We start from the raw sequence: 107,180 nt of genomic DNA on the forward strand, positions 1-107,180 counted from the left end.
ACAGAACAAAAAAGACTTCAACGACAAACACACATACACAGATATAAAATATATACATATATATGTATATATATATATATATAAACATATATATATATGTATATATATATAAATATATACAGATATAAAATGACCACAGTGATGTAAAATAACTACATAGAATGCAACACTGCTACAGTGATGCAATCATCTGCAAAAATAGTAAGTAAAATCAGTACTAAGACATGCAAAGCTGCCACTTACAGTAGCTGCAAAGACACCAAAAGAAAGGAAAGAGGAGCAAAAGAACACCAAGTGCTGTCCAACAACGTGAAAGAAGCCCAAATCACAAATGTGAAACTACAAAATTTTGATGCTGAACAACTTAACATGATCCACAAAGTGACAGGAAAAATGTGGAAAATTGAGACAAAGGCTTAGGAAGCAATATTAAAGAATTTAGCTGATAACAGCTTACATACTCTAAATACAGTCATGACTGAATTTGAATTGGCACTTTGGTTATACTGGCTGGGAAAGTTTGCTTACTATTATTCACCTACCTACTTGATTTCCACCTGATGTCCGCACAGACTCGTGGGATGGTTAATGTTTAACATGAATCCTGAATTTATTAGTGTTTGCATCATTAATTCAGTTACGTCATACGTTGATTCTTGTAAATGTGTAATGGATTTCCAGTGTGCGTGTGGGCAGGAACAGGGTAAAGGTCTGGCTTTTAATAGACCATGAGTGAGACTATTGTATTGTTAAATGAGCCGTGTAGTGCAAAGCTTCAGGGGTGTTAATTAAATCTTATTGAATGGATAACATACACTTTTTCATTCACCGTGTGTTTATACACCACTCTACATTTAATGATTTGTTATTACCATGATGAGCCTGGTTCTGGCTGAGGTTTCCTCATTTTAAAAGGGAGTTTTTCTTTCCCGCTGTCACCATAGCTCTTGCTCACAGGGGGTCCTCTTGTTGTTGCGGTATCTCTGTATTGTTGGAAGGTCTTTACCTTACAATATTAAGCACCTTGAAATGAATTTTGTCATGATTTGGCAGAATATACATAAAAGTGAATTGAATATCTGCCTCTTAACAGATTAAGCTAATAACAAGTACTCTGAACTCTCTACAACTTTCTGCTGATTTTTTTTTACTCACAAGACTCCAGTTACCTTTACTTCATATTTGTGAGGTATTGAGCTTGCAACATGTTTGTTAATTCAGGCAACTTAAAACAAATTTACAGTTCTGTGGGATTGTAATTGCACAAAACCCCAGGTATCAGCATGTGGCTGTTTTCTTGTCCCTTCTACTTCAAAGTGCTTATGATGAAGTGACATTAAATAACCTTGAAGTTAGTTTTGTTACACACACACAAAGCGATATATTGTATGCTTGATTCATCAAGAATTTGCAGCTCTCTGAGAGTTTCTACCAGTGAATGACCACATTTGTCCTCTGGAAGAATGCGGTCATTTGTATGCAGGTATACAAGTGACATACATAAATATACAGCATGCAGGCCGGCTTTAGAATAAAATATGTAAATGAGCACTACAGAAAGTTCTTCTTACTGTAAGTGCCTGTGTGCGCTGAGCTTTGCTCAAAACAGAATCTTCTTTCTGCACGGTAAATGTGAAGTGAAGTAAACTGAAACTTGGCACCACGCAGCTAAAAAACTCTCACATGACTAACACAGTGGAGAGATCAGGAGCCTGAGTCAGAATAACACAGGTGAACACACAGGAAGTATGTAATCAGATATTAACAGTGTCTAGAATAGCAGTGAAGCTAATGTGTTCTCTTTTGTGCTTTGGAGTTGAGGGATTTTCAGATATCTTTTCTATTTTCAGCTCCATTGATCTGGTGACTGCCTTTATTTTAATGAGGCAGATTTTCAAAGATGACAATTTAAATCATCACAATGATGATTCTGTAGCAATTACACAGTGCAACACTTGAGCAAGTTACTTTATTAAAATGCTGATCATTATTAAGAATAATACACAGTCAGTCCATAATTAATCAAGTGCAGTTCCAATGGTTTGCCACAAGAGGGCACTGCTGATAAATGTAGAGGAATGGTTAACCAAGAACACACTGGTGTCCAAACTTTGGGATAAAAACTTAAGTATTAAAATTTTTGCACGGCTTTACCAAAGTTGAAGCTTAAAGAAAAAAAAAAAATCAGCGGAGAAACAACAAAAACACACAATCTATAAACATCAAGTTCTTCTACAGAAAAACGTGATGTTTTTACAAAGTAAAACCTACATAAAGAAAAAAAAATGCAAACATGCAACAAGTATAGGTTGATTTAGTCCTCCATTATCCTGTCGCTCTGTCAAGAAAGATCACACTTTAAGAGACTGAAAAAAAGAAAATTAATAAATAAATAATTATATTCCTTTTATGGTGTCAAATAACTTTTGAGGTGTTAATGGCATCATGGTTACTACATTCATTCATTAAGCTTTCTGACTTAATAAACTTTTTACCGTCTTATTTATTTATTTTAAATGAGGCCACTGCAAAGTAGCTGATGTGGAGGAGGTTGGTAGGCTGGTTTGGATCCAGATGACCTGTGTGTGCATTGATTTAACAGCTCAGATTAACAATTTCCTGCTGTCCTCAAACACTCAGTGTTAAACTGTTGTTGCATGCTGATTAACAAAGCTTGATTAAAGGAATCACATGGGTGAGACGGGAATACACTGTGTGTGTTTGTGTGAGTGTGTGTCGTTGAACATTTTGTGTTCACATTATTTCCATTTGAGGAAAAAAGCAGGTGGACTATTTTGACTTTATTTAATACTTTCAGTATTAAATTGGAATATTTATAATTCCACTTTAACAATTTAACAAGAAGACATCCCAGCTTATATAAATATCTGTCTCGAACAGTGTTTCCCAACCACTGTGCCGCGGCACATAGGTGTGCTGTGAGAAATGACCAGAGTGCCGTGGAAGATTATCTTGTTCCACCTGATTGGTACACTAAGTGACCGGCGTGAGTAACAGGCAGAACAATTACATTCTCTTCCACTAGAGGGCGGTACAATTACCTGCTCTAATTAAATTGAATTGGTTGCCAACTGCCAGTAAAACAGAGGAAGACGGAAAAGAAATTACACAATAGACATACTGTGTGTGAGATAGCAGCTTGTAATAGCAATAGATAAACATTTGAGGTGAAAAAGTAATCTGTCTGACCTGGGACCTGGAAAAATTCCAACCTAGATGAAGGCCCTAGCATGCTGAGTGGTCAGAAAAAAGCAAAAAAGCTATACTGGGGATAAACTGAGCCAATTCCACACTGCCTGGTGCAGGGAACAACTATCAATATGTATTTTGTGACATTTTTGTTTGGTGATGTGCTGTGGCTCCAAATGGTTGGGAAAAACGTATTTAGAACATTAATTATTTGTTTTATCGAAAGAGTACAAATTAAATACAGATAAAGTTAGTGTCAAGATTTTAGCGATTTGCATCAACTCATTGAACTTTTCTACTTTGCTATGAATATATCAAAGGTGTAAAAATTAACATTTAATATAAAATTCTAAAGCTCGTATACAAAATGATGAATCCATTTGTCACTCACCCAAGATCCAGATTAATACAAGCAAACAAACAAGAGCACAAGACTACTTTTAATAATAATTATGAATCAATCACTGAAATAATTATTTTAATAACAATTTATTTATCAATTGATTTAGACTTTCACATATTGAGCTCCTTTAATTTATTTCACATTTTCTTTTTTCTAATTTCCTCACCTTATTTAACTATTTAATTTTTGTAATATTTAATCTGTGTTATTTTATTGAACTATTTTGTTTTATTTAAGTTGTTTTGTTATTGTTTGTTTTTAATTATTTAGCTAATGGCCACTTTCTTAATAATTAGATAAACTGAAGCCTTTCAGGGTTGTTAACACTTGCTTACTTTATTCTTTATGTATTATTCATGTCATTTAGCATTTTAGGTTGTTGTAGCAGACACCCTGTGAACCCATCACTGTGTAATACATTTCTAATGTTTTTTGTTTTTTTTGCCTCTAAATAGTAAGTTCTGCATTTTTACGAAGAAGAAAATGACCTGATTAATCAGGATTTCTTAAAGAAATAACAGTGAAAATGGTGATTAATGTCATATATTAAATAACCTTAAAGTAATTGCCTTGTAGTTCACAGAATGATAAACAGAAAGAGAAAAGCTGCACAGACACACATGTATGAAAATAACCCTTCAAACATGTTATATGTACTGTATAAAACCGTCTCTCTCGCGCTCTGGTTCTCTGCCGGGGGCGTGGTCTTACAACGTTTATGGGCGTGGTTAAGTGCTACCTAGCGCCCAGCAGCTAAGTGATTGACAGCTGAGCCGCTTAAAGCCTCAGAAACTCAGCAGCGCTCAGAAGCGGCACAGCCGGGCCGCTTTAAAACTGCAAACCTAAGGATTTACACACGTTTCTGGACAGTTAAACGCGTTTTAACCGCTTTTCTTCTCACTTTGGGAATAACAAGCAACAGTTAGAGAGGCAGCCGAGGTAAGAAACGCCTGGTTCAGGTTAACCGACGAAAAGTGCAGAAAATGTTGGGATTCTCAGTGTTTTCATGCTGCAGTGTAATGTAAACCAAGAGGAGGGTTTACTGTTACAAGACTCTGGATAGACAAAATATAATAGTTAAAGGAGCGCAAAGTTGGTCAAACCTGGCTTAATAAAACTTAATAAACCTGCATTCATAGAATGGATTTTTGCTTAAAAACTATTTTAATGAATTTAAAGAATTTAAAAAATGATTTTATTTTAAGGAAACAAGCATTTATTGGGAAGGAAATCGTCTCTTAAATATAAAATGCATTTTTAATGCTCTGTGTGCCCTGGATGTATTTATTTATTTTTATTTTTAACTGTTTTTTTATGTCTAAGTAAGAACTGGTGTAGAAAACACTGATATCCAGGAGCTGTGGCCTCATACAGAAGGATGAAATGAGTCCTGACACTGAAAGACAGCCTGAAACCATTTTTATTGAATAACTGTTAGCACTAAAGATTCTTAAACTATCAAAAGTAAATGCAGTTATTAAGCAGAATCATACATGTGCTATTTGTATAATAATTATATATTTAATTATTGATTTATTAATTGGTGTTTAACGTTAATGTTGCTGCTGGGGGTGATTTTACTAACTTATATACATGCTGCACAGTTTTGTTTGCAACAACAGAGCAGAATATATAAATAGATTTATAAATGATTGATTTCTAGTATTGTGTGAAGAAACCAGAGGCAGAGTAGCATCAAAAACTCAAAAAGGAAGCTAATTTATCAACACCCAACTAATGGATTCTGTTATTAGGTTTCATCTTAACAGGGACAATGCAAGAGAAACATCTGAGTCATGGCATCTGTGGTCTTCCTGGCAGTTTTAAAATGTTCCATGTCTAAGGGGAGGAAGGAAAGGCCACTAGCCTCCTTTGACGTCACTTTGATCTGTAGTTTCAGTTTATATGGGTGTATGTTTATACATGTATTATATTTTTAATCTGCAAAACAATAAGTAAGCAAAGCTTTAAAATAAATGGTGTGGACTACACAGTAAAACATTTCGTGTCAAAGATGTAGTAGAGTAGAAATAGAAACAGAAGTAAAGCTGTGATTGCTACTGAAGGGAAAAATATCCACTTGTGTTGCAGAAGGTATCCTGAGTTCTGAAGCTCTAATCTCACACATAATTTCATATATCTGGTCTTGCATCTACCCTCCAGATAAGAAGAAGGTGTACTTTATTGGTCCCCGTGGGGAAAATCCCTCTCTGCATTTAACCCATTCACTCAGTGAGGCAGTGGGCAGCCACTGGGCGCCCGGGGAGCAGTGTGTAGGGACGGTACCTTGCTCAGGGGTACCTCAGGGTAGCTGTTCAGGGGAATCGAACCCCCGACCTTCCGATCATGGGGCCACCACTCTACCTACTGAGCTATCCCTGCCCCCACAGGGATAGCTAGGATAGGAGGCACACAGTGTGTTCCTGCACTGTGAAAAAGCAGCCAGGGTATCCTTGAAGCTCGTTGTAAATCCTAAACAAACAGAGGACAGCTCATTGTGCTCCAAAAGGCTCCCCATCCTGTGACTTCTCTCAGGCCTACTTTAAATAATGTAACCTCACCAAACACACGTGAGGCCCCGCTCCTTTACAATGCAGGTAAACAGGTGTGTCTGCAGTGCTCACAACTGCTGGTCAGTGATCCTTGCTGAGTTTGAGTGATTAACTAGCTTTTAGCTAGAGGCCAACCTGGCCATGGAATATGAACATTCACTCCTATAACAGCAGATAAGAAATAAGGCATGGCATAAGAGCCCACCTTCTAATGAAGTTTGGCAATTGCAAGCTTTATAAATAAAACATGAATTCATTGGAAATACAGAAGAAAAAACTTGTCATTTACACTATGTAGAGAAAAATACTGGACCTTTACACCTACAGCTGCTCAGCTATGAAGCTCCTAACATGCGGTTTTTGTTTGTTTTGATGTTGATGCCAGAGGTTTGGAGATCTGCAGTTACTGAGTCAGCAGAGCTTTGACAACTTTTATATACTCTGTGAATCCGGTCTGTAACTTTGCATGGTCTGCCACTTTATGAGTATGTTGCTTTGATTTCTGAATGCTTCCACTTTGCAGTAATGTCACTTACAGCTGATTGTGGGCTATCTAAGAAGGAAGCAGCTTCACAAACTGTTGTGAAATTTCACAGACTTTTCTAACAGTGGGCTCCTGTCACAGCACCACACTTGAATTCAGTGAGCTCTTCAAAATGACTCAGTCTTTTACCTGTTTGTAAGAGGACTGCAAACACCTCAATGCAACAACTGAACTCAGCCCGTTAAACAACACAGCGAGGTGTGTTATTTGCACGATTAAATTAAATCTCAATCAGCTAAATGCCTGAAATGATTTTAAAAACCAGGTCAGAAAAGACTTCAGGTCAGTCTGCTTGTGCGTGTGTTTAATCCCTGGTTTGTGTGATGGCATGTGACCGTCTGACACACACAGAAAGAGCCGGGCTGGGATTAAACAGCGCCGTCTCATCTGAGATTACCTCTTTTTTTCTGTCGTGCTCTCAGTCACACACACACACATTTGTTCTTCCGTCTTTGTGAGGACAGATGATGAAGCCATGCACTCGGCCTTGCATACCCCAAACTAAACCTGACTCATAAAATTGGGTCTGAAAGCAAGCTGGAAACTCCAGGGCTTAAAAATTAAGTATCAAAAACTGCATTTCTTCTAATGACCACTCAAAGCTCCAAATGTGAGCAAATCCCAGAGACTCCCACGATAAAACGCTCAAATTTATAGCTTCAAGCTAATTTACCCCTTCATATTCACTCTGGCTGTTTTTCTTTCTCCATTTATCTCATCCATCTGGATACTGTTAAAGTTAGGGGTGTGGCTGCTTTGATTGACAGGTGACTGAATAGAAGTTAGCTGTCATAGGTCAGTACCTCCATCTATCTACTCTAATTCAACTCAGTGAACTGGACCTTTGTGCACTTTACTCTTGATTTATGCCCCCTCATTGAACTTATCTAGTGATGGTTTGCTTATTACACATTATGGAGCCAACTGGAGCATTTTATTGTAATTATGTTAAAAATTATCCGTGTACAGCTTGCTTGGTTTAGCTGGTAACTTAGCAACACACATTTCTTGACATATGGACTCTTCTGGCTCGACAACAGCAACGTGGGAGAGACCGAAGTCCTTTAAAATGTGAAGTCCAAAACCAGTGGGTACAGCCATCATTTCTATACAGTCTACAGGTTTTATGAATACAGAATGCAGAAACGTATAAATATGACCATTTGAGCAGCTGGTAGCTGGCATTTTTGCATAAAATATTCTAAGTAAAATAAATTGATATAGTTTTATTGATTTAATTTTAGCTCTGGAGAAATTACTGAAACAAGCAGTGGAAGAAAATGGGCTCCTTCTGCTATTGATTGTTTTTACCTTCTGCTATTGATGGAGCAATGTAGGTTTTTATAGGCAGGCTCAAACTAAGACTATAACTTATGTTAGGGTGGCACAAAAACAATGATTATTTCAGTGTCACACATTGAAGGCACAAAGAAAAAAATAATGTGTCACAAAATGCTTATTAAATGCATCAATGTCTCCACAAAAAGAAAAATGTTGATACTCCAAAGGCACAAAAGACTTAAAGTGGTACACAAAAATTAAGAAACGCACACACACACACACACACACACACACACACACACACACACACACACACACACACACACACACACACACAGATTAGAGTCCCAGATGGTTAGGGATATAAACTGTGTGTGTTTACTTGTTTTCCTCATGTTGTCAGGACATAAATCAGGCCCTGATAGTGTAAAGAGTTACATTTAGTGCTGCTCTGTGTCACTGTGTGTGTTTCTTTCTCTCTCCATTAGGAGTGCAGACAGCAGGCTCGCTCATCCATGGCATCACAGCAGCAGCAGCAGTGCAAAGGTAGGAATACTGCCGGGTGATTTCCTCGAGACCTCCATGGGAATTCACGGAATGTCCCGGAACGCCCAGGGTGGGCCTCGTTGTCATTTTTCCTGTTTGCTTGTTTCCACTGAAGAGCCTTACTTCCTGCTGTTGCTGCTAGTTTACACACACACGCACACACACACACACACACACACACACACGCACACACAAACACTGACACAGAGTAAGGAAATAGCTCTGTGATTGTGAAAGTCAGATATATACACAATTAAAATAAGAGGATTTCCTCATGAAAAATAAAATCCTCTCTGCTCAGCGACCTCTTGTTGGAGAGAATCAGTGCTTTACATAAGACATGAAGACTTAGACAATAAAGAATCACAAAGCACACGAGTGGATGTTAAACAAATGGTATTAGATCATCAGTCAGATGGGTAAAAGGTTGAAAATAGGTTTCTAGCAGTGCTGTTTCTGTGTTAACTTCAAAGTTTGACATCACAATTTTCTGTTACATTAACAGAAATGGCTTTACTTGAGCTATGCAGCCAGCACAGCTAAAAATAAACGTGGATTACCTTCCTGCAGCCTCAAATCTCTGGGAGTTGATTGTCATAATGTAGAGAAATGAACAGAATTCGGCAGCTGCCTGGAGGGAAGAAAACTAAGCTAAAAATATTTGTATTCTTTGGACAATAGGTCACTGTATTTGTTTATTCCAGCACCCTGCACATGTACAGCCTGTGTGTTTAAAAAAACATATAGAGAAATCCACACTTTATACAGCTACATGTGCACATGCCGGGAATGCAGGAATCACAATTCCAGCAACAGTTAGAGTGGAAACCTGCAACTCCTTCCAGTGCAGCTGCTGTTCTTACATTGCAGTCCTTTTATGACTGCTTGCACTGGAGCTTCTACTGTGTCATCACAGACAAATCACAATTTCGTCACAAATTTGCTGCGCCTCAGGGCCCAAACAGGAGCCTTTAGTCAGTCTGCAGTGTCCAAGCCCTGTGACGGAGCATCACGCTGCCAATGCCGTCTTCTAGTTTAGCATCCTGAGGCATCTGAACATTATGGAGGAACATTCAGTGATGTTTGAGGATCATCACACATGTGAGCTGGTTCTCTAGCCAGAACTTGGAGAACCAAACAGAAACCTTGTTAAAGAAGCTGCATAGTCCAATCCTGAAGCTGGTGTATCAGCTCAGGAGCTTGATCCTAAAGTGGGTGTGCACCTTAACACTGGAATTCCCAGCTTCTACCGTTCTACCTTTAAAAGCCGGAGAGCAGTCAAGTCAAGAAGGCTTCTACCTGATGCTTCTGCATTTTCTTTCCTTGGAGAGGAGGTCCGTACACCACAGGATTCTTCAGGGCAATGAAGGGTTAGGCTAAGTGCAGTGAGATTGTATCATATATATACCCTTGATCACAATTGATCAGTGGGGTCAGGTCACACTGATCAGCGGGGTCACACCCCCGTCGTTCAGTGGTCGTTGATCAGTGGTGCCACAATGGACCACAGAACGACGGGGTGACGGGTTTCCTGCAGTATATTGCAAGTAAACCTGACAAGTTTGGGATCAAGTTTTGGGTGGCTTGCAACCTAAAATCCAAGTACATTTGCAATGTCTTCCCATATCTTGCTGGTACTATTGTACCAGTGCTCTGAATGGTGCCACAATGGACCACTGATCAACGACGGGGGTGTGACCACATAACAATGCAACCCGTCACCCCGTCGTTCAGTGGTCGTTGATCAGTGGTGCCACAATGGACCACAGAACGACGGGGTGACGGGTTTCCTGCAGTATATTGCAAGTAAACCTGACAAGTTTGGGATCAAGTTTTGGGTGGCTTGCAACCTAAAATCCAAGTACATTTGCAATGTCTTCCCATATCTTGCTGGTACTATTGTACCAGTGCTCTGAATGGTGCCACAATGGACCACTGATCAACGACGGGGGTGTGACCACATAACAATGCAACCCGTCACCCCGTCGTTCAGTGGTCGTTGATCAGTGGTGCCACAATGGACCACAGAACGACGGGGTGACGGGTTTCCTGCAGTATATTGCAAGTAAACCTGACAAGTTTGGGATCAAGTTTTGGGTGGCTTGCAACCTAAAATCCAAGTACATTTGCAATGTCTTCCCATATCTTGCTGGTACTATTGTACCAGTGCTCTGAATGGTGCCACAATGGACCACTGATCAACGACGGGGGTGTGACCACATAACAATGCAACCCGTCACCCCGTCGTTCAGTGGTCGTTGATCAGTGGTGCCACAATGGACCACAGAACGACGGGGTGACGGGTTTCCTGCAGTATATTGCAAGTAAACCTGACAAGTTTGGGATCAAGTTTTGGGTGGCTTGCAACCTAAAATCCAAGTACATTTGCAATGTCTTCCCATATCTTGCTGGTACTATTGTACCAGTGCTCTGAATGGTGCCACAATGGACCACTGATCAACGACCACTGAACGACGGGGTGATGGGTTGCAGTGTTGCACTCACTTTTTATTATTATTAGTACATATGTGTACAAATGGTTGGTTTTTTGTACTGTAAGCAATGGGAAGGTCAAACAAAATCACAAATGCATGCATAGATACTAATTATAATTCCAGTATCTCCTCCTCTGTGTCAGAATAATGTCTGAAATATCTTACTTACTAACTACATCCACTTCCTTGCTTGAAATGAAAAAGGAAATAACATGAAATGAAACTACTGTTTTTATCAATAAATGTCAGCAACAAAGGACCTAGACTCATGTGTGTTGATTTCTCCACACTCACTGCGGATGAGGAGACTGCTTCTCCACCGAAAAAGAGAGCTTGTTTGGGGACTGAGACACTCATCTGCAGTGTGAACAAATTCAAATTGTGAGCAATGGGAAGGTCAAACAAAATCACAAATGCATGCATAGATACTAATTATAATTCCAGTATCTCCTCCTCTGTGTCAGAATAATGTCTGAAATATCTTACTTACTAACTACATCCACTTCCTTGCTTGAAATGAAAAAGGAAATAACATGAAATGAAACTACTGTTTTTATCAATAAATGTCAGCAACAAAGGACCTAGACTCATGTGTGTTGATTTCTCCCCCAATCCCCTCCCTCCAGAATTCCTAGGTAACGACCCAATATACATATGAATGACTAGCCAATTTAGCTTCCACTTCCAGCATTTGACTGCTCTCCGGCTTTTAAAGGTAGAAACGCAAAATGATGACTCCGCGGGGGTCTAAGGTACTACCCCGAAATGACTGCTCTCCGGGGGTGTAAGTGTTAAACGTGTCCCTCATAGTCACACTGTCAAAGTAGAGTTTCACTATAAATACATGACATGGAAACAGTTTTGGCTCTTCAGATGTAAGATTTTTTAAGACCGATACTGGTACCAATATTTGGTGATTTTAAAAAATCTGATATACCGACAGATTTTTTTTTCTTTCAGACACATGAAGAATAAACAGTACACATAATTATTTATAAGTAATTACTAAGATGATACGAGAGTGCAGTTTAAAATGATCTTGTTTTACTGGCACAACAAATCGTGGATTACTCGACTCTTCTAGCATCAGCTGGCTATTGTGTTTGTGGAGTTCAAAACACGTGTTACCTATGGGGAGGTTGCATAGTGCCCTCTGGTGGACAAACTATGCAATTGTTCAACTCACAACATAGTTGAAGGGTGTTTCTCCCATCTTCTCTACTTATTTATTTAGATCTATCCACCATTAAAAATGATATCAGCAGGTAGATAATATTGATTCCACTGACATGTTGGTCAGGCTTGGTACAACAACCCAAACTTGGTATCTGGCTAACAGTAACTGCACTGTTCTCCAAAGAGAATATTCATGGTAAATACATACTGTGTGTAAACACTGATGGAGAGCCAGCAAACGCATAGGCGCAAGTGGTCAAGATGGGACTCCCAAAGTAATCTGAAAAGAGCAGCCACACTAGGAATTGTATATGTCATTAGGAGGGCTAACAACACCAGCAACAACTGTAATATAAAGACAAATTTTTATCATGAGACGAAAGACGAAATTAACAAACTTTCCACTCTGTCCTTCTCCATATTCTGCAGGCTAGCGGCTAGCTGCCCACCAAGCCCGGTGCCAGAGACTGATTCTGGGCAGAGGGAGCCAGGTAATGACCCTCAGTCCTTCCATCAGACAGCCTCCACGCATTGAGCCGGATCATGCTTTAGCTCCCTGACAGTCAGTCAAAATGATGGCCTCGGTGGTAATCGGGGGACATCGGAAGAAGTCCCTCACTTTGAGAGGTGTGGACCCAGAGACCTGCATGATCGTGTTTAAGAACCACTGGGCACAGGTGATCTTTTTATTTACTCCTGCATCATCTTCATCTTCACTGGTTAATCAGTGCTTTGCTTCACAGATAAAGTCACTACTGACATGTTTTTTTAGCTGCTCTTTGTCTCTTCTGTCTGGCCTGGCCTAGTTTCACTTACAATGACTGTGTGACTGTCTGCGTGTGTCTATGAATGTGTGTCAGCATTACTGGCCAGACTCTGGCCCTTAAACACAGGATCCATTTAGTACAAATCACTCTCCACAGCTGCCAAGAAAACCCCCACACACTCTGCATCGTCTGTGTGTGTACAAGTATTTTGTGTGTGTTTGCAAGTGTGTGCATGCGGTCCTTGTCTGAAGCAGCCAATGTCAAAGGTTAACACAAGTCCAGAGAGTGAATTGCGTTCTTGTTTCATTCATCTCTTTTTCATCCCTCCCACGGCTATCTCTCTGTTGTGGCATCTTAAATGTTTTACAGCAATAAAATTATTTTCTTTATTAGACAAATTAAAAAAAAAAGTTTAGTCCATTTTATGTGAGCTCCAGTTAATTTTCCTCCTTGGCGCGTTTCATATGTGGACATTTCAACACAGTCATCGCACTTGGGTGAGGACAGATGATCACACTCACATCCGTTGGCGGAGGTTGTCTCGGTCTGTCTCCAAACAAACTCCCAAGCGGTTTATTTATGATGACAATGTGATCCCACCTCAGTCTGCACATCGTACTCAGCAGATTTCAGCTGAGTTTCAGTTTCAGAAATTACGAAGAAATTAAATACGATGATTTTGGGAGTAACTTATCCATGTTATCCATTAGTCTGCAATGCAGCACCCTCTGCCTGTATTTCTTTTCTTTGCTCCCAGCACAGACACATTCTGCCAATATATGGACTGAACGGTCTTGTGTGGTTTGTAGCAACACATTTTGGTTTGCTTGGAATTTCTCTGTGTTACAAAAAGCAAAAGTACAGGAAATAAACTCATTAACTGATTCAGACTAGAGTAAATAAACAAAACACCCTTTTTCCAAAGGCTGATCGAGGTAAGCTCAAATTTGTCCACGAACTCTAGGGAAATCAAACAAATATACACAGGTCAAAATTGCTCAGAATTACAAAATTACTCCTCAAATAGAACATTGACATTGCCACTCCATAAGTTTTTGTGGTGCCTAGTGGTCATTAGAGGAATTACAACTGTAGTCCTTTAACGTTCAGCTGAGAAGGGTCCAAGACAGCTGCATATAAATATTATTTCTAATGCATTGAGGTAAAGAGGTGATGGCAGTAATGATCCAGTTTGGTACCATTAGAAACTAAAGGAAGCCAAAATAAAAACATGATATAAATAATGCGTTTCTGTTTTCTTCATGCATTAATTTAAACAGCATTTTGCCCCAGTGACGTTTCTAACCTGGATGCTTGAGAGATTATTAAGTGACATCATTTATGCCATATTTCATTTAATAAATCTGTCTCCAGCTGTTATGTTTGTGTTTGTACCAGGATAAAGCTTTGGTTTAGTTAGTTTAGTTTTTAACTTTTCCATGCAGAGTTTTAAATACATTCTTTAAAAATGTACTTTAAAAAAATCTGAATACGCTTTGATAAAACAGGTGTGAGTATCTACTGAGTAATTTCCTCTAATCACTCTCATTTCAGGTGTTTGTTTTGCTTGTCGTATAAAGATGGCTGTAAACGCATTGTCTTTTACATCCTTGTGTTTCTGTTGTTTTTCAGGTGGTGAAGATCCTGGAGAAACACGAGCCGAGTCGCAGCGGCACCAACGCGCTGAGTTTCCTCACAGGCTATGGTAGCAGCGGCGGCAGCAGCAGCTCCGGAGCGCTACGTCTAGGCCCCATCCCAGCCGACGAGGCCAGCGCCGTCCAGAACTACGTGGAGCACATGCTCTTTCTACTGATGGAGGAAGAGGCGGGCCAAGGTAGGATTAAAGAAATCATCCCTCACTGTGCAACAAATGCAGTAGTATACTGGGACTCAGGAGTGTTTGTGCACCGGTACCAGGGGGAGCGATGGGTCCGATCCTGGAGTTTGTGGTCCTTGAGGGTGTGATGGAGAGGCTGTTTCTGTGGAGTCTGAGGAGGCAGTTCACTGAGGACATGAAGCTAGAGCAACTCAGGATGTACCAGATGCTTTTGTCTCAGGCCAAACAGCCTCTGCTTCACCATAAACCGGTTCTGCGGCCGCTAATGATGCTGCTCGCCTCCTGCGCCGGAGCTGCATCTGGTGAGTTGGAGGTGAAAGTGTTGAAATGTTTAAGATTTGACTTCCCAGGCCAAATGAAGGTTTTGCTGATTACTACACCATCTAGTGGTACAATGTGGTATTACATTACAGTGCAGCCAAGCCCAAGTTCAAGTTCAGCTGTTATCTCTTCCATACAATACAATATATATATATATATATATATATATATATATATATATATATATATACACAGCACCCATGCTATCTTGCATAGATGGAGCGCTTTAGGTTGAAGTTGTAAAATGTTCCTTTTTTTATATATATATATATATATATATATATATATATATATATATATATATATATATATATATATATATATATAAAAAAAACACCCAGCACGCCCCTGCGGGCGGTTTATCCTTCAAGCTCGGGTCCTCTACCAGAGGCCTGGGAGCTTGAGGGTCCTGCGCAGTATCTTAGCTGTTCCCAGGACTGCGCTCTTCTGGACAGAGATTTCCGATGTTGTTCCCGGGATCTGCTGGAGCCACTCGCCTAGCTTGGGAGTCACCGCACCTAGTGCTCCGATTACCACGGGGACCACCGTTACCTTCACCCTCCACATCCTCTCGAGCTCTTCTCTGAGCCCTTGGTATTTCTCCAGCTTCTCGTGTTCCTTCTTCCTGATATTGCTGTCATTCGGAACCGCTACATCGATCACTACGGCCGCCTTCTTCTGTTTGTCTACCACCACTATGTCCGGTTGGTTAGCCACCACCATTTTGTCCGTCTGTATCTGGAAGTCCCACAGGATCTTAGCTCGGTCATTCTCCACCACCCTTGGGGGCATCTCCCATTTTGACAGGTTATACTCGGCACAGATGTTCCTGTACACTATGCCGGCCACTTGGTTATGGCGTTCCATGTATGCCTTGCCTGCTAGCATCTTGCACCCTGCTGTTATGTGCTGGATTGTCTCTGGGGCATCTTTACACAGCCTGCACCTGGGGTCTTGCCTGGTGTGATAGACCCCAGCCTCTATGGATCTTGTGCTCAGAGCTTGTTCTTGTGCTGCCATGATTAGTGCCTCTGTGCTGTCTTTCAGTCCAGCTTTGTCCAGCCACTGGTAGGATTTCTGGATATCAGCCACCTCCTCTATCTGCCGGTGGTACATACCGTGCAGGGGCCTGTCCTTCCATGATGGTTCCTCGTCTCCCTCCTCTTTCTTGGGTTTCTGCTGCCTGAGGTATTCACTGAGCACTCGGTCAGTTGGGGCCATCTTCCCAATGTATTCTTGGATGTTCCTTGTCTCATCTTGGACTGTGGTGCTGACACTCACCAGTCCCCGGCCCCCTTCCTTCCGCTTAGCGTACAGCCTCAGGGTGCTGGACTTGGGGTGAAACCCTCCATGCATGGTAAGGAGCTTTCTTGTCTTGATGTCAGTGGCTTCTATCTCCTCCTTTGGCCAGCCTATTACCCCAGCAGGGTACCTGATCACGGGCAGGGCGTACGTGTTGATGGCTTGGATCTTGTTCTTACCATTCAGCTGACTCCTCGGGACTTGCCTGACCCTCTGCAGGTACTTGGTGGTTGCAGCTTTTCTAGCGGCCTCTTCATGGTTCCCATTCGCCTGCGGGATCCCCAGGTACTTGTAACTGTCCTCTATGTCTGCAATGTTGCCTTCTGGTAGTTCAATCCCCTCAGTTCTGACTACCTTCCCTCTCTTTGATACCATCCGACTACACTTCTCCAGTCCGAACGACATTCCAATGTCATTGCTGTATAGCCTGGTAGTGTGGATCAGTGAATCGATGTCTCGTTCACTCTTGGCATACAGCTTGATGTCATCCATGTACAGGAGGTGGCTGACAACTGCTCCGTTCCGTAGTCGGTATCCGTAGCCAGTCTTGTTAATGATCTCACTGAGGGGATTCAGGCCTATGCAGAACAGCAGTGGGGACAGAGCATCTCCTTGGTAGATCCCGCACTTGATGGTAACTTGTGCTATGGGCTTGGAGTTGGCCTCTAGTGTTGTACGCCACATCCCCATTGAGTTCCTGATGAAGGCTCTTAGGGTCCCATTGATCTTGTACAATTCTAGGCATTCCATTATCCAGCTGTGGGGCATTGAGTCATAGGCCTTCTTGTAATCAATCCAGGCAGTGCACAGGTTGGTCAGTCTGGTCTTGCAGTCTCGGCTGATTGTTCTGTCTACCAGTAGCTGGTGTTTTGCGCCTCTGGTAGTCTTGCCAATTCCTTTCTGTGTCCCGCTCATGTATTGACCCATGTGCCTGTTCATCTTAGCCGATATGATGCCTGACAGGAGCTTCCATGTAGTACTGAGGCAGGTTATTGGTCGGTAGTTGGAGGGGACCGGTCCCTTCTTGGGGTCCTTGGGGATCAGGACCGTCCGGCCTTCAGTTAGCCATTCCGGGTGTCTCTCGTTAACTAGCAGCTGGTTCATTTGTGCTGCCAGACGCTCGTGGAGTGCAGTCAGCTTCTTCAGCCAGTAGGCGTGAACCATGTCGGGCCCTGGTGCTGTCCAACTCTTCATACTGGAGACCCTTTCTTGGATATCTGCCACTGTGATGGTTACTGGACCCTGTTCAGGGAGGTCGCTGTGGTCTGCCCTCAGATCCTCTAGCCACTGAGCATTGCCGTTATGGGTTGCATCCTTCTCCCATATGCTCTTCCAGTATTGCTCGGTCTCCAGCCTTGGTGGTGCTGTTCTCTTATTGTTCCCTTGCCACTGAGAGTACACCTTTGCTGGTTCTGTGGAGAACAGCTGGTTTATTCTCCTGCCTTCTATCTCTCTGGTGTACCTCCTCAAGCGGCTGGCCAAGGCTGTGAGTCTTTGCTTGGCAGTTTCCAAGGCCTCAGGTATGGACAGCTTGCTGTATTTCTTAGGCACCTTATTTGTCGCACCTTTCTGCAACTCCGTTAGTTGGCTAACCTCCCTCCGTGCTACTTTGATCTTGCCCTCTAGCCTCCTTCTCCATGGAGGGTACTGCCCCTTGTCACTGTTCAACTTGTAGCCAAGCATCTCACTGATCACTGCTGCCGTATTGTAGATCAGCTTGTTAGTGTCGGTAATCGTGGTTGTAGGTATTGCCCGTAGTGCTGCATTAACATCATCTAGCAGACCTTCTGAGGGTACTTCACGTAATCATCCTATTCATGTAGCCCCTTCCGCCAGCGTTACTTGCGTAGTAGCATTCCAACAACGCCCTATATATATATATATATATATATATATATATATATATATATAACGGATGTTTCTGACAGAAAGTAGGGGCAATTGTTTAAGTGATAGCTTCATTTATTAAGGGATGTTTTTAGGTTTAGATTTTTACATTAAGTACCTGAAGTGTCACTTGAAGCCTTTTGCAGACACTGTGAAAAAGCATCAGTACACACAGTGTAACCACAGCAAACAAAGAATGGTATTTCAAATAAGGTGATTATTTCCCCCTCATCTTTACATCAAAATGGATTTAAGTGGTTAATTATGAGGTCATTTCTCAAGCTGGAGGTGTAACCACTAACCAGTAAGACGTTTAATTGGTTACCTGACCCTTTAATCACCTGCGGCCCCCTGCAGACACCGGCGGCGTGGTGGAGGCAGAGCTAGTTCTCCTGCTGAACCAGCTCTGCGTGGCTCTGGTCAAGGATCCCTCAGTGCTCGAACTGTTCTTCCACACCAGCGAGGACCAGGGAGCTGCCAACTTCCTTCTCTTCTCCCTGCTCATCCCGTATACACACAGGTAGGTACACACACACAGGTGCATACACTCTGCTGGATAAAAAAGGGTAACACAAATGTACACAGGTAACACACAGGTAATGTATGTACTTCAGAACTGCACAAAACTCATAGCCTGTGTTATCTCTGTCTCTCAGGCAGGGATTGGTAGGTCAACAGGCCCGAGATGCTCTGCTGCTCATCATGTCTCTGTCTGCCTCTGAGCCTCGAGTCGCTCAGCACATTGCAGAGAACACATACTTCTGTCCTGTAAGTAAATGCACAACATAAAAAGATAACTGTTTAAGAATTACAGACCATTTTTTCATACACAGTCCAACATTTTCAGAGGCTTGTTTTTTATACTTGGATGATTCCCTGCCTCAAAATGCTCTGCTCAGTCTTTACTGCTGCCACCTTCAGCTGCTGCTTGTTTGTGGGTCAGTTCTGTGTTTAATAAGTTGACTTGAGATGATCTGAATTACTTGGCCAACGAAGATTATTCCATGTCTTTTCCTTGAATTACTATTGGGTTGCTTTGGGTCATCATCATTTGCACTGTGAAGCTTCATCTGTGCAGTTTTGCAGCGTGTGTCTGATTCTGGACACTTTACACTTCATCCAGCTGCTTTGATCAGCAGTCACATAATCAATAAGCATTAGTGCCACTGGCAACATGCATGCCATCACATTACCTTCCATATATCTTACACACTGTGTAAGATACAGTGAGATGTAGGGACGGTGAAAATGTAGGGGACAGGAGTAAGATACTTACTACTATGTGTGTGCGTGTGTGTGCGTGTGTGTGCGTGTGTGTGAGTGTGTGTGTGCGTGTGTATGTGTGTGTGTGTGTGAGTGTGTGTGAGTGTGCGTGTGTGTGTGTGTGTGAGTGTGTGTGTGTGTGAGTGTGCGTGTGTGTGTGTGTGTGAGTGTGTGTGTGTGTGAGTGTGCGTGAGTGTGTGTGTGTGTGTGTGTGCGTGTGTGTGTGAGTGTGCGTGTGTGTGTGTGTGAGTGTGCGTGTGTGTGTGTGAGTGTGTGTGTGTGTGTGTGTGTGTGTGTGTGTGTGTGTGCGTTTGTGTGTGTGTGTGCATGTGTGCGTGTGTGTGTGTGAGTGTGAGTGTGTGTGTGTGTGTGGACATACCTCCTGTTCTTGAGTGGAACCGGTTATTTGCACATTGTTGTGAACCTTCTGTGGTTGTACTTGTGAAGGCGTTTCCTGACTGTAAACCATAATGACGACACACCTACCTGTGTTCTTGACTCGGCTCGATGTTGTGATGGGTTCACAGTTTTCTTTTGGTGTTTCAGCCAAACGATGACCTCATTCACTTAGATTGACACCTGACTGACAGTCAAATGGAGAATTCCAGTAAAAAGCTAGCACATACAAGTTCAACTCTCTATTTTTTAAATCTGTTTTAAACAAAGGACCAGACCTCACCTGGCCATAAAACTGCTTGTCAGTCAACTATTGAGTTATTTCTGGGCCTTTGAAAATGAGAGACAGCGAAAAATATCTCTGACTTTTGTTAAATCCCTTGAATGAAATCCCTGCACTTTGATCACATGTTGATTTTTTGCTTTGATCTTTGGTGGTGCTAGGAGGCCAAACTACATAAATTGTGTCATTGTCAAAAAACTTATGAACTTAACTGGATGTGTACAAGTCTCAAAAATGTAAATGACGATTGAATGTGCGTAAAGTTTAGAAAGAAAGCACTTAAGTCTAGAAAAAGGTGCTTGTGTGAGTGAGGCATAAAAAGCTCTAATAGAGCTCAAAACTGCGATATAAGAACCACATCATTTAACACTTGAAGAGACGACCAATCAGGGTGAAGGATACTGCTGATTAACGAATCACAGTGTAGTTAATATATTACAGGGGTACCCAGGTAACCTGTTTTCTCAGTTTTCTCAAAGACATTGTGCAACATTATGAATATGGTGAGAACAAAGTGGTGTTAGATTAAGACTTCTGTGTTTGCATTATGCTGTGAAACTTTAAATACGTGAGATTTATGTCACATCTGTAAAGTGTTTAAAGCTATTCTTCACAAGCTGAGCCACCAGTTTATCTCACATAGACCCCCATTAGCCCAGCTAAACTGGGTTAATCTCCACATGCCTTCCAGCCTGCAGAGAAAAAGGGCGTTTATTCCTCTGCTGAAGTGAAGCAACTGACTGTTTTCTGTTTCTCTGTTTGTCAGCAAGATTATACACACACTTCATAAAACTTACTTGAGAGGATTGAGCACAAACTAAGAAAGAAAGAATCAAATACATGTTTCTCACAGATCTGGATAACTTTTATTAAAAGTGCAAACTGCACGGATAAGAAGGGAAATGAGAGGAATTAGGAGAATAAAAAGGCCCTTTAACAGCCCGACCCTTGATCATTTAACAGATTTTTTATGAACCAGATGGTTGTTTAATGAATACAATCAGTAGTTTTTGAGCCAGTGTATGAGCTCCCCCCCATTCATCTCCCCTCTGTATTGTAATCTCATTAGCGCAAGTTATGCAATAAACTAATGAGCTCATACTGCTTCCTCTGGGACTGTGTGTGATGGATACAGAGAGAGAGGAGAAGCAGATAACTGAGGGAAAACTACTGTGGAAAGTGATGAAGGGGGCTTAAGAGGGAAACCCAAAGAAACAGCAAAGAGAAATAAGAGAAAACGGGAACATTTGAAGAAAAATCGTGTTTCTACAAAATTGAATGAACCTTACTATTAGTAATTGATTAATTAAGCAGTCAGTTACTTGAAAAAACAATTAAAGTAATTAAAGAAAATATAAAAACATATGTATATGTGATAAAATGTCATAACAATAAAAAAGGACCCTTAAATGTTACAGTAATGTAAGTACATGTTTGTGTGTTTCAGTGTTTATCACTGCGTCAGCCATGTTGGCTCCAACCCTCCCAGTTCCTGACTGTGTGTGAGAGAGAGACCCACGGTGGGGGTTTCATATGTGAAAGGGCGAGCAAAGACATCTGAGCACGTGCCACCTGTGTGTGCTTGTGTTTGTCCATGTGTCAGATTTAAGCTCATGTGACCACTAGCTGACCTCAATCTTTATGCAGAGAGCAGCTTAGTAAATCAGCGTGAGATTGGCCCCAACACAAAGAGGGATTAGCAAGTCTGCACATGATTGGACGCCTGCCCGATTGCTAACGAGACCCGAGACGGCAGCTGTTGACGACCAGCGCCGCCACCACTGCTGCTGTTTATACTGATGTTGATCACCAGCTCTCCTCCTCTCTTCTTCCTTTTTCCTGATATCTCATCCCTGTTTCTTTTGTCTCAAATGAAACAATGTCTTTCTTTTCTTTTTAGAAACAACTTCTCGCTCCGCAGGCTACTTCTTTGCTCACCTCTGTGTTTAAAGGACCAGTTTGTGAAATGCCATTTTTAGTGTGAGCCATTTACCATTTAGCTTAGCTTAGCATAAAGACCTGAAACACAAGGAAAGGCCTCTCGTGGTTTTGTCTAAAGGCTGCAGCTCTTGGACTCACAGCTATATCCATTTTCTTAATGTATGATTAATCAAAAAAGAAAAAAAATACGTCCCACTGAAATATTTAGACAAGCCATTACCAAAGTAAAGAGCGCTGTGGCCCATTTAGAAACCAGAAACTCTGAAATCTTCTCTTTAATCATTATATAGGACAGTGGTGGTGTATTTCCTTGAAATTTTTATTGAAAAAAAAAACCCAAAAAACACAAGTAACACAGAGCTATAAATTGCTAATGCTTACCAGTTACATGCTAGGGTGACCAACCGTCCTCTTTTCCCCGGACATGTCCACTTTTCACGTTCTGTCCGAGGCGTCCGGGGGGACTTTTGAGATGGATGAAAATGTCCGGGTTTTCCTATAGGCCTACAGAGGACCCATATCTGCAACGTCATCCCCGAACTGCTGTGCTGTAGGTGGTAGTTCAAGTCACTCTTGAAGCTCTTAATGAAATCCAGTACTGTGGCATTTCTCAGACTTAAGTAACCATGGAACAGAGAAAATATTCCCAATCATACTTTGACTGGGAGAATGGTGGCGTGCAGACAAAATTAATTGAGGTTAGAAACGCCAAATGAGACAGCAGAAACCACTGCACAATACCTCACTGGTACTTCACTGGTAAGCTTTCTTATACAGATGAGGCATTATTTCTGTAACATTATTTAATTCCACAGGTTTTTAAGTTATTTTTTTGCACTTGTTGACTTGTAAAAGCCTATATGACATTTTTTATTTCACCATTCATTAACCGCACAGAGAAGGCATCTTTTAAATATGTAAAAATTTTATTTAAACAAACAGTATTATTAAAAATTTTAATGACTGGGCCAAGTGTCCTCTTTTTTGGAAATCAAAATATGGTCGCCTTACATATGCAAAGTGTCATGTCATGTGTGACCAAAACTCAACCTGCAACAGAAGAGCAGCAAATTTCAGTCAGAGTAATGAGTACTATCACAAACTAACCACCTCCTATTTACAGTTTTAATACACATGTTGTATAAATACATATTATTATATAGATATGCAACTGTACATAGTTTCTATGAGTAATTTTCAAACTGACCTTCTGTTGTTGCTGCAGTCCACCAGGGGGCCCCGGTCCCTGATTTACAGAAAGAAGGGAAGCAGAGAAGGCAGGAGGAAATGAACAATCTAGAAATACAAAGAATCATGAGAAAAACAACAAATATAACACGGACCACGACAGTATTTGCCACAAGTCACTTCCACCTTTAGTCAAAAGCATCCAGAAACACCAAAATCAGCAAGTTGTAAAATAAAATTTCAGCAGGAGTTGTGGCTCCAAAGTCAGCATGGATTTTTGGGATTAGGGAACTAATGTTTTCAGGGACACAATAGTAGTGTTTAATAGTAAATAAAAATATGGTAAAGAAATCTATAATGTCAGTGAACTTATCATTTAAGATTGATGAACCCTTATATACCCCCACAGGCATCATCAGGGCTGATGCCCGTGCAGCGACCCTTTGGAAAACCTGAAAACTATTCTAATTTAAACCATGCCTGTTGATTTACACTGAGGTGTTAAAATTGGTCGTTACGGGTATGGCGAAAGTCTTCAAATGTTGTCTCTCTTTTTGTTTCTTTTTGACCAACTCTTCTTCAGAATGTAAATTTTGAACACCTGTATGTGTGTGTTTGCTGCAGGTGCTGGCCACGGGTCTGTCCGGTCTGTACTCGTCTCTTCCGGCTCGGCTGCAGGTTTACAGCGAGGACTGGCACTCTCTGGACCAGGCGGACTGGCAGCAGGTAACAACCACAGTGCTGGGGTGACAGGATGAAATCATGAATGAGTGAAACTGTGAGAGAAACCAAAAGTAGTGTCTGGACTTGTACCTTCGTGTGTGGGGGGTGTATTTCTGTTGGTGCCTGGGAGGTTTCAGTTTTAAGCCACTTAAGCAAAGTTTGTGGTTTTCCTCATTACTTCAGAGGACTGAAGATGAAGAGCTTCCACTTTAAGTACACTTAATCTGTACTATGCTCAAGCATGAATGCCTTCCTTCCTGACTTGGCCAGACAACTAATTTTCCAGTATATCAATGCAACACTTGTGTAACAGCTATGCAATGGTAATTAAATCTAAAAAGTGATATGTGCAGTATAATATGCACAAGTATGCGTTAGATAAATGTATGAAAAATAAAACTATGTTAATTAATTATACAAGTTAGTAACAGAATTAATGAGAATAAATGAATCAACACTTTGTGTTTGGGTCAACAGGTTCCTGCTCTGGTCCACTTTTTGCACTCTCTGGACTTTTGTAGTGCTGTTACCAAGGTAACACACACACACGCGCACACACACACGCACACACACTTTATTTTTACTCTGTAAGTGTACATCTTTGTTTCCCTCAGGTGGCTCATCCGTCCATCCGCTCCCAGCTGCTTGGTTACATCTACAATGGCTTCCTTGTGCCTGTACTTGCTCCGGCTCTGCACAAGGTATCACATTTCATCACGACACTGTAAAGAAAGTGCCTGATAAAGTGCCGTGCAGGTACAGGCAGCAAACCTGAAATCTACAACAGGAATAGTTGCCTGTTATATAACACAGAGTTTTAAAGGATGATACTGTCAGAGGTTTTGGTTACCAAACACAGTTATGTTGGTCTTCCTGCTGTAATAACCATAAATACTTTATTTATTCATGCAAAAACATTACACTTATACACTTATACTCTATGTCCTGCCAACAAGTTTTTTCAAAAAGGTCTCAAAGACTTTAGAGTCAGACCTGTTACAGATCGTCAACTTTTCTTTATTATCAGGTGTGTTTCCAGAATCACTAAAAACTGCTGTAATCAAACCTATACTGAAAAAGGACAATCTTGACAAGACACAAATGAACAACTACAGGCCGATCTCAAATCTCCCGTTTTTAAGTAAGATCATTGAAAAAGCAATTTCTCAACAGCTCAGTTACTTCTTAAAACAGAATAATTGCTACGATGCCTTCCAGTCAGGTTTTAGACAGAACCACAGCACTGAAACCGCTCTGACCAAAGTGTTTAATGACATATGTCTGAATACAGACAGTGGAAAAATGTCAGTCTTAGTTTTACTGGATCTCAGTGCAGCATTTGATACAGTTGACCACAACATATTACTCAAACGACTGGAGAACTGGACAGGTCTTTCAGGAACTGTACTAAACTGGTTCAAAACATACGTAGAAAACAGGAAATACTTTGTATCAATAGGTAACTTCACATCTGAGCAGACAAGTATCACATGTGGAGTTCCCCAAGGTTCCATCTTGGGACCCCTTCTGTTTAACATCTACATGCTCCCACTGGCACAGATTATAAACAACAACAAAATAAACTACCACAGCTATGCAGATGACACACAAATATATATCACAATGTCACCAGGAGACCGAGGCCCTGTACAGGCTCTTGGTAAATGCATTGAGGAAATCAATGACTGGTTGTGCCACAATTTTCTCCAGCTAAACAAAAACAAAACTGAGGTAATAGCCTTTGGCGCCAAAGAAAAACGATTACAGGTCACCAGAGAACTTCAATCTATACATCTAAAAACCACAAACCAGGCGAGAAATTTGGGTGTAGTGATGGATGCAGACCTAAACTTAGAAAAACACATTAAGACAATAACAAAGTCAGCTTACTATCACCTCAAGAATATATCAAGGATAAAAGATCTGATGTCTCAACAGGACCTGGAAAAACTAGTCCATGCATTCATCTTTAGTAGGCTTGATTACTGTAACAGCATCTTTACAGGTCTACCTAAAAAATCAGTCAGACAACTACAGCTCATTCAGAACTCTGCTGCTCGAGTCCTCACTAAGACCAAAAAAGTGGACCACATCAGTCCAGCTCTGAGGTCCTTACACTGGCTGCCTGTCCGTCAGAGGATAGACTTTAAAGTTCTGATGCTGGCCTATAAAGCTCTGAATGGTTTAGGACCAAAATACATCAATGACCTCCTGACCCAGTATGAACCATCCAGATCCCTCAGGTCATCTGGATCCGGTCTTTTATCAGTTCCCAGAGTCAGAACCAGACACGGAGAAGCTGCATTCAGCTTTTATGCTCCTTATATCTGGAACAAACTCCCAGAAAGCCTCAGATCAGCTGAAACACTCAGTTTATTTAAATCCAGGTTGAAGACTCACCTGTTCTCAGCTGCATTTGAATAAAGCACCAAATCCACACTTTAAGCTTAAATTTCAAAACTTACATTTAACTACTGATTTTATCTACTGTTCTGATTTTATCTGTTTTGATTTTATATACTGTTGTTTGTTTGTTTGTTTGTTTGTTTGTTTGTTTGTTAATTAGTTAGTTAGTTTATTTGCTTGTTTTAATCAATTTTAAATCATGCTTTTTATTTGTTCTTGTTTCTAATGTCTCTGTAAAGCACTTTGAATCACCTTGTTGTTGAATTGTGCTATACAAATAAACTTGCCTTGCCTTGCCTTGCCTATAGAGTGTAAGTTTGACCATACAGTAATTTCAGCTGTTTTTGTAGCCACTAAAGTTTTTAAAGTGACCAGACAGGACATTTATTTCCTCATCTTTTACATTTAGTCACCAGTAAACATCTCACAGGAAAGCTATTAATACAGTATTTTACTGTGATTCCAGCAGGATAAAAACACCTGCATGAAATACCTATTACTTAATCACATCCTAGTGAATGTGATCATTTGTCTGTCTGTGAGTAGCTGACGGTGGAGGAAGTGATGACTACCACAGCATACTTGGACCTGTTCCTGCGCTCCATCTCTGAGCCCGCCCTCCTCCAGACCTTCCTCTCCTTCATCCTGCTGCACACACATGACAACGTTCACATCCTGGACACACTGGTCAGCAGGGTCAACACACCTTTCCAGGTATCCACACAGTCATCTAATACAGCTGCTTCATGCTCTGTCATGCAGTAAATGACCTTTGACCTTTTGCATGTCCTTCAGTTGGGCACGGTGTCGCTGGCTCTGTTCAGGACTCTGATTGGGCTCTTCTGTGAAGATGTCATGCTGCAGCTGGTCTTCAGGTCAGTCTAACAGCAACTCACAGACACACATCTTTTAATTAGTGCTAATAAAATATTACAGTTTCACTAAAACTGGAACTTCACTGCAGAAAATGTATTATTTAGACGATCCATTTAACACCAGCAGCACAAACACTCTATCTATGATGGTAAGACCTCACTGATCACTGTCAGCTACAGCTTCCTTTATTGACTTACTATAAAGCATTTTAACATGGGGAAACTGCACCTGGATGCCAGTTGTGTATAACATGCTTGGACTGAGTGTAACTGCTCTGTGTCTCCTCAGGTATCTGATTCCCTGCAGCCACCTGAGCAGGAAGCAGCGCTGCTTCTTGAAGCAGAGGGACTGTTACTCCTCCAGTGCTGCCTCCTTCCTACTGCTGATGCCCTCCTGGTTCCCTTTGCAGCTCCAAAACTCACTCACACACTCAGAGCACATCCACTGGCCCAAAGCAACCGGTCAGTATGTTAGCGGGTAACGGCTTATTTATACATTAGCTTTGGCTGTACTGACCTGTTCCTCCTGAACCGTCTGTCAGATCTGTCAGTGTCAGACAGCGTTGGTTACTGTCGTGGTTCAGACTTCCTGATGGATGTAAACTACCTCCATTACCTCTGGGATGCCTGTCAGGCTATCTCCACTGCCCGCAGGTTAGTGTGCCTTTCTTCTTCTTCTACAAAAAGACTATGGTTCAGCCTGGGTCTGATTACTAAAATTAAATGTGATTTGGGTTGTTTCTCATAACTGGTGTACATGGTGCATTGCACCACTTACTGGGAAACATGCAGCAAACCAGAGTGTGAAACAGTGAAAGTGGTTCATAGTGTTATAGTGACATCTGCTGGTCAACATATGCTATTACATTTGTACTAAAAACCTTGATTGTTGTTATTGGTTTTAAATGGTAAATGGCCTGTATTTATATAGCGCTTTACATATCCAGTCATCCACCCATTCACACACACATTCACACACTGGTGATGGCAAGCTACATTGTAGCCACAGCCACCCTGGGGCGCACTGACAGAGGCGAGTTAAAGTTCATAGTTTTGCTTTTCAAACTACAATTAGATAAGCGCGAACTGAAAACCAGCAAGGCACATCTAAGGTAGGAGAACTGAGACATTTGTGGTAATAGATAAATGTTGCCACAATAATGAGTTTGGTCTTTTATCTGACAGTGAAACCAAAATCAAACAAAAAAATGCACTCCTTATCGTTGTAATCTTAGGTGCAGGAAACAGACTAATAAAAGAAACGAGAACAACAGCTTACAGCCACGCTAAGACTGAGCAACACTTTAAGTTACATGCTAATGCTTACTTGTTTATACTCTTTGTTTTGTGGGTTGGCATGCAAATATCTGATAATGGTTGGCTAATGGGAATGCCATTACTGTTTCAGATCTGAAAGTCTTAGTGTAAAAGTTTGCATAAATACATACTTTTAAGCCTCTGCGGGGGCAGACCGTGTGTGGGTGTGTGAGGACCCAGGAGCAGACTCAGGTGAGGAGACCAAAACTAACTTGAACAAAAAGTGAGCCTTTTATTACGGCTGATAATCAGGGCAACAAAACAAGGCAGGAAGCACAGAGGCAAAACTAAACTGGAACCTAAACTGGGGAAAACTGAAAACTAAGAAAACTGAGACTTCACTATAAAAACTAGGAAGACAATGACAAGGTCACTGTGATGACTATGAACAGGACGTCGTGCAGGAACATGAAGGAACTATAAACTTATAGCACAGACTCCTGAAACCTGACATGACATGAAGGGTGACACACAGACGACACGACGCTGAACACAGGAAGACAGAGGACTTAAATGCACACATGAGGTGATCAGGGGATGTGGAGACACACGAGGACACAGCTGTGACACTACTGACTTTTAAACTACCATCCTAATGTTGTTTAGGCCCAACTCGTGCCACGCTCGGGACACGCTTGTGTCCCTACCTCTACCAATCAGAATATGGGCTCAAGGTCATGGACTGCCTTGCACTGGGTTTCATCACTTTGGGCCTCCATCCATGATCAATCCAGTGAATGGATTTGACTGGGATCTTAGTATTTATAATGTTAATTTAGAGCATTGCTGTGACAGAGCCCTGTGGTTATGATTTGGGAATTTTTCGAATTTAACTAAAAGTTATACACTGAGTAATTTCAGAGAAGTTTATTGAATCTATATTTTTTTCTTTGTTGGCAGGTCTTGCCGTTTATGGTCGGCTTCTTATGATGGCATCAATCCTCCACTTCAAGAGTATCGATCTGATACACCTGGTAACAACATGGAAGATGAGGAAGAGTTCATGCAGCGAGTCAAGAGCGACTCCATCTGCTCACTGGTTATCAGTCCTCTGCCCTCTGCCCTCTCCCCTACACCATCCTCTTTAGATAACAGCCAAGCGGGCAGAGCCAGCTCCGCCCTTGAACTGGAGTGGGATGACATTTTTGCAGATGACAATCCCTTGGTTTCAGCTGTGGTAAACGTGGTGCTGGCGAATGGGGATGTATCATTGGAGGCAGACACATGCACATTTCCGCCAGCACCTCCCCCACTGCCTCCTCGACACATCCAGGAAATGCGGCGCAATGCAACCAAGCTGGTGCGCGGCTCTTATGTTGAAGAATCCGAGTTTCAGGATGACGTTCTTGTCTATGATCTCATTGCTAAAAAGGATGCAAAGGCAGCCATTTTGGATCGGATCATGCTGGCAAATCGCCAATCCCGTGGGAGCATCTCGAAAGGACAGCGAGTTTCAGCAACAGCGACAACATTAACAACGATGTTAACAACAACAGGAAGGACGGTTCTGGAAACTGTAAACAGCATTATGTCGGCGAGGAGGAGGAGCGAGGATGCAGGAAAAGAGGAAAGAAGAAGGAGTGAGGACTGTGAAAAGGAGATAGGGAGAACAAAGGAAGGAGAAGAAGAAGAAACCAAAAGGATATTTGGACACAGAGGGTCACTGGGAGATCAGCTCTTTACCAATGGCTTTAATGTAAACAATGACATCATCGACGAATGTGATGATGCAGATGATGATATATACATTACAGCTCGTGTCAGCCATACACCTGGAGCACATCAGCAACATGTACATGAAAGCATGCAGTCACCCTCAACATGTTTAGTAAGAAACACTTTAACCAATGGCCATCATGGATCTGAATCATTTGAACGTCCCATATCTCCAAGCCTGCCTGACGACAACACAAACAACAATGACTTCCTGTCCCAATACTGTGAGCTCATGCTGTCATTAGGGGTAGAACCAGACTATGAGGACATCACAGAGGATATTGACACATTCAGGAAGCGTGTCCAAGTGCTAAGGCAAAGACTTGAAGAGGAGGAGGAAGAGCTTTGCACTGACTTTGGTTTTAGCTCCTTTGGGGATGACGTTGGGGTAGAAGAAGAGGAAGAGGTGATGCGAGAGGAAGAAGAAGCGGAGAAGATCAGGAGCGACACAAAGAAAGGCGGCAGGAGACATCAAATTCCATTTACAGGTCTGTGCTGGTGTAACATTTAAAGCAGCTTCACTGATTTATTAACCTCAGTCACTATACACATTTTTACAAGACAGAATGAGAAAGTTTCTTTTGTGTCAAATATTCAGAATTTTTTCCAATTAACGTTTAACGTAATGTAGATTTGCAACATGGTAACGTGGTCAAAAATAAATGTAGCCACTGAAAATACAAAAAAGCTGTTGGTTGGATGTCAGTTGTAAGACTAAAAGACACCCCCCCCCCCCCCCCCCCATTATTTTACACCTGATACAATGCATTTTCTCTTGACGTACACTAACCAGGTCCATTCATCAGTGTGCTCTTGTCTCGGCTGGAGAACCTTCTCGAAAACTCTATTGCTGTAAACCTGCTTGTGACAGGCATCCTGGCCCAGTTGGCATCGTACCCACAACCTCTCCTGAGATCCTTCCTGCTCAGCACAGACACACAAAACCAGCCTAACGTTCGCACACTTTACCAGGTAGGAGTCATACATCTGACACGACTCATGCAGGTCAGATTGGATTTTGTTAATAAAAATGTTATGTTCACTTTCATTCTGTAGGTGCTGGTGTCGCTGCATGCTCAGATAGAGCGCTATGTGATGGCCAGACCAGACTATCCTGCTCTAGTCACTCAGGCCTGGAGGTTCTTGTTGGCAAAAGACCAAGATGGCAAATTCAGAGGTTAATAAGTACACATATAAACAGGATACAAAACAACATATGTTAAAGTTAAAGAAACAAGTTAGATAGTCTGCTTTAAATGGACAGTGTGATGGACAAGAGCAGGCAAGAGTCTCTGTCAGCTATGCTGTTTGCAGATGACATAGAATTGAATTGAATTGTATGGAGGACAGTGGAATATTGTAGATGAGTTTAAATAGTTATAGTCAACCACTCCAAGCAACAGTGGTTGTGGAAAAGAGCTGAAGAAGCTCAGATTGGGCAGAATGGGTTTTTTTTGGCAGAAAGGTAGCAGGAGGAATAGAAATGAAAGATTCAGGGCAGACAGATTCAGGAGTGAGGATATGGAGAAACAGCTCAGGTTGGACAAAGTAAGAATGACTGAATGTCTTTAAGCGGCTGAGGAGCTGTGATGGCATGACAGAGGATAAAAAAGACAAAGAGATGATCCACTGTGAAAAGTTGTGCTTAAAAAGACGTAAAAGAGTTGTTAAGTCGACAGCTCTTAATTTCACCAACTTATTCTGGCCATGCCAGCAAACATCCTAATGTTTCGGCCTTGTGGCCTTCATCAGAGAAGCTCTGGACTAGAATACATTTGTGAAACTGAGAATTGTTCATTTATTACTCTTGGGCAGTCAACACTGGAGCCACAGATGAGTACATCTGCTTTTCTTAGCACTGATAGCGCTGGGCAAGCCTCTGACTAAGCTTGAAATACATAATTTGTAGATGTTGTCAGGCCACCTCCGAAAGTGTGAACACAGTCATTTTTGGAAAGTTACAAATAAAACGTTTTTCAGACATCAGTTTATGATACTTGTGTGTGTCCCGCAGAGTGCCTCCAGTCTCAGGGCGGTGACATCATCCTGGATCCATCGCTTCCCAATGGCTCTGTGAAGAACGCTCTGCCTTTGCCTCCTTTCAGTGTCTTGCCCCCCTGTCCTACTATTTCCCCTCAAGCCAAGAGCCGAGTCTTCGCCATTATCCTGTACGCCGAGTTCCTGAAGGAGTTGGCTGCCTTGGCCCAGGAGCACAGCATTGCCTTGGACTGTTATTCTGAGGAGTAACGAATGCAAACCCCTGTAAAAAATCTGCCTCCCAGATTGCTGCTGATAAGATCAAGGATATGTGTTGTGACCACCAGCAAAAGACTGAGCTCAAGGAGAAAACATGTAGCATGAACTACTTTCCTCATTGAGGATTAATATAAGCGAATAATTTAAGTAGTATAAATATTCAGATGTTGTGTATGTTCCTGGCAGCACTTGAAAATGTTGATGCTTTCCCCATGTGAATATGACTGATATTTATAAAATGATTTTGAAGGAGATGATTTTGAAGAATCAGTACTGAGTTTTATATATTTGTGGGATGCGTGAAAATAGTTTTCTACCATATTTTCTTAAATCTTTGCATGGTTTTGTTGAGATGGAAAAAGTTAGACATGTGGTTCAAAATGCAGAGGACCTTTTTATTCCTCCTCCTCAGGAAGGACAAAGTGCTGCAGAAGCTGGTTGACAATAACTCTTACCTTACATGCACTGAAGTGACTTTGCATCAAATAGATCTAAACTTTCATTTATTTTATTGTGTTTTCATATCCAGTAAACAATTCACTAATATTCAAAATGATTCATTAAAACTGTTAATGCGAGACAATTCTTTCTTACTTTTAACACCAGCAATTTTTTTCTCTTATAAAAGGAGGCAGTAAAATTTAACCTTGCTTATATTCCCAACATTTTCTTCGTTTTTTTTTTACGTGTATGGTAGTTCAAAGGCATTTCTAAACCTCAAATATCCATCCAACATCTGACATAGCAGCTATGAAAAAACAGAATAAAAAATGGACAGAGCTTCAGAGTCTGAAGTTAAAGCAGACCTGTCTTAAATCAGCTCTTCGCCCCTTATTTCACTAAACACTTCCTAATGAATTTATAAGCTCATTCACTAATTTGTTGTGATAACGAGTAAAGCAGTAAGTTCCTTTTGCAAATGATTATTATTATGCTCAGAAAAGATGATTATGGATGTTAGTTTGCTTATTTACTAATGACTAGTCATTATTTAAAGAGTATGTGATGTTCCTTGGTTTTATAGTCATAGTCACATCCACACCTTTGGTTCCTGTGATTAATTATAAAACCCTGAAACATTGACTTTGAGGCTTCGCAAACTGATGGGCAAAGTCACAGTGCCTACATTTATCTTTTATACCATCTGTGGTTTGTCAGGGACAAACCCTCATCTTGAATCAGAGACACAGATGTCATAAAAGACGAGTGCAGACAATGTGGTCTGTAAAGTCCCAGCCTTGACCTGACTGTATGTACTGTCATCATCTGGGTGTTTTTCAAACTGTATGTGATAAACGAGGGGTGGATCTGACTGAGAAAGAGTCAACCTGTCAACAGGTCAATCATAAAATGCACTTCATCTTCCATTCAGTATGACCTGATGACCAGCGATTGTGACAAAGTCATCAGGGAAGTGTTCCCAAGGTTACAGAGCAAGGAAGCCTTTCCCATAGATGTATATGCAACCAGTTGCCTGAAGGAACTGCCTAGTGTGTCACCACAACAAGAAAAATGGAAGAGAAGGTTAAAGGATGGTAGAAGTTTTACTTGTTTTTTTTAGTGTGGTTTTGCTAAACCTGATCATGAGTAAAAATGAAAGTTATTTCAACTACTGTATGTCAAGATTAAAGGCCTCACACAGGATGGAAATCCCAGGCAGGAAAGTGTAGCTCGTGAGAGAGATTATATCAGATTTTTTACTTCCTGATGACACTTCTCTATAGCACGATCAGTTGCACTTCATAGCATAGCGGAAAATAAAGCTGTAGTGTTAAAATGAATAGATGTTTCATCAGTACTGTCTTTATTATTCTCATTAGGGTCCTAAATATCAGTACTAATATACAAGGCACTGAGTGTTGTGAGATTAAGCACCTTATTTGTCCTTACTGTTGTTTTATTGCTGTTTGTATTTACCAGACTGGCTCATGTGCCTGACAAAGCCATTCTAAGTGTACAGTAGTTCATTTTTTGCTTATGTGTATTTTTTGAACATTTTGAACCAGATGGAGGAAATTTTAATGCTGAAATTCAAACAAAGTGAGTGACAATCCTTGAAACAGTATCTAAAGTGTCAGGTTGCTCTGATCAGTTGTGTCTTCCTGTTTATGTGTTTTTGCTGCTGTCTTCATATGCAAACGAACACACAGGTAAAGTATCAAAAGCCTTACTTCAGCTGACTAAAATATTAGTGCAATATATAATGATGCAAAGTCAGTGGATTTTGATTTCCCATGCAGATATCAGATGTTATTTTTTTCTTTTAAACCTCTGTGAATATGATTTGTTGTTGTTAATATAACATTTTAAACTTCATGTTTGTCTTTAAGGTGAAATTTTTCCACGTTGTGATGCTCCTGTGCTTTTGTCTTTGCTGTGTTGTTTGTTGGAAGAAAAAGAGATTTGGTTTCCTGCTTACATAGTTTTCAGGTGGCAAACATAATCACCGATCTGACTTCAAACACCAAGAAACCATGTTTCTCTCTATTTCTAAGCAGTAATAGATGAGGTCTGTATGTAGAAAGCACAGTTTCACCCATGTGCACACTGCCTGTGAATGCATCTATCAGATTCTCCTCCAACTGAGAACTGTTATTCAAAACCTATACTAATAAGTATATTGACAAAAGAATTCCCTCATCCATCCAAATCATTGAATTCAGATCTTTCAGTTGCTTCATGGGCACAGTTGTATAGAATCAAACACCTAGGCATGCAGACCACCTCTACAAACACTTGAGAAAGAATGGGTTGCTCTCAGGAGCTCAGTGAACTTCAGTGTAGTAGTGTGATGGGATGCCATCTGTGCAACAAGACCAATTTCCTTGCTACTGAATATTCCACAGTCAACTGGAAGTTATTGGGAATGTCAGAAACACAGTCACAAAGTGCTAGGCCACATAAAGTCAGTGGGGTCAGGAGATGCTGAGGCACATAAAGCGAGCCCAGGTCTCCAACCTTCTGCAGAGTCAATTGCTGCAGAGTCCAAACGTCATGTGGTCTTCAGATTAGAATGGGTTTCTATGGACGAGCAGCTGCATCCAAGCCTTACACCTGACAACCTGATTGACCTGCACAGAGTCCTGACCTCAACACAAAAGAACAGCTGTGGGATGAATTGGAGTTGAGACTGTGAGCCAGGCCTTTATCAGTGTCTGACCTAACAAATGTGCTTCTGTAAGAATTGTGAAAAATTCCCATAAACAGAATCCTAAACGTGGGGGAAAACATTCCCAGAAGAGTTGAAGCTGTTTTCGTTGCAAAGGGTGGGCCAACATCATATTAAACCCTTTCGGATTAAGAATGAGATGTTAGTCATATGCCTGTGAAGGCACATAAGATAATACTTTTGGCAATATAGTGCACCTGACTGAAGTCTGACTCTGATTTGCATTACTGCTGGCACAATCTGGTGAACGTTTGCTCAGATCTTATTCTTCTTGTCACCAGTGTCCATCATCTGCTTTGAAATAAATTATTACCAAGATGATACAACTTGACACAGAAAAGATTTTTGTTTTACGTCTTGGTCATTTCTTCTTGTGGCATAGATAATGTTTGCATTTTAGCTTTTGCAATCAGTGATAAAGTCTGGTGCCTAACCCAAAGGAGAGATTTTGCACTTACAGCAAGTTTTTGCTGTATTATCACATTATCAGGTCCTGCACATTTATAATCTGGTAACACTTAAGTCGTGTACATATAGGCATGTATATATTTAAACTAATTAGTCAACATGTAGCAGTGTTAAAAGGTGAGACCAATCAGGGAATCGGAGGAAGACAGACACAGGAAGTTAAACATTACACATGAGAAAAGCTAACCTTCAAAGTAAGATCTGTTGAAAATAAGTCATGGAAAAGTCAGAGAACCACTAGAGTAAAAAGCATCCTCTGGATAAACATTTCAAATCTGTACAAAAGACCTGTAACAAAAGCTGCAATTATCGACCTCATGGTGGCCCTGATGTCAAAGTCAAAGCTTTACGTAAGTCTGCAAGCAATAACAAGTCAGCTGATGTAGTTCACTGTGGTTTAGCTAGTTCCTGTTTTTGTATATACAAGACTTACTGAATGAAGAGTTCAAGCAGACATCAAGGTGACAGCTGTCAGTCACGAGGAGAAGATTGGTTTGAAATTTTCACATCAAATTTGTCAGAGAAGAACAACAAAGCATTAACGGATGATGCCAACGATGACACTTTGCCTGCTGTTGTGGGTTCTTGGTGAGTGAGTTAAAACTGTGCGTGTGGTTTATTGTTTTGCTTTTAAATGGCATCATGGTAGGGTGTGTCTCAGTCATGATTTGTATTGATGGGGTTTCAAAGGCAGGATCTGGGGAGATGTTGATCGTTGAAAGTACCTTTGACCGTCGGGAACATGTAGGTTATATTTAATCTTTGCGACTTCTAAAGTTCAACATTTGAGCGTGAGCAGATCTTTTTTTGTGTATTAGTGTGTAGTTTCAGATCTGCACAAGTTCTATCTCGGTTTACCTGAAAGAACCACCTTAAAATGCTTTAAAAAGTGTTCTTTTTGGCTCATTTGCCAATACTTTTCAAACAGCTCAGACAAAAGAAACACTTATAATAACTGTTGTTAATTATTGGTGAATTAACATTTATTTAACCTTTCATGTGGTTTACTAGTAAGAAAAACTACAATTCTAACTATTAATGCTTAATTAATATATGATAGGTTATATGTGCTATCAAAAATAATTATATGCAGTATTTTAGACATATTGTAGCTGTAAAGAGACCATTTCAAATAAGGTACATGTTTTATACGCATAAAAAAGAAAGTAAAGGCTCTTTCTCGAGATTTTACATATCAGGGCATAATAAAAATCACGTGGTCCTCGGCAAGTCATAACATTTTTGAGACACATCCTCAAATGAACAGTACGTGACATTACACTATGTCACTATTTATACAACAAAACCTAAACCAAAATACAGAGTGTGAGAAACAAGCTCACTGAAAGCTAGGAGCTGTATATAGGCGATAAATAAAAACTGAAAGTAATCATTTGTTATTCTCATAAACATTTTTATTCACAACAGAACATAGAAAATAGATCAAATATTTAAACTAAGAAAATGTAGCATCTTAGGAAAATATACTGGCTTATTTAGAATTTGATGGCAGCAACAAGTCTCAAAAAAGTTGCAAAAACATGCAACAAACTAATAGAAAAGTAAGTGTTACTGGTCAATGAACTGGTTCTTATACAGTGCTTTCCTACTCTATCCCAATGGTAGTCATCCTAGTCATCCTAGAACACTAGCTCCGAGGCGAGACCGCGAGAGAAACATACAAGAGACATTTCTCAGACTCTATAGGCCACTGCACACTATTGGTGGAGTAATGATTTGGTCTCATTTCACAGCCAAAGATAAAGTTTAGCTGAAACTGGGTCATGCAGGAGGAATCTGGTCCCAATCAGATCAGCAAATCTGCAACATGATGGCTGAAAAAGAAAAGACTCAAGTTCATTTAACACAATTTAAATGCTCTGGAGGGATCTAAACAGAGTCGTGCAGAATTGAATACCCACAAACCTCAATGAACTAAAACAACATGAGTGTTTTAGTTCGTGAGCCAAACATCCTCAACAGCAATGTGAGAGACTAATAAAGTTACACCGAAAATAAGTACTTCAAGTTATGGCTGTTAAATGTGTCTCTACAAGCTAATGAACTGTGAATATTTGTTTTTCACTGCTTCTTCATTTCGTTTAGCGTTTGTTGCTGTAAATGATGAATTTTCTTTCAGCAAAACTAAATGAAGTTTTCATTAATGACCTGTGATCCTTTCCTTAGCGCCAGACTGTCAGACACCGGTGTTTAATGAAACACAAAGCACCCTGTACCACCAGCCCTGGGAGATGGGACGTATTTTAACCCAACCTGCAATATTTTCAAAACCTGAATCAAGTAAATGAGAAGGAAATAAATAGTAACTGGAACTTTAGAGTTCACCCCTTCATGCTACCCAGACAGGGGGAGTTTCTGCTGACTTTCATAAAAGGTTGACATGAAGATAGAAAACACTGATATGCAGCCCTGTGACCTCATACAGATGCATTACTATTATGTAGTATCATGTATATGTTATTGGGTCATTATCATTGATTCATTCATTTGTCTATCGCTTTATTGTTTCGGCTGGATGTTATTTTAAATACGTTATAATGTGTGCTAGCTTTATATCTTTAGCATACACTGTAATATATCAGCACATGCCCAGGAGACACGGTCAGTTGGCTGTACCAACTCCTGTGGCTCCTTTCAGTGTGGAGGAGTAGAAGCTTTACTCTGCGCCCCTTTCAAATGACCAAGATCTTCTCTCTGTTGTTGTGCTGAGCCCAGGATTCATCAGAGGAAACTTGTATCCATGATGTCATTTCAGTCATAACCTACAGCTTTGATCCTAAGTAAGGAAAGGAATGTAGAATGACCTGAAAATCATCAACCTCAGTTTTCACACATAGCTCTCTCTTCACCGCAGCAAACTGGTATAGAGTTGCACTGGTCCACCAGTCAGTTTTCTGTTCCACTCTGTGGTCATTCATGAACAAGACTCTGAAATACTTAAACTCCTCGGCTTGGGGCAGCAGCTATTTTTTTTTTAAATGTTCATTCAATTGTTTAAATGCTATATATATTTGGGGCTACAACTTTACTTGATCTGCTATTTTTGTTTGTCTATCCCTGAAGGTACTGGAGTTATTTTATCAGAGGGAGATGATCCACCTTTTGATGATGAAGATTATTTTTTTACTTCTGGCGAAATAAATTCAACCTTAATAATAAATGACACTGAACTGCTGCCCTCTCTACTGTCAGGTAATATCTGTCTCCTCTGCTCTATGTCTGTAGTTCTAATTTGTAAATATCTTTACAGGATGCTGACTCCAAACATACTGTACTTCTGACATAGTGAAATAGACTGCTTAACAAATTTATTAGACCATAAGTTTATGAACAGTATTTGTAATTACCAAAATAGTTGTATCTGTTTCTGCAGTGGTTAATCCATCACTTTGTGGATGCTCTTTAATCAAAATGATATTTTGATGGCAAAATCAAATCAGGTCCATAAATATTTGAACAGAGACAACTGTTTTTGTAATTCTGGTTCTGTACATTACCACACTAAATTTTAATGAAACAGCTCAGCTATAAATATAAATATCCATCCATCCATGCTTATCCTTGTCATGGTCTCGGGGGGCTGGAGTCTATTATTACTATTTTTATTGAATGTTTAATGAGTAAATGTAACAGCTTAACCTTAGTTGTTATTTCATTTTCAGATTTTGGCAGTGGTGAAATTCCAGAAAAAGACACGACAGGCTCCTCAGGTAATGTTAGCCTGCTCTGGCCTGTGTTAACAATTCTTGGTTGTTTAAGTCAGAAGTGGATGTTTTGAATGGGATTGGGGTTCAGTTTGAAGGCTAACTAACCATGGTGTACTTATTAATTATAAGTAAGGGGTGGGATGTAGATTGCCCTGGAAATGATCAAGTTCACTTTCCATGCTTATTTCTCTCTTCACCGTGACAAACTGGCAAAGTGTTGCACCAGTCTGTCAGTCAATCTCTGGCTCCACTTTCTGGTCATTCAGGAACAAGACTCCAAAATTCTTCAACTCTCCCCCTTGGAGAACCAACTAATTTTTAACCTAGAGTGAGCACTTGACCCTTTTCTGAGAAGCATGCACTCAGACTTGGAGACTCCTATCTGGATATTGATTTATATTTGTGTTAGACACCAAAGACCTGGTTCCCCAAGTGCATCTACTGATTTTTGAGTGTCGCAGGACACAAGGGTGAACTAAAAGAGGCAACTTTAGTGCGCTGTAGTAAAACATACTAGAAACAAAAAGTAGAAAACTAGAAACTAACAGCGAGGAACTAAGACACTGCGAAACTAAACCGGGAAGCTAGAAAACATAACTGTGAACAGAGGACTATAACGTTACCAGAAACATAGAAGAAAAACACATCACAGTGAGGACACACCACAACACAGAGCACGGCAAACACAGGCCTTAAATACTCACTGGAGTAATCAGGGAATGGGAGACAGGAGAAAAACACAGCTGGGAGAAATTATGCCTAACGAGACAAGGGAAGCAAAAATAGAAACACTGACATGAGAAACGGACTTTCAAAGTAAAACAGGAAACACGACAAGCACAGAGTGAAACTGAACAACGTAAACACGGAACACAGAGACAGGAGTGACAACAGACATGACCGGGGAACGAGATAAATTATAATAATACATAATCAGGGAATATAACTTAAACAGATACAAAACACTGGGTCACTGACGTCCATCTTCAAGGAAACGAAGTCCAGACACTTTTCTTTCCAAGCTCCTTAGACTACGATGACCTGAATGATTGAGAACATTCACAGACAATAGGCACTAAACTACTCTTCTACCAGCCTGCATGGTTTTAACCTGGAATTGTCCATAGACATTCTTGTCATGGATCATGCCAAATTTGTGCTTTTCACCTCAGTTTTAAAAATTTGGGGGAAATCAGGAGTTGTGAGATAACTAGGAAGGACTCACCTTGTAACCTTCCTAGAAAGGTGATGATATCTGATGCACTTAAAAGCAAATTTCTATCACAGGCACATAAGGTTCTCACGTACCTACGTACCTAAGGTAGAATTGCACTTCCAATTTTCCTTAATTTCCAGTGTCAACGAAAGCTGCTTCACAAATTTTGGCTTACTGTCAGCTATTAGGTGATTCTCTGGTCTTTTGCATAACCTCTGAGTTTCTTCCCCCTTCTGAAAGCTTCGAGCTAGCTCAGAATTAGGCTGTTTTTTCTGCTAATGAGGAAATGTTGTTTTGCATGATTGCTTTCTATCTCTCTTCGCAGCTCCCAGAAACCATGGACTGAAAACAACTGGTGCTGAAAATGCTGACCTCTGTTCCCTTGGCCTGAGCTATGTTCTTTTAGCTTTGTGTATGCTAGTATAAAAAAAGTTTGTTTGTTTTTTCTTTTGAAAAGTGTGAGCTGCTTGTAAATACACAGGAAACCTGTTCACCCCCCACCCGCAAGTTTTATCATCCTGCTCTTACTGAGTAGATTAGTGGTTTGATTGTTAAAGTGATTACTTCTGTGTTTCTCGGCAATGAGCTTCTGGTATTCAACATCTGCAACCACAAATCCACTAAGAGCGAGGTGTTCTATTTTTTTTTTCAGATGAATAAGCCATTAGAAATAAAACAATCTTTATTTTTCACCAATTCTAACCAAGAAAACTTCAAATTAGCACATAAGCTGCAAACACCTGACATATACACCATGAAAACTGTGCCTTCTTTATTGGTGCAGTCACCTTTTCCAGGTATGCAAATTTCAGGGTTGAATCCCCCAGTTGCCATGATTGTAATTACTCATGCATGCATGTGGTATATTTTAAATAACTCACTGACATTTGCGTGTGTGCAATCATCTTGTACTGGCAAGGGTTTGAAACTCAAGTTAGTTTCAAAGTGCAGGTGAGCTGCTGTAGAAGCAACAACATTTACCCGTTGTTAGGTGTACATGAAAACAAATGAGAGAAGAAGATGTGTGACTTGTAAAGCCCTTTTAAACTTGTAGTAAGTAGTAAGTCTAGATTTAAATACATACAGGGTTTAAAATGACTTTAAAGTTCAAATGTCCTCAAGACTGCCCTGCACAGAGTCCTGACCTCAACCCAACACCTCTGGGATGAACTGAAGCGGAGACTGTGAGCCAAGTCTTCATATCCAACATCAGTGTCTGACCTCACAGACGCACTTCTGGAAGAATGGTGAAAAATTCTCATAAACTAAGTTGAAAATGTTTGGGCCAACATCATATGAAACCCTGTCACTCCAGTTCACATGCATGTGATGGCAGAGAAGTAAATACTTTTGGTTATATAGTGTATGTAGATCTGACCACTGTGCTGTTAATACTCATGGGAAATAAAGGAACAGCTCAAAGAACAAACAGTATAAATTCACTTTGTTCACTTTGTGTCAGGGCTGGCTCTGGCCCAGCGCTTTCAGTTGGTTTTGATCTCTTGTTATATTTTGAAGATAATGTGGAGTTTGTGATTATTAATTGGCCGTGAATTTTAGTTTAGTCTGTTTCACCCAGGCCTTCTGTGCTATTTGTTATGTATTTCTTGTTTGCGTGTTTCATGTTGTCAAGCCTGTGTCGTCATATCTACGTCGCTCCATGTTTCCTGTTTTATTTTGAAAGTCTTGTGTTTCTTTCTTTAATGTGTTTAGTTTTACTCTTCTCCTGTGATGTTGTTATGTTCATTTGAGTCAGCTGTTTCCCCGTGTGTTTCCACTTCCCCTGTGTGTATTTAAGTCCTCCTTCTTCCTTTGTTCTGTGTCAGGTCGTCTGCCCTCCGTGTCACTTCAGGTTTCCAAGATTTTCATGATTTTGTTCAGGGCATGTTCATGTGTCTAGTTCATGTTTGTATTTCACAGTTTCTTTCATGCCTACACAAAATCATGTTCATAGTCGTCATAGTCATTTCTAGTGTTTCCAGTTTAGGTTTTAGTTTAGCCTTGCCACTGTTCATGTTGTTTTGTTTTGCACTCTTGTCATCAGCCCTATTAAAGTCTCGCTTTTTGTTTAAAGTTCTGTACCGTCTCCTCCCGTCTTCTGCGTTTGGGTCCACTATTCTGCTCACAACACACAGTCAGCTCCCGCTGGCCGTGACACTTTGTCCTACTTCACTTATTCAACAGAAGAAAAATTCAACATAGTAAATGTTTTATACACAATTTTTCATCACAAAACAGTTATATGTCTCATACTGTATTTTATTTATAAAGAAGGAAAGCTTCATATGTATTGCTGTTGTTATTTACGATGTCACTGCTTTCCATCATCCTCACTGCTGATTTTTCTGAATAAATATACATGAAAATTGGAATTATGTACAGTGTTGGGAAGGTTACTTTTAAAATGTATTCCACTACAGATTACAGAATACATGCCCCAAAATGTATTTTGTAACGTATTCCGTTACGTTACTCAATGACAGTAACGTATTCTGAATACTTCGGATTACTTAATATATTATCACGCTGTTTACAACAACGTGAATGTACTGTTGCTGTGTGATTTATTACTATTACTGAAGGTCCGCGACTCCGAACTGTAGTAAAGGGACCTCTGACTAATACGGCGGGGTCCCTGTCGGCTCGTAGCCGAAAAATAGCTTTACTTTGTTGTGTGGGTCAAGTTTGCTAGCGAGAGACAGAGAGAGGCGTCGAAAGGCTGCTCCAACGGAACTTATTGTTTCGGAGGAAAACACGAACACGGTGTACAGTCGAGTCTTAATAGCTTACTTACAACTGGGCTCGTCAGGCACTCTTCTTGGCTGCAGTGGTTATTATTATATTTACATGCTTCCAGCTCCCGTTTTCGCTCGATGACAACTCGTACCTTTCCACTCTCCTTTTTCTCCCTCCTCGCGCTCACAGACACATAACAGGTATGGCAGTCCATTCTCCCTGCAGCACTGAAATGTGACTACACTGCCCATGATGCTACATTCTTTAGGGCTATGTCTGTAACACTCTACCTTTTAGCTTAGCACAACAACAACAACAACAAAAGGCGCTCTCTCACCCAGGAAACACACAGTCGCAAAGAGAGCGCGCGTCACCATGTAACCATGGCAACCGTAATGCTGCCGCCTGGAACAACAACAATATGAAAGAGGAAAGTACCGCCGTGTAATCCATTTATTTCAACAAAGTAACTGTATTCTGAATACCACCTTTTTAAACGGTAACTGTAACGGAATACAGTTACTCATATTTTGTATTTTAAATACGTAACGGCGGTACATGTATTCCGTTACTCCCCAACACTGATTATGTACTGAAAACACAAAGCTGCTGTGTGTCAGCAACATGACTCCAAGCTTCTAACTCTAAGCACAATTCCACTGATCCAAACACCGCTTTAGCAGCAAATCAGCATAAAGGTCATCATATAGCACTCGTCTTTAAAGTACAACACAGTGGCTTCATTAGGTCTCAGTCATATTGCACCTGTTCAAACTTGGAAGAACAACTCAGTCACGTGTCAAAATATTAAAGAGACCTCAAGTGACTTTTGCAGGTGTTAGATAAAAAAATAACAGAGCAGGAAGAGGAAGAGTAGGGTAGAAGTAGGGTAAGGGTAAGAGCAGACCTACAATATTTCCCTGTTCAGCTGAACACTTTGAATTGCCCCAACAAATGTTTTTTTAGTACCTTTTTACAAATCTGGCTTTCTTAGTGTTTCTAATTGCGCTTAATTCAATTCAATTCAATTCAGTTTTATTTATATAGCGCCAAATCACAACAACAGTTGCCTCAAGGCGCTTTATATTGCACAGTAGATTATATGACCCCCTAAGCACTTAAATTAAATTGGTGGGTTTTGCCACATACTGTATAAAAGAGGTAACATCTACACATTGAGTTGGGAGTTCCCAGCAGTCCTGCTTAAGTATTAGTTCAGTTCATTAATTTTAGTTTTTGTCATGAACCGAAGTTCCGAGCGCAGGCAGGACCCAGTAGCAGAACACACACACTAGGGTAGGAGCGAATAAAGAAAGTAATTTTTATTGCAACTAAAGGTGTCCCGTGAGGGTAGCCTGAAAAACAACGTATGGAACCAGAAGAAACCGAGGGACCGCGCAGGGAACGCCGAGAGCGGGGCTGTGAGAGGCTGTAAAACAAAAAGAGAGACAGATTACTGGGGTGCGGAAAAAAGGCAGCATACGAGGGAAGGTGGAGTGTGCGTCTCACGGTGATAGCCGGGCCGAGTGAACCAGAGGGGGGTGGAGCTCCAAAAGGGGTCGAGACGGCGAAGCTGATGGTGAACCAAATCTCAGGCGGACAGGTGGACAGGCAGGTGGCTCGTAAACAAAAACACGCCGAGTTGTGATCTGGGTACACAGGGAAAAAACAGTGTTAGGTCCGATGGAGAGTCTGTCATAAGAGTTCTTTTCCCGCAGGCGTACGTTACCGCTGAGAGGCGACTACGGACTGGCGTGGAGCAGCAGGTAGGGCAGGATTAAATAGTCCACCTGATGATCGCCTGGGATGGGATGCAGGTGTGGGGTTAGCAGCCACGCTCGTGGGCGTGGACATCCCAGCAGCACCCCGGACGCCGGGCCGCGGACCATGACAGTTTTGGGGAGAATCCTGAGTCAGATGGTGGCTGTCACATGATGTTCTTCCCCCTTTTTTTTTCAACTGTGGGTCCTCTCTCTTATTTTGTCAAGTACATTAAGTTTCTTGAACTATAGTTGTGTTCCCTTAACGCATGGTGTTTAGAGATTTGGAGACTCAGCTAACAGAACTATGAGAACTGTGCATGCTGGATGTTGTATGTTTGGTGCTTGCAAATAAGCCAAACACATGGCAGCAGCTCAGTGTAGACATGGTCAAAGAAACCTGCTGAAGTTCAAACTGAGCATCACAATGGACAAGAGGGCTGATTTAAGATGGACTGTCTGAGTATTGCTAATCTGCTGGGATTTTTTCACACATCCTTTTCTAGGGTTACAGAGAATGATCTAAAAAAGAGAAAATATCCAGTGAGCAGTGGTTCCTTTCAGAGGAGAATGTCCAGAATGTTTCACGCTGATTAGAAGGCAGCAGTAACTCAAATAACCACTCATTACAACCAAGATATGCAGGAGAGCATCTCTGAATGCACAACACGTTTAACCTTGAACTAGGTGGGTTTTAGCTGGGGCTTGTGACCAAACCGGATGCCACTCCTACCAGCTAATAACAGGAAATTAAAGCAAGCGTTTCTACAAGATAGAAAAATGTTGCCTGGTCTGATGAGACTCAATTTATACTGCAACATTTAGATGACAGGGTCAGAATTTGGCCTAAAATGAATGAAAGCTATGCATGTCACACAGTGTCACAGGGATCTCAATCCAATAGAGGACCTTTGGGATGTGGTGGACCATGAGATTTTCATCATGGATATGTGTAACTGTGTGATGCCATCAAGTCAATATGAACCAATATCTCTCAGCACGGATTCCAGGACGCTATTAGTGCCATGAAAAATTAAAGGGGGTTAAAGCAGTTACAGTATAGCAAGGTGTGCTTAATAAATTGGAATGTGAGTGTAGGTGGTTCAGGTTTAGTATAATAAATCCATATTTCTACATAGTTTCAATTTTCATAGTATTTGGTACGATTACATTTGATTCAGTTTTATGTATACATCTCCAGTTCACTACAACAGTTGACTAAAGTGAGTTTATACTGGAGGATAAAGACAACAGGCACTTGGTGACTGTGGAGAGGAAAAACTCCATTTTAACAGGAAGAAATCAGCAGTATCAGGCTCAGGGAGGGGCAGCCACCTGCTGCAACTGGTTGAGGAAAATATTTGAAAGGGACAAAGTCTATGTCCCAGTCAGTTACATTATGAGGTAAGTGTTTATCACCCCAGGTAAAGTTAGTAAATTTAAGCTTGGGCTTCCAAAGGACTTGAAAGAATTCATCCAAGAATTTCCATTAGATGAACAGAAGAGGAACAGAAGATACTGAATCTGGTTGTTGACTGTTAGTCTCAGTAATAACTCACAAAGAATGAAAATCAATACTGATAAAATGCAAACAAGACTTTCAAGTTAGCTCTCAGAACTGTGCTTTTCTAGTTCGTACAGTCACCACAGGTATGTAAAGGTCCAGGGTTTGAATCCCACAGTTTCCACCAGAATAATGATTCATGCGTGTGATATTTTACAAAGTGCTCGTTGACATTTGCGTGCCATCTGCTCGGACTGGCAAAGGTCAAAAGCTGAGTTGGTCCTCAGAGTATGCAAACTGAAACCTCTTGGTTTCAAGGTGTACTGGAGCTGCTGTAGAAGCAACAGGTTCTGACTGTGGCCATCTAGCCACAAATAGGCCATGTGTGTCATTTTCACAACTAGTGAAGAAAGAGTTAAAATGTAGTCATGGTGAGATTCAGTTAGTTACTTTGTCGGGTTTTCTTCATACAAAGCAACAAAAAAAAATGTTTGCTTTATATTCTTTCTACATCTCATCAGCTGTATATGTCTCATAATATTGATTTATTTTTATAACTACTCATTGTTATGTACACCTCTGTCTCCTGAAATATTTACCATCCAGTTACTGAGCTGACTATCGTTCTTTTTAACCTGCTCTCTCCTCGCTGACTCACGCCTTGTGCTGATTGGTTGCAGGAAATCATGTTCATGCTGGTTGGCTCACCTCCATCAGCTCCTGCATTATTCCTCACTTGGTCTTTGCTGTCTTGTTTATCACTTTTGAGGTGAGCTCGGACTTACCAGTAGTACTATTTTCATTGATGGTTGTCAGTAATATTAGTTGGGGTCAGTGATGGGAATAACAAACAAATCGTGGCAGGATCAGCCTGATGTTATTTGTATCCCGCTGTAACTTTACTGTATAAAGAGCTAACATCTCCAAAATGTCAGGAGTAGTTAGTCATTACAACAAGTGTTTGTGAACTAAAAATCAAGAATGTGGGATACTGTTTGTCTGTGATTTGAAGAGCCCAGTGCTGCTCCCGACGAAGGGAAACCAATTCTGCAGGGGAGACCTACCTTGGCACTTGTGCAGGTGAAGCCAAAGGGAAGATATGCTTCACCATATTTTCTAGTCTTTGGCTTAGAATGAAGTTGGTTTGGAAACATATTCAGCGATGCTTCATCTCCTGCTTTGCGTTTGTGTTGGAGCCCCGTCAAAAAACCTGTCCATTATGCTAGCAGTGTCCAAGCACTGTTTTTGTTTTTTTTTCCTTTTCATACCGCGGCCCCCTCCTGCAATGGTTCTGCGTGCCCTCTAGGGGGCGGGCCCCACACTTTGGGAAGGTCTAGTCTAGCACAACACCTGGAGCTAAGGGGGCAAAACAATCGCATGAGTGTTGCTGTATGACTGACAAAGAATAAAGTAGTTGTGGTAAGCCAATCACATGACCACTTAAAGACAAAGCAAGGTGACATATCCCATTTTTTAAATTGTGTTGATAGGCCACGTAAAACCAGTCATGATAAACAATATATACACTGTGTTTTTTCCTCAATAGTTTCGTCACGTTTACTGTCTAAGGACAGTGCTAGCAAGCACTCTGTGCTTATGAGCAAAAAAAACAACAAAAAAAAAAGACTGGGGAAGTCTTAGGAGTGATGGCGAGAGAGAGAGAGAGAGAGAGAGGAGTGGCACAAATAATTTGTGTGGCATCTTATTGAATGAAGAACAGCTGATTGTTCTGTAAATAGTTTGAAATGGTTATTTAAAAAAATCAAGGTAAAAGGTAAATGGGGGGTAGGTGGGAATAGATGGGAAGAACAGCACCAGCAACAGCAATTGGTAACCAACATTAACTCATGAACGCATTAACACCTCATGAAGCCTTGACTTCAAACTCTCTGTTGTGATGTTTTGATCTATTGCCCCAGAATGAAAAACTGCCATGGAAGGAGAGCGGGGAGTTTTGGGGGTTTTAGTGAATGAACTGAAGCTTCTTTCCTCTGACAGGGGCAACATCAATGTTAGAAGTCAAAAATTAAATAAATTAAATAAAAAACAAGTCACTTCTTTAATAAATATCTTATTATTTTTGTCAATTGTGTATAAAAAGGCGGCTGGGCAGTGTTTCAGGCTAAGGATATTACTTCCTTATATCAATGACACAGTATTGTTGTTAAGAATATTTTTAAGATTTCAAATGTTGCTGAAAATGAAAGCGAGCTGACATGATGTACCGTTTTTAATCTTTCAGTTTCCTCCTCAAATACCCAGTCATGACTGCATCTGTTTCCTGGGGGCAGTTGTGGCTCAGGAAGAGGTTTAGTGGGTCGTTTATCAAATTACATGGCATGCATGTTAACATATCCTTGCAGTGCGTGTGTGTTAAGACAAGGTGTTTTGGTTTAGAAGTCACTAAATGGGCATAATTGGGTGAATGTACTGAAAGCACTTTGAGTGTGCAGTTAGTTAGAGAGGAAAAGCAGCAGTCCATTTACAATATGATTACATTATACTGTGAGACACTGTGTCTGTACATTTCTTTTTTGTTTTCTTTTTTTTTTGCCTGTTTTGTTCGGTACTTTAGCAATCAGAATTATTGTCTGCCAAAAAAGATGCCCAGCAGATTTGTTTTTCCAAGTGGGTCATTATGGCTTTACATTGGTATATTGGTCCATTTGATTGATCTTTATTATTGTTTTTATTATTATTATTATTAATAATAATTTATTTATTTATTTATTTTAAGTTATTAGAGACTGGACAGACATGAATGGGGGATAGGAAAGGGAAAGAAAGAAAAATAGGGGGGAAGAGGGTCAGTGAGAGAAGACACTAAAAAATAATCCTCCGGATCACCTGTTGGAACAAAAAAGAAAACAAGCAAAAAGAGAACAACACAGCAGGGAGACCACAGCAACAACCAAGGTAAGTAGAGTAACAGTAAATAATAATTATTGAATGTTACTGAACAGCACACAAGACCGACGGTACACAGTATGCTTTGAGGCAGCAGCCAAGGAAGATATAGTTTTTTTCTGTGAGCACCCGTGTGTACACCTGCTGTCACAACCTCAAAAGGTTTCTCCATGCAACTATCTGCTAGAGGGTGTGGGGAGTCATAGCCCTGCCCCCCAGGGCATGAAGCAGGTATGGTGGAGATCCAGGCCCCAGACATCCAGAGGCCCCCTAGAGTGCGAGAGTCCAAGCAGAGATACGTGGGGGGTGGCCCTGCCGAGGGTGCCCCGACCCCCGGAAGGGGCCCGACCAAGCCACGGGCGCCAGGATCCACCAACACATCGATGGACGAGGGCATCAGCCACCGCCAGGGAGTGTGGTGAGGGGAGATATAGGCCCTCACACCGGGGGGGTGGGGGGCTGAGATGCTCCCAGAGAGGTGGGTGGAGTCCAAGACCCGACCTGACATGTTTAAACCATGTTTAACACAGCGGCTCAAATTTCATCTGAAATTACTGATCTTGATCTTGCTCTGCCTCTCATATTGTTGCCATCCTTTATCAGTGTCATCTTTGCAACATCAGTGATGTCTGTGCTGTAGTTTTGTGTAACTTCTCCCTCGTGTGGTTAACATTAGACATCACATGAGAATCACTGTGCGAAATCTGACAAGACACGCAAGTTGAAAACTATTGTAAGCCACAAAAAGCTTGAGACATTCAATAATCTGGATCAAAACATTGAGACTGTGGTTAAAAAAATGGGACAAAAGCTGCAAATTTAAAGCATCTAATGCACCAAAAGCTGGATTTCAAACACTTTAGGCAATCGTTTCCCTTTCTGGAGTTTGTGTAAGCATTTTTTTAAATGCTATATGGTGTGTCGTGGCTTTAAACCAGTGAAAATTAACACTAAAGAGGTCCTGCCGATGTGTTTCTGAGGTGAGAGGCCAAAACTGAGCTAGCATCCTGTGCCTGTGGTCGATGACTCAGTTCCTGAGAGCGAGGGAAACATGAGAGGGTGGAGATACATGCAGATCATATAGAGAATATGAGAGCGAGAACAGTGGGTTGAGATGTTGAGAAATAAGGGGGGAGGGGGGGGGGTAGACTGCAGCAGGTGGAGAAAAAGAGAAGTAGACACAAAAACAGTGAAGAAGAACAGCATGTAAGCATGCATCTGATATGATGCTCTCCTTTTTTCAGTGTTTTCACCTGATTATTATTATTACAGAGATTATAACCCCAACCTGCAACTCAAGGACCAGCGACTGACCCAAAACTGATGCCGGGTCATAGGTTGTAACCCACAGTCCAGGTTCAGCTTCATCCTAAAGTTGTTGGATGAAGGTACAAAACTTTAAGATTCTTCGAAATAAAGGGCCCACATCAATCAACCGCCCTGTTTTCAGCATGCTTTAGCTTGTGTAGCGTGCATTAACAGAACAAGCATAGAGCACTAAGCACAAATGAAACAGGCACTGAGTGACAAGAGACACAGTGAGGGCGGGAGGAGAGCGTGAGAGAGAGGAAGAGAGAGAGAAAGCGGCAAGCAGAAAGCTCATAGCTAAGGAGCGAGAGCAGCATCAGAAGAAGAGGATCGCTTTAAAAAGGACAAAATAAGGAAAAAACAAAAAAGGAAACTCACCAGTCCTGCTGATGGTCATACGTCAACTTTAAGTGGCTAAAATCTCAGTGAGTAGGAGAGAGAGAGAAAAGTAAATTCATCACCACCATGAAGCTGTGGAGCCGTGTCTGCTTCCTCGGTGAGTTTAACTCAACTGTCACGCAGCTTTCATCTCTGATTTCACGCTCTATTATCTCGCTAGAGGAAGTTTGAATTTGTGGTAAGTTAAAAATAAAATTAAAAGGGAACAGAAAAGCTTGTGATCGGGGTCCTTGTGCGCGCTCAAAAACTCAGAAGCTTTCAAGGGCAACGTTCAGATTGTTTTTAGGGTCAGACGCTGCAGGAGGCTCGAGTTTTTGCTCCACATCAAACCTTTCTTTGACCAACACAAGGAAAGCCTTGATTTGCTCTTAAATCTGCACTTGCATGCATTTAATTACATTTCAGCGTCATTCAGGGACTCGAGAAGCATGACATATCCAGGAAGTAATCTGGGAGCACACGAATCTCGCCATATGCACGCCCTTCTTTGAATCTGCTTTTTGTGCAAATCAATGCAAATATTAACAGATTATTATTACATTATTAGCAGAATGTATTAATTCAACATGAGGCTTTTCTCTTTACTTATAATTATTTGAATTATTTGTCTTGCTACAAATTTAAATTTGTCAACCACAAAAAACGTGAATGCCCCTGTAAACATGAAAGTGTTTTGGTTGCTGTAATTACTATAAATTAGGACCACAGAACATGTATGCAGTACATATAACAATGTAATATACAGATAAGGTTTGCAGGCTTACAGAGGAACTTTGGTAGAGAGGTCAAAGGTCAGAGTGCAGAGTAAATGAAAGTTTGTAACTGACTGATTGATACGATTTAAAATTTATCTCCTGTCCTGCTTCTCTCACCATTCTCTGCTCTCATTTTCACACCAGCTGTTCTGTTTTTCACACGTATTTGCAGCAGCAGTTAACAAGTGTGCTTTGTCAAACAAGTGACCGTAAATGAGCATGTTTAGTTGGTTTGTGTATCTCACACCGGCTAGCCACAGAATCTGGATGACATTTACTTGTTAGGGTAAAGTGTAGAATCATGTTGCACACCCACAGTCTGCGTCCTGAGGCAATTTCAGATGTTTGTATTTAATTTGATCTCTTTCCATGACTAACTGGCTCATTTTTAACCTCATGTTTATCTGTTGCTCATTCTCTCTCTTTGTTTCAGTTCTAGCAGTTTCTCCTATTTGCCTGGGACAAAATGGTACAAGTCATGAGCAACCCAACGGTATGTTCCACTGGAAATTAGAAAATTATTTAATTAACATAAAACAAGCTGAGAATACCAAGGTTCTTGCATACCACAAGTCCAAATACAGATGGACCTGTGGTATGAAAAGGACAAAAAGCAAGAGTCTGACTTTTTGAAAGCATTTCTGATCATTTAGATGTTTAATTGAATAATTCTTTGACGTCCTTAATATGTTTTGTTTATGCCTGTAAAGTCTATGAACCCTTACATGTAATATTAGGCTGTAGAAATAAAAGTCACTTGATCTGATAACCTGAAAATCTATTTATATTGATTTCCTTTCTGTATAAAGTAGAGAATATTGGAGTATTTTTGTCCTTAAAAAAGTAGCAATGCTACAGTATAAATGTCCTCTGTAATAAGAACAACTCATGTATTGTGTAAATCTATTCAGATTTAGACACTAACCATTGAACCTGGTCAGCACTCTGTATCTTCTTAAACTACCATAAAAATCTGCATTGGTTTATCTTCTAAAGCAGACTGCTGTTTCTCTTGTGTTGTTGCATAACTGTGTCACTCTATTTATTTTTTATATCACTACATTATTTGCAGAGTTGTAATAGTTTATTATTTTACAGTGCTATTTTCAGAGGGGGGAGGTTAACTGTGGCTCAAAGTGATTTTATGCGTCTCTCCTTTATGTCAGGTACAGTTTCTCCTGTCCCCTCAATCACTGCCAGATACGTTTTAAAAGGAACTGAAAATAAGATGCAATATGACACAGACCCTGAGAGTACTACAGCAGAGGAAACAAACAGTATGGTAAGTCAATTATCTCAAAGTTAAATAGCAAATCTTGGTTCTCAAAGTGTAAAAAGACAAAGTCTGGTTTGGGAATTGATGCTTATGAGTTCACATTATTGGCATCCATTCAGTGACCATAAACTTCAAATAGGCTTTATTTTAAGAAGGGAATAAAAAGTAACATCCACAGCAGTCTGGTTCTTTTTAAAGTGCAAAAAGCCACCTACTCAGGCTTTATGCACAGTTACATGGTGGAGCTATTTCCTGGTGCACAACATGCAGTCACTTCCTGAAGTCTTGTTGTCACTATGAAGCTGCGTAGTTAAAAGCAGAGTAGCTGCACAGACGTAAAGAGAGTTGGAGAACCACAAGCTGTCGTTTACTGCCTTTAATCACAACTCTGATCATCACACAACATAAAGAGCAATTATTCAACTTCTGTTTTCACAAATTCAGTTTAATCTTTGACTTGATTCTCCATCAACAGCTTTACATCCCAAATAGTTATTTTCAGCTACTGATGAAGAAAAATATAACAGTTCAGCAAAGGATGAATAACACTGAGCACGCCAATTTCATATCTTTGTTTAATTCCTTATTAATAATTAATCACAACACCCAAGTCAAGGTAGGATACTCATAGTTGAAATTATTATTTTATTTGCCAAAGCTCATAGTAGTAAGTTAGTATTACTAGGGGTGGGACTTGATTAAAAAAATTAATCTAATTAACTGGAGGCTTTGTAATTAATTAATCTGATTAATTGCATTTAATCACATAAGAAAATTTGCCCCAAAGCGCAAATGTTTTTTTAATCCAAAATGTTTTAGTGGGCGACAGAATCAAATAATAGACATGGACATGAATATTGTGAACTTAAGCACTTTTAATTTCTGGAAAGAAAAAAATAGAAAAAAATAATATCCCTCTCCAAAATTGGGTGGACTTAAAAATAAAGTGCTATTTTAAGTACTTTAAGTAAATTTTCGAAATGGTATTGTCTTTAATTAATAATAATAATACTTGTTTCAACATAAAGTGCAGTTTAAAAAAATAAGGCAAAAACATAAAAGGTTATTTGACCAGCTTCACCTTTAAACTCTGAGTAACCTTAGCCAACATTATTTTAACATTAGGCTAAAACAGTGTGATCATCGAACATTTCAGTGCAAGAAAATAGCAAACCCATTGGACTCACTATACCTCCATGCTTATTTACTGTCGGTCTCTTTCAGCCAGTTACTTAGACAAACTAACCTGTTCACATTTTCAAGACAGCTCTCTTTTTTGTTACTATGTGAGCTGCAAATGAGAATAGTCTCCCACATGGGACAGAAGTGGCAGCACTAATCAAATACCAGGACAGACAGCTGTGGGTAGGTCCCTGCTCGACTGGACCACCACTGCAGTGGACAGTCTGTCAGGGCCTCAAGGCTGGTCCAAGCCTCTTCTCGCTCTACCCTTGCAAGACATGTGAAGTCCTTAAAGCGTGGGTCAAGCACAATAGCTATCTTGAGCCACTGATGGTTGAGTGTAGCTACACGTTGGGATAGATCCTTTGTGAAGGCAGTCTTAAATTTCACCATGTAGTTTGAGTCATCATCAGAGACCATGTTGTGATGCAGGCGGCAGAAAGCAGGTAAAACCACTGAACATGAGACACATGTCTCACCTCCAAGAAGCTCAGTCACAAACCGGTAGTACACAGTTCAAGAAATTCATTATTTATCCACATAATAACTGTAACTATAGGGCTTTTTGAAGAAACTGTTAAAAATAGTATTATTTACCTGCATGGCTCAAGGACAGTCGGCAGCTTTAGGAGTTTTACCAGCTCTGATGGAGTTAAAATGACTAGCTTGTGCTTTTGTTTGTCTAAAGCAGTAAAAACAGCCTCTTGATTCTTTAGTAGACGAGAAACCAAATCCAGGGCTGAATTCCACAGTGTGGAAACATCCTGTATGAGTGGCTCTTTCTGTTGCCCCAGTCTTGTTTGTTCCTGGTGTAGTTCCTCCATATTAGCAGGGCTGTCTGTAATGCATCTAATTTTGCTCATTTATTAATGTCAAAAAGCTGTTGAATTTTACTTAAAATAGTCTTTCGCCATGGCAGTTAGAAAGTTGGATCACCTGACGCTAACTGTAGCACATTTTCTTCTACATCTTCTACCACTGATAGTGGTCTACAGTCCAGAGCAATCCATCCAAAGTTTGTTGACTTACTAATATTGGTCCTGAAGCCTGAAGTTTGGGCTGCCGACACCTTTTGTTGGTACTTGGACTGCTAGCGCTAACAGCTCCCACAGTTTCTGCGCTCGCTGCAACATGTTTTGCATTTAGATGGTACCATAAGGTTGAAGTGCTTCGATGGTATGCAAACTCCGTTTTGCACACTTTGTACAAAACCATGCTTTTACCAAGGCTTCCCTCGAGTAGTCTTTTGAAATGAAATTTGCCTCCAATCAGTCCTAGCAACACAATTGACTATGTGCACGTTAGCATATGCTACTTCCGGTGCGGAAACTCCTGTGGGGAGCTTTGTTTCCGGAGTTTATGGACTCTGATGCTAGTTTAAAGTCATATTGGACTCAACATAATGTCCTTTTTTAAATTTATAGTCTAATTTGAGTAAAATAGATGAGAAAGGAGTGTATGAATTAGGTTGTGGCTTCTGCACGAGTATGCAGTGAGCTCGGTTTCACATCCAGACTCATCCTTCAATGGTGACGTCAAATTTCAAAAAAACAAGATGGCGCCTAGAAAAGTTTTCAACTCAAGCCTTCGAAATAAGACTTCTAAAACCACTGGGTGATACCACGGTGGCTACAGTCACCTTTATTTTTTTTATTCACAGTCTATAGACATGGCTTCCCACATCAAAAAATAACTCACTTGAACTACAAAGACTCCTCACAGGAAGCCTTTTGAATCAGAAACTACTGCTGTACAGAGTCAGATGCCTTCATATTCAATGAGTGAAACAGAAATCAGGCAGATTACAGGATGAAATGTTTACAACCAAAGGATGTTTGTTACTCTTCACAGCCTGGAGGCACAGTGGCTACTACTCTAACAAGTACTAATGTACCAACCAAAGAGACTACCAGCATAGTCACACAAGGAGGAGCAGACCGTGGTGGTAAAATGACTCAAACAACACCAAGTACCAGCTCAGGAACTACAGGTACCGTCACATATTCAGAAAGCACATGCACAAGTTCTGCGCCCCAAGTTGTCTTCCTGTGCACCAAACCACAACACTCGCAGGCTCACACGCTCTGTAGCTGTAAGCAGGCTGCAGACACAACCACTCAAACACTCTCACCCTATTCTAACACACCGTCAAACTGAATATTCAGACACAGTGGCACGTCACCGTATCACATAAAAGGACCACAAAGCAGCACACTTGTACCCCTTTTTTCCTCTTTCTTTTTTAAAATTAGGACTTAAATATCAATTCAGGTTAATCATTTGAGCCATATTGTCAAGCAGAAGGAGTAAGTTTCTGCTTGACTTTTGATCTCTTGTATCTAAAATGATATATAGTGCTCAAAACATGTAACATGTAAAACATCTTTATCTATCATTATCTATCATTTTAAAGACAATTAAAACAATAAAGTTAACTAAGATTTAGAATAAGGGTTAGTCACATTATAAATAATCCAAAAGAAGCAACATATCAGCAGAAATATGTTTGGAAATCACAAAGTCAACATGAAATAGAAATAGGTTCATTGCTTTATTTAAACTTGGCCATTAGCTAGATAGTTCTTGTTGTGGATTAGAAAAAGTAATTTTAATGTGTAGTAGAGAGAAAAACATATCGTCCTATTGAAAATAGAAATACACTCCAAGTTCAGTTTGAACTTTGTTGGACAGCCTGCAATCGAACCAAAGTTCAGGGTATTTTAATTTGCAGGTTTTAGGGTATTTCCTATAGACAGGACTAAAACAAAGGCAGACCTGGTGAGGGGTAGATATAAAAGTATCATTGTAATAAAATTGTAAACAAACAAGTATTAAAAGGGGCCCAGTACTGATCCTTGTGGAACACCTTAATCGATTCTTTGGGATATTAAACCGAAATAATCCTTAAAGTTTTTTTTTTTTTGAAAAGCAGCTTCTGAATAGTAATCACATGGATACTAACAGGAGATATGGATAGATGGAAAGGAGTTACTGACTTAAATTGAATCACTATGCTTAAATAGTGCCTGCTAAACAGAAAGTCACTTGTAAATGTTGCAAATTAACTAAAGAAAAATCAAATGCTCATCCTCTTGTAATTTAAATATTCAGACATATGCTACGCTTTTACCTATAAAGTGAATTTGCTTCACTTTTCTATTATAAAAAAACATAAACTGACTTTAGCTGAATTACTGAGCCTGCTGTTTGTTTCTTTTAGCACCCCCTCCACCTGGCTCGTCTGCAGGTAAGAATCTTTATTATATTATCTATTATGTATTTAAACATCTGTCTGTTTTATTCTGCTATCATTTTCAACTGTCCAAATGGACACTAATGTTGTAGTGAACTTCTTAAAACTACAGTGGCCAGTTGTTTCAGTGGTAATAAATAGGATCTAGAATCTATATTTTAAAAAAACAAAAGAAAAAACAAAACAGTTAAATTTTTTTAGATGTTAACGGATTTTTGGCACATATCAGTGGTTTCCTGTGAGCTGCCTTGGGTTGTGACTGGCAGCACTTACTCAGGATGTGCCTGGTTACCACTACTCAGCCACAGTTCCACCAAAGTTTTGACACGACATGCCACACAGAACACTGGCCAGTGCCAAAAGTAGGCTAGATTTGGCTCTAATATGTATGCTGCCTGGGCGAGACACCTTTTAGTTTTTCTTACTTGGTGGGACTAAAAAAAAATCAACCATAAAAAATGCTAGTGTCCCCCTGTGGTTGCAATGCTGATTACATGATAAGAAATTGACACTGTAATTTCTCTACAATTCTACTTTTGAATTTTTAAATAGTTTTTATATTTTTTTAAGTGATGTTCTAAGGAGTTTAACAATGTAAGAATAACAGCATAATATTAATTTTTAGAGCCCATTCCCTTTTTTGGGTGGTCCCAATGTTATTACCACTTCTTTTAAAACAGCTCTGCTTATCTTTGTCTCTAGGTTATGTTGTCCTGGCGCTTATCATCATAGTGATTATAATTCTGTGTATCATCCTCTACCTCTTGAGGCGAGCCTCCAGGGTAAGAAAAAGAAATGGAAGTAGAAATTGTTTTCTGTGCACTTAGCCTTTGCTTATTATATTACAATTAAAACAGGTACACACACATCATGTTCGCTTATTAGTATCTTGCTTGCATTTTTGTTTGTTTGTGCAGACATATTCATTTGACCTCCAGCGTCCAAATCCTGTTGGTCATCTCAACCAGCCCACTGGCACCTTTGAGCCAGTCTACCTGGATGATCTGGGTGTGTTTCTGTGGAATTACATTTTATATATACATGTCTGCACTTAAGATGATCCTAATGAGTTTGCTTTGGCGTTTGTATGTGTGTCACATCTCAGAGCGACCGGTACCTAAAGATATTGAAGCCACCGATGACCTTTCACCTCCACCGGTCGCTAATGGCACGAGTCTACAGTCGGAGGAAAAGGACTCCACTGGAGAGAACGGTACAAAATGAAACTGTTTTTCAGAAGTACAGATACCTGAAAATTCTACTTAGGTATAGTAACTATGTATTTGTACTTCATGACTTCTTGCCTCTGAGTACTGTGAATGCATTGTCATTTACAAGAAACCACACTGAGAGATTTGAGCTTTGTGACACTGTGTTTTACTCATGATCAGCATCAACACTAAAGTAGGATTTAAACAATGCTCTGTTTGTAATAAGCGGCCCAGAGAGGTCCAAGAATATATGCCTCCACACTACGCCATTATTTCTAAACAGCCTAAACTACAAGGCAAGATATTTTGTCATCAATAAGTTATTTTTTTAGAAGTAAAGTAAAATTATTTGGGTAGGACAGAGACACAGTAAGATTACAAATTACAAATAAGATTGCAAATTACATGTTTCGAAAAAAGTACTGTATGTTGTGGGAAGGGCTTTAAACTACACTAAATAATATCTTTAGCATTGCGGGGATTACCCAAAACTCTGCAGCACTAAAGAAAGTTACACCTTATCTTACAAATCCTGTTTGTCTTCTGTTTGACCTCTCTACTCAGCTCCTGAGGAACAGCCAGAAGCAAACGGTGTGGAGACTTCACCCGCTGAAAACACCACTCCCTCACTGAGTAGCGATGAAGCTGACAAGATATCCAACCCACCGAGCAGTACCAGCCTTTTCTTTGATGCTATTGGGGAGCAGCAGAATGAAAACAACAACAACCCAAGTAAGATTTTTCTTTAATAATGCAAATACAAACACAAAGCAGTACGGTCATTTCTCTATTGCATTTTCAGAAATCATGCAGGACTTGCACGAGAAAGTTTACCATGAAGCTCCAAAATATAACTCGCTTCTATGTATGTCTAAAGACAAAACATGAAATATTCACTGAAATTCTTTGTATACATATGGCTCAACTCTTTATGGTAAATGGGCTGTATTTGTATAGCGTTTTACTTTACACTACATCCAGTCATCCACCCATTCACACACTGGTGATGAAGCTACATTGTAGCCACAGCTGCCCTGGGGCGCACTGACAGAGGCGAGGCTGCCGGACACCGGCGCCACCGGGCCCTCTGCCCACCACCAGTAGGCAACGGGTGAAGTGTCTTGCCCAAGGACACAATGACTGAGACTGTCGGAGTCGGGGCTCAAACCGGCCACCTTCCGACTACAATAAGAACTGCCAACTCTTGAGCCACGATTGCCCCTATATTTATTCCAATAAGTGCTGCTAAACAAATTGTTTTATGCGGCAAAGAAAACCTGCCAGTTGTAGTCAACCATGATTACAATTAAAAATTTAATAGGCTTTATCCTTGTCAGACTATTTACCATGACATTCATGCCGATAATGAGTGTATGGAAACGTCCAACCACAGCTGTATATGGGACTCTTACTGTGGTCGCTGGTCTAAGGAGTGATGTGAATTATGTCTCCCTCATCAATCCCTACCTCCAAATGTGGACTTTTTTCCTGAAATGTTTTTACTTCATGCAAAATTCAAAAGGTAGACCTACAGTAGCAACAGGTCAGTGACCAACTGAAGGTAGAGACCATTTGGCTTTAAATGAAAATGTCTGCATTTTAAAAGTGTTGGCTGCAGAAGTGATCCATCAGTTTTACTCTAAAAGTGAACATTGTCTGTTTCTGTGGCACTTTTTTAATGTTTTACTGCTGCACAGTGATTAGGTGTTTGCAGATAAGTTGGCATTTTCCATTTTGCAATCCACTGTCTTCTTCAATCCCAATCTTTGTCCTCTCTCACAGCAGTTTGCTCCAGTGACCCATTTGTTGAAATAAACCTGGACGAGCCGGCATGGTGTGATCAGCTCCTCAATTCTTCTGAAGGTTCTTCCTCGGTCTTCCCCTTCTCTCCATTCTCTTTATCCTCCTCTTCCTCTTAGCACTTTGAATGTTATCCTCTTCCATCAACATATAGGCAGAGACTGTCTTTCGTAGCACATGGACATGAGCACAACATGTGTTTTTTTTCCCAAAGCTAGTATGGATTGTGAAGTGAACAACCAAGGAATTAACATCAACCTGTAAACATGAAGCTAGCTTTAACTGATTTCTTATTGTGTTTTTATATGTTTTTGTTCAAATTTATTGGTCTCATTTAGTATTTTTTCTAAGACTATATGAAGGACTTTAAACTGATTTTAATTGAATTGTTTGAAACTGAGCAATTTGGGAAGCTCAAAGAGGCAGTCCAAAATTGCATCGAAGAAAAAGAAGGATTGAAGAAATGTTAATCACAACTTTTCCTGCATTTAACTGACTTATTATTATTGTTGCCTAACCACACTGCAAACTTCATACCAAAGGAAGTAAAATAAGCAAGGTAGCTTATTTGTGACATCTAGACTAAGCAATAACGCCTGAACTTTTTTTTTTTTTTCCAAATGTCATCACTTCATGAGCGTATAGATTGGCTGCAGTTCCTCTCAGATCTAACATCCTTTGAAATAGGCTAAAGTTTTCTCAGAAGAGATGTTTGGTTTTAAGTCAGATTATTTTTGGGGAAATTAGTGTGTACAAAGTACTCATATAGGAAACAGTTGATTAACTTTTTGTACAGTTTAATATTGCAATAATAAGTTATGGTTGTAATCCCAAGACGCAAATGGACATACACAAGAATGATGCTTCATTTGGGAACCACATCTCATTACCAATAAACATAAAACTAGCTTTAACGCTTCCTTATGATTTTTTTTGTTTGTTTTATACATTATCAGCACATCAAACTTAAATCAAATGAGTTTTTTCCTAAAATGTAGCATTTTTCTACTTCATTTTATTTACTAAAGCATCATAAAACAAGATTAAAGTTAGCTTTAGCAGCGACAACTGTTACTCTCAAATTATCGATGTAGGCTAGTTTCCCCTAAACCTACAGGGAGATTTGTGAAATCTCTGAACTATAAAAATACACTCTGTGTCATAATTGCTGTAAATATTTTTGTACACGATATATTTTTTTTAGTAGAATACTGTGAATTATTCACATTTATTCAAGTTCTATATTTTAATTTTGTGACTCTGGAGGTTTCCATTCTACTAGATGTTTAAATGCTTTCGTTTCTTTTAACCTACATTTATTTTGTCATTTTTTTAATAAACTGGTTTCTTTTCAGAAGCTAACTAAATATACATTTCACCACTGCCATTTTCCTCAAAGTGCTAATTCAAACTGATATATAAATATATAATTTTCTGACTAATGTTAAAAAAAAAAAACATTGAGAAGTGTTACTTTGTTTCATGTTAAAAATCAAATTGATTCAAATAAAACTATTTTTTTTCAGAATTTCACTGTTATCTCTTCTTCATTCTCTTTATTATCCTGATGGTTAAAATGTCTCTCACTTAACTAATTTTTGGGTTTAATTCCATTTGCTGCCTTACTCACACCAAACCTTTTCAGAAAGTCATCTGTATATTCTTTGGTCCATATCAAAACTATAAAACAATTTTGACTACCTGTCTGTGAGTATTTATGCTTCTTCTTGTGGCCATGGCCCTCAGGTCTCAGTGTCTTCAATCACTTTATTAGTGTTAAATAGCTGATGTTTTGTTTTTGTTGATTTTTACACAACACAGAAAGCCTTGATCAAGCCAGTATTGTTTCTTCACAGAGCCAGCACACATAACAAAAAATACTTTTGTCAAATCCTATAATTAACTTCTTTAAAGATCATTTTGCAGGTTGTAAAAAAACAGAAAATACATTTTAAACAAGAAATTGGAATTAAATTATTTGGTGTTGATGAGATGTAAAATCATCAAAGAAACTTGGATTTATTACTTGTAATCTGAGAAACTCATCTCTACAGCTATAAATAAGTCTTGTGTCTGCACTTTCTTTCTGAATTATGGCAAACACCACATCAGAGGTGGTGCTGTCAGTGCCATTCCCAACTGTGTTGGGTGTTAAAGTCGATCTCTGAGTTGATCAGCAGCTGCTGTAAAAGACAAAAAAAGAAAGAAAAAAAGAAGAAGAAAGAAACAGTTAACATATGTTCATGTCCAGCATGAGCACATTTTGATGTTTGTCTTACATGCATGAAATGTGTTTTAATTATGAAAGCTGATCTTGACTAATAATAAAATTCTCAACAATTAAACTCCATCAAGTGCAGATTAAAAGTCCAGCCAGTGAAAGAGTGAAAATTGAAAAATCTATTAATTCTACTGAATAAACTTACCAGTGATTTTGAGATCACATTTTGCTGAACCTGAGGAGTAGTTAGTAAACACTGCACAAACATAAAGACCCGAGTCATCAGTCCTGAGTCTGGACAGCTGCAGTCTGATTCGTCCTTCTCTGAGGGCGTCTTTGTCACTCTGGACTCGTCCTGAAAACTTTTCATCCCGAGACTCTGACACCTCAAAATAATGAACAAAATTGTACAAGACTACTATTTTTTCTTCAATTTTCTGATAACAGAGGACACTAATCAAAGACATGTCATCTATGATGGTGAACGTCCACTCCAGTGTGATGTTGTGGTTCTCCTCTGCCTGATAGGAGGTCTGTGTCACATTGACTACAAATGATCCTGTTGAGGAGACAGAGAGGGAAAGAGAGGAGCAGACACACTGAGAACTGCAACAAATCTGTTGTTGAGCTTTATCATAAAGTGAAGCTGTAAACTAACCAGAGACACATGAGGTGAGGATGATGAGCAGCAGGATCCTGCAGATCATCTTCTCCCTGTGAGAGGAGACAGAGGTGAAGAGTCACCAACACATGAGGTCAAAGGTCAAAGGGAAAATCTACAGTCTGACTTCATTCACTCATCACAACATCTGATTCTGTTCATGATGCTGATTATTACACTGACTGACCAAAACTACATGAACTACAAACACAGCATTGGAAGCAACCAGAAGAAAAATTTGCTCTCAAAATATTTGACATATTTTTTTTATATTCAGAGTTGCAAAAATATATATCTGACACAAGGTTTTCTATATGTTTCAACATATAGAAAACAGCAACACTGTGAAATCTGTTTTCTGTGATGGTGTTAAAAGGAGTGTTTACCATCAAAATGTAGATGCTATTTTTGGCCTGTATTTATATAGCGCTTTACTAGTCCCTAAGGACCCCAAAGCGCTTTACACATTCAGCCTTCCACTCATTCACACACTGGTGATGGCAAGCTACATTGTAGCCACAGCTGCCCTGGGGCGCACTGACAGAGGCGAGGCTGCCGGACCCCACAGGCAGCCTCGCCAGTAGGCAGTAGGTGAAGTGTCTTGCCCAAAGACACAACAACTTAGACTGTCCAAGCCGGGGCTCGAACCGGCAACCTTTTGATTACAAGACAAACTGCCACAATCGCCCTTTTTATGAAAATAAGTTCGAAATCAACTAGCACTATAGTTCTCTCTAGATTTTTTGAGTTTCATTTCAAGGATTTTTTTTTGTACCTGTTACTTAAACTGAGAATTTTTTTTAACTTTTTAAATGCTACAGACACACAGAATGAGCTACAGTCCTCTAAAAGCATTATGTTAATGACACAACCTCTTTAACTCTTTAAAGCATTAATCATAAAATAATTGGCAGAAAATTAGAGTGAAAAATGTAGTGTTTATTGAACCTGACAGATAAAAAAATAAATATGAATTTGCATCACAAGTGTTTTGGTGGGAAAAACAAAAATCACATTGATGATATAGAAATCTCAAAAACTTACAAATTCTCATATATCTAATAATTTACGACTACTTAATCCTACTACTACTTGTACTAATAATAGTCTATGCACATTCTTGCTTTTTCATCACTAACAGTAGTAATAGAAGCAGAAAAACATTATAAAAACATACATGGGTTGCTTCTTCCTTTCTCAGATTGTAACAAACACCGTTGTCTTTGGTTGTCACTGCCTCCAAAAAATGCGTAATTTAAACTGTTAACATGAACCTCGTTTAACAAAGCTCATCCAAGTCTGTGCAGAGTACAGGGTCCTCTTCCAGACTGCAGAGTAAGCAACAACTGAGTTTGTTAACCCCGAGATAAGAGAAAGTGAGCAACTGATGCAACAGGCTAAATTCAACAAATAATATTTGAGCTCACATATCCAGTCACATCATTAGACAGATAACAAGCTACAAGCTAATTTTCATTTAAAGGAGTCATCACCCAGTTCAGAATAAACTGACTTGTTTGTTGCAGCAGTGTGCCGGGACACTGACAAAAAATGATCAGACAAAAGCAGGTTCCGAGGAAATACTATTAAGTATTCACTGTTTCTGTGAAAAGTTAAGTCGTGATTTTTCAGATTTAAAAAACAAAAAACAAATAAATAAATAAATAAATAAATCCAGAATTTCAAGTTTCAAGTTGTTCATCTGTGGGAGTAGTACAATTATTATTATTATTATTATTATTATTATTATTATTATTATTATTATTATTATTATTATTATTATTAATTAATTAATTAATTAATTAATTTATTTATTTATTTATTTTTTACAGTTGTGACTCCTGATTTGTATTTTCGGTCTTTTGTGAAGTCATGAACTCCCTCAGTTCTCTATAGGGATTGAACGTTTATAACTCCAGCAGTTTTGCCTATGTTGCACTAACCAGGGAGCAGCAGTATTGGGTCCTGGATTCGTGGCAATTCTGTTTATCTCCCTTACACCAAATCATTCTGGTATCACCAAAAATGAGCTTAGAGGTACGGTGTGTAAAATCTCAGCACTGGCAGTAGAGTGCTGTTAGCCTCTTGTTTTAGGCAGCATTAGAGAAACCTTCTATGACATGGATCCAACATAACTGCACTTGGAAACTTAGCAAAGAAACCTTCGTGCTATGAGAGAATGTATTCAAACAATTTATCAGAGGGAAAGTGTGATTTTTTTCAGACACTGGAACCTAGCATTAGCTGGCATCATGTTAGCTTATAAGCAGCTCTTGTTATTAAAACTGTTTATTGTCAGCTGTTAAAAGAGGGGAGAGTCGCATGTGTAACTGTGACAATATATGGAAAAAAAAAAGCTTGCTTATTTATGTTTTTATTTGTTACTGCATATGTGGTCAGTCTCTAGCTACATACATAAAACAAAATTAGGAGTAGGAGAATAGACGAATGTTGGCTTTATATTTTTGTACAATAAACAACTGTAAGACAGAAAATGTTTATTTGAAATACACAAACCTAGAGTGCAATAAAGCATGTGTACTCAAGTTCAGAGATGAGTGTTTGACATAAGTTGCTTTTTTTCTATGTTGTTGCACTTTATTTGATCACATTTGGATTTATAAATCTGTTTCTTATCTGCAAGTTCCATGATTACCTTTGTAGTAATCAATTCAGGAAGAAAGATTTTCCATGTCTTTTTCCTTTAACCTCTTTAGACTCCTCCTCCCAGTAGCAACATCCAGTCAGACTCTCTCTACTCAGGACCTGATAATATTCAGTTAATCTGTCTGGATGATCAGAATAAGACTGTAGTTCCATCCATTCACTTCTGCTTACCCTTTTAGGGTCCCCTGGGGGTGTTGGAGCCTATCCCAGCTGAGCAAGAGGCAGGTTACACCCTGGACAGGTCGCCAGTCTGTCGCAGGGCTAACACATAGACAGAGGAAACCAGTCACACTCACATTTACCCCATTCAGACCTATGGGCAATTTAGTGTTTCCAATTAACCTATCCCCACTGAGTGCATTTATTTGGACTGTGGGAGGAAGCTGTAGGGATTTAATGTGAATATTTTAAGAATCCAGCTCTGGTCTTTGGCTCTGGTGGTGACAGTAAAACATCCATCATGGGGGCGATCGTGGCTCAAGAGTTGGCAGTTCGTCTTGTAGACGAACTGCCAACTCTGCTTTTACCATATGAACCCTCGCGGACCCTGAGGTCCTCTGGTGCTGGCCTTTTGATTGTCCCTAAAGTCAGGACACATACTCACGGAGAGGCAGCTTTTCAGTGGTATGGCCCTCGTCTGTGAAACAGCCTGCCGGAGGAGCTCAGGGCCGCAGAGAACGTACATGTTTTTAAGAACAGGCTCAAGACCCACCTTTTTAATTTAGCTTTTACTTAGCGTTTATTTATTTTATGCTTATTTATTCTATCCTGTTATTCTATTTATTAATTTAGGTTTTACCTAATATTTATTGATTTTGTTCTTATTCATTTTTTAATCTTCTTACTCTATTTATATTTATATTTATATTGTATCCTGTTCTTATTTATTTTATCATTTTACCCTGTATACATCGTATTGCGTCATATCTCCAGTGTTTCCTCAGAGGGCGCTCTCTGCACCGGGGCTGTGATCGACCGTGGCTGCTGGGTCTCTGGGGGTCCTCTCAGCCTGGTTGGGGGGCTTTTTTGCCTCCCTCCTGCTGTGTGCCCAGCCCGGAGTCTGTGGCCGGCTCCCGGTGCAGACGGCTCCCTGTGATAGTGTTTCCTCACTTGGCACATGCGTACCCAGCCCAATTTTACTCTTTAAGTGTGTGTGTGTGTGTGTGTGTGTGTGTGGGGGGGAGATATGTGTGTATTCACATTGTTTATGTTAATGAGAGTGTGGGGAGTGAGTTGGAGGTGGGGTGGGCTGCTTTTAACCATGTAAAGCACTTTGTACTACATTTTTTTTGTATGAAAAGTGCTTTATAAATAAAGATTGATTGATTGATTGATTGTAATCGGAAGGTTGTTGGTTCAAGCCCCGCCTTGGACAGTCTCGGTCATTGTGTCCTTGGGAAAGACACTTCACCTATTGCCTACTGGTGTTGGCCAGAGGGGCCGATGGCGCGATATGGCAGCCTTGTTTCTGACAGTCTGCCCCAGGGCAGCTGTGGCTACAACTGTAGCTTGCCTGCACCAGTGGAGAAGGAACACAAATATTATGCATTTTGTATTGAGCTGAAAAGGAACAGTTTGTCCCGGACTTCAGCTAGAATGGAAAAAGACACAATGCTGGAGTTATTCTGCATTTTTATGCTGCACAGCTGTTTCTTCTTCTCTCATTCTCTCCCCCTCCCTTTCCTGTTGCTACTTCAATCAAAAAACTGATCAATGGTAAATGGTAAATGGCCTGTATTTATATAGCGCTTTACTAGTCCCTAAGGACCCCAAAGCGCTTTACATATCCAGTCATCCACCCATTCACACACACATTCACACACTGGTGATGGCAAGCTACATTGTAGCCACAGCCACCCTGGGGCGCACTGACAGAGGCGAGGCTGCCGGACACTGGCGCCACCGGGCCCTCTGACCACCACCAGTAGGCAACGGGTGAAGTGTCTTGCCCAAGGACACAATGACCGAGACTGTCCAAGCCGGGGCTCGAACCGGCAACCTTCCGATTACAAGGCGAACTCCCAACTCTTGAGCCACGATCGCTCAATGATCAGCTGATCAGCATTTCTAACACAAGTCCCATCTCTCTTGCTTGTTTACCTTTTAGGCGACATGAATGAGTTGAAGGGAAGTTATAAGCTGTTTCTGAGAGACAAATAACACCAGGATCCTTTTCTAAGTCGCCGACAGCTGGTAACTGTGCAGGGGCGGGTCTAGCAAAGTTTCAAGTTTCAAAGTTCATAAGATCACATTAACATTTGTATCCCTGTATCAACAAACATGCCATATCGGCTGAGTTTATTTGCAGCATATCAAACATCTGCGAACAAATATAATTGTATAATGTTGTTCTATATAGTGTGCAACTGTTAATATAGAGCGTTATTAAATTTATTGCTAATGCAATCATACGGCATATTGACTTCTGTGGAAATTTTAGATGGCACTCCTCATCAGAAAGGTTGCCTACCCCTGGTCTAAACTATGAAATTACTTTTATGTCATAAATTGCACACGACAAAAAAACAAAAAAAACAAAACATAATTTGAGCCAATAAATTCATTTCACAGGGGCAATTAACTCGCACAAACCACCAGAAACAAGCTGTTGGCCTCACAGCTTGACAAGCTCCAGTCATTGTTAATGGGAGACGTACACATGGACCAAGATAACTACATACAGGGAGTGCAGAATTATTAGGCAAATTAGTATTTTGTCCACATCATCCTCTTCATGCATGTTGTCCTACTCCAAGCTGTATAGGCTCCAAAGCCTACTACCAATTAAGCATATTAGGTGATGTGCATCTCTGTAATGAGAAGGGGTGTGGTCTAATGACATCAACACCCTATATCAGGTGTGCATAATTATTAGGCAACTTCCTTTCCTTTGGCAAAATGGGTCAAAAGAAGGACTTGACAGGCTCAGAAAAGTCAAAAATAGTGAGATATCTTGCAGAGGGATGCAGCAGTCTCAAAATTGCAAAGCTTCTGAAGCGTGATCTTCGAACAATCAAGCGTTTCATTCAAAATAGTCAACAGGGTCGCAAGAAGCGTGTGGAAAAACCAAGGCGCAAAATAACTGCCCATGAACTGAGAAAAGTCAAGCGTGCAGCTGCCAAGATGCCACTTGCCACCAGTTTGGCCATATTTCAGAGCTGCAACATCACTGGAGTGCCCAAAAGCACAAGGTGTGCAATACTCAGAGACATGGCCAAGGTAAGAAAGGCTGAAAGACGACCACCACTGAACAAGACACACAAGCTGAAACGTCAAGACTGGGCCAAGAAATATCTCAAGACTGGTTTTTCTAAGGTTTTATGGACTGATGAAATGAGAGTGAGTCTTGATGGGCCAGATGGATGGGCCCGTGGCTGGATTGGTAAAGGGCAGAGAGCTCCAGTCCGACTCAGACACCAGCAAGGTGGAGGTGGAGTACTGGTTTGGGCTGGTATCATCAAAGATGAGCTTGTGGGGCCTTTTCGGGTTGAGGATGGAGTCAAGCTCAACTCCCAGTCCTACTGCCAGTTTCTGGAAGACACCTTCTTCAAGCAGTGGTACAGGAAGAAGTCTGCATCCTTCAAGAAAAACATGATTTTCATGCAGGACAATGCTCCATCACACGCGTCCAAGTACTCCACAGCGTGGCTGGCAAGAAAGGGTATAAAAGAAGAAAAACTAATGACATGGCCTCCTCGTTCACCTGATCTGAACCCCATTGAGAACCTGTGGTCCATCATCAAATGTGAGATTTACAAGGAGGGAAAACAGTACACCTCTCTGAACAGTGTCTGGGAGGCTGTGGTTGCTGCTGCACGCAATGTTGATGGTGAACAGATCCAAACACTGACAGAATCCATGGATGGCAGGCTTTTGAGTGTCCTTGCAAAGAAAGGTGGCTATATTGGTCGCTGATTTGTTTTTGTTTTGTTTTTGAATGTCAGAAATGTATATTTGTGAATGTGGAGATGTTATATTGGTGTCACTGGTAAAAATAAATAATTGAAATGGGTATATATTTGTTTTTTGTTAAGTTGCCTAATAATTATGCACAGTAATAGTCACCTGCACACACAGATATCCCCCTAAAATAGCTGAAACTAAAAACAAACTAAAAACTACTTCCAAAAACATTCAGCTTTGATATTAATGAGTTTTTTGGGTTCATTGAGAACATGGTTGTTGTTCAATAATAAAATTATTCCTCAAAAATACAACTTGCCTAATAATTCTGCACTCCCTGTATGAAAGAAGAACAGCTTTCAGTGACAATAACCAACTGCAGCCACAAGACGGCAGTAATATAAATATATTAAACATTAAATGAAAGTGAGGAGCTTTATGACTGTGCTGTCTGAAATGAAAGGAGAGACATCGCTTTACTTTGGTACATTTAAATTTATCAGTATTGTTTAAATTTGACAGGGCAAGCTTGTCCTGATGGAATGCCGCTGTCAGAAACACAAAGAAAAACCTGTGTTAAATAAGGCAGAACACTCTGTTATGCTGCTTTCACACATTTGAGATTATCATCTTTGTAAGAAAAAAATCATAATCATAATAAATCTTAAAAAACACATGAACCACACTTAAATCAATAAAATTAAACAATGAACCAGCAGAACAGGAGCACACTGAACTTTAACCTTGGTGAAATGTCAGATCAAACTTTCCCTGTTACAATTAACATAATAAGGTAATAAACTGAACAAACAATGCTGACATTTCTTTACTGTTCTGGGTCTAAAATATTGACTTAAATATGGATCATCTTTTCACTCAGGTGTCCAGCAATGACTCACAGTTTTCCCACATTTTACAAGTATGAACATTTAACCAATATGAATTCTCATGTGATTCTTTAAGTGCATCCTCTGGACAAATCTTTTCCCACAGGTACCACAGGAATACGGCTTCTCACCTGTGTGAATTCTCGTGTGTGTTTTCAACGTTGATGGGTGAGCAAATTTTTTTCCACAGGTGCTACAGGAATACAGTTTCTCTCCTGTGTGAATTCTTAGATGTCTAGTCATTTTGTATTTATTCTGCAAAGTTTTTCCACACATGTCACATTGTACAGACTTATTCTTTGCGTCCGTTCTACTTTGACTGACTGACACAGGAGTGTTGTCTACTCTCTGACTGTGACTTCTCTTTCTGTGACGTCTCTTCTTCAGCTCTGCATTTCTAGTTGATCTTGAGTCCACATGCTGATTTTCTTCATGATCTCGGCTCTCTGCTTCAGGAGAGCTGGGAGAAAGGAGCTGCTCGCTGTTTGGTTCTGGTTCACTGTGGGCACTTTCCCCATAAGCAGGAGTCTCCATGAAAGTACCAGTCTCCTGCTTCCCTCCTGACTGCTGCACAGTTCCTCCTGTTCCTCTTTAATCTGTGGAGGCTCTGGGTCCTCCTGGTCCAGACTAGAGTTCCTCTCCTGGTTACAGACCTGCTGGTCGGTTAAAACCTCTTCTTTCTCAAAAGCATGCTGATGTTGGACATCTGAAGGCACAAAGGGAAAAAAATTATGGCAAAACAAACATTTGAGAAAATATTTAGTGGCCTGAACTATTAGCAGGTCTCTACATAGCGAGCATGTTGCTCACATATACCACTAAAGTGTAAAAACATGACAAATTATTCGGGCACTGATGCAAATGTTTAGTTCTGACACTCTTATTAGCAAAGTTCAAGGTTCAGCTTCATATGTGAATATCTGTGATGTATGAAATAAATAGATGTTGTTGTTTTTTGTTAAATGACTGTGGATGTCTCGATTGGCACAGTAATAAGATGGCATGCTGGGGCAGAGCTCTCTTACACAGTGGTAAATGTTTTGGTTATACTTGAAATGCCATGAAGTGCTAACCACTGTTCCTCTGTGACACCCATGAGTAACATTTACTGTTAGTAAAACATCACAGTTTTACATACCTATTCTGTATAACTTTATCTCAGGTTTCCAGATGGTCTCCTTCAGTCCAAGCTGCTCTCCCTCCTGACTGCTGCAGAGTTCCTCATGTTCCTCTTTAATCTGTGGAGGCTCTGGGTCCCACTGTTCCCACTTTATTAGAGATTTACATGATGAATTCACTGTAGGAACTAATTACAAGGTCAAAGATAAACAGACACAAAACACATGTTTTTATATGTGAACAAACAGAAATATGTTAAACATATAAATATACATTAAAGCCACTAAAGTGTCTTATAATCCCTGTTAACACATGCCTGCTGACACATGATACACAGTAATATGTGTTTGATTACAACCTGAAACCTGTTAATGTTCTGATTTAACAGCAGATTTCTCCACATGCAGGACAGAGAAATTCCTGCCTTCCACCAAAAGTGGAAAATATATTTGTTTGACATTTTAATCATAATAACAAAGAAATAAACTGTTGGTAGATCCACTTTTTAGGAAGATGAGTTGATGAAGAAGAGAGCGTTCAGTGGAAAAAGGCCAGTGAGTTCATGTAAATGCTGCTTCTGCTGTAAGAAACAGACCTAAAAGTGAACAAATGCTTCATGATTTTCATTTCTATCCATCATCTTGAACACTGGCTATAAATGTGTTCACGTCATTATTGTGTGATTTGGTTTCTTCACGTGTCTCCTTCAGTGCAAATAAAGGACTGTTAGAGTGTGTGCTGTGTGTTTTTCTGAAGCATGACAATCCTTTCCAACAAGTATTTCCAGCTGTTTGTCTCCACTCTGCACTTTAGTCTTTCTTCCTGTCATGTCTGTGTTTGTCCACCAGGTGTCTCCCTCAGCTCATTTTCTCCAAATCAGAAGCTTCAGATTTGTGGAGACGCTCTGCCTGCCAGACACAGCTCAGGGCAAAGAAACATGTCCATACTCCACAATATACAGGCCTGTATCGTTTATTGACTGTATTTAAATGTATAAATGATCGAGTGTGATCAAACATCTAAAAAAAATGACATTAAATGTCATCACTCTAGATACAATAAGAACAACTAAAAAAACTTCAAAGATTCCATTTTTGTTACATTTTAAAAGTTCAAACCTCAAAGACATTAAGTTTACAGTCATATATGATCAAGAAAACCAACAATCTTCACATTTCAGAAACTGGAACCAGCTTTAAATGTGACTAAAATAATGATAAAACAATCAATTCTCTAATCATTGACTAACTGATGAATCACTGCAGCTCCAATATATTGTTGCATTTGACAACCCACTACAGCAACTACAGAATAAAAGCACTAACCAGACTGATGACAGATTTCAAACATGCTGAATATGAAGAGTAGTATCATTTAAACTCACATGATTATCAGCTATAAGAACAAATTCAGATTTATATTGATGTAAGGTATATAAATGTAAGTACAGTTTGAATCAGTGCAATATTATTTTCACACATCAATGGACCACTGAACTTCTCAGCTTCTAAAATGTAAAGCCTCATTTAGAAACTACACAAGTACATATAATGGTCAGGGATCAACATGAACCTGTCTTCTCTATTTGACTTTAATCAACTCTGCAGTGGCTCCATCATCCCAAAGACAAAGTCCAGCATAGAGCGGCTGAGTGAATGTGGTCTGGACTCTGTGGAGGAGAGTCATGGTTTCAGAGACGCTGTAGAAAGACAGAATACCTGCTCTGTGATCCAGGTACACTCCTACTCTGGAGGACCGAGGACCTGAGAGGACAGTTTGGACTTTGTTATATTGAAATTCATAACCGTTTGTGTCGCAATATAATGCCTGAGATTTGTCATTCCATCCAAATCCACATTCATTGCCCGTCCCTGCTCTGCTGATATTCTTGTATGCGACTGCTACACGAACTCCTCCCCCTCTCCACTCCACCTCCCAGTAACAACGTCCAGTCAGACTCTCTCTACTCAGGACCTGACGCCATACAGTGAATCTGTCTGGATGATCAGAATAAGACTGTTGCTGATTCATAAATGTTACTTTTCTGTTCCCCTCAGATAATAACAGACGTGTGTTTGCTGTGTTTCGATCCAGTGTGATTTCACGTGAATATTTTAAGAATCCAGCTCTGGTCTTTGGCTCTGGTGGTGACAGTAAAACATCCACTTCAGTGACTGTCAGTGAGATGTTTGTCCATTCCTCTCTCAGAATGTCCTGTAGTTTATCTCTGGTCTCTGACACAGCTGCTGTCACATCCTCAAAGTAGCTCAGAGGACGAATATTGATGCTGGATGAGTGTGTAGACTCACTGAGTGCTGACAGTGAGGGGTAGTTGTGTAGAAACTGGTTGTGATCCTCTGTGTGTGAGAGCTGCTCCAGCTCGCCGTCTTTCCTCTTCAGCTCAGCGATCTCCTGCTCCAGCTTCTCCTGAAGCTCTTTGACTCGACTCACTTCAGTTTCCTGCTGGGATCTGACCTGCTGCTTCACATCAGAGCTTCTTTTCTGGAGGAGACGGATCAGCTCAGTGAACATCTTCTCACTGTCCTCCACTGCTTTATCAGCAGAGCCATTGATGGCCTCCACCTCCTGTTGAAGCAGCTTCACATCTTTCTCTCGCTCCTGGATTCTCTGCTGGATGTTTAGTCGTCTCACCTCGAGCTCCTTCTGCTTCTCAGTCCTTTCTGCTGCAGCTGGGACTGTTTCATGGCCTTTATGTTCATCCATTGTGCAGAGATAACAGATACTCTGCTGATCAGTACGACAGAAAATCTTCATCACCTCATCATGATGAGAGCAGATGTTCTCCTGGAGCTTCTTGGAGGGGGCCACCAGCTTGTGTTTCTGAAACTGAACTACATCATAGTGAGGTTGGAGGTGTTTCTCACAGTAAGAGGCCAGACAGAATAAACAGGACTTGATGGCTTTCAGCTTCCTTCCAGTGCAGAAATCACAGGCCACATCTTCAGGTCCAGCATAGCAGTGATCAGCTGGAGCAGCTTGGAGTCCAGTCTTCTTCAGCTGCTCCACTAAAGCTGCTAACATGGTGTTTTTCTCCAGGACAGGCCTCGGTGTGAAAGTCTTCCTGCACTGAGGGCAGCTGTGGATTCCCTTCCTGTCCTCTTCATCCCAGAAACTTTTAATACAGTTCCTGCAGTAGCTGTGTCCACAGGCTGTAGTCACCGGATCCTTCAGTAGATCCAAACAGATCGAACAAGAGAAGGTTTCTCGGTCCAGCTGAACTCCTTTCTGCGCCATTTCTCCTCTCAGTGTCAGTGACTGTGTGAGTTTCTCTTCCTTATAACTGAAACTAGTCTGAGCTCTGATCTCAACAACATGTTTCTGCAGTGAATGGAGCCTGTCAGCTCTTACACGTCACCACATGTTGGTTACACCCATCTTCAAAGTGCAGATCTGAAGGGGAGGGAACGAGGAAACACGTGGACAGAGAGGAGGTGCTGTGTTTAAGAGCAGGAAGAAGAGGGAGGGGTATCAGGCTGTGCTTCACTCCAGGAAGAGGAGCAGTTTGAGAGCGATACTGATAGTTTAACCCTTTTTATTTACTGCTCACATCAACTTTTAAGCTTGTTAACACTTTCTTCTATAGAAATAAACTTCACTTTAGAAATGTCAGAGTTCTCACTGAAGTTAACAAACAGTCCTTCAGTTTTAGTCAATGCAGGAGGATAATGATCCTCTTTTTTTTTTTTTTTTTGGCCTGTCCCGTTTGGCTCTTTTGCCATCAGAATTATTGTCTAAAGGCAAAGAAAGATGCCCAACGGATTTACTTTACCAAACTGACCATCCCAGCCTTGCCGTAATGGTCCATTTGATTCACCTTTTATTGTTTCTTTTATTTTCACTTGCTGAATACGGGACAGACTTGACTGGAGGAAAGAAGGGGAGAAAGAAAGAGGGAAAGAGAAACAGCTGAGAAGAGGGACGGGGGAGAAGGGCAAAAGACAAAAACCAACAGAACGGGCAGAGAAAAAAAAATGCATATATCAATCACCTGGATCATCTGCTGAGAAAGAAAAAAGAAAGCAAGCAGAAGAGAACAAGAGTAATAGAATAAACAACATCACAATGATATATGGGAATATGACAGTAAATACTAAATGTTAAACATTATTGTGCAGCACATAAGATCAACAGAACACAGTGTGCTTTGAGGTAGGAGCCAAAAAGGGTGTAGTTTGTGGGTGTGATCACCCGTGTGTACACCTGTGAGCATGGACGCGCTTGTTTTTGTTTTTTTAAAAAGGTTCCTTCATGTAATAATCTGCTAGAGGGTGTGGGGGGGCCACAGCCCCGTCCTCCAGGGCGTGAAGCAGGTGTGGAGGAGATCAAAACTCCAGACATCCAGAGGCCCCCAGAACACAAGAGACCAAGGAAGACCAACAGAGGGGCAGCTGCGCCACTGTCCCGCCACAGCCTGGAGCTGCAGGTGTTTTTCCAAATGTTTGTTTTGTAATTATGAAAGTTCATAATTGCCACACACAGACACACTGATTATTGTCTGAAGTACATCATTTTGGTTTCAGTTTTAAGGATTTGGATGTCATCAAAGTTAAATTTTCTTTATAAGGAAGAACTTGTTCATTGTGTGAACTTTAAAGTCCTCTTCTCATCCTTAGCAGCGATGATCTGTGGAGGAGTTCAGCTGTGTTGTTATTAACGTCAGAGACGTCACTGAGCACAGTGGCAAACACATCAGTCATGGTGCTTTTTATTTTGAGGTCAGGATTATTTTACAGTGGGGTTTTTTAGAATATTTTGTTTAAGGACAGTACAGCAGAGGCTGCTTTTTGCTATAATGTATGTCTGTACCAAAGTATAAAGATATTACAAAAACACATTTATCAGGATTTATATTAGACTTGATTTGGCATGAAAGCTCACAAACAGCTGAGTTCTCACTTTTCATGAAATTTAAATCTACAGCTCGACTGTTACTGATATTTTGTTTAAAGATGAGATTTGATTTCCATTGTTCTTTATTGTCTATTGTCTGGCATTTACGTCAGCAGGTGCAGGAGCAGTCTAACCTGTATCACGATTAACCCCACACACCCAACCCAGAAACTCTTCGACCTCCCCCCTGAGGCAGGACTATGCACAGCTTCTTCTCAAAGGCTGTAAGAGTGGTCACCTCCAAACCTCACTGGCCTCATTCTAGCTTGCTGTGCTGCTGCGCTGGTTTTTAAAATGCCACACCTGGGTCTTTTGAGGAGGATAATGATCCTAAACATACAGATAAGGCAGCGACTGACATGATGCTTATGTTGCATTTAAGTTTATGTTCATTTCAATTGTTTTCTGTCCCTCAAACACCATCAAAGGTGAGAGGGTGCAGCAGGTGTAGTAGTTGATATATGAGGCAGTAAACAAATTAAATGGTTTTCAAACACATTCATCTCCATAAAAATGTGATAAGTGTTTTGCAGGAATAATAAAAAGAAACTCTGATCCTTCTTTAAAAGTATTTTTCTGTTATCATGGTTGAGCTGATCACAACTTCTACAATCATCTTGAGCAAGGACGTGGCTAAATACAGGCATGTGAGAACCAGTCAATATTAGCCCTTTATTGACCAAGTATCAGGCTGCCTGGACTTATTTGGTATTTTTGGCTGTAAAATGGCCAGAAATCATACTATAAGTGAATGTTTTTGCCCCTTTCTTCAGAATAACCTCAGCTTTTTCTGGCAGTCATTTTACATTATTGTACTGTTATGACAATGGAACAACAGTTTAAAGTGGAAAAAAATGGACTATTTTTTCAGATTTTAAAGTTAAGTGGAAACTGATATTCAGCAGGAACAAAACGTAACACGACATCAACTTCAAATATGAACTAAAATAAATATATACAAAAAAGTTTTTGAGCCTAGGCCACTCAGGTTTTTAAATCTCCAGGCCTTTTTTAGGGCATTGCCACTTCCCCACACCTGCTTCTCTGCTCATCAAGTTGACTTTTTTCAGACAGAAGAAGCTTGTGAACGGTTTATGCTATCGTAATACACCAAGCCCGTGATTCTCAGAAAACAATATTTCTTATAAATCAGCAGTATAATGCATCATAAAACAATATCATCCATTCACAATAAATCAGCAGTCTAATGTAATACAAATTAGAGCAGGGCGATATGGCCAAAAATATTTATCACGATATATATTTGAAAATTTGCAATAATGATATAACTGACGATATAATTGATGCGAGACAAAATACAACTCCACAACATTACTAGCGCAAAAAGACAACCTTCCATTTATTTTCACTTAAACAAGAAGCTGGTTTTTATGTACATTAAAGCTTTATAAAAATTTAACAGTGCAAATGCAAATTCCTTGCTGAAAGTTTAACCAAAAGGCATTTCCAGTAGAAATGGGCTGACATATCCTGAGCATAACCATGTATAATATCCACTGAAGTTAAAAAGAGGTGCTTTGCAACATTAAACTGCAGTGTGCAGTACGTATTTTTCGGACCATAAGGTGCACGGGATTATAAGGCACATTAAGCGAAACAAAGCAGTCAGATAAATCAAACTTTATTCAACTCATTCTTCTTGCTTCCTCCACTTCTGTACCATTGATTCATTAATGCTGTATTCTAACACAGCTGCTCTATTCCCATGTTGTTGCAGTATATTAATGACTAACCTCGTATTGTGGATGGATTATCTCAGTTGTTCTCCTGACTGAAGTTTGGTCTGTTTACAGCATCCTGCCATGCGATTGCATTTGTCTCTAACCATGAGGAACCTTCACGTTAACTTTTATAAGTGGAAAAGTGTTAGTGTTTGTCCTCCAGCTTCACTGTTTATGTTATGCTAACATAGCTGTGTCGCTAGCGATCACGTAGCACATCATTATATACCAGCTAGCCCAACTTCAGTAACCCTACAAACGTCACTGCTGTTTAGTTTCCTGTCTTCATTTATGTTGGAAGTGATAGCAGAGCTGTACGTTTGATTTTTTTCAGAAATCTCTCAGTCAGAACATGCTATATCATGCTTAGGTAACTAGCGAAACTAGCGAGCTAACTTCCACTAGCTTCCTGCTAACTTCTAACTCCGTTAAATGTAATACATTTGGTTTTCATGGATGCCTGGAAGTTAAACTTCATAGTTACACCTGGTAAAGCAGCAATGCTGATCGTTTTATTAAAGATGAAAGAGTTTAGACAGTTTTTAACTCTCAGTGATGCTGCAGTGTTCGTTTGACCTGAAGAGGGGGGTTTAGGACCCAGATTACTCCCAGATTTAAGAGCGACAAATACGAAAATAACGACGGCCGCTTGCATGTTCTGCAAAAAAAAAAGTGCTTTGTCGTGTATCTGACGGACAAACACCAAACCAGTTCCACATCACTGAAGTTGCACCATTTTTACAAACCAATTCTGGTTCATCTGTTTCACTCAACAATCGGCCATGTGCGTATGAAAACAAAGGCACTGCGCATGCGCGATATTTCATTTTCCTATCGTTGCCTAACATTATACCGATATTACCGTGAACCGTATAATATGGCCCAGCCCTAATACAAATCAGTTTAATAAATGTAATAGTTATCCCCTTCTTCTAATTCAGGAGAATAATGCAAACTAAAACTACATAATAATTTCACAATCTTTAATCAGGGGTTTAACTTGGCATAAGATAATGTAATAATCTGACATTATTAAGAGTTTATTTTTATGATTGTGAAATTACAATATATGAAATATCAGATTTTCATCTGCATTCGGGAATCCTCACCTTCAATGCCATTTTTTATTTGGTTTGGTTTCCTGTGTATTAAGTCGTGCAGCCACCAGGTGTCGCTTCTTTGTCCTTTCTTTTCAGCTAAATTCCATTTAAAGTGGAAATTTAAGCAGCTCCAGGTGCTTCCAGCTACTTTAGAGTCTTTTTTTTTTTTCTCGTCTAACTTTATCGACTCCATGTGGATATTTATGGGAATCAACCAGTGGTGTAGCTGAATTATGGACTAATGAATGAAGCCTTTGCTGTCATTAACATGTCACTATAGCAGTCCCTACTGTTTCTTCTTTCTCTGTTCTTCTTCAGTCTTTCTTCAGTCTTTGCAGTTCAAATGTGGCAGATGACATTTTATTCAAACAATTCTGTACTCAAGTTTTTTTTACTGTAACACTCATATAGAAGTTGGAGCCTACGTCATCAGTGAGTCACAATATACATCTTGTATTCTGTCCGCTGCGTGCGTGGTTCTGGTACACGAAGTGACAGATAGCTAAACATATGCCGTAGGAAATGAAAGCGTTGAATGAGTCAGACGTGAAAGTAAAGTTGAGGGCTGTTTACTTGTGTCTTTATCAATGTACATCTTACAGTGCTTTCCCAGAACTTGTGAAACTACAAAAATACAAAAAGAAATATGTTCAATGAAGAATTATGCATTTGCTTCACATGGCGAACAGATCTAGGCATTTATATATAAATCTCTCCAAATATGCATAAAATCAATAAAATATACACCACTCACTACTCATGAAGATGAAACACAATTCAAACTTACAAACAAAGCTTCTCCATGGCATAACACAGGTGGATGCTGAAGGATTAAACAGGGAGACTTCTGGTATGCCTCATTGTGCAAATCCCAATACAAAAAAGGCTTCCTGCATTACCCCACTCATGTGACCCTAAACATCCAATAGGAAGGAATACAAGCCAAACCACAGAAAAAATCACTTGCCCGCAGACTCCAAGCTAACCACTAGGAGATGCTAAAATTCTCAACGTGCACATAACATTACATCTTGTATATTTCATCTAATTTAAGATAAGATAAGATAAGATAAGATAACCTTTATTAGTCCAGCAGAAGGTTGCAGCTCCCAGTGTTTTGTTGGAGACTTTTTGCTTCCCCTCTTTGGTCACACGTCAAATCAGTTCAAGTTTTAAACGCAATCACCTTTATCCTGATCGCAGCGGTCTCGTTCAGACTGACAGTGGCCCGTATGCAGTGACAGCTCTCTGACTGTGAAAATGATATGAAACAAATGCGTTGGCCTTCACAGTCATCAGCAGTGATGGGAATAACGGCGTTACAATTAACGGCGTTACTTTTTCAGTAACGAGTAATCTAACTAATTACTATTCCTATCGTTACAACGCTGTTACAGTTACTAACAAGAAAATTACTATTTTTCAATAAACAGACGGTTGAAGCTGTGTTCAGCTTACTGCATCTTATATCAGTTGCACGGAAGTAGCTGTAAGTAATCTGGGCGCTACAGCTTTAAGCAGCTGCGTGTGCTCCTGCGGACGGTAATCACGATCACTGTCTAGCACAACACCTGGAGCTAAGGGGACAAAACAATTGCATGAGTGCTGCTGTTTGACTGAGGAAGAATAAAGTGGTTGTGGTAAGCCAATCACATGACCACTTAAAGACGAAGCAACAAGTTGATATATACCAGTTTATAAATTGTGTTGATAGGCCACGTAAACCAGAGTCATGATAAACAATACATCGTTTATTCCTCAATAGTTTCGTCACGTTTACTGTCTAAGGACAGCGCAGCAAGCACTCTCTGCTTATGAGCAAAAAACCCACCAAAAACAGGAAGTTTTAAGAGTGACGGTGAGAGAGAGAGAGAGAGAGAAAGAGCAGAAAAAGAGAGAGAGAGAGTTTTGAGATGTGATAGATTTGTGACGTTTAGCGTGTTTGGGGTGTGTAGTTAATGTGTTGTCTTGTGTAGTTAATGTGTTGTCTTGTGTAGTTAGTGTGTAGTGTTGTGGATAGTTTTGTGTTGTGTGTCAGAACAATGAGGCAGCTGCTGTCTCCAGGTAGAAACAGGAGTGATACACCTGCTGCTGTCAGACCTGCAGGTATCAGGCTGTGATGTTCTCCTTTATAGTGGACAGAAATTATTTTTTTGGAGTGGCACAAATAATTTGTGTTGCATCTTATTGAATGAAGAACAGCTGATTGTTCTGTAAATAGTTTGAAATGGTTATTTAAAAAATCAAGGTAAAAGGTAAATGACTGCAAATAACTTTGTTTGCAAAACTTGTGCATAGGATTTTAAAATTGACAATTTATATTTGCATTTAAAGTTATGAAATATGATTCATTAAACATGTTTGTGGTTGTTACAGTAAAAAATACAACTTTTTCTACTCTAATTTTATGTTTTTTGTCTGATTTTAGATCAATTGTGTTAATACAGTATGTCAAAATGAAACCATAACTGTAAATTCAGACACGTGAGGTTGTGCTGAAAAGGATGATACCAAACAAGGCGAAGTAAATAGTTTTTAAGGGTAAAATGTGGAGGGAAAATCAAAAGTAGTTAAAAATGGCCAATTATACCCTGGACCCCAGAGGGCTAAAGGTTTTTTTCAAATATTTTCATGCCATGCTTTGTAATTAAAATGACAGATATTAAAATCCAGTATATTTATATTTCACTAAATATGTGCAAACTATTCAGACAGAACACATATGAGCAGTATTGTATTACAGTGAAGACAGCAATGTTATCAAACTGCTGCAATCATTTGTAATATCCAACTCTGTGGGTTACTGAAATTGAAATGTAAAGTTAAACTGAAAGTAGGAGAGTCCATTTGCAAAGTAAACACTTAGATATTTTGCTGGTGACCTTGATGTGAAGGACTTTTCCATTACATCTTTCACTACTTTGACATCTCCCCGAGCAGCCAACGCACAGAGATCACACATTTCTGTATTCTCAAGATTTGTGTTTTCTGTAGGAATAAGTTAACTTCACTTTGAGACACCCTGAGGATATTTATAAATTCAGTGAGATGAGTTAAAGCTTAAAAAAACGAAAATTTATTTAATCTTACCAGAAATGTTGAGCCTGAATTCTTTAACCTTCTTTCCCAACTCAGTGGCCATCCTGCAGAGGTAGCGTCCCGAATCATTAATCCTGACTTTGGGCAGTTTAAGTCTGACTCGTCCTGTGGTCACACTGAACACGTCCAGCAAACTGCTCATGCTGAGGCTCATCAGAACTATCGTCCATGTTGAAGAAAACCTTCAGCTCAGGTAACTGCAGGCAGTGGATCTTAAACATTGAGGTGGTGATGTTGACTTTTGATGCAAACTGCCATTCTACTGTAACGTTGCTGTTTTCCTCACCTCGGTAGTACAGAACCTCGTTATCATCATCAGATGTTTCTGAGAGCAAGAAAGGAAAGAAGGGAAAAGTTTACTTATGCTTTAGATAGAGCAAGTCAGGCTGCACTGATCTGAGATACTAATGCAGCTAAAATATTAGAAACAGCTTTTTAGAAATCAGGAGTCTATTTAAGTATAAAGTGGAACTTAACTAAATCCTAAATCAGCATCTTATTTTATAGCTCCATCCCTGTTTATGCTCATTATCTGAAGGTGTAAACTGACCATAAGCACCTGAAACCAGTGTCAGGAACAGCAGGGTCCTGTAGACCATCATCATTCTGTGAAAGAAAAGAGATAATTAGACAGATGGGATGGTAATGCACAGAATTTCTGTAGCAGTGTAACAGCGGGCAGTCACACTGCTATGCTAGTAACAAGCCACACACCTCATGTGTGTCGTCCAAATCTCAGAGCAGACCTGAAGCCAAAACTTCGAGGATTAAAAAATCCTCGATGTGTTTAACCCACAGCTTTTTAGTGCTCAATTGTCACCCTGTAAGTGTGAACCCACCTTTGCGAGTATAAAAATAGACCTTCAGTCGAAACCCAGTGGAGCACAGCTGTCAGTGAAACCTATTGCAACACCCAGCCCACGTAGCCCGCAGCTTTTCAACAAAGAAACTGACAACACCACAAAGTTTTAAGCTACAAGGTTAATCGGCCTCCACACACAGTGAAAGGTGCTCTCTCTCTGACACAGGAGTGGAAATGAAGCTTTCTGCTCTTAAATATTTTTATAAATCATTAACACATCATACTGCACAGAGGACGCTCACTTGTAGCTCCAGCCTCAAATGAAGAGACTCCACTTACTCTGACATCAGCTTATAAGGAGGACTGGAAAATCCAACCCAGGCTACAAAGGGGCTTACCACTCCCATACATGTAGCAGAGACAAACCGCAGAATAAATGTTTCAGTGGAGCTGTGACTAAATGTTCGGTCTCTCTGTTTGACACAGAGAGACCACAGATAAGAATCTGATTCTCACATTCACTCAGAGATTCATTCAGTTCAATCATTTTCTAAGCGTATGGAGATGAAAGATTGGGATTTATTTGTTTTATTCCAAAAGGGAAATGATTCTTAACTATGCAGCTGTTCAGCAACAAAGGCACTAATAACATATCTGTGCTACACTGCAAAGAGAAGGAATATAGCCACGAATCCAGTATTAGCACACAATAAAACCAGCATTCTTTTAAAAAAACAACATTAGTAATGGCAAGTCTAGTCAAGAAAAAGAAGAAACTGACATTCTGGGTTCGTCCAATTCACCTGACAAGGTGGAGAAGGAATTTCATGGTTTAAGCCAGGAGTTGAAGCTCTGTCACAGCTGTTTTTGTACATATTTCAGCATGTCAGTGGGGCAGTTTGAGCTCTTGTTGGCAGATTTGGGACCACATTGACCAGAAACATCTTCTAGCTGTTTACAATATCATTGTACATTTAGTACCGGTGTGCGATTTAAACTAGGAATACATTTGTCGCTAAATGCAGTGATCCGATTGGTCAGATCCGTTTATTCATATCTGAAAAATCAGTGGAAAAAATTAAGCTTGGTTTGAAAATACATGTCGAAAATTCGCCCAGTAACATGAGGCAGTCGGTGTGAACGGCTGCTTTGAGAATAGGTAAGTGAAACATTTTGATTTTACACATTGGTAAATGTGTTGGAACAGATGTTTTTACTTAGAAACAGATCTGACCAATCAGATCACTGCATTTAGCGATAAGTGGGCTCATAGCTCAAAGTAGTCCCACTTGGTGCTGTCACAAAGAATTATAACATGATACAAGTCTTATACAGGATACTCGCTGCTTTCTACCCTTCATAAAATTTACAGCAATAGAAAGTTCTTATCTCAAACTGACTGAGAAATTGGTCGATGCTCTCGTATCACACATGTTAGATTATTGTAATGCCTTATTTGCAAGACCAAGTTGTTTCACTGGTTCCCACTTCAGAGCAGAATTGCCTTTATAAATCTTTCTATTTGCTCATAAAGACTCGATGGTTTGAAACCCAGCACATCGCTGACGGTGTGATGGGTGTTTACAGACATATGTAGTCACCACGTTCTGACCTTTTGAGGGTTAAACTTTCTTATTAAGGGAACTCTTCTGCTTCCATTTCTGAGTAGAGTTTCTGGTAAGTGAGGGGAGGTGGTTTGTTATAGCTGAAGTGGGAAAGTCCTACATGTAGGCTCATTTCATGTAGTTAGCCTACATATAGATGTCACTACATTTGATGTCAACGTCACATGACTAAGACCTTCATCCTTAGTTATCAAAGGTTACTAACAATCCTTGCAACTCAGTTCTCAGTATTTATTTATTTGAAGTATTTCCCACTTCAACTAGTGAACCTAAATGTAGACCGTGCTACATGTAAGGTCTACACTGGGCTCACTACAAGTAGTGACGCCACATTGTTATTGTTGTCTGCAAGTAAATAACTTTTGAATGTTGCTCAACAGAAATAATGAAACATAATGCAGGCAGCATGATGTCACAGTATTTAGCCCTGTTATCTCACAAGAAAGTCCTGAGTCCATCAACTGAGCTGGGCCTATGTGGAGTTTGCGTGGGTTCTCTCTGGGTACTCCCAAGACATGCAGTTGTGGGGTTAGGTTAACTGGTGTGAATGTGAATGGTTGTCTCCATGTTTTAGCCCTGCAGGGTGTACACCATCTCTCGCACTATGAAAGCTCGGACAGGCTCCAGCCCCCACCACACTGACACGAATGGATCGATAAATATTTCCAGCCATTTGTAACTGCTGTTTAATGTTTTAAAAATGACCTACTTTTTACTTTGTATTCAATGCTCTGTCAAAGACTGAGCAAGTAGTAATGAGTTGATCAACAGGTGACATAAATGTGAGCTTGTTAACTTCAGATGGACAGGAACGAAGGGCTGGAAACACCAACCTTCACAGCAAGGCAGCACAAGGTTAGCCCCGCCCCACAAAAACACACGGATCTTTCTTTCTCTCGATCGAGAAAGAAATACAGCAGAGATGCACAGGATTGGAGCTCTCCAGCATCATCTTCTTCAGCTGCCTCTCACGATGGTTGGAAGCATCAGGTAGTTTGTGTGAACACCACAGATAATTATCGTTTTAGTCCCCCGCTCAAGCTGACGCTGCTTGTGGGTTTTTAGTTTGTGAGTCATTGAGCTGAAAGGAGGAGGATGAGTTCAGGCACAATATTTCCGTTAGATCCACCAAACTGCGAATCATCAGCCAGCTGTTCAACATATTATTCATGTGGGTCAATGTGTGATCTAAGTCTAACTTTACTGCAGCAGTCAGTGAAAGTCTTCTGTGTTCAAGGTGGAAGAAGTGAGGTCAATAATACAATTATATTCATCAGCTGAAACATGGCGCCACCTTCTGACAGAGAAAAAAAACAGAAGTGAAGCTGTGAGGACTTTAAAATATGAAATCTGCCTTGTGACAAAGGACGGGCTCCTCTGATAGACTAAATTGGCCACCAATCAAAATACTCCCTGACTGCGGAAGGAGACTGCTGGTAGAGGTGTGGAAAGGGATCATAGTGGAAGGACTGTGGTGTTGAGTTATTATATAGATCTGGTGGTGAGTTTCAACGTTTGTGAAGACTGTACAGCCAGTAAAAAGATTCAAGGCTTGCTGCTGATTTCTTCCCTGTTTATATTGTTTGTGATTGTGTAGTTTGTTCCAACTTTCCACGTGGTTGCAGTTGTTTATAAGGGCGTCATCAGACAGTTTATTACTTTGGAGGTGCTGACGTTTGAACAAGTTAATATGAGTTACTTAGTAATAGTTTGTGCAATGCTTTGTGATGAACTGTGTAAATACATAGCAAGCAAAGGTTTTATGTTAAACATATAGTATGGTGGCCTTGCTCTAGATTAGGTTTATCTTAAGCATTTCTTTCTCTCCATTATGTTTAAGAAATTAGCAGTAAAAAGTTAGTGTCTGAATATGTTACATTGCCCACTTCTTCAGCAGAAAATAATCTCTTTATTATATCATTTGTTTCTTCTTACAGAACTACAACACTATCTCAAAACAAGAGCACAAGTGTTATTTTCACTTAATTTCAATAAAGGATCTGCATTCCAAACTATGCCCACTGGTGGCCACTTTTTTATGAAGACGCAACTTTACTCTTTAAATTCACTGTAACAGATGTTGTGGGGTTTTTGAGGGGGGTGCTATTTGTTATTGTGCACTTCTGCCAATTAGTGTTCCAATTAGGCCCTATGTAATACACAGAGGTAAATAAAGCACATGTTTATCTAGGTGATACCTAGTGATGAAATCCAATTCCCCCTCAATGTCACGTCTAAATCCTGGCAAAGATAGAGGTTATGCACTAAACATTTTAATCCTCATTAGCTTCCACAGTGGAAAAACCTTGTTGCTTCAGGACCTCGACTTGCTGTGGTAATTGGAACCATGCATTCTGCTGTCCATCAAAAGATCCTGAAGGAGAACGTCGGGCAATCTCTTTTCACAACTTCAAGCTAAAGCGTGACTTCTTCAGCTGAGACTGAAAAAGCCATTTAGCCATTTATGTCACATCATGTGTTCAGTGTCTGTTCCTGATGCTTCACTGTTGTTCTTGTTTTAAATCCAATCTGAACTTTGAACTACAGAATCTCATTCCTCTGAGACCTGGAACACCTGATGGTCCAACTGAAGCTTTAAGATGCTTCCTGCAGAACACAAAGCACCTCTGATGTTGGCGCTATGTGTGTGTCTGTTTTCCAAAACCTGCTGAGCTGCCTGTGAACAAACTTCCTTCACCAAATTCTCTGACTATCTACAGCCAAGCTGTAGAGTGTACCCCCCTTGTTGTGGTTGGAAAGTTTCAGAATCAACACTTTACCACTGTGCCATGTGACATCCTTTCACATACCTTTGTGGTTGAAATGAAAAAAAGGTTTGCAGCTTGTGGGAACCTTGTAGATGTTGTCAAGATAAAACAATATGCACATGCACAAATGTATATTTCACTGACAGATGTTTTCTCCAGGTGCTTTTAAACAGGCTGCTATGGCAAGTAAATACTTAAATAAGTAAAGGTTCTTTGATATGATGTGTAAGAAGGCTACAGTTTCTAAGTTAATCAGTACAATATATGATTCAATTGAAAACCAGCATTTTTGTTGGAAAGGTGAGGACCTTTTAAAGCAGGGGTGTCGAACTCCAGGCCTCGAGGGCCGGTGTCCTGCAGGTTTTAGATAACACCCTTGGTCAACATACCTTAAACACATGATTATTTCATTACCAGGCCTCTGGAGAACTTCAAGACATGTTGAAGAGCTAATTTAGCCATTTAAATCAGCTGTGTTGTATCACGGACACATCTAAAACCTGCAGGACACCGGCTGTTGGGTTTATCTAGACACAAACCCCGCTGGAACACGAGACCACTAACTGCACGACAAAACAAGACAAGACAGAGCTCTTTTGTCTTTGTGGCTCGCGAGGGAAGTCAGCCCAGGCCTTCACCTGTCCTTAGCCAACTTCGACTGATTCCTTCGCTACAGTCCTTTTTATTGTCAGCAAGCAATCATTCACGAATATGCGATTACAAATACACGTGACATTCTTAACCAGTCATATCTGAACAACATCAGTGTCTGTATTGTGTCTGTAGGTGCATGTATGTGTGTGTGTTTCCCGCCATACCATACATAGACATACGACCTTTCAATGAACTTAAACTGTGTGTATGCAGAAAAGCAGAAGTAAGCGTCTCGCTAAACTATAAAAACAGGAACTTGTAATAGGTCCTGTCTCAACTGAACATTTAAAGGTGCGAAGTCTTGGACTTTAAAAGAAAGAGAACATGGTGCTTATCAAATGTATAACATAGCTCATCTCTGGACTAAGCTGCAATCTAAATAAAGAAAGCACATTTTGTCTCACAGACAGATAAAGGAAATGTTAGAAAGTTGAAAATAAATCCTCTGACTGTCTGGCTTTTTCTTCATAATGATAGCCATATTAGGACACATAGAGGCAATGATTATATATCTATATTTTAGCACAAATGACAATATAAAAAATATCAATTCCAACACCGGCCCTCGAGGCCTGGAGTTCGACACCCCTGCAGTAAACTGATGCTTGGGCATAGGTGTCATTTTCACAATGTGAGTTTTATTATACTCAAAAGACAAAACTGATACCAGAAATACTTAATCATGAAAATAAGCAATTTCAGAACTGCAAGGCAGAATAACTAAACCGAGTTTCCCCCATATTGTCAAAGAAGATGGTTTAGTCCATGTGTCCATGGGAGACTACAAACACGTTCAGACCACCCAGAAATGTACACATGATAAACCTTGTCTGACAGTAGTTGGTAGAGACCCTAAAACTTTACTCCATTAGCAGGTCATTCAGCTCGTCTTGTGCAGGAGGATCTGAAGAACACGGTGGAAAACAAATCTATCGCTCATCATCAACCACAGATACAGCACTCAAAAGGTCTGCAACTCAAATGCAGATAACGCCTCGCACACACAAAACCGGTTTGATACCACAAGCTTGGGTACCATCGGGGGGTGGAAGGTGCAGTTATTGAGGGCAGTGAGCTCCTGTAACCCGAGCTCAGGCTGCAGCTATTGAACCTACTCAAGGTGAAACATTGAGAAAGCTCAAGATTGATGCAATGTGGGGAATGTGGGGCAAAATATTGTGGTTTTGCAGGAGGTTTCTTCCTGTTAAAAGGGAGTTTTTCCTTCCCACTGTCACTTGCTCTTAGGGGGTCATATGATTGTTGGGTTTTTCTCTGTATATATATATATTATTACCTAAGTATTATTGTACAGTCTACCTTATGTGCCTTTAGGCAACTGTTGTTATGATTTAGCGCTATAAATAAAATTGAACAATTAACCTAACCCCACAAACTGTGTGTCTTTGGACTGTGGAAGGAAAATGAAGTCAAAGAGATGTTAAGTAACCTGCACGGCTCATTTCCAACACCAAGGCAGTATCATCAACTAAATTTTAAAAAACTGGTTTCGATGCAAATTCACATTAATCACATCTTCTCTGCATCAGCCCAACACAGAGCATGACTGTAAACTTCACCACAGTACTAAAGACTAACCAGTGTAGCCTGCACTGAGATATGCCAAACTGCCTAGTGTTTGAATAACAAACTTTGAATAACACAAAAGCAATAAACTCAAGTTTACAATAAGATTAGTAGCACATCATGTCTAGAGTCAACGTCCGATATAAAACATCAAATTCTGGCGAGTTATTTTTGGTAATGATTATCTCTGTGCAGCAGCCTGCTGTGCACCAGGCTACAGCACTCATTGTTATGCATTAGGCTAATCTGACAATCAGATTTAATTATTAAGTTTTAGAAGGAATGCTGTGCCAAAAAGTAATTTTTGGTCATTGCCAAAAAAAAAGATAGCTGTATTTAAACCATTGTTGGCTTCTAAACTGTCAAACATACCTCTCATGATATGGCAACAAGTCACTTTGAGCCAGAAAGAACAATCCTGTCAAAAGGTAGAAACATCAGTCAGACGTTTATATGTCCTTTATTCATGCAGCTGCTATTATTGACATTAAATGTGTTGGTCACATTTTTGTGACATTAATTTAACACCCTAACACATTTTCACTAATAGATGTATTTAGGTAGAAATTCAGTTTGGTTCAAAACAGATCTGTAACCACGGAGAAGTTAGATATTTTGCTCAGTTGAGAAAACACAATTTACCTTAGTTCTCTTTAATTAAAAATAGCCTCAAAAAGGACCAGAGTTATGTTGGGCTTGACTCTAAACAGGCGCAGAGAGCCTTGACTCGCCTTGTTTTGCAGGTTGCTGGAGCCTGGGGGGCGAGCAGAGGAGTACTGAGCTGTAGAGAGTCAGAGTCTGCTCTGACTGCTGGAACAGAAGAGTTTAAATACAAGAGAAATGCTGCTTTGCTCTTGTTCACTGTTTATGTGAAATTTTGATTAGTGAAATGTGCATTTATGCATTCTTTCCATTTCATTCATTGTGACTTTTAATGGTGATCCAGGTCCAATTTAACTGTACTTTATTTGTCATATGACAGCATTCAAAGTTTTCATTAGATGGCGCCCAGCACCAGGGCTGTGTGGAGATGTTTGAAGGGGCGGGTGCTCATAGAACCAAGCTGAATAACAAAACCCACATTCATCAAGAATCTAATATGGGACCATATAATAATAATGGATTGCATTTACAAAGCGCTTTTCAAGGCACCCAAAGCGCTTTACAATTCCACTATTCATTCACTCTCACATTCACACACTGGTGGAGCCACAGCTGCCCTGGGGCAGACTGACAGAAGCGAGGCTGCCATATCACACCATCGGCCCCTCTGGCCAACACCAGTAGGTGGTAGGGTAAAGTGTCTTGCCCAAGGACACAACGACCAGGACAGAGAGCCCGGGGATCGAACCAGCAACCTTCCGGTTCCCAACCCCCTAAACCACAATATACTATATCACTGTCATCAGGTGGGGACAAGGTTAAAGCTAATGTTGCCTATGTTTTACCTGGTGAGTACAATGTTGTTGTTGAGGGGTTTCTGCTGCTGCTGATAGTGGTGGAGGGCAGGGCTGTGTGGAGGCATGTCTGGACAGTGTTAAATGAGTAATAATTTTAAAAAATCTATACACATAAAACACACACCCACACACACACACACGCACATACAGTGACATTTTAGAATGTCCAGAATACTGAATATACTATTGCCACAAGTTTACATCATGGTGCTGAATCCTTACCTTATTTTTTCCTAGTGGTATAATAATAAAGTAATAAGGCTAAAAAATAAGTATTGAATAATGTATTCAATATGATGTATGTTTGACGATCCATTCTGTGCAGGCAGAAAGCTTATTAAATGTTTAAAGTGTAGAGATACAATCATTCTGCTGCTATAAAATCAGCATTTTATCAAATTTGGAATATAAATCTAATAGAATCAGTTTCTTAATGTATGTTCTTTAAAACACAGTGCTTTTTTAAGGACTGTAAAACCAATTGCAAAAAAAACATACTAAAAATAAACAAAGCTCAACAAGAACTCCTGAAAAAACTGTTTAGAACAACGTACTATGTTGCAAAGTTAGTAGTCTTTGCAAACTTCAAAAAGCAAATGACCTAGATCTTGGTTCCACTTACCTCTTACCCGTGACTTCAGTGGAAATTTCAGATTCTCAGCCGAAGGGCTACCATTTTGACCTTTGACCTCATGTGTTGACCTCATGTGTTGATGACTCTTCACCTCTGTCTCCCCTCACAGGGAGAAGATGATCTGCAGGATCCTGCTGCTCATCATCCTCACCTCATGTGTCTCTGGTTAGTTTACAGCTTCACTTTATGAACTCCAAATAAAGCTCAACAACAGATTTGTTCCAGTTCTCAGTGTGTCTGCTCCTCTCTTTCCCTCTCTATCTCCTCAACAGGATCATTTGTAGTCAATGTGACACAGACCTCCTATCAGGCAGAGGAGAACCACAACATCACACTGGAGTGGACGTTCACCACCAAACCTGACAGATCCTCCAAAACTCTTTCAATTGTCTGCTGCCATGTTCAAAATAAACACTTTGTCCTCTATCAAGTCAATAATGGTGTTGAGGTGTCAAAGTCTCAGGATAAAAAGTTTTCAGGACGAGTCCAGAGTGACAAAGACGCCCTCAGAGAAGGACGAATCAGACTTCAGCTGTCCAGACTCAGGAGTAATGACTCGGGTCTGTACGTGTGTGAGGTGAAGACAGATTATGGCTTTGGTGTTGGAAGATGTCGACTTAATGTCATTCGTAAGTAGATTATTAAAATTGTCCCTGTCTAGTAACATGTGAAATGCTGAACATAACAAAACTAAACAAATGAGCTCTTTTCTATTTGCGCTTTACCTACTTAGTGTTTAGTTTGACTTCGTCTGCTGTGTGGATAGCCTTATTAATGTCTTTGTACAATTCCCTGATCACGTCATGTATATAAAATAGTCCAGTCTTCCCCTCAGTTTCTATTTTTGTACCCTTTTGTATTTTGGACCTTATCATATCCTTCATGTAGGACTTGGTGTTTGTTCCTTCAGTATGCCTTGTCTTCAACAATCCAAAGAGGCGCTAAACTTTCTTTTAGACTTTATAGCTAGATAATTATGTTTTTGCTCAAAAACCTTTTTTGTTTTTGCCTTTCAAAAAAAATCACCAGTTTTTTTCTTTTGCAGCAACCAAACTGGAGAATTTTCAGTTTTTTTTGACAACTGCACTCATAGCAGTTATAATACTTGGTACTGTGATGGTCATGATAGGTTTCATAGTAAACACTGTGGCTCGTCTGCTAGCAGAGGTAAGTTTGTTTCATCTTTAATTCTGAACTGTTTCCTCTGCTGTGAGTTACATCATTGTTTCTTTGTCTTTCTTGTCTCAAATCTACAGAACAAGAAAGGAGACCAGATCCAATGCAAATCAAACCACACACAATCTTCTCTTTAAAGTATTTGTGGGAATGTGTTTTATGATCTTTCACTGATTCCACCAAATACAACTTGCAGAGATTTTAAACCCACTGTAGATATGTTCTCCCTCTGGCCCTTCACTTTTTCTAAGATCTTTTTCTAAACCAAATATATCTTAAAGTACAAGCTTACAAGATTGTCTAATATTTACTGCACACTAATGTTTTCCTGTGTGTGCTTATTGTCGCATGTATTTACTCCACCTGAGAATCATCAGCTTAACTGTGAGCTCAGAGAAAACATACAATATTTTACTCTGGATGTAGCCTGTACACAGATTTTTACGAGGCTTCATTTAACTTATTTTCAGCTCTGAATGCTTTCGGCAGATTTAAAGCACATGCTGGATTCATGTATTTCAATATAAAGCCTGAATTTCTTATGAAGATGCTGAATATCATTAACCTTGATTTAAACTAAATTCCAGCAGGTAAACAGACAACAGCTGCCTTTTGCATCACGTGTATTTTTTATACTGGAATAATTGTTTTCATTTGTGTCCAGCAAAGAAGTGACAGAAGTAAAATTCATCATATTTGTTGTGAAATAACTTTTTTCTTTGATCTTATCTTATGAGTTTCTGAAAAAAGTTTTCTTATAGAAATGTATTTACAATATGAACTCATTAAAATCATCAATCGAGACATGGCTCTCTGTGTTGTAAGAACTATCAGAAAGGAGAAAATCCCTCTACAAAACTCACAGTAAAACACTTACTATAAAACTGTGAACTGGTGGATAAGGTTCATTTCCAGTTACTGCTAACACTTAAGTTCATACAAGGTGTTCTGTCCTTATTGTGCCTCCCTTTGCCCAACTTGGCAGACAGCTAATGGCTTCAATGAACATTGGAGACAGAATTAAGTTTAAGGCTTTTACTTTGTCAATAGTTCTGTCAATCTTTTTCTTCCTGTAAAACTAAAAACAAACACAAAGTTTACTATAGTAAACTATGCCAGCGATCCCCAACCTTTTTTGCACCACATGTCCGACAATATTTTCACGGACCGGCCTTTAATTAAATCAAATCAAATCAAAGTTTATTTCTATAGCACATTTTAAAAGACTAATGATCACCAAAGATTTTTCTTGTAAAACAAAGGGGGCCTAGTAAAAAAGTTTGGGAACCACTGCACTAAATAAACTTGTAAACATGTTGTATCATTAATACTCACAAGCAATAACTCTCCAAGGCACAAATGTTTTAAAAGGCATCTAAGCCGACAAACAGCCACAGGAACATAAAAAAAACCCCACCAAAATATAAGCTTGTGAGTAATCCCACTATGACCAGCAGAGGGTGCTGAAGGGAAAGAACCTCTTCTGGTCATAACAAAAGGTTTCCAAGAATGTTTCTCTAAACAAAAATTAAAAAAGAGAGGTGTAAACTAACCAGAGACACATGAGGTGAGGATGATGAGCAGCAGGATCCTGCAGATCATCTTCTCCCTGTGAGAGGAGACAGAGGTGAAGAGTCATCAACACAGGAGGTCAAAGGTCAGTCAGTACAGCTAGAAGAAGGAAAATCTACAGTCTGACTTCATTCACTCATTACAACATGTGAGCCTGTCTGATCTAGATTATTACACTGACTGAGCAAAACTACAAGAACTACAACCTCTGCAATGGAAACAACCAGAAGGAAAACCTGCACTGTGATTCACATTTTAAGGTCTTCAGAGCTGCAGAAAAGATTTTCAGTCACAAGGTGGCGCCATGTTTCAACTGACAAAAGGGTAATACTGACGTCTTTTTGGTTTTGTTTTACCTTACCTCAAAATACTTTCAAAGAGAACAACCTAGCCTGAGCCAATTAAATGACAACACTCAAAGTTATCAGTATATGGCGCACAGTATTCAGGAGGAAAATAAAGATCAGTCCAAGAGAAGTCCTGCACAGTAAATCCTGACCTGTTGTTGTACACAACCTTTCTGATTGGACAGTTGAAGAGTTTATGATCTCACAGCTCCCTGACACTGACCAAACCGGATCAGCAACCTTTGACTATGCAGAGCCGTGAAGGTCACTCACACACACATTTCCAACCATGTGGAACTATCAGTAAATGGAAAACTTTTAAGAATAATGCAAATTTGATGCAACACTTGTTTAGTTGCTGCTTTGATTTACAAGATGATTTTAATTTTTCAAAACATGAAAAAAAGATGTAGAAGGATTCAGGTCATTGCTCTGCTGCGGGGAACAAATAAAGCATTGCAGGGGAAGAACTTTTGTTGCTTTTATAGTCCACGTGACAAGCAGTAAATCAGATTCTGATATTTTCAGACTTCTGTTTGTTTTAACAAAAAGATTTGATTCAAATTGAACTTTTAAAATGTGTGTTGTGGTGCATAAACACCAGTGTTGGGAAGGTTACTTTTAAAATGTATTCCATTACAGATTACAGATTACATGCCCCAAAATGTATTCTGTAACGTATTCCGTTACGTTACTCAATGGCAGTAACGTATTCTGAATACTTTGGATTACTTAATATATTATCATGCTTTTTACAACAACGTGAATGTACTATTGCTGTGTGATTTATTACTATTATTGAAGGTCCGCGACTCCGAACTGTAGTAAAGGGACCTCTGACTAATACGGCGGGGTCCCTGTCGGCTGGTAGCCGAAAAATAGCTTTACTTTGTTGTGTGGGTCAACTTTTCTTGCGAGAGACAGAGAGAGGCGTTGAAAGGCTGCTCCAACGGAACTTATTGTTTCGGAGGAAAACACGAACACAGTGTACAGTTGAGTCTTAGCTTACTTACAACTGGGCTCGTCAGGCTCTCTTCTTGGCTGCAGTGGTTATTATTATATTTACATGCTTCCAGCTCCCGTTTCTGCTCAATGACAACTCGTACCTTTCCACTCCCCTTTTTCTCCCTCCTCGCGCTCACAGACCCATAACGTGTATGGCAGTCCATTCTCCCTGCAACACGGACTACACTGCCCATGATGCTACATTCTTTAGAGCTATGCTTGTAGCATTCTGCCTGTTAGCTTAGCACAACAACAACAACAACGAAAGGGCGCTCTCTCACCCAGGAAACACACAGTCGCAGAGAGAGAGAGCGTCGCCCTGTAACCATGGCAACCGTAACGCTGCCGCCTGGAACAACAGAACGTAGCTGTCAAACAAACCCAAACAGTCCTGACCCGCGACAATATGAAACAGGAAAGTACCGCAGTGTAATCCATTTATTTCAACAAAGTAACTGTATTCTGAATACCACCTTTTTAAACGGTAACTGTAACGGAATACAGTTACTCATATTTTGTATTTTAAATACGTAACGGCGGTACATGTATTCCGTTACTCCCCAACACTGATAAACACGACCTCATCTTAGTTACATTTTTATTTCAGGAAATGTTTGGTTTCAGGTGCTGCTGCTTCATTTTGTGTCTGTATTGGCTGACTGTCACAGTCACGTGTTAATGAAGAGAAAAAGAAAAGATTGTTTGCATATTTTCATTTTGTGCTCTCACTGCCTGACAGCTTCTACACATTTCTGTTCAGGCATATTTATTAGTTTGATTTTTTTCATGAGGCACACATTCAGATGTGGACCTATTTTGGGAACAGATTATTCAAACAGCTTCTGGATCCAAAAACACTTTATTAGTCTGACTCTGCTAAAACCTTGTCAAAACTTATGAAGGTTGTTGTTGGAGATGCTGGAGATTTAGCTAAATGAAGCTTATGTGTAAGTTCATTAAGGAAGATCTGCAATCACCCGTCAGTGTGCTTTCCCAAGTGTTTGGCTGCTGGTCGATTGATTACATCACTTTCACTTTTCCATGCTGTAAAACTTAATGCCGATAGCATTGCTCTAGTCCAATCATCTTTCTGCCTGCCCTCCTCAAGCTGATCAGCCTCCACTCTGTGTATTTTAAATTGCACTTCATCTTTCATCTTTCTCCCTTACAGACCAATTCGTGCAAGCCACCTCCTCCTTGTCTTTTCTTCTTCTCTACTAAAACTCTGTAACTGTTTTCATACCACTAAAACTATTCTCATCAATAAAATCAAATATATGCACAACAGTCTGACTTACAGATGAAATCAATCCAGTCAGCTGATCAGAAACAGTTTATGTGCTGTGTGTACAGCCACATGTGGGTTGTTGCCCGGTAACTTAAAACATGAAGGTGAGTCAGTAGCTATAGATAAGAGAGGAATGCTGACTGATCACCATGTCATTCACTGATCAGGTATTTTACTGTGAGCATTATACTTTGCGTAGCACAAAACAGAAAGCACACAGAGTCCTCGATTTGAGCGACAGAATTCAAATTGTTGAAGAGAATTTCATAAAGAACAGCAGGATACAAAAGAAGCATGAATTTCATCCTTTTCATATACTGTATGTTTCCTTTTGCTCTGTTTGTCTGTTATGTATTTTTGTGCTATTCTTTTATCCTCTTTTTATCCTCATTTAAAAGCAACAGATCTGAAAGTCAAATGTGTTATGCTGACTGTATAAAATATTAGATCTTGGCTGTGCCTTTAACTCTAGACCTTTGACCAATCACCGATCAGGATGAATTGCACTACTGTACTGTCCATCCCCGCGAGCAGAGGTGGGAAGTAACAAAGTGCAAATACTTTGTTACTGTAGTTAAGTACAGTGGGATGCAAACGTTTGGGCAACCTTGTTAATAGTCATGATTTTCCTGTATAAATCGTTGGTTGTTACAATAAAAAATGTCAGTTAAGTATATCATATAGGAGACACACACAGAGATATTTGAGAAGTGAAATGAAGTTTATTGGTTTAAAGAAAGTGTGCAATAATTGTTTAAACAAAATCAGGCAGGTGCATAAATTTGGGCACTGTTGTCATTTTATTGATTCCAAAACCTTTAGAACTAATTATTGGAACTCAAATTGGCTTAGTAAGCTCAGTGACCCCTGACCTACATACAGAGGTGAATCCAATAATGAGAAGGAGTATTTAGGGGGGTCAATTGTAAGTTTCCCTCCTCTTTTAATTTTCTCTGAAGAGTAGCAACATGGGGGTCTCAAAACAACTCTCAAATGACCTGAAGACAAAGATTGTTCACCATCATGGTTTAGGGGAAGGATACAGAAAGCTGTCTCAGTAGTGATGGGCAGATGAAGCCTCATGAAGCACTGAAGCTTTTCATCCAAGTGGTTCACTCCAGTGCAAAGCTTCGTGAAGCTTCATTTGCTCTAGCAAGACACCTACTGGACAGCCTGTAAATGTCAACAACAAAAGGAGTGTGTAAAACATGTATATTGTAGTGATGGCAGTATACTGTGTATATTTATACTGGCAGTATGGAAAATGATTATTTGGAAATGCTTAAAATGGAAATGATCATTTACTGTGAGGTGAGGTGTGGTTGGGGTGTGGACAGTGGTTGTGCTTTTGTAACGTTGAGGTATGGACAGCTACACACTGAGCCTCAGTCCTGCCTGTTCACATTTTATTCAGTAAAAACTAAATTTTCACTGCTTTTATGACCTTTTTAGTGGGGAGAACATAGCTAGGATTTAATGATTTAACAAATCTTTTGAATCCTTTGTCCTCCACAATGCTAAATGGCTGTGAGTCCTCAATCACCATGCTGACCAGGTCTTCATCTATTTGAGATTGTTCTCCCGAGGAAAGACAATAAAGACAAAGCACAAATATAAATATCACACATGTAACTTATTACAGTTGTATAATATTGTTATATCATTTAGTAACATTACTGCATGCTATATTATGATGGCATTTGATGGCTCACCTGGTCTTGCTCCACAATCGGTGTCCCCCTTATTCTCATGCAAAGCTCTGTAGTGCCTAAGCATGGATGAGGTGTTGCTGTTATATCCCAGCTCCCTGGCACATAGCAAACACTTCACCTTGTACAAAAGTAAAGCTGCTTAACATAAATTGTATTGCACCATCAGTATTATGAAAATACATCTTCTGTAGAAATTTACATACCTTGTTGGGAGGAATAGGATCAAAATGTTCCCACACAGGGGAGGACATCCTCCTCTTCTTAGCTGGCTCCATTCTCTCCTGACTTTCTCTCCTCACTCTCATAAACCTCCAAACTGTCTCCAAACTCTCACTAACCGCAACTCTCCATCAAACACCCACATTTTGAAGTCTGAGGGGTTTATATCTCAGTCATAGCTCACGGCAAAGTTCGAACCACTTCCTGAACCAGTCACGTGGTACAGCCAGGCAGCGAGGCTTCGGACGTCATCATTTTCAGCTCCTCCCATAAATGAAGCAAGCCTCGATACACGCATCGTGGAAACGCCCCCTCCATTACTCGACACAAGCTTCGAAGCCTCGATACAGAACGTCACATCACTCTGTCTCAGAGATTTAAGCCGTCTGTTTCCACAGGTAGGAACATATTGAGAAAATGGAAGACCCCAGGCTCAGTTCAAGTTAAGGCTCGAAGTGGCAGACCAAGAAAAATCTCGGATAGACGGAAGCGACGAATGGTGAGAGCAGTCAACAGTCTAACCCACAGACCAGCACCAAAGACCTACAACATCATCTTGCAGCAGATGGAGTCACTGTGCATCCTTCAACCATTCGGCGCACTTTACACAAGGAGATGCTGTCCATAAAGGTGCATAAATTTGGGCACCACAAAAAAAGAAATGAAATCAATATTTAGTAGATCCCCCTTTTGCAGAAATTAATGCCTCTAAATACTTCCTGTAGGTTCCAATGAGAGTCTGGATTGTGGTTGAAGGTATATTGGACCATTCCTCTTTACAAAATTTCTCTAGTTCATTCAGGTTTGATGGCTTCCGAGCATGGACAGCTCTCTTTAACTCACACCACAGGTTTTCAATAGTATTCAGGTCTGGGGACTGAGATGGGCACTCCAGAGCGTTGTACTTGTTCCTTTGCTGTAATTTCCAAATGTGAACTCCCAAGGCTGGATCTTCTGATGATGTTCTTTACCCATTGCAGGAAACTACTGGAAGAACGAATTGTGAAGTCTGAATGCAATTTTATTCTTTTTTTTTTTTGCCTGTCTCGTTTGGTTCTTTTGCCATCAGAATTGTTGTCTAAAGGCAAAGAAAGATGCCCAACGGATTTACTTTACCAAATGGACCATCCCAGCCTCGCCGTAATGGTCTATTTGATTCACCTTTTATTGTTTATTTTATTTTTTATTTTCACTTGCTAGATACGGGACAGACTTGAATAAGGAAAAGAAAAGGGAGAAAGAAAGAGGGAAAAAAAACAGCAGAGAAGAGGGATATTGAATATTGAATATTATTGTGCAGCACGTAAGATCGACAGCACACAGTGTGCTTTGAGGTAGGAGCCAAAAAGGGTGTAGTTTGTGTGTGTGATCACCCGTGTGTACACCTGTGAGCATGGACGCGCTTGTTTTTTTTTTTTTTTAAAAGGTTCCTTCATGTAATGATCTGCTAGAGGGTGTGGGGGGGCCACAGCCCCGTCCTCCAGGGCATGAAGCAGGTATGGAGGAGATCAAAACTCCAGACATCCAGAGGCCCTCAGAACACAAGAGACCAAGGAAGACCAACAGAGGGGCAGCTGCGCCACTGTCCCAGAAAGAGCTGAGGAGAGTCCCAGATGAGGGCTCACTCAGCAGCCGCGGAGCAGAAGCCAGGGGGATTGCAGTGACGTGCCCGGGAGCTCCGCCGGCAGCCAGCTGTGCCTGAGTGACCGAGCCCCAGGCTGAGAGGCCGGGGGCACCCCACCTCCGAAGTCGCCCGAGCGAGCCCCAGGCTCCAGGCCCCGACAAGCAGCTATGAAGGAGTGAGCCGGTGTGTACCTGGACGCCCATCCCCGGACACAAAGACCCACCAATGCACCGATGTCTGAGGGAGTCCGCCACTGGCAGGGGAAGTGGTGGTGGGGGGAGATAGGCCTCCAAACCTTGGAGGGCCTGAGGTGTCCCCAGAGAGGTGGCGTCTGATACCCAACCTGACATATGGACACAGACATACAGGCACACACAGATACAAACATCCATTCCCAGCCTTTTTATACATGTTCTTCTTTTCTCTCCTCCCCTCAATGTTCACATCATACAAAATGACCAAATGGATTCTGACCAGCTGTGAAAACCATCTAAGTCAGAATTGATTTTTCTCGTGTGAGAATACGTTAAAAACATAGATTTGGAGCTGTTTCCACAGAGTATAGGTTTAGAGGAATATGGCTCTTCAGTTCTGGCTTATTTCAAATTATTTAACTGATGAGGCAGAATTTTTTGTCAGATCTATCTTTGGATTACAAATCTCATTCTTTTAAGTAAATAAAAGAAGCAGTGCTGCCATTAGTCCAAAGTAGAGGCCGATCCTTCCTCCTCTGTTTGATGTCTCAGGTTTTCTTTCATGTTTAGGACAATCCCTCACTGCTGCAGAGACACAAACACATCTGAGTCACTCACAGTTAATATAAAACATTGAATAAAAAAGTATCTTCAATAAAATAAATTATGCCAATTGGTGTAGGAAAATGTATGTTTGTTTAGTACTGACACAGTCAGAAGTCATAACCTTTAATTGATTTTAAAAAATCTTGAATCTGAATCGAGCCTGTTACTGGTTGTACAAAGCAAAAGTCACAGAGAGGCCGAGGACAGGAAGTCTTTGAATGTTTTGAAGAACTGTCAAACAGAGGCTGATTAAAAGAATCTAAACAATATGAAAAACAATGAAAGTGATCGAAGTGAAGAGAAACAGAGTCTATCAACCGTCTATCAACCTGCTACCAACTGTCACTCTGGGCTTCAACAACATTTAGAGAAACTCCTCAGAGCTCAAAACTGAGTCTAAAAATCTGAGCGAGAAGTCCCAGCTTAGAGAGATTGCATAACCCTTTAAGAGCAGCTCTGATCGAGGAAGGACTAAAATTTTACCTCAGTGAGGTCTGCCGCGGAGCTCTTTTATATAAAACTTTTATCTTTACAGGAACTTAGAAATTCTTTTTTTTTTTTAAATTCTACGTAAGTTTAAAATTTTAACACTGAGAGAAACTTCTAGCAAATGTGGGCCCGGATGAAAAGGTGCTTAAAGTAATTTCAGTCTGACCAAATAATTTGCACATTAATCACCCAAACTGCAAAAAAGCTAACAAACTAAAACATCCACCATCACAAAATATTAACATTACAAACTTTACTTTGACTTTGATCTGAATTCATTCATAGTTTATAGAAGTATCTTACCAGTGACGTTGAGTCGACATCTTCCAACACCGAAGCCATAATCAGTGTTGACCTCACACAGGTACAGACCCGAGTCATCAGTCCTGAGTCTGGACAGTTGAAGTCTGATTCGTCCTTCTCTGAGGGCGTCTTTGTCACTCTGGACTCGTCCTGAAAACTTTTCATCCTGAGACTCTGACACCTCAACACCTTCATGAACATGATAAAGGACTGAGACTTTATCACTGATGAAGAGTTCACAGAGGATGTTGAGAGTTTTGGTGGATCCATCAGGTTTGGTGGTGAACGTCCACTCCAGTGTGATGTTGTGGTTCTCCTCTGCCTGATAGCAGGTCTGTGTCACATTGACTACAAATGATCCTGTTGAGGAGACAGAGAGGGAAAGAGAGGAGCAGACACACTGAGAACTGGAACAAATCTGTTGTTGAGCTTTATTTGGAGTTCATAAAGTGAAGCTGTAAACTAACCAGAGACACATGAGGTGAGGATGATGAGCAGCAGGATCCTGCAGATCATCTTCTCCCTGTGAGAGGATGGTGTGACAACCATGAGAACCATTTGGAATGAATCTACACATGTTCATTTATTTTACTTTGTCATGGGCGATCGTGGCTTAAGAGTTGGGTGTTCGTCTTGTAATCGGAAGGTTGCCGGATCGAGCCCTGGCTTGGAGAGTCTCGGTCGTTGTGTCCTTGGGCAAGACACTTCACCTACCGCCTTGCTTCTGTCAGTCTGCCCCAGGGCAGCTGTGGCTACAACTGTAGCTTGCCTTCACCAGTGTGTGAGTGAATGAATAGTGGTATTGTAAAGCGCTTTGAGGGGTCCCGAAAAGCGCTTTATAAATGCAATCCATTATTATTGAATCGCTTTGGAAAGCACTATCTGATACAATTAATGCTATGGTTAAGGTTAGGGCTGGCATATATGGCTGGATCATGTGTGACAACCTGGAGCGTCATTCTGTTGAATTCTGGAGCGTATATGAACATGGAAGGTTACCTTTCGCGTTATTATGACATCCCTCGGGACATGACAATACATCGGTATGTTACGCGTTGGGAGTGAGATCGATCAACACATGAGGTCAGGGCTTTAACCAGAGCTTAGAAATGAGTGAGATCCAGAATATTTTCTTCTAATCAGAGAGTTAACGTTATGAGTTAAAGTTCATGTATCACATGTACCCCCACAGAGCTGAACTCATTGATTACTTCACACTAACTTCCTGAGCAGCGCAAATTAGCGCAAAGACAGAATCACAAAACCCCACAGTTGGACACTGCACTCATTTAACTGATTTATCCAAACAAACATGCTGACACTTCATTTCAGCGATGAGCTACAACACCGCATATCAGTGGCTCAAGCACGAGCAGAGCTGATGAGGGAGCGAGTATGTAACAACATGAAACTCAGAGGCAACTGAAGGAGAATTAATATTCTGGTATAAGGGTGAAGTAAGCTCACAGAGGCTGATGGAGGCTGTAGTCTTACTGAAACACCCATTAGTGCAAGGCAGGTGGAGTGCAGCACTCCACCTGCCACAGTCAGCTCTCTGTAATAATAAAACTGGCTGCCTGGGGGGGTCCCTTTTTACTTCCTGCTCTGTTTGACTAAAATACTTGTTTTACTTTGATCAGGTAACCGTACTGTACTGTAGAGTCTCCGTCTTTAAAAAAAAAAATTATTATTTAAAGAGTTTAATTTCTATTGTTTGTCCACTCAAGGTTTATAGGGATTTTAAGAAGTATTTAGTTAAATTACTTATTGAGTAATTAAGTTACTTTTCAGACACAGTAATTAGATAAGTATTTTAAATACAATATTGATTAAGTAATTAGTAATTAATTACTTTTTAAAAGTAACTTACCCAACACTGACTGTCACACATCGATTCCTATTTTAACGGTCCTGATTAATAAATGAATGAATAAATTAGGGAGGTTCATTCATGTGGTCAAAGTTTAGTCGCCACAATTTCAAGAAACAGAGGCAGACACTCCTTTTTTGACACTTCATTCACTCATTACAAAAATCAAGAAGAAACTGCAGAAACACCAAAGCACAGTCTCATTTAGAAATGATGATGTTACAAGGGGAAAAATAGAATGAACAGAATTTCTGATCTGATTCAGATCAGAGTCTACACAGGAAATGTATCGAAAGGGAATTTTATAAAACATTTAAGTAGAGTTTTCTCTGATTATTGCCGCTGCGAGAGTTCACTCTCACATTAGACATCAAAACTGATAAACTGATGTTTCAGTTGAAGCTTCAGAATAAACAGAACACTGAATAAAACAGAGTCTCTGAAAACATTTGGACATTTACTTTAGTTTAGTTTGATGTTTTGTTCTGGGCTCTGACTGCATGTAAAATTCACAGTGACCTATACAGCTCCATGCTGCACCTGAACGCCTCCTATGTTTATGCTAAAACCTCTGATGGCGTAAAAAAACTTTAATTTTTGTTTGTTTGTTTTTCCATGTTGGGTTTTCTGGATACACACAGTTTCTCCAACGTGGCAAAAACAAAACAAAACTGTAACTCGTAAAATGCTCGAAATCCCCGCCTGATTGGGTTAATCCCTACGAATCATGTCAATTTAAAGTGATAACACACAAACTCTGTCTGTTAAACTGTGTCGTTTAACAGACTGTGTGGGAGGTGTTGTACAGGTTTACACAAATTATGTCTGTTCAAATTTATTTTCCCAGTGAACGCGAATGACTATCACCATTCAGGCAAACAGATGGTTTGTAATGCGCAATACCCTTAACATATACACAGCAGCATGTATGCAGCAGTCTGGAATTATGTCCCTAGATAAAGTAAAACACTTGTTCTAGGGCAGGGGTGTCAAACTCAAATACACAGTGGGCCAAAATTCAAAACTGGAACAAAGTCGCGGGCTAACATTAATATTTATTGAAAAAAAAAATCTTCCTCCAGATATAAGAATGAATCTTTTCTTATGGACTCAAATAAGTTTTGGTGAAAAACTGAATATGGAACAAGCAAAGCTTAATACTAAACAATATATACATTAGCTGTATAATACCAGTAGGCCAGCTCTAATAGTAATTTGGTATGGCTTCGCGGGCCAAATGTAATTAGGCTGTGGGCCAAATTTGGCCCGTGGGCCAGAGTTTGGCACCTATGTTCTAGGGAAAGTAATACAAGAAGAGGTGTGTGGGTCTGCTGTTAGCTTCTCACAGGACTGAAAATGAAACTTTCTACAAAACCCAAATTAGTCTATCTTCAGAAATCAGTCACACCATCGTTCTGCACTGAGGACACTTACTCGCCGCTCCAACCTCCAACAAAGAGATTCTACTTACTGTCACCTCTGCTTATAAAGAGGACAGGACTACATAACCCTGCCCACAAAAAGCGGTGCTTACTCCTCCCACACATGGAGCAGAGACAGATGCTGGAGGATAGATGTTTC

General features: G+C 40.1%; 6 protein-coding genes, 2 long non-coding RNA genes and 1 pseudogene across 13 annotated transcripts; 4 read left to right on the forward strand and 5 right to left on the reverse strand.

Annotated features, from left to right (window-relative positions):
- The first annotated feature begins 4,394 nt into the window (after positions 1-4,394).
- Positions 4,395-35,001, forward strand: LOC146713892 (FHF complex subunit HOOK-interacting protein 1A-like). 2 transcript variants are annotated; one of them, XM_085450315.1, is made up of 18 exons: positions 4,395-4,552; positions 8,479-8,536; positions 12,637-12,884; positions 14,607-14,808; positions 14,892-15,113; positions 18,679-18,841; positions 18,978-19,089; positions 24,017-24,118; positions 24,593-24,649; positions 24,730-24,816; positions 27,068-27,235; positions 27,317-27,396; positions 27,686-27,858; positions 27,939-28,050; positions 29,614-30,917; positions 31,223-31,401; positions 31,486-31,606; positions 32,444-35,001. In XM_085450315.1, exons 3-18 carry the CDS (start codon positions 12,780-12,782, stop codon positions 32,674-32,676), a joined length of 3,420 nt encoding a protein of 1,139 aa, XP_085306441.1. In that variant the 5' UTR covers positions 4,395-4,552; positions 8,479-8,536; positions 12,637-12,779; the 3' UTR covers positions 32,677-35,001. The 2 variants fall into 2 exon arrangements, with proteins under 2 accessions (XP_085306441.1, XP_085306447.1); XM_085450321.1 differs by having other exon boundaries at positions 8,487-8,536.
- Positions 35,002-39,464: 4,463 nt separating this feature from the next.
- On the forward strand, positions 39,465-43,352 carry LOC146713893 (uncharacterized). Its single transcript, XR_014918736.1, has 3 exons — positions 39,465-39,535; positions 40,006-40,053; positions 41,592-43,352. It is a non-coding gene; the product is annotated as an uncharacterized LOC146713893 (long non-coding RNA).
- Positions 43,353-45,309: 1,957 nt separating this feature from the next.
- On the reverse strand, positions 45,310-46,113 carry LOC146713894 (uncharacterized). Of its 2 annotated transcripts, XR_014918742.1 has the most exons (3): positions 45,732-46,113; positions 45,512-45,651; positions 45,310-45,431 (listed from the first exon to the last, which is right to left on the reverse strand). It is a non-coding gene; the product is annotated as an uncharacterized LOC146713894 (long non-coding RNA). The 2 variants fall into 2 exon arrangements; XR_014918741.1 differs by having other exon boundaries at positions 45,512-46,113.
- Positions 46,114-51,722: 5,609 nt separating this feature from the next.
- Positions 51,723-62,888, forward strand: LOC146713895 (uncharacterized). 2 transcript variants are annotated; one of them, XM_085450511.1, is made up of 10 exons: positions 51,723-51,977; positions 53,069-53,128; positions 53,802-53,917; positions 56,945-57,083; positions 58,314-58,340; positions 59,049-59,128; positions 59,264-59,354; positions 59,452-59,559; positions 60,122-60,289; positions 61,340-62,888. In XM_085450511.1, exons 1-10 carry the CDS (start codon positions 51,947-51,949, stop codon positions 61,474-61,476), a joined length of 957 nt encoding a protein of 318 aa, XP_085306637.1. In that variant the 5' UTR covers positions 51,723-51,946; the 3' UTR covers positions 61,477-62,888. The 2 variants fall into 2 exon arrangements, with proteins under 2 accessions (XP_085306637.1, XP_085306638.1); XM_085450512.1 differs by having other exon boundaries at positions 61,343-62,888.
- A 363-nt stretch (positions 62,889-63,251) lies between these two features.
- Positions 63,252-65,609, reverse strand: LOC146713896 (programmed cell death 1 ligand 1-like). Of its 2 annotated transcripts, none has more exons than XM_085450517.1 (4): positions 65,417-65,609; positions 64,237-64,292; positions 63,784-64,137; positions 63,252-63,537 (listed from the first exon to the last, which is right to left on the reverse strand). In XM_085450517.1, coding segments are annotated over exons 1-4 (441 nt in total). In that variant the 5' UTR covers positions 65,419-65,609; the 3' UTR covers positions 63,252-63,508. The 2 variants fall into 2 exon arrangements, with proteins under 2 accessions (XP_085306643.1, XP_085306642.1); XM_085450516.1 differs by having other exon boundaries at positions 63,252-63,540; positions 65,417-65,603.
- A 5,286-nt stretch (positions 65,610-70,895) lies between these two features.
- On the reverse strand, positions 70,896-84,489 carry LOC146713897 (uncharacterized; annotated as a pseudogene). The gene is made up of 4 exons (XR_014918734.1): positions 84,218-84,489; positions 83,659-83,992; positions 72,835-73,002; positions 70,896-72,402 (listed from the first exon to the last, which is right to left on the reverse strand). The product of XR_014918734.1 is annotated as an uncharacterized LOC146713897 (transcript).
- On the reverse strand, positions 73,772-76,185 carry LOC146713898 (tripartite motif-containing protein 16-like). The gene has a single exon (XM_085450502.1). The coding sequence runs from the start codon at positions 76,068-76,070 to the stop codon at positions 74,397-74,399; it is 1,674 nt and encodes a 557-aa protein (XP_085306628.1). The 5' UTR covers positions 76,071-76,185; the 3' UTR covers positions 73,772-74,396.
- Positions 84,490-93,306: 8,817 nt separating the features above from the next.
- On the forward strand, positions 93,307-94,640 carry LOC146713899 (uncharacterized). The gene is made up of 4 exons (XM_085452709.1): positions 93,307-93,359; positions 93,467-93,823; positions 94,240-94,361; positions 94,451-94,640. Exons 1-4 carry the CDS (start codon positions 93,311-93,313, stop codon positions 94,505-94,507), a joined length of 585 nt encoding a protein of 194 aa, XP_085308835.1. The 5' UTR covers positions 93,307-93,310; the 3' UTR covers positions 94,508-94,640.
- Positions 94,641-103,712: 9,072 nt separating this feature from the next.
- On the reverse strand, positions 103,713-104,257 carry LOC146713900 (uncharacterized). The gene is made up of 2 exons (XM_085439166.1): positions 104,197-104,257; positions 103,713-104,089 (listed from the first exon to the last, which is right to left on the reverse strand). The coding sequence occupies exons 1-2, from the start codon at positions 104,243-104,245 to the stop codon at positions 103,713-103,715; spliced, it is 426 nt and encodes a 141-aa protein (XP_085295292.1). The 5' UTR covers positions 104,246-104,257.
- Positions 104,258-107,180: the final 2,923 nt, after the last annotated feature.

Source organism: Copadichromis virginalis, linkage group LG3 (genome assembly GCF_057382275.1).
Source record: "Copadichromis virginalis isolate Kocher_CV1m ecotype Utaka linkage group LG3, C_Virginalis_male_GT1.1, whole genome shotgun sequence".
In the NCBI taxonomy this organism is placed as follows: Eukaryota; Metazoa; Chordata; class Actinopteri; order Cichliformes; family Cichlidae; genus Copadichromis; species Copadichromis virginalis.

What these genes read in the sequence shown, in the direction of transcription:
- LOC146713895 (XM_085450511.1), top strand. Translation starts at nt 51,947, where the DNA reads ATGAAGCTGTGGAGCCGTGTCTGCTTCCTCG. An exon ending in TACCAGCTCAGGAACTACAG is followed by an intron (nt 57,084 to 58,313) that starts GTACCGTCACAT and finishes TGTTTCTTTTAG; the next exon opens with CACCCCCTCCACCTGGCTCG. An exon ending in GGACTCCACTGGAGAGAACG is followed by an intron (nt 59,560 to 60,121) that starts GTACAAAATGAA and finishes CTCTCTACTCAG; the next exon opens with CTCCTGAGGAACAGCCAGAA.
- LOC146713892 (XM_085450315.1), top strand. Translation starts at nt 12,780, where the DNA reads ATGATGGCCTCGGTGGTAATCGGGGGACATCGGAAGAAGTCCCTCACT. An exon ending in TTTGTAGTGCTGTTACCAAG is followed by an intron (nt 24,650 to 24,729) that starts GTAACACACACA and finishes TGTTTCCCTCAG; the next exon opens with GTGGCTCATCCGTCCATCCG. An exon ending in ACGTTCGCACACTTTACCAG is followed by an intron (nt 31,402 to 31,485) that starts GTAGGAGTCATA and finishes TTCATTCTGTAG; the next exon opens with GTGCTGGTGTCGCTGCATGC.
- LOC146713896 (XM_085450516.1), bottom strand. An exon ending in CCTCACCTCATGTGTCTCTG is followed by an intron (nt 64,138 to 64,236) that starts GTTAGTTTACAG and finishes TCTCCTCAACAG; the next exon opens with GATCATTTGTAGTCAATGTG. An exon ending in ATGTGATCTCAAAATCACTG is followed by an intron (nt 63,541 to 63,783) that starts GTAAGTTTATTC and finishes TGTCTTTTACAG; the next exon opens with CAGCTGCTGATCAACTCAGA.
- LOC146713898 (XM_085450502.1), bottom strand. Translation starts at nt 76,070, where the DNA reads ATGGCGCAGAAAGGAGTTCAGCTGGACCGAGAAACCTTCTCTTGTTCG.
- LOC146713900 (XM_085439166.1), bottom strand. Translation starts at nt 104,245, where the DNA reads ATGATCTGCAGGATCCTGCTGCTCATCATCCTCACCTCATGTGTCTCT. An exon ending in CCTCACCTCATGTGTCTCTG is followed by an intron (nt 104,090 to 104,196) that starts GTTAGTTTACAG and finishes TCTCCTCAACAG; the next exon opens with GATCATTTGTAGTCAATGTG.
- LOC146713899 (XM_085452709.1), top strand. Translation starts at nt 93,311, where the DNA reads ATGATCTGCAGGATCCTGCTGCTCATCATCCTCACCTCATGTGTCTCT. An exon ending in ATGTCGACTTAATGTCATTC is followed by an intron (nt 93,824 to 94,239) that starts GTAAGTAGATTA and finishes TTTCTTTTGCAG; the next exon opens with CAACCAAACTGGAGAATTTT. An exon ending in TGGCTCGTCTGCTAGCAGAG is followed by an intron (nt 94,362 to 94,450) that starts GTAAGTTTGTTT and finishes TCAAATCTACAG; the next exon opens with AACAAGAAAGGAGACCAGAT.